Source organism: Gouania willdenowi, chromosome 8 (assembly GCF_900634775.1).
Source record: "Gouania willdenowi chromosome 8, fGouWil2.1, whole genome shotgun sequence".
Lineage (NCBI taxonomy): Eukaryota > Metazoa > Chordata > Actinopteri > Blenniiformes > Gobiesocidae > Gouania > Gouania willdenowi.
The window spans coordinates 2,753,350-2,897,528 of NC_041051.1; the positions used below are offsets into that span (position 1 = coordinate 2,753,350).

General features: G+C 40.2%; 3 protein-coding genes across 6 annotated transcripts; 2 read left to right on the forward strand and 1 right to left on the reverse strand.

The window, feature by feature from the left end:
* The first annotated feature begins 31,136 nt into the window (after positions 1–31,136).
* On the forward strand, positions 31,137–52,608 carry tspan34b (tetraspanin 34b). The gene is made up of 8 exons (XM_028455618.1): positions 31,137–31,257; positions 36,844–36,921; positions 42,581–42,787; positions 46,323–46,397; positions 51,149–51,256; positions 51,330–51,464; positions 51,530–51,619; positions 51,693–52,608. Exons 2-8 carry the CDS (start codon positions 36,865–36,867, stop codon positions 51,750–51,752), a joined length of 732 nt encoding a protein of 243 aa, XP_028311419.1. The 5' UTR covers positions 31,137–31,257; positions 36,844–36,864; the 3' UTR covers positions 51,753–52,608.
* Positions 52,609–56,243: 3,635 nt separating this feature from the next.
* Positions 56,244–81,029, forward strand: LOC114468352 (tetratricopeptide repeat protein 39A). 4 transcript variants are annotated; one of them, XM_028455193.1, is made up of 18 exons: positions 56,244–56,471; positions 57,133–57,237; positions 57,607–57,738; positions 59,806–59,855; positions 60,910–60,977; positions 65,326–65,390; positions 66,521–66,620; positions 67,605–67,670; positions 67,744–67,852; positions 69,059–69,126; positions 69,428–69,487; positions 69,605–69,766; positions 69,841–69,932; positions 71,286–71,406; positions 71,518–71,629; positions 71,708–71,822; positions 78,894–79,010; positions 80,260–81,029. In XM_028455193.1, exons 1-18 carry the CDS (start codon positions 56,437–56,439, stop codon positions 80,378–80,380), a joined length of 1,698 nt encoding a protein of 565 aa, XP_028310994.1. In that variant the 5' UTR covers positions 56,244–56,436; the 3' UTR covers positions 80,381–81,029. The 4 variants fall into 4 exon arrangements, with proteins under 4 accessions (XP_028310994.1, XP_028310997.1, XP_028310995.1 ...); XM_028455196.1 differs by lacking the exon at positions 56,244–56,471 and having other exon boundaries at positions 57,149–57,286; positions 60,915–60,977; XM_028455194.1 differs by lacking the exon at positions 56,244–56,471 and having other exon boundaries at positions 57,155–57,286.
* An 8-nt stretch (positions 81,030–81,037) lies between these two features.
* Positions 81,038–84,121, reverse strand: gadd45gip1 (growth arrest and DNA-damage-inducible, gamma interacting protein 1). The gene is made up of 2 exons (XM_028455198.1): positions 83,693–84,121; positions 81,038–81,440 (listed from the first exon to the last, which is right to left on the reverse strand). The coding sequence occupies exons 1-2, from the start codon at positions 84,082–84,084 to the stop codon at positions 81,146–81,148; spliced, it is 687 nt and encodes a 228-aa protein (XP_028310999.1). The 5' UTR covers positions 84,085–84,121; the 3' UTR covers positions 81,038–81,145.
* Positions 84,122–144,179: the final 60,058 nt, after the last annotated feature.

The window sequence follows — 144,179 nt, forward strand, 5'->3', positions numbered from 1 at the left end:
TCTGGCCATCAAATGGGCGCTGGACTCCTTCAAATATTACCTCCTGGGAAGGCAGTTCATCTTGCAGACAGACCACACGGCCCTGCAGTGGCGAGAGAAGATGCAGGACACCAATGGAAGGATCACAACATGGTACATAACCATGCAGCCCTTCCGATTTGTTGTCCAGCACATCCCTGGAAAGGAGAACCACACAGCCGAAGACCTCTCCCACAGCCACAGTGAAGATTTTTTATTTTATTTTATTTATTCAGTTCATTTCCGACATGGTTGCAATCACAGAAATTCACTTTGACATTCAGAGCAAAATCACATCATTGCTTATATTTTGAAGGGGGGGGGGTGTGTGAGGGCTGACCCCACCCACACACTGGAGAGCTGTCACTCATTCAGCTCCAGGGTGTAATTTCCAGGCTCCACCCCTATGGCCTGAAACATGGCAGGAGATGAGGGGAGATCTGGGATGTCAATTTAAGTTGATGTTATTTACAGTTTATACATAATTTGCTAATATTATTTGTCAATGTAATTTACTTGCTAAATATTATTTGCTTATTTAGATTTAGCTAATTTACTTACCAATTTCTGTATCTAATTATGTCTGTAATGTGTCAGTCTCGTCAGCCCCTTCATGTTTGGTCTGATCAGCCAGCTTAAATGTTCCCCCTGTGTGTCATTTGGTAGGTCTGTTGGGTTGTGTCATGTTCAGTTGCAGTTCCGTTTGTTCCTTCTGTTAACATTTGGTTACTGTGGCCTCATTTATTTGTTCGTTTCTGACTATTTTTTGGCTAAATAAAAGCCGTCAACTTGAATTGCTTTGGTGTGTTTCCAACTTTGACCCTCGGTCCCTGACACTGCTTTAATAAATACATGGAGGTATAACAGTTTTTTTTTTTTGTTTTGTTTTTTACACTAATACATATTTGAAATAACTGTTTAATATCAAGACAAAAATAGGTTTCTACAAAGTAATGTCAATTAAACAAAATAGTTTGTATCAATCAGTATTGCACATGTGCACACTTGAATATTTCACCATTCTTCTTAAAATTTGGTCACTACAGAACATTTACCTGGTTGTTTTTTAGCCATCCTGTTGAGTTCCTGCAGTATGCTTGGGACCATTGTCCTGCTGAAAAATCGACGGTCTGCTAAAAACTAGTTTTCTTGCAGACTGAATATTATCAAACTCCTTATTTGTGACTTTACTGTAATAAAAAAAACAAAAAAATCCTATTATTATTATTTTTTTTTTTTACAAACGTCTATTACTCTATTATACATAAATAAGCAAGGCAAGGCAAATTTATTTGTATCGCGCATTTCATACACAAGGCAACTCAATGTGCTTTACGTGATAAAACATTCAATTGTTTAAAATCAATAAGAACATTTAAAATCATCAGTAAAATCAATTCAAATCATCAGTAAAATCAATTCAAATCATCAACAAACACATGACATCATCAACATGACCATAAATCTCTCTCTCAATCATACGCAGTAGAGAAAAAAAGTGTCTTTAGCTTTTATTTAAAAATGTTCACATGTGATGCTGACTTCAGCTCTGCTGCAGTTTGTTCCACTTCTTTGCAGCATAACAACTAAAAGCAGCATCACCATGGTTACTGTGAGCTCTGGGCTCCACTATCTGACCTGTGTCCATAAATCTGAGAGACCTGCTGGGTTCATACCTGACTAACATGTCACTGATGTATTCTGGACCAAACCCATTCACACATTTATAACCACCAGTAGAACTTTAAAGTCTATTCTGAGGCTGACTGGGAGCCAGTGTAAAGACTTTAAAACTGGAGTAATGTGTTCTGACCTCTTTGTTCTGGTTCAGACCTGAGCTGCAGCATTCTGAACCAGCTGTAGCTGTTTGATGCTCTTTTGGGGGATTCCTGTCAGAAGACCATTACAATAGTCCAGTCTGCTGGAGATAAAAGCATGGACCAGTTTCTCCTGATCTTTCATTATTACCCAGTTCTACATGAAACTGGGTTTGTGACTTGGTGATACTCCTGCCTTTAGCAGACGTCCACTTTTGTGCCTGGGCAGACAAGGGAATTGATGTTGAGGCTGCAGTCTGTGAAGCCAGTGCAGGCCAGTCCGTCTCATTATTGATATCAGGGCGCTTTGCTCGGCCCGTTAGCCTTTGAAGTGGATCAGACTTTTTTGTAGGCTTAGCTCCCAGAGTGTTCCAGGGAGGACTCGCACCTGTTGGCTTATCAATGGGAACAATAGAAATAGAAATAATTTTAAGCTTATAGCTCTGGTATTTCCTCAGGTGGTAAAAACTGATTTTAGTCAGATGATGACAGTGTCCCTGGTTTTAACAGATGAGCCCAGATCAACAAGGGAGTTTTTAATCAGAGGATCTTTTTATCAGGAGAGATGATCAGAGTTTCTGTTTTGTTAGAATTTATCTGGAGATAATTTGATGACAACCAGTTTATGATACAGGATATACAATTACAATTCAATAAGAAATCAGATAAAAAGTGAAACATCATTAAAGGAGCAGGGGATTAATCTAAAACCAGATTGATATTTATCATAAAAATCATGTTGTTCCATGTATGAGGTTAGCTGCTTAGCAACCACTTTCTCTATGATTTTAGACATAAAGGGAAGCTTAGATATGAGCTGGTAGTTAATAGACTCCCCTGGATCAAGATTGGGTTTTTTAAGAATGGGGTTTAATACAGCCTGTTTAAAGAACCTGGGGACCGAGCCAGATAACAGAGAGAGGTTTATCAGTTTTACCACCTGTAGGAGGATGAGATGAGTTATTATCAATGGGTTATATAACTGAGAATATTAATTATGATTATTAATATTACTTCAAATTTGCGGGGTGCCACTCCTTTTAACAGGAGAAATATGTCTAAGTTTTAGACTAAACTCATCAATGTGAAACCAGGGAAAAGTGAATTCTACCAGACATCTACACCATCATCACAGCTTTAATGAATCAGAGGAATCAAATATTATGTTTAACCTTTTATTCAAAAGTCAACAATTAACACAGTCAAATATCAATTGAAATGGGATAATTAAATTATGATAAAATGCATTTCTAGGCTAATAAAAGTGAGGATTATATGTAATAAAGTGAAATCACTAATCTAGGAGGATGCTAGTCTACTAAATATTGAATAAAAATGTAGGATACATATTCAATCATAAAATCAAAGAATAAAATAAAGAGAGCTCATAACAAAGAGAGGAGGACGGACAAGGGGGAGACGAACAAACATGAATGAGATGTACTGTGTGTGTAGCATGTTGTTAATGCGTGTAAGTTTGTAGTTATGGAAATATGTATGTGATCTATTGTAGATGAAAGTTGCTGATGAGAGTTCATTCATGTACCTTGAAGATGTCAGGGTTGGACCTGGAGGTGCTGTTTGAGCAATGCAGCAGGACGTGCCACCGTTGGTTCTGTTTCGGTTCAACAGAGTGTAGCCCCTGCAGCCGATCCGGGCGGTTAGGCCTTCGCAGCTGGCTTAGAGAATGGCTCTTGGCTAACCCCAACGGGTCGCGGGCCGGGCTTCCTTTCGGCTGTTACGCACGTCCCTCGGTGCCGGATTCGTCCGAACCAAGCAGCTGTTGTCTCAAAAATCTAACTGTTTCTACCATGAAATAAATGAAAGCTGGAACATGAGGGAATTCGGGTGAGCATGAACGCCCGCGTCCAAAAACTGTAGTTTCTGGTCGCGCGTCTTTTTTTAAAGGACGTTTGGCGACGCCTTTTGGAGGAGGCGTCTGGGTGGATCCTTCTGTGATCATGTCGGTGATTGGTCAATGTCTCTGCTTTCAGCTTGTGGGTGTGTCTTGGGTGTGTGTGAGTGTGAGACAGAGACAGACGACAAGGGATGATTCTAAACATAAAAGAATGCCTAATAATTAATTCCACATATTTCAAAACATCTTTTCAACATCATATCCTGAAATATCATGTATTACGAAAGAGTTTGATACCAAACACGACTAGGAAATAGCCCCGAATCACTTTAGGAACTAATTAATGCATTTTACCTGTAATTACTCATAACATAAATGTCAAAAATCATGTTATGCCTCCTCTTAACTATACGGTCGCAGTAAATACCTCAAACTAACTTTTGTGATGTTTTTCTGGTAATTTTAAGCACTTTTAAATGATAAACACTTTAAAATAGCATTCTGTTGGTTATTGTCTTGCATGAAACGAGTGTGATTGAACAGGCAATATTTGTAATTCCAATTTCTGGAGAAATCATTCCACAACAATGTTTTCATTTGTAATTTTTCAGTCAAACACATGTTTGTTGTTCTCATTTCTAACTTTTCAAACATAATACAATTTCTTTGTTCTCCTTTCTTCACTAGGAGACCTCTCAGTGAAGGTCTGGTAAGCGTCTTCCTGTGATATCTCACCACAGGGGGTCAAAGGGCATTGGGACCGTTCTTTGAACTTATAGCATCCCACAGTATCTGTTTTAAAAAGGGGGAGAAGAGGGATGTTCTTCTTTGATCATAAATGTCGCAGGGAGGTAATATAAGGGAAAACTGTCCTTGGATTCTCTGGTCCTTTTGTTTGGCTGGAAGGGGAGTCGTAAAAGACGGGTTCATACTGAGTACTTCACAAAGCTGGTTCAGTCTTAGCGGCTCCGGTAAGAAGTTCAAAGACCACATAGTGGGGTTAGTCCTGCATCTCAGAGTTACGGGGGCAGTTGTGTGTAAACAGTTCGATGATAACACAAAGACAGGCTCCTTGGTTCATTCCTGCTGGCAAAGGGGGAAGATTTATGCTTGAGGTGCTTTTGTTCCCTACACACCCAAGGACCAACAACATCAAAAACATCATTTAAAAGCAGAGAAGTAGGAACAATGTCTACAGGCTCGATGAGGGTTTCATCTTTCCTACTAAAACCTGAACATCCCGTAGGCTGACAGGAGTGAAAGAGGACCATGAGCTCACAGGGGCTGAGGCAGTACACAAGCTAACCAAGGGAGGAGTGATGCTAGCCCTGATGTTTTGTACTTTGTTTACAAAAAAGTTTAAAAAATGGTTACAGTCCTCCTGTGTGTACAGGCACATGGGACGATGAGATTTTCAATAGTATTGAACAAGATCTTGGGGTTTCTCTTATTTTGCAAAACAAGATTAGTGAAATAAGCGGGTGTGCTTTGTTATTTCATTTAACTCCATTATCTTTTCTTTAAGATGGTGGTTTTCCACAACCATTCCAAATAGCTAAAGAGTGGTGCTAATAATGCCAAGGCCATGGGTTCAAGCCCCATACTGGCCATACTGTATCTTTATCAAGGACTTTAAAATTTCTGACTTCAGGTGCTGCACATGTTTGTGTATGAGTCAGAAAGGACAAGTTATGAATACAGAAGCCATTGACTATTTATCTTGCAGGTGCCGTTTGTAAATTAAAATGATACTATTTGTATTATTTCATTGCTAACCATCTAGCCATTAGAAACACAGCTTATTGGGTCGCCTTTTATAAGATTGACCAAATTCAAGGATTCACAGCCAGCAGAGACACTCTATGACGTGGGTGTGGGTGCAATTTCAGAGATGGGAGGTGGATCCCCTCGGAGGTGTCTTTGTCAGAACTGATAACAGAGCTACTGGTGTAGAACATGTTGGATCTTAGAAGTTTCATTCCATTCTTATTCAGACACAATACATCTGCTTTAAAAAGATGTCTGCGTTCTCAGAACATATTATAGTTTTCTATAAAACTTAGGGTGCTTTCACACATATAGTCTGGTGGACTCCGTGCGGTTCAAGCGGTGAATCTGCAACATCGTTGCATTTTCATTTGGTCCGCTCTGCTTTCACACATGCTATTTCCCAAAACACACCAAACTTTCTGAACGCCTCATGACGATAAACTGCTGCAGGAACGGCAAACACTACAGGTTATGGGCCCAGCCAAGGAGGCCAAAGGTGGTTTAGATCTTTATTCGACAGAGATGAGAAAAGTTACGAGCTCTTGGAAATGAGGTTCTTCGAGCACATGGAGCGGCGCGGCCTCAGAAATCCTCATCGAGACTCCGGCCATTGATGAAGACGATGTAGAAGCTGTCACGGAAGATGAGAGGGCAAACGGAGAGGCATTTGCAGAGCTGGTGCAATGCCTAGACAACAAGAGTTTGTCATTGATAATGCGGGATGCAAAGCGTGATGGAAGAAGGGCACTGGAGATTCTCCACCAACACTACACCGGAAAGGACAAGCCTCGTGTCATGAGTTTATATTGTGAACTGTCCAAGCTCCACAAGGTGAGCAATGAAACTGTCACTGATTATATTATTCAAGCAGAGACTATTCACATCATTGAGAAGAGCAGATGAACAGATAAGCAATGAGCTCCAGATAAGCATGGTAGTAAAGGGGCTACCCTATTCATACAAGCCATTTGTCGTGCACATTACCCAAACAAATGACGTTGTAACATTCGGGGAGTTTAAAACAAAGCTACTAAGCTACAAGAGTACTGAAATATACAGGAACAGTGACAGTAATGTTGAAGAAGACAACGTGATGAAGATGGCAAAAAGGGACACATGGCCAAGACCTGTCCTAGTGACTCTCAGGTGAGAAAAGAGACTCAAAGATGGGACACGCTACGGCGAGGCAGTGACTATGTGAGAAAAGCCGATGAAACTGAGGCAGAGCCTACATCTTTTTGTTTCATCAAAATGAGCGATTGTCATACACAAAAAGGTGACAAGAAAGGCCTCATGGTCGACTGCGGCTCCACATGATCAACGACGCTACAAAGTGAGGATCACATGATCGAGCTCGCCAATGGAACAAAGGTGAGCATCATGTCCAAGATGAGGGGACACGCTGAAGTCTACTTGCTGGACAGCGATGGACATCAGGTGAAGACGAGGCTCAAGCAAGCACTCTACATTCGTTTCCACAAAACATATTTCCAGTTAAAGCAGCAACAGCCAGCGGTGCAGAGGTACGTTTCAAGGACGGTGATGACCACAAGAATGGTACCAAGTTCAAGATAGACGTGTGTGGTAGGCTGTATTACCTTAGTACAGTAGAAGATGAAAATATTGATAAAGTGTGTGAGTCATGACATTCAAACCTGGCATAGGATACTAGGCCATTGAAATTTTGATGATGTTTCCAAAATTAGAAAAAGTAGTTGAAGGAAAGTTAATAAAAGGAAAAAATCATTGGCCCAATCAAAACTGTGAAATATGCACACAGGGCAAGTTCACAGTGAGCAGAAATAAGGAGGCAGATGCTAAAGCTTCATCTGTACTTGAGCTAGTACACACAGATCTATGTGGCTATAGATATATAGAGCCAACGGATAAAAATGGATACAAATATACAATAGCATTTACTGATTTCACTTCATTTTATTTGCACAAATAACACAAAATGTATACAGTGATTAAAAGAACATAACTGTGCAGGAGAGAGTGAGATCACCATTAGAGTCTGATGTTTGAGTCACGACTAATTTTGGTTCCATCAATTAATAGCTCTGCATCGTCTTCATTAAATATTTAGTTTTTTTCTGCTGAATATCAAAAAATTAGTTTTTTGTATATTTAGAGAGAGTTGATTTATTTTAAACCATTCAGAAATATTTCATAATTCTTCATTTGCTTTACTTATTAAACCATTATAATTTGAATGAAATAATAAAAGACATGTGTCGTCAGCAAACATAAGAGGCAGTACATTATTACAAACATTTCTTAAATCATTGACATAAATTATAAATAAAAGAGGTCCCAAAATGGAACCCTGTGGTACCCCGCATCTGAGTTTACCTCTGTTTGAGCTTTGATTGTAAACAATAAACAAATTCTTCTCTCTCATCCAAATAGTTTTGTGTCCATTTTAAGGCATCATCTTTAATACTATAATTTTCTGATTTTGTTGAAAGGATATTATAATTAAAAAATGCTTTTGACAAGTCTAAAAATATACCAATAGTGTTATTTCTGTTATCTAGATCTTTTGTAATTTTATCGACAAACTGCAAAAGGGCCATTTTTGTAGACATTTATTCTCTAAAACCATACTGATGGTCATACAAGATATCATTTTCTGTCAAGTTGTTAGATATTCTTGTATGAACTAATTTTTCAAGTACGTTAGAAAACAAGGGTAAAACAGAAATTGGTCTGTAGTTGGTAAAGAAATTGGAATCACCAGATTTGTACAAAGGAGTTACTTTGGCTAATTTAAGATCTCTAGGAACAACAGCTGTTTTTAGTGATAAAGAGCGAACTTGAGTCAAGGGCTCAGTAATCAAATGAAGCTACTTTCTTTATAAGACAAGCTCTAATTTAATTGTGTCCTAGTGCTGCGTCCCCCTATTATCTGAAGTACCTCATTTGGAGTTGGAAGATCAAATGCATTTAAACAAGAATCATTTTTGGCACATTTTATAGGAGTAGGTTTTCCTGTTAATACAATATTTTTTGCAAGTGAAGGACCAACAAAGATGGACAAAATTAGTGACCGCCCGGGCGGACGTCCGATGACAGAGTGGCACACAGTTCTAACTCATCACGTACTGTATATTCCCCCTCAGTCCCCCTCCCTCCTCCCCCCAGGAGATAAAGAGGACAGGGTGGAGGTGATAGAAGAGGGTGAAAAGAGACAGTTTCTTCTTTGGGTCAAAACAACCAGTTCTCTGGTATCTCCTGATTGTCGTGAGTGTTGGAGGTGTGTGCGTGTATGGTGTTTGTGTGTATGAATGGATGTGTATTGGGTGTGTATGTGTGACTATGTGAGTGTGTGTAGGCATGTGACTGTGTGATGCCTCCGTGTCTGAGGGATAAGATGTGTTTTGGGAAGCTGACCTCGAGAAGAGAGCAGAAAACATGAGACAGCAGAAATGAAAAGTCTCCACTTAAAGCCTTAAAAAGAATAAGGTCTATGAGTAAATATGTTAATAAACATAACTAACAATTTTTGCCCCGACAAGATGTAAACCACTTTCCGGCTCCTCACGATGGTGGTCCCGAGCCTATGCAGGTGGGCCGAACCAGTCTTTCGCCAGAGGAGCGAGAACATCGTCGCCAGAGAAATCTCTGCCTTTACTGTGGAAAGCCCGGCCATTACGTTTTCAGATGTCCGGTAAAAGGGGCATGCTCATCAGTAGAAAGGGGAGTACTGATGAGTCTTTCCTCCACACCATCCCCTATCAAACGACCCCACTTCCAGGCTCGCCTGGTGCTCAAACGTGGTACTCACACCCTGGCTACTTTGATAGATTCAGGCTCTGATATTTGCCTTTTGGATGAAAACCTGGCCCAACAATTAGAGATCGAAAGTGTTCCTCTTCCAGCATCTGTTCCTGCTAATGCCCTGGACGGTAGACTCCTGGGTACTATCACACATCGCACAGTTCCTGTTCATCTGATACTGGCTGGCAGGCACCATGAGACTGTCCAGTTTCACATTCTGAAGACACCACAACATCCTGTTATTCTCGGGTTCCCTTGGCTTCTCCGACATAACCCGCATATCGATTGGGCTACGGGTTCCTTTATTAGTTGGAGTCCGTATTGCCATCAGATCTGCCTGAAACAAGCGATACCAGCACCAGGCATGCCCATTGGTTCACACAACCCGTTCATCTCCTTACAGGTGACGAAGAAACGAGCGTCCGCCAACAAAAAAAATCAAAAACCTCGTGGCAAAGAACGAGTCGTTGAAATGTGCGACGCAGCCGCCGTCGGCTCTCTGCCAATCACAGGCCAGTAAACCCAGTCACGCTCTCACCGGTTCCGAAGTGGTTTCCAGGACGAAGGAGGTGGCGACGCACACTCCGCCTCGGCACAACAACAACGCAGTAGCGACAGGCCACACCCCTGGCTCCGCCTCCAAAAGGAAACAGAGGAAGTTGGCCGTCAACTTTGAAGCAGCGAAAGTGAACGAAATGGAGAACTCCAGACAGAATGACTTCTCTGGGGAAAAACTGATGGAATTCAACGATAGGATGTTGGAGAGTGAAGAAGAGGAACAAGAACCCGAGACAATCCTGTCCAGCTCCCACATGGTTGCCAGCCTCACATGGGACGTGGAGGAACGGGTCAAAGCTGCTCTGGAGGACAGTCCGGGACCCAGCACTTGCCCTGACAATCTTCTCTTTGTTCCTCAGCAGTTCCGGTCGGATGTTCTGCAATGGGCCCACAGTTCTAAACTCACATGTCACCCTGGTATCCAGCGGACTAAGGAGTTCCTGTGGCAACGGTTTTGGTGGGGTTCCCTGGATGAAGACACCAGGGATTTTGTCAAATCCTGTCCTGTATGTAATCAGTCAAAACCTACACACCAAGCACCTGCTGGACATCTTCATTCCCTACCTGTTCCTCATCAACCTTGGTCCCATATATCCCTTGACTTTGTTACCGGCTTACCTGCTTCTGACGGACACACCACCATCCTGACAGTCGTAGATCGTTTTAGTAAGATGGCTCATTTCATTCCTCTTCCTAAACTTCCGTCGGCGAAGGAGACCGCCCAAATTATGTTGCTAAATGTTTTTCGCCTGCACGGACTACCTACTGATATTGTCTCGGATCGGGGTCCACAATTCACCTCCATTTTCTGGCGGGAGTTCTGTTCGCTTCTAGGGGCCACTGTCAGCTTGTCTTCAGGTTACCATCCTCAATCAAATGGCCAAACCGAAAGAATTAACCAACAGATGGAAACCATTTTGCGTTGTATGGCTTCCAAGAGCCCATCCTCCTGGTCCCAACAGTTACTGTGGGTCGAGTACTCGCATAACACTCTGCAAAGTACGGCCACAGGCCTTTCACCTATTCAATGTGCGTATGGGTATCAGCCACCATTATTTCCGTCCCAAGAGAAAGAAGCGTCTTGTCCATCTGTTCAGGCCTTCATCAAACGCTGCTACAGAACCTGGAAACTGGCACGGAAAGCCCTGCTCCGGTCAGCACATCGTTACACTGCTTCTGCTAATTGCCGCCGCTCTGAGGCTCCTGTATACCAAGTAGGCCAGATGGTTTGGCTTTCCACAAAGGATCTCCCTCTTAGAGTTGAGTCCAAGAAACTCGCTCCAAGGTTTATTGGCCCTTTTGAAGTTGAGAAGGTGGTCAACCCTGTGGCTGTGCGTCTCAAGTTACCCAGGGCCCTGCGCATTAATGCCACTTTCCATGTCTCGAAGGTTAAACCTGTCCATGAAAGTCCTCTTGCTCCAACCCTACCTCCTCCACCACCAACGCGTCTGATTGATGGGGAACCTGCTTACATGGTCCGACGCCTTCTCCGTTCCAGGCGCCGTGGCAGAGGACTCCAATACCTAATCGACTGGGAGGGGTATGGTCCTGAGGAGCGATGTTGGGTACCTGCCAGGTTTATCTTGGATCCGCGTCTCATTCGAGCTTTCCATGAACAACATCTGGACCAATCTTCGGCGGCCGTCACTGCTTCTGGGCGATCTGCTTCTGGGGTGCCTTCTGTCCTTCCTCCTGCGGCCTTGGATGACCAGCTGGACAACAGTGGTTCTGTGGAGGAATCGAGTGGTGGTTCTTCTGTCTGTTCGGAAGGGGTGTCTGGGCATTCTGAGGAGTTCTGAACCTCCACCGGGTTCCCCTCCTCCCTCCCGGTGTGGTGGTTGCTGTTGGGACAGCAGGAACCGTCCCTTGAGAGGGGGGTTCTGTCATGAGTCTGCTTAGTTAGTTATGGTTTACCTCCTTATTCACTCCCTGTTCCTTGATTTTGCCTGTTCCTGTCCATGTTTTCCTGCCTGCCCAGTTTTCCTGCTCTCCACAGCTGCTCCTCATTCCCTCGTCAAGTTGGAGGAGGTTACTTATACTCCCTCTGTTCTGTCAGTCTCTGGCTAGATGGTCAACCCGTTAAGAGAGACTTCAAACTCCTAGAAAGTATTGAGAGTTCCTGAGTGTGATTATTAAAGTGGGGAATTGAGAGTTCCTGTTTTTGATTATTAAGTGTGGAATCTGAGTTCTTTATTAAATAACAAATCCGAGTGGGGAATATTTCAGTTGTCTTCCTGGTTTTGTGCGGGGCCCGTTTATTCAATCTTATTTAGATATTTCAGTATCTGTCAACTCCTTCCTGCGTTGCATTTGAGTTCTTCTGTATACCTGTGATAAAGTCAACAAAAACACTGAAATGAGCTTGAAAAGGCATTGTGACATTAACCCACAATGCTTTGCATTGTGGGTTAATCTCACAATGCAAAGATGGCAGCCTGCAGGGTCATCAACCAGAGGTGGCTAAAGTACTCGTCTTCAGTACTCAAATAAAAAAAGGACTCTGGTAAAAGTACTGAAGTTGTTCCCTTACTTGATTAAAAAGAAAAAGTACATGCTGCTAAATGTACTTAAGTAAAAAAGTCAAAAGTAAAACAAATATTCCAACAATAAGAAGAGAGGATTTTTAAACCAGCAAATTCCACAGCTTTTATTTATTTAAGAACTTTTAGAAAACTGGTACATGAAACAAGTTAAATCTGTTACCTTTGAAGATCTGGAGAATTTAGCGCTTATTATAGATAACATTTGTAAAACAAAATGTTTTAAAGAAAAAAAAAATGCAAATGCTCAGTTAAACCCAGAGCAGCTTTGAGTTTAACATGTTTAAAAACTCAATTCTATAGGAAACAGGAAAAGCAGTTTTAAGAGGCATAATAAGTTCATATTCCACAAACAAAAAGAACAAAGATCAACAGCAACGGGCGGAGCTCAAAAAAAAAGATTAAACAATTGGAATACATTAGTCCCTCATTTATAGCGGGCGTTATGTTCTAAAAATAACTTCTCTAAGTAGTCAGCTTTATTTTTTTACAATTATTATACATGTTTTAAGGCTGTAAAACCCCTCACCAAACACTTTATACACTTTTCTCAGGCAGGTTTGATCTATCATTAGGATGAGGGGGCGGAGCCTGATAGAGGAAATCTTTTCTGTTTGCACAGCACTTCTTTTCTTTTTTTAACTCATAAATCTTTGATCCTCCCTCTTTTCCTTTGACTCTGTAAAATTACACAATCCCCTCAAGGTGGTAAAAAACAAACAGGCCACACCCCCTTCAGAGAACGCTTCACACGTGTCGGACACTTACGTTAACAGGACGATGTGTGACGTCAGGTGGATCAGCGCTCAGAATAAAAGAGAAGTATTTGTTCTTGGAGAGTCTAATGATTGTGGGTGTGCATAATGTCTGTGATTAGACCAGATCTGATCCTGAGTCAGCAGTTAGAATCCCAGTCCTGCAGAGGCTGCACGAGCCTGAGTCATCATATACCATCATCCTTTCTTTTTGTTCAAACAATGCAGAAATAAGGTTGTTGGAGCAGTTTCTCCTTCATGGAAGCTAAACTGTATCTATTAAGGCTGGACCATATGGACCAAAACTCATATCTCAATATTTTTTCTCAAAATGGGGATTTACTATATAAATCTTAATATTTTTAACTCCACAGTCTGACCATGAAGACAATTCTGGGTTAAATTTGCTGATGAAAAATACACACAAACAATTATTAACAAACAGCTGCACAATATGTCCTCTCTAAGGGACAGCACGTGTGAGTGAGCTCTGTAGCGTGCCAGTAACTTTGCTTGTGCTTTTAAATGAAGTGAAGTAATTTGTTACATTTCTACACCCAACATTTACTGAGTAAATTATTATTTTTGTTTTAAAATCTTTGACGGACATTGTGAAACTACAAAAAAATAAATGACCATACAGGGGGTTAAATTATAACTTTAGAGTGAAACTAAACTTGAAACAATAGTATGCTGCAGACTAATGTAAAAAGTATGTATTTCCATTTATGGGATGGTTTTGAGGAATGATCTTAATGAAACAATTAAACTAAGTATGAATAATATGCAGTTTAAACACATTTATAAAACACATAAATGAAAAGTGCAGAAATAAAGAAGGAGAATGTAAATCTCACTGATGTTGATGGCACCTGTGCGTTTTGCTTGTTTTTGTTCTGTTTTTCTTAATAGCTCGATTGGATTATTTATTTGTATTGTAAATTGAATTTATTTCATGGTTTACAGTTGTTAATGGTAAAGAATTGAAGTAGGACTGGACAAGCGATGCTTCTTTCTGTCCAAATACAAATCTAATGTATTATATTGAAATTGACCTTTTTTTTTTTCATTGAGATTTGTGTTGAGATTTTTCATTCATTTTCATCCTTTTTTTTTGTTTTGAAACGACGAAACCAAATAAATGTAGCTACACTGCGCAAAAAGAGCAAGAATTGACAATATCCGGTTTTTGATTCTGTCTAGAATACGGACTTTTCTGATGCATATCTGGAGTTTTTTTGATATGCCCCATATCTGGTCAAATACGGACCCAATATACTTCATGAAGACAATATCTTGTATTAGGATACTAACATTATTTAGATTTTGTCATATATGTGTTCCGGAAATGTCCTCAGGGTGAAAATACCCAGAATCCCTAAATATCCGGTTTTTGATCTGTCTAAAATACGGACTTTTCTGATGCATATCCGCAGTTTTGTTGATATGCATCATATCTGGTCAAATATTCAATTCAGTTCAACTTTCGTCTCAAAGTGCTTAACAATATAAAATGCATAGTAAGAAAGAAAAAAACCAACAAGATCCACATGAACAAGCATTTTAGCGACAGTGGGAAGAAAAAACTCCCCATTTTTTTAACAGGAAGAAATCTCCAGCAGAACCAGGTTCAGAGGTGGTAGTCATCTGCCTCGACTGGTTGGGGTTAGTGAACAGAAGGACCATCAGAACAGGATAGAGGGCAGAACATCTGAGTGTCCCAGACTAGTTGAACCATGAACCATCGACCAGGAACTGCCAGCTCCAGCATCAAGGCACCATTAATCAGGAACTACTTGCTTCAGCCGCAAGACACAGACTGCAGGATAAACATGATACACTACGATATACTCGTATCGATGCCATGCTCTGAAATGCTACCACTACAGATGAGGTTTCATCTTGTACTGGGCACACGTAGACATCTCAGCGATCACTACAGAGGGGACCATGTCTGCTTTAAATTATATCAATTATACGATGTACGCTTTAGTAAATAAGTAGGTTTTGAATGTAACGGTCTGAGGTGTTGACCATTTACGTGTAATGGTCGGTGATTATGACCAAAACAACGTGACCATGTCCGTTTTAGGTTATTGCTATTATACGATATACGCTATAGCAAATAAGTAGGTTTTGAGTTTATTTTTAAAGGTGGAGAGAGTAGCAGCCTCCTGTACTAAGATTGGGAGCTGGTTCCAAAGGGGAGGAGCCTGGTAACTGAATGCTCTGCCTCCTGTTCTACTTCTAGACCAGCAGACTGAGGGCCGTATTCACTAAGATCTGAACTAAAGGGTGGTAAAACGGTTGCTTCCCTGAATCCTTTGGTGACGCAGTTTCCTCACCTGCTGCGAGGAATTCACTAAGATTGCAGCAATGATTAGCGTGCATGCAGAAGTGGTGCAGACCGCCCCATTTAAATGAGCATTTTGCTCATTTAATGTGGACGTCAGTGCGCTGCACAGACATTTCAGGAAGTTAAATTGGAGGCAGATGGACTTCTCTACATAATAAACAAATAACCAAATAACAAAAATTTAGTCTGGATGTAACAAATGCATGTATTTGTTTTTCAGCAGCACTCTGGGCCAAGACATTCCTGATTTTAGAGATAATACGGAGGTGGAAGAAGGCTGTCTTTGTGATTTGTTTAATATGAGAATTAAAAGATTAGTCAGTATCGAAGACAATGCCTAAGTTTTTTACTGTGGTGCTGGGTGACAGAGTAATGCCATCCAGAGACACTATTTGCTCTGATAATTTCTCTCTGAGGTGTTTTGGACAAAATAAAATCACTTTTGTTTTATCCTGGTTAAGGAGAATGTTACAGCTCATCCAGGATTTGATGTCTATGAAATCTATGCTTTGACCTACAGTGGTGTGAAAAAGTGTTTCCCCCTAAACCTTATCAGAATCAGAATCGTTTTAATTGCCAAGTACATTGCGTATATGAGGAATTTGTCTTGGTGTGTTGGCGCTAGTGTTGTGTTCAAGACCACACTATCCGAGACCAAGACTTGCCCGAGACAAAGACAAGACCAAGACATTCGGGAGCCGAGACCGAGTCAAGACCAAGACCGAGACAAACCAAGACCAAGACCGTAATTTTTTTTTTAATTAAAAAAAATATATAAATAAATAAAATGATCACAAGGTTTGACAGTTAAATAACATTCTCTCTTTAGTTTTAGTTTCTTTTAAAAACATTTGACAGACAAAAAAGGTGCTTGCAAAAAAGTTACTAAAATATGTAATAAAACTACTACTGCTACTGATAAATTCACAATTATTCTACAAATTTGAAAACAAGATTTTTATGTCAGCTGAATGTACAGCAAGTGTTTAAAAGTATTTCTGCCAAGAAATAACATAGCTGGTCACAGTTTTTGTGGATGTTTAACACACAAGGCAGCTTAAAAGATTTCGAAGATGTAAGAACAATACGAGCCAAAAGGAAATACTTTATTTGGAACTTCAACACCATTATTCCCTAACAATTCGACTGTAAATTACATCAAATGCCCAGCCGAAACAAGTTATGTACCAAAATACAAAAACAACTACAAATTCAAGCTCACATGAAGTGCTTAAAGAAAAACAAAGAAAAAAAAATCAAGTTCACCACCATGACAAAACAAACCAGTGTGGTAGCTAAAGACAACCATGTCTCAAAAAATAAATAAATAAATAAATAATAATAATAATAATAATAATAATAATAATAATAATAATAATAATAACCCAAGCTCACATAGTCCTTAAAGAAAAACAAAAATAAAATCAAAGTCACCACCATCACAAAACAAACCAGTGTGGAAGCTAAAGACAAACATGTCTCAAAAACAACTAAAAATTCAAGCTCACATAAAGTGCTTAAAGATAAAAAAAATCAAAGTCACCACCATGACAAAATAAACAGATGTGGTAGCTAAAGACAAACATGTCTCAAAATAATAATAATAATAATAATAATAATAATAATAATAATAAAAGCTCACAAAGTGCTTAAAAAAAAAACAAAGATAAAATCACCACCATGACAAAACAAATCGGTGTGGTAGCTAAAGACAAACATGTCTCAAAAAATAAATAAATAATAATAATAACCCAAGCTCACATAGTGCTTAAAGAAAAACAAAGATAAAAAATCAAAGTCACCACCATCACAAAGCAAACCAGTGTGGAAGCTAAAGACAAACATGTCTTAAAACAAAAACAACTAAAAGTTCCAGCTCACATAAAGTGCTTAAATAAAAAAAATCTATGGCACCACCATGACGAAGCAAACAGGTGTGGAAGCTAGAGACAAAAATGTCTCAAAACAGTCCAATTTTATTCCATGACAAATCACAATTTAAAGCAAAGCAATGTTGCATTTAAGAAAAACAAGCGACTGCAGCATTTTGTGACTCATACGTGCACGGTGGGGTCTCATAATAATGCCTCCTCTATTAAAAACTCTCTCAACCGGTGCAGAGGTGGCAGGAACTGATAGCACTTTCAGTGCAAACTTGTGGAGCTGTGGAAACCGGTCACAGTTTTTGTCCCAAAAGACAAGTGGATTGTCAGTGTGAGGGTCCTGGATGGCATCAAAGTATTTGTTTATTTGAGTTCTAATGCTTGAATCCTGTCCTGAGTTATGGTTTTTGTGAGCCTTGTAGCGAGAAAGGAGGCGTGGGACTTTGATAGGTGGTGCATGAGTTGGGACGTTAGCATTTGTAGCTCTGGGGTCCAGTGCATTTCCTTCAGTATCCTCCACCATTAATTTCTCTACCTCGGAGATCAGATGTTCTGCAAAACAGAGACACAAACACATACAAACTGATTTGACTGGAATTTTAGACATACACTATGTTTAGGTATCAAATTATTTAACACAATATTTTGGCAACAAGTGTGTTCCTAGTAAGTTGAACATAATTATGATTAATATTTTAGGTTTTAAAAAGTTATATAAAAATTACAGACTATTTAAGGCTTATGCATGATAAAATTGGATGCATAAAAAAAATAATTTACTCATAAAAATAGCAAACAAATTTCTCTAAATGTGTACTGACCTGTTAGTGTCTTCTTAAGTTTATCTTTGAACCTCTTCTGTGATTTAGCATTTTCTCCATTAGTGACATCCAGATCCACCCAGCTAAGTCCAAAGTGTGGATCAAGCATTGTTGCCAAAAAGTAAACATCATTGTTGAAAGGTTGGTCTTCTCTCTTCTCTCCATCCATGTTTGTTTTCAAAAAAATTCCACTGAATCTTTTAATCAGTGACTGTGAGCTTGTGTGTAACAGAGTTGAGAGGCGTGAGGTTTTGGCTATGGTGCGGGAGATGGACCTCACTTCCTTGTCTTTCTTGTTTTGCTCATTCCTTACAGCTGGTTGTGAATGATGGCATGACATCATTCACAACCAGCTGTAAGGAATGAGCAAAACAAGAAAGACGCTCACCTGATGCCCAGAGAAGCTCATGGTCTTCATCAGAACTAAGGTCCTCCCACATGTGATCGTTGTCAAGGTTTTCCCCTTCGCTTTCACTGTCATCAGACTGTTGTTGTGGCATGTGAACTTTGAAAGCACATTTCATGTTTGCAGCATTATCAGTGATAATGAAACTTATCTTATGACGGATACCATATTCCTCTGTGATCTCCTCAAAGGCAGAAGCAATTCTTTCTCCACTATGTTTGCCTGTAAAACGTTTACAGTCAAGCAAGTAAGATTCAAGTACATAAAAGTCCTTTGACTTGCTTCACAAATGGGCAGTTACACCCAAGAAAAAACGCAGCCTGTGATCCGACCAGATATCAGTTGTTAAGGATACAGCTGATACTTTTGCCAGCTTCTCCAAAATTGTTTCTTTCACATTTTTTACCAGCTCTGGTATTCGTTTTTCAGAAATTATTTTTCTTGAGAGTGGAACGTTCTTGTTATCCAAGATCTCAATAAAATGTCTAAAGTGGGCATTGTCCACAAGGGATATTGGCAGACTACATCCAATGATAAGGTCTTTTACAATGGCATCACTGATGACCTGCTGTCTTGGTGAGTGTGGACTGTAGAGCTGTACTTTCTGTGAAAAGAACGCTATAGATGGCTGCCTGGTATCTGCCTGTTGTCCAGCCTTGTATTCCAAGTACCTAAAAGTCAGATAGAAAAGAAAAAAAATGTATCATACCAAAAAGAGATTAATTCCAAAGGTTAAAATCATTCAGATAAAAATGGCAAAGCAGTATACTATGGAATAAAATTAAATATGTAACCCAAAATGATGCATGCTGTGGGTGTCCAAAACACCTTATAAATGTCTTAATAAGAAGCACTATTGTCTTCCATATATATGTTTTTTATTAATTGTCTTTGTATCTAAGTGTTTACTCATAGAAATAGTACTATATATCGACCATTTGCACTTGGACCAAAAAAAGAGAGGTAATTTACTTTATTTTCAATTAGGGCAGAGGTGGTCCTCCATACATGTGTCACCAACCTGTTAAACTCAAGCTCCTTTATCAGAAAATCACATAATTATAATAAATAAGCAATCGAGCACAGATATTAGCTGCTTAGAGTAGCCTCTAACACAATGAAAAACATTTTTTTTTTTAAATCACATGGAAGTAGGACCCTTAGTGATGTGGAATTTTGAAAATATGATATTGAGTGACAATAAATTATGTTATAAATATAAAAACCTGTAATTCAACTAAAAAAAAAAAATATCCAGAATTAAAATTAAATGGGAAACCATTAATAATGATAAAATAGGCCAAAGTTGAGGTGGAAGCAGTTTTGACAAGTGTGGACTGTGCTATTAAAAAGAATTACAATCATTTGTAGTAAAACCTAAATTATTCTTCATTTATCCCGTATGGGGAAATGTGTTCCCAGAATTTCAACCATCTCCGAGAAGGAGTGAGCAGTCATGGTGTAGCATGTAGCTGCTGCGGTTAATCAGCTACACAGTTAAAAAGTGTTGACCAGCACCAGGCTCGAACCTACAACCTTACAGTTGCAAGCCCGTTTGCTAACCACTATTCCACTACTACTTCATATTAGTGGAGTGACACCAACGTCTCTGACTCACATGTCTGTTGTATAAAGCCACTGAGGTATAAAAGACAAAGTTAGCGTTGCTAGCGTTAGCTTACCTGTCTCTGTGTTTCCTTTCAAGATGTCTGATGAAGTTAGACGTCGTCACCGCTGTTTCGCTCAGTTGCAGACTGCAGACCCGACACACCGCAGAGTGTTTCCTTTTCGCTGTGCTTTTGCAAATGTATTCTTTGTGGTTCGTGAAACCAAATTTCACAACCAACGAGTTAGCGGACATGTTTCGCTCCCGCCTCTCTCTCCTGCTTGCTTGCTTGCCTGCTTGTGTGTGTGTATGTGTGTGTCACACACGTATGAGTGTGTCACACACGTCACTCAGTCACACTAAGGAAGGTTGTGGTCATTATACAGGGTGGATTAAATAATGAATAAAGGATTGTTTTATCCAGTTCTTCTCCTTGTTATTATCACATTATAAAAAAGTTTAAAAATAGCAGGAATTAGTGCTGGTCTCGAACGGTCTTGACGGAAAATCCTGAGTCCAAGACAAGACCAAGACCTTTAAAATTTGGTCTCGAGACCAAGACAAGGTCTTCAATATGATCAACACTGACTGGTTTCTGGCTCCGGGTCTGAAGACGACGTGGTGGTGTTACTGATGCCGGATCTGGGTTGACACACATTGGCAGGAAAGAACACGGGAGAAGTAAATCTCGGTGTAGCGTACGTGTAGATCCATCTGCCCTGTTCTCGGGCTGCACGGTGTACACGGGAAGGTCTCCCGCACGCCTTACAATGACATACACATCTTGTTCCCATTTGTCCTCAAGCTTGTGCTTTCCACGAAGTCTGACATTACGCACCAAAACTCGATCGCCTTCCTCCAGACTTGATGGAGTGACTCGCTGATCGAAGCGAGCTTTATTTCTTTCGCCAGATTTCACAGCATTTTTCGAAGCTAGCCGAAAGCTTTCTTCAAGTCTGGACCGCAGGTTCTCAACGTACTGGGAATGAGAAGTAAACTGATGTTCCCGCACAGGTAAGTCAAAAGCCATATCTACCGGAAGACGCGGTGAACAGCCAAACATTAGTTCGTATGGTGTAAAACCGGTAACATCGTTCCGGGTGCAGTTGTAAGCATGTACTAATGGTTTTACATAGTTCTTCCATCTAGTTTTTTGCTTGTGTTTCAGTGTTCCCAGCATGTTGAGTAGGGTTCGGTTGAATCTCTCCACTGGGTTTCCCCGAGGATGGTATGGGGTAGTTCTGGTCTTTACAATCCCAGCGAGTTGGCAAAGCTCTTTGATCAACTTGGACTCAAAGTCTGTCCCTTGGTCGGTGTGGAGTCGTTCTGGTATCCCGTAGCACACTATGAAGTTCTCCCATAGACATTTTGCCACCGTCTTGGCCTTTTGATTGGCGGTGGGAATGGCTATTGCAAACTTTGTAAAGTGGTCGGTGAAGACAAGAATGTTTTTGGTGTTGCTCTGATCTGGTTCGAGTGATAGGTAGTCCATGCAGAGTAACTCCAAAGGACGAGTGGTCTTGATATTAACAAGGGGTGCTGATCTTTCTGGGAGTGCCTTGCGTCTCACACAGCGGTTGCAGGTCTTGATCTTGGTCTCAATATCAGATGCCATGTGAGGCCAGAAAAACCGGGAGCGTACAAGGTCTAAGGTCCGCTCAATGCCCATATGTCCCATGTCATCATGCAAGCTTGTAAAGATTACAGACCTCAGCTCCTCTGGTAACACTAGCTGGAACGAGACTTGGTCCCCATCTCGCCTCCTCCGGTACAAGATGTCTTCTCGCAACTCGAGGCGGTTCAGCTCCCTCATCAACAGCACAAGGTCTGGGAGTTCTTGTCTTGCCCTTGGAGGAACCATTTCCCCAGTCTCCATCTGATGGATGACCTCCCTTATCACTGGATCCGCACGTTGCTTTTCCTTGAGGCTCAGGTGTGACAGGGAAGGGACAACTGTTAGGCCATGGAGGTCTTCACTGGCATAGCAGTCAGGAATGGCTTTAGCCGACAGGCTCAGGGACTCGACCAAGGCGATGGTACTCTCTCCCGAACCACTGGGCTGACTGGTGACAAGACAGCGATGGCAGATGGCGGAAACAATGTCTGGGTCAAGTTCTTCCAATTCACCCAGTTCAATGAGATGCTCTCCATGGAACTGGTTGATCAGGTCCCAGTCTTTCTGTACCGTCAGGTCAGTAGGGTGGTTGTGAGGACGGCGAGATAAAGCGTCAAGGTTCTGCTTCCCAGCTCGATATTGCAGCTTAAAAGTCTAGGTGGACAGGGCGGCAAGCCATCTGTGACTGGCGGCATCCAACTTTGCTGTTGTTAACAGGTAGGTAAGCGGGTTGTTGTCCGTCACTACCACAAAGTTGGCCCCGTACAGGTAATCGTGAAACTTTTCGCATACACTCCATTTCAGTGCAAGAAATTCTAATTTGTGTGCAGGATACCTCGACTCGCTTGCTGACAGACCCCGACTGGCATAAGCGATCACTCTCAGCTGACCTTCTTGTTCTTGATATAACGCTGCGCCGAGCCCAATATTACTAGCGTTGGTATGTAAAATGTATTGCAGCTTTGGGTTAGCAAAACCAAGGATTGGGGAACTGTTTAATTTCTCAATGAGTGTTTCAAATGCAAGCTGACAAACAGGGGACCATCGCTCTCCGAAGGGCTGTTTCGGGTCCTGAGTTTTAACTGGACTGGACCTTTTCTGGGCTTTGGAGGTAGGTGTATAGCCACGCGTCAAATCATTGAGGGGTTTTGCAATGGTGGAGTACCCTTTTATGAACCTCCGGTAATATCCAGCGAATCCTAAAAACGACTTTACTTCCTTCAGAGTTCTTGGAATTGGCCAGGATTTCAAAGCAAGGATCTTATCTGGATCCGTTTCTACTCCCTTCTCCGAAACAATATGTCCCAGGTACTTAACAGACGTCTGGAACAGTTTACATTTCTCAGGAGAGAGCTTCAAACCGTATTCTTTTAGGCGATGTAATACCCGCAGCAGCCTTTGCTCGTGTTCCTCCAACGTGTCTGAGAAGATAATGAGATCATCAATAAAAACAAGAACCTCTTTCAAATGGATATCACCCATGCTCTTCTCCATTAACCGCTGGAATGTAGAGGGAGCATTCGTTACTCCTTGGGGCATTCGATTGAATTCCCAAAATCCAATGGGTGTCACAAAAGCGGTTTTAGCTTTGTCGGCTTTGTTCATCTCGATCTGGTAATATCCTGATTTTAAATCGAGAACGCTGAACCACTTGGAACCAGACAAAGCGGACAGAGACTCTTCCAGGTGTGGCAAGGGATAGGCATCCTTAACCGTCTGTAGGTTGAGCTTCCTGTAATCAATGCACAACCGTATGTCACCATTCTTCTTACGGACCACGACGATTGGTGATGAAAATGACGACTCGGACTCACGAATGACACCAGCCCCCAGAAGGTCCCTTAGGTGTTGTCGGACTGCTTCGATGTCTTGCGGGTGGATGGGTCTGGCTCTATGCTTAAACGGAGTTTCGTCATGTAGCTTTATGCGATGTTTCACCTTGTCTGTGCGTCCAAAGTCTATATCACTGAGTGCAAAAATATCCGGAATCTGGTTGAGCTTCTCAGTGATCCTCTTCTTCCACTCTGGTGGGATAGGCGACTCTCCAAAATCCAACTTCAGAGCAGGGGAACTCAAAAATTGCGAACAGCTTGTTGGCACTGTGTGTGATAAAATCTGGGGTGAAAAGGCAAGTTCAGCAATGGTGGAGAGCGGTGGAATGGTCACATCCTGGTCCGACTCATTGCTGAAGATGACTGGGATCTTTTCGTGGGATTGATTTGGAAGCATAACCAAAGAGTTCTTAACACACAGCCCACCTGGCAATGGTGAAGCTGGATGCTCCACAAGCGCCCACTGACCAGGACACAGTATGCTGGTGTTAATGAAGCCATCAACGAGAGTGTCATGTCCAGCAGGGATGAAGATTGGAGACTTGCTGGATAGTACGACTCCATCACTGCCCCCCTGTTGTTGCTGGTAGCGGATCTGCAGTAATTTGAGCACTGCTTTGTAGCCATGGGCAGCCGGCTGGAAGTCTGCATACTCACTCCCCATGTACTGATTGTATAGGGGCTCCAGAGTATTCATGCCAATCAACACTGGGGACTGATGGGCTCTGATGTCAGGAACCACAAGCGCCAGTGTAGACACATCAAAGTCAGCTCCCAGGAACTCACTGGGAAATGTGATCACCATCTCCACATATCCAAGATATGGAACTGCTTGTCCTGCGGCTCCTTCCACTTGCAGTAAATCACACAGAGACTTCACAGGTTGATCCGAAAAATGCTGGTTGTAGAATGACACCGGAATTGTAGTAACTTGTGATCCTGTGTCCAAAAGACAAGTACATTCATTACCAGCAATTTTGACATTAGCTGTGCAGCGTGATCCAATCAAGCCTGTGGGTAATCTGGCTGGGACAGCGGAAGTTGTCTGGGTTATTTCGTGACATCTGACGTGCTTTGTCGAGTTGGAACAGTGTGGGTCCACAACAGTTCCGGTTCGCCCCACATCTGGAACTGCCTCTAGTTTAAAGGATGTTGTTGAGTTGTGTTTGATTTCTGCCATCTCTGTTGCTTTTCTGTGAACTGCTTCTTCTTTGCTGCGACAAGTGCTGAGTTTGGGGGATTATCACAATGAGTTTTTATGTGGCCATCTTCACCACACCGATAGCAGTAGCCGGCCCTCAGAACAGAAGACGGGTTCTTTGGTAGCTTGCCCGCCCTCTGCGCCTCACCCAAATGGCTGCCAGATGTGGTCTTGAACGCAGCAGACTGGCTGGAGTTCGACTGGACAGCAGTGAGGTTTGCAAGTTGTTTCTGTATACCAGCCAATTGTAGAGCGAGTTGCTGTGTGATGAGTGCAGCAACGTCACCTTTTACTGCATTGTCGGTGTAAGCATACTGCGCGTTGGTTGCAGCTTTGGGTCGTGATGAGCCGAGATGTTGCTTCATGCGGATGGTTTTTGCAGCCTCACGATCTTCCTCGGTTTGCAGAAGGAGCAGGAATTCAGCAAACGATGGAGGATTGTGTTTTCGTTGTTTCAACTGAAGTTCTATACTAAGAGAATTGTCCCAACAGCCACGGCAGAATTGGGTCAGTAGATGTCGGTCAAAGTCCTTGGTTAAAACTCCGCCTCGTTTCACAGCCTGATTTAGTGCCACCTGCAGACGTTGTTAATAGTGGGATGACTTCTCTCCAGCATCTTGGAACGTGTCCATAAACTTAGCGTATAGCTCATCCCCATCCTGAACCGTGCCGTATGCTGAGTCAAGTGTCTGCAGATACACTATTGGATGAACATCAGGTCTCTGGTGCTTAACTATGTCAGCAGCAGGTGGTAACAAACTGTCAAAGATCTTACGTGACCGTTGTAGATCAGACACGGCAGGGTCTTTCAGTAGTAGCTCAACTCCTGAACGCCATGTATCATAGTCTGACTCAGTTTGCGGTCTGGGCGATCTTCCAGAGAAGGCTCTGAGACGCTGTGTGGAATGCATAGTACTGTCATTATTCTTGACAATGTGCTCGACCACATAGCGTTGAACTTCAGGTGGGTTGAGATTGGCGTGTGACATGGCAGCAAAAGAGGGTCTTGAGGCAGGTTGGGCTGGGGGATCTGGCTGGATCCTCGGCTGCGGCTCCGTGTTCTGGTCTGAAGGAGCATGATCGCCTGATTGACCAGAAGTGGCAGCAGAGAACAGCGGTGCAGTCTGCAGGTTGATAATGGCAGCAGGCAGTGACTCACTCTTACTGTCCTCTGAAAAATCCAACATCAGTGACAGTGGGGTGCAGCTGGGTGACTGACTGACCAAGCACCGACATCACCCCATTAAGTACAACCGCAAAATCTTGGCCAGTCAACTTTGCAACTTTTTGCAATACACAGATAGTTTTTAGTTTCCAACTTCCCTACCTCATGCGCGCAGACTGTAGATAAGTCCAGGATTTTATAGGTAACCTCACCATCGTTACACACATACGTATATGGTAGATGTGGACGTACAGCACTTAACGCAGCGCCCTGACTATACTCGATTGAGTGTATACAACGATTGAGTGATGAAAAGTTGAATCGGGTTCATCAATACGGTCAAATTTTAAAATGGAACCGTACTGCTCTAAAAATTCGATTACCTCTTCATCGGTTTCAGTTTTCGTCGCTTCCTTTATCAAAACTGCATTTGGTATCTTAATGCCAAGTTTCTCAAATATGTCCATTTTTCCACAATAAATATATATTTACCAAAAAAAATTGTTCAGTTTCCTCCGCTCCTAGCTAGCTCACCACTTATGTAACATGTACGTACGCTATCTTAGATTAAGGCTTAAGGGTTATACAAACAGGTACCGATGAAATTATTATTATTTGGGCTAGAGTCAGAAGCCTAGATTTAACTCAAGGAGCGGAGAGTAAATACACTGAACACAGTTCTGATTTTTGGTGATACCTTATATTGTGATTCTTAAATTGAATAAACCAACATTTAGACATTTACAACAATAGACAATACACATGGCCATACATAGAAAAATACGATATATATACAGTTTCTTGGGGTTAGTGGACATTCAATAATTGTGCCATACACATAGTCCATCAAATGCCAACCAGAGTTCCAAGTCCATAGAAGGATAAAGTCCAAGTATCGAAGGGGAATGTATGAGGTTTGTGGGCCCTTCACTGTGTTGTGAAGGGGGGAAAAAAACGAGGAAAAGAGCGGCTGCACAAAGGAGCCTCCTACCAGCCCGACCAGAGCAGTGGAGGGTTAGTTTGTTCGGTCCAGGCAGAATCTTCAGCTTAGTGCCCAGACTAGGCTCTATCTCACCATCAACTGGCCAATTCTGTGGTTCAGTCCGTAAATGGCTCCGTTTCGGACAATCAATGGCTCCGGTATTCGGCTCCTGCAGCAAACATCTCCGTCGCATAACCCTCTCACTCCTACCGGCATTCAGCCACAGCTGTGTTTAAACAGTGAGTTAGACGCGCTCTCCCGTGACGGTGTGACGTAACGGCGTGACGTAATGACGTGACGTAATGACGTAATACGTAGTATTTTATATAAAGGAAAGGAAATTAATTAATTAATTAATATTAAAGGGTTTTCCACCCGGGTTACACATGTGACTGTGGGGGTATGAGCCAGATTTGAATAAATTAGGCCTCTAGGGGGCACTGCAATTATGAGAAATTTATATCTCCAAAATGGCACGACCGATTTCTACCAAATTTGGTGGGTATAACCTTGGGTCCCTCCTGGGACCATATGTTGAAGTTAATTGCGATTGGCCAAAGTGGGCGTGGCTTATTACTACATACACATAAATAAACAAACCTTTATTTCAGCTGAAGTGTTATGTTGAGGGCTGTGAAATTTACAGGGTAACCATAGAAGAGCACACAGATCACCCATACCAAAAAGTGCACCACTAGGTGGCGCTATAATGGGTGCAAACGCATTTTGGCCTGTAACATTCACACTTTAAATCACATCTCCCAAAACTTCATACCCACCTGTTCACAGCAATTGGCACGTTGGCCTGTGTCCTGACGGTCGCCACGAGCCCGTCATCCTTCGTAACGTACTTCCACAGGCTCCGCGAAACCTGGGGGCAGAGTCGAGTGGGAAGGCTTGGCCCCCTTTCATACTGCTTGCAGTTCTAGTTATTATTATTTTTTTTTTTCAATTGTTTTACAAGAAAATCAATAATGCGTCAGTGGAGAAAAATGCCACAAAGATACTTTTATTAATCACTAGCAGCACAATAACAACATTTTGTATCACTTTTGACTTTTTCCTTCATTAAGGCTGAAATGTGATTAAATTATGCAGTGTTGCTTTTTTCAGGGCAGCTCTGAGTTGATGAAAGTAGTTTTAAAGTAAATCACATTCAGGTCACTGTCTCTTTAAGAATATGGAAACAGCCTCGTTAGCTACAGCAGCAGCAGATCTCTGCTACAGCGACAGAGTTAGTTATAGAAGAGAAACACATGCAGTGTTTTCTCAAACATATTTCAGTGCTTCAACACTCAGAACTGATGCAGTTTAACAGACAGACAGACATCGGCACTAAACCTCTGACAGACAGTCGCTAACACAGCTAACTCTGTGTCCGTGCACAGGGGGGGAGGGGGAGCGGAGCCTACTTCTGCCCCGTTTAAGTGCTTAATTAATCTGTAATGTCTGTAATGCTGACATACTGATTAGCAAATGGTGTGATTTGGCAGACAAAAAACCATTGGACGTTCTGTGTATGGACCACAGACGTATGACACACACGGCACCACAAGGGTTCAAATGTGAACTACAGACGTTTCTACGATCTCTGTGATTTGGGAGATTGTCGTCATGTTGAAATCCTTAATGATCTAATATCGTCATATCGCACACACCCTTACTTATGGTTTATTTTTCAACATTATAGATTTTTTTTTTACATGCGCACAGACTTTTTTTTTCATCCATCAATCATAATTTGTAGCACAACTCTTTAAAATACACCAAAAGGTAAATGAGCAAAACATCAGAAATACATTAACCAAAAGGCTTAAATTCAAGGTTAATGTTGGACGAGACACAAAAAGAGTTTAGACGAGTCTGCAGACACTAATAAATAATGTAGAACATGAGCTAAGAGGTACATGGGGCAATTACATTTGGGAAACACTGTTCTATGTCCAAATGTTTCTATATTTGAGGATTTTGTTCAAGTTTCATCAGTCTGACATCTGTCAGAGTTTCATTGTAATGAGCTGCAGCAGCTGACGCGAACCCATTGGGTGCACACAGCTGATCTGCTCCACGACGCAGCACCCACATCCTCCTAGGACAAGGAGTGGACGGCACGGATAAAATATAATGAAATGTAACATATTTTGGCACGTCTACAACTGGTAAATGTGAACATGTTAGAAATGCTGATGGTCAATTTTTCGGCGTGCTTGTGTGACTCCTCCCACCACCCTCGTGACAGTGTTCCTTTGGATAGATTCTTTCTGGGAGTCTGTTGCAATATTATGAGTTTATGTGGCTTAAATTGTAACTGAGTCCAAACTTCTTTTGCAAAATAATGTTTTACCTTATCAGGGCGCTGCACTTATTCCAGGTTCAGAAGCGCGTTAGAGGAAAAGAACTTAAGTCTCCCACATGAAGAATGCGCGTAAAGCCAGATTTGAATGGGAACGCCTACTTTTTAGGGCTGCTCCACCCAGAGTGTGAAACTGAGATGAAGGGGCGCGGTGACTGACTTCAGTACAGGGGGAGCATAGTATGCAGCCAAAAACAGCGCAGCTGTGTGGCTTTTCTATACGTGCAGGAGAGAATAGAGCCCTAAATAAATGAAATTGTGATCTTTTTAAGCCCCTCCCTAAAGCGCTAGGCTGTTTGAAAAAATGACCTTTGTTCTAGGATTGTAAAATCTTTCTATCAAACTGTTCTACTATAAATCATTGGACATGTAATTTCTTCATCCGTTTATAAACAGCACAGTTTACATCACACCACAGAAAAATAATGTATTTATTTTATTCATCCAGAAAAGCCTCTTTGATATTAAAGTGTTCTTTGGAGTTTGCCGTTGGTATTTATCTTTCTTTAGCACAGTATATCCGTAAATTGATATGTGTAATGACAATTATGGCGTATTCTTTGTACACATTGAGCTTGATTTTTTTTAATAAGCAGAATTCTTCCTATTGTTTGGATGATAATCAGAGATGGATCCTATGTTGTACACAAGCTTCTGCAAACCAACACGCCACCAAGGTAAACATCTATTACTTTGTATTAGAACGCGTCATAGGCCTTAGCGTCCACTATTGTCTGCTATAATAATACTAGCCTAAGCAGTGGTGTCATTTTACTTTTCACAGTGTGTTCCTGGGTTTAATTTATGTGATCATTTTGAGTATTTTACTGGAAAATAGAAAGGATAATTATCCATGCCTGTTTATCATTATTTAGCAATTTTGCAAGATTAAAAAATATCCTTAAGGATCTTAAAACATTATTTTCAAAATAAATAAATAAAAAAAATAACGAACAAACAAATACTGATTAATACGGTATTTAATTCTGAATCCCACAACGAGGCTTGTGTTTGGATGTTTTTGTTTTAAAAATTAATAAAAATGTAAATCTTAATGTATTTCCTATCTTCACGATGACAAAAAATTTAAATGCTCTTCCTACCGTTCCAAAACTGTCAAGACTGAAATAACAGACATCCAGAGGGCAGCTTCACTTTGGTCTTCTCCGTGTTGAATTTGCATGTTCTCGCAAAAATGCTGGCCGGAAGGTGAATGAAAAACAATTATCTGTTTAAATACGATCCAAACAATCAAGATAAACTAGCATTAGTTGTTTATTGAAAGCTAACCTTCTCACATGCTGTTAAAACTCGTTTACGTCTAAATGTGAACCAAAAACTCATTTGACATGAGAATAAATAATTTTTCCTGGATAAACTGCTGCTCTATGCTTCAATGTATTAACATCCCAGTTGTTCTTTACATATGAAGGTTGCCCTGCACTGTTTGGTGCTAATATTAATACTATTTGCCTGGGTTTCGTTCATTTGCATGTGAGGATAGTGTGGTACCTGTGGTTATTTCAAGCTGTGGTTCCAACAAATTCCTTTTTTTGTTTCAAATTTCTTTAAACAATTTCTTGTAAAAAAATTTGCCAAAAATTTTGAATCAATCATTTTATTGAGAATACAGTATTTTCATAGCTCAGCTGAGACATGTTCCTATCAGGAGCTACAGCTCCATGGTGATGTGATGTTGTTACTCAGCTGCTGTTGTCACACCCACACACCCCTCCCCTCCCCTCCCATCCCATCCCCTCCTCTGCGCTCCCAGGATTTAAAACAGACAGCCTTGAAACAAAACCTCAACACTGAGATACTCCTTTAAAGTGAAACGGAGCAGATCATCCAGAGGAAGTGAGCACCTCAGAGGTTGTTTCTGCTCCTAAAACCTTCCATCACAGAGCGGAGAGCATCTTTGGATTCTATCTGAGAACAGTGAGTCAAAGATTATCATTACTTTTACTTCTATTCATTGTCATTAATTACCACAGCAGGCTTCTCTTTGTGAGCTTCGGGTCTGGTTGTTTATTTGTACCATCATAATGAGGGATCCATTTATCACACAGTGCTCTTTTGTCAGGACCTGCCTGCAATTATTCCCATCAAAGGATCCCTTTGAGATTAGTCTGCATGTCATAAAAGTTCTCTTCTATTTGAGGAGCCTAAATGTCCTCTGACATGAAGGCATAATGCAAAGTGTGAGATAAACTACCTCTGAGCTAGTAAAGACTACTTCTCCTTTTTTGGTTCTTGTCTATTTGAAACCTCTGAAAATGTACATGTGTCTTTGGCTTGTTAATACATCACCAACACAAGCATCCTGGGAATTGATAGTGGGAGTTTGGAAAGAGATGCTATAAGCAGACTGAATGCACTTTTAACTTGATGTCTTGTGTCTGCTCTACAACGTGAAAGGAATTAACAAAGTGACACACGGTTTCCTGTGTTATCTTAAAAAAAGAAGTAGAAAAAAAAAAAAACTGGTCCAAGAGATGTTTGAGGAGGGTGCTGATGAAATGAATCTGCCACTAGAGATGTCCTAGTTCATGGAAACAAGAATCCTGTTGCTACACACAATACTGTTCCCCCCAGTCATTGGTGTTACGTTACGTTACGTTATGTTACGCCTCATAAGGACTCCATTAATGCTACCATGATCAGGATCACTGAATATCTGACTAAAGAGGTTTGCACTCTTCTTGAGTTGATCATAAAAACAATGGAGCTCAGTGACAGCTCAGCTTCTTTGGTCTGTGCCAAGAGTTCTCTGTTTGGTGTTTGGCCTCCTGAATAAAGATTGCCAATGACTCAAACATTTTGAGAGAATGCTTTGATTAATATATACATAGGTTTATAGCTTTTCAAAGCCTTTTATGTATTTTTTGGGAAAGCCTGAACAGAACAAAGATAATAGATATAGTATCCCTATGACCCTTCACAGGATAAAGGGTCGTCCATGGATCACATTCCAACCTTGTCATGGAGAAAGTTCAGTACAATGGCAAACTCTTTACTGAGAAAGCGAAAGTTCAGTAAAAATGTCATGAGTTTTCTATTGTTGATCCAATAAGTCACTGTGACTGAGCGTGTAAACCATATTGGACCAACATCAACAGATTTCCCTAGCATACGTGTTTTTTATACGTCAGTGCTGCAATGCAAAAGGCAAAGTTAATCCAATTGTTTTGTGTTTTTTTTGCTAAATGGAACTACACAAATTATATTCAAAGCAAAAAACTATTCATTGCTTGCAAACATTCAAAAAGTTTTCAGTGAAAGGAAGGAGGGTTATAAACATAAGGGTAAAATTACATTGAAAAATTCTGAATATATGAACAACAAGAATTAGCTTTTGTGTTCCTATATGTAAAGTTAAATTATGGAACAGTGTGAGTGTGGGGTTTAAAAAGAGATATAATTATTTGTGTAATTATTTACATATTTATTATTTGTTGGTGTCACGTTGATATTGTCTTTGGATATGTATATATATCCAAAGACAACAAATATGGACTTATATACAGTATGTGAATAAGTGAGATAAAGATTAATAATTATAAGTCCAGTAAATTTGTTATTGTAAAGATAATGACAAGTAAGCCAGACAGTTCATTTATGAATAACTTCATTAGTAACTTATCTATCTATAATGCAGGAAAGGTCTGCGTGTTTGTGTGCGTGTGTATGTGTGTTTGTGGAGTGAATATCTCCCCGACGCGGTATGAGTTCAACATGAAACTTTGTCAACAAGTTCCAAATACCACGAGTGTGTACATCGTTATTTTGGAGTAATTTGGTGTTGCAAAACGATCAAAACATCGATTTTAAGATTACGGCTCCCTCTCAGTGCTGAGCGCGCTACTTCCAGTTCCGGGTTCATGACATCACTGTGTCACAGTTTGTTTGCGTCAATATTAAATACGTTTTTGTACTGCTAAAAGTTATTTAAGTTAATATTTCACGGTTATCTGAAATTGTCCTAGTCATCCCAAGCTTCACTTAAATCACGTGATCAGATTGCTAATTTATATGAATACAACAGTGTATTATTGTAAAGTTACATTAGGTTAACTGTTATTTATTGTCTGATGAAGGGCGGTCAGCCCAAAACTTCACGTTTTTTGGTGTATATTAAAAACTGAAATTGGGAGGTAACTACGCATTTGTGCGGACCTTCTTTTCTTCTTAATTGTTATATATTGCCATGTATATTATAATCATGTTTTTTTTGGAGAATAAACTATTCCTCTTTGTATTGACATTGCTGCATCAGACGCTATTACTTACTCAGGTTGTTGACTGAGATTTTCATTCAGATTTTCATACTGAGCTTGCCATGCAAAATTAGTGAAAGGATGAATACATTCTAAGACATACACACACACAAACACACACACACGATAATCTCCTCTGCACTAAGAAATGCTAAAAAAATTATTTTTTTGTACGAATGTATGTCTTTTATCATATTCCACCCAAACCGCCGCTTTGGTACAAACTTTATTTATCAATTTATGATGCGCATATCTCATAGACACTCTTTTACTTTGCATCCGCAAATATACCCCTTTATAACACTACAGAGTACAGAGTATGTACACCTCTTTGTCAGTGACGTGCTGGTTGGGTAGGCACGTTTTAAATCGAGACCACCAATGACAATTCCATATGTTTCTGCTGTCAAGTGTTAATTCAATTCAAATCAACTTTATTTGTATAAAGTAATTTACAACAAAGTCATCTCAATGCGCTTATTAAAATATAAAATTCATAATAAGAAAGAAAAAAACCAACAAGATCCACGTGAACAAGCATTTCGCATCTAACAAAATCAACATCATAAACACCATAAAAGAAGCATAAACAATTATTTAATATAGCCTCCAAACTCTCCCAACAAGATATATCTCATGACACGGCAGCACATCTGTTGTTTGTGTTGGAAACACAGAAACATGGAGAAAATGACAACAACAACAACAACTCAGAACAGCCTCAGTGAGGAGCATCCACAAAGTCAATCCTTCCTTTTGTTTCATTCACTGTTAAAAGTACCAACAATGTTCTGACCTTACCTTTGCTGAAGGTCTGGTAGCTCAGGTGTTGGTGTCCATCTTTTAAAAGATGTCGTTTTTCCTCAAAAAAAAGTTTCTCTGTCATCTCTAGTGCTGTCATCCTGACAGCGCTAGAGAGATGATATCCTGCCCACTAGCTAGAGAACGTAGCAGCAGCGGTCACATGGGATCAATTCACTAATGCACTGTGAACTTAGGTATAGCATTTACTGTAGCATAGCACGGTTATGTCCAAAGACAGCTCTCTACGCTGCCTTTGAACGTAAATGGTTGTCATATTGGGGAATTGACTGCGCATGCGCAAACATGTAAAAACACGCAATGGGAACAGAGGCAGAGCAGCAACGGGCCTTTGGGAGGGGGGCGTGGCCTCCTCCTGAATTACAGCGGAGTGAGACTGCAGCCGTTGCAGGAAATAGCGCTGTTTAGTAATTTGGGCTATGAAACGCACAAAATGCGGACACTTTCAAACTTATAGGTACTGTAGGCTATTGGAAATGGAAAAATAAATAATTTATAACTACATTATAATTAAAACAAATATCAATTCACCCTTGGGTAGGCACTGCCTACCTTGCCTACCCTGACTGCACATCACTGCTCTTTGTACATCCAACCTTCAACCATATACTCATTTGGCCATAATTGACAACTCTACTTAAGCACCTCCCACTATATGAATACATACTTCCCACAAGCACTGTACTAGTTTACTAAATCCATTCATTCTGCATTGTTTACATTTTTCATGTGTTGTCTTCTGTAAAATGTTTTTTTTTTGTCTGTTCATAACTGTAGTATTTTAACATTTCTTTTACATGTCCAAAATAAAGTTTAAAAAGCCTGAACTAATTTCCAAACTTGACATAATGTTTACATGTTAATGGCATGTATGTAGTGTGTAAATAGGTGGGTTGCTAAGCAACAATGACTAAATGACCTCCAATGAAGGAGCTGCTGTGGCTGGCAATCCAAAGGTTTCTCTCCACAAAACATTGAAAACATTGAAATTAGCAAGGATTAATACAGATTTAAGATAATATTGCTAACATAGCATGTTCACTTTATTTTGTCTACATTTGTGTAATAATAAATTATCTCTATGTCCCTTTTTCTTGGCACGTCCCTTTGGTGGGCATGAAGGGCTGTAGGCTCTGTGGTGTTTGTATAAGATAACTTTCTAAATTTCACGCAGAGTTAAGGGTGAGAACATTTGGGAAAGCCACATATGTTTTATCCTCCTTCCACACCAATTCCTTCCCTTTTACCAATCAGACAAGGCAGCACTTGAAATGTTTCATCTATTTGTCATTGTAGAACAAAAGTAGCAAACATTGAGTCATTGTCACTGTTGTGTCTAAAGCAGAAGTTCACAAACTTTTCACCATCTCACTCTCATATCCCTTCAGACATTTAACCTGAAGCCATGTACTCCCTACTCCTGCACACCTAAAATACATAATCATGTAATATCATATACAATGTAGCCTTACAGTGAAATCTGTAAATATATAATTATAAAAAAGAATAATAATCTGTAAGCAGAAATATGACATGATTTATTTAGTTTATTAATTTCAGTGAGAAACACTGTTATTTTGAAAAAGAAAATCTACCAAACATTCGTTGATTGAACATATACCAGTAATACAACATAATCATCACCCCCGAAACTGTGAAATACAACTAGCTGCAACATTAATGAGAAGGGTGAGGTTGAGAGGATAAACAGCACTTTGCAATGTTTGACTGCATTTGAGGTAGTCTGAGTCTTAAATTGTTCTCTATTTTTCTGTATTTTGTTTTTATGTTTGTCAAAGCTGAAAAAACACTTTCAAACAAGTACGTGGTGGCATTAAGCAAGTTTGGCTAGTGCAAAGCAATATGGCTCTGTCACCACTAGAGGGCAGCCTTACAGAGACTAGTGTGTCATTTGCATCAAAGCATGGAGGCTCCTGACTGCTAGTATATTAATATTCTACTTAGTACTTACTAATGTTGTCATACTGTTTTAATTTTTTTCACATAACCCCATGATAATTTGCATACTATTATGGACATTTTTGAGCATACACTATATGTCTGATGAAATAAACAAACAAAATAGACCAAAATATATTTTGTGGATTTTATTCCAGAGCTCTGGCATGGAGCAAAGGGTACAGATGAAAAGGTCTTGTGGGGGAAAAGCAAAAAGTGGCAACAGCACATATTTCTTATAGGCTGGAAAAAACTAAATGATCAGAAAGGCTGCTATTGGCTAATCACACTGAAGAGGGGAAGAGAATACGTTTTTCCCAGCTCAGGACACACTTTGTTATGAGATTATCTGTGTCCCCTGAGGGTACCCGTACCCCACTTTGGGAGCCTTGTGTCTAGAATATTTCTATTGATAAAACCCAAGCAAATGTAGGAATCATGCTAACGTGTTTACTTCTCCCCACAGGCTCAACAACTGGCAGCAAAGATGGGATGCTTGCAGTTCCTCAAAGTCATAATGGTTGTTTTCAATGGCATCATCTTTGTAAGTCAAAACTTCTGCACACGCACACACGTTTTCTTCTAACATGCACAATTCAACAGGCACAATTTACAAAGTACCACATTGCATATTGTTGTGGTACGTACTGCAACCTATTCCCAGAAGAATATCAAATAATATAAAATGACTTTGCTCACTGCTTTGTGTGTGTTTTAACAGCAACTTGTAAGCATGAAAGAAGTGCAAAAAAAAATAAAAAATGTAATTAAAAAATAACTAAACCCCATAACTACTTTTTTTCTGCTAAAAAATGTATTTGGTTTGAAGTAGTGTTATTGATTGATTATTGTCAAGCTCTTAACATTTTAGTCAAAGTATTGACATTTTTGTGTATGTTGTAAAACTGTAATAATGGAGGCTTGTGATGATTTTGTAGCTACTTAAGTCATGAACCACCACTGTTGGCCCTGTTGTGTCTGAGAGTTTATCCTTCTCCGGTCAGTAGGGGGCATAGTGGGACTGTTTTACTTTGGAGCTGCCAGGAAGTAGAGAGGAGACAAAGAAGTGTGTGTGTTGAGATGAATGTGCGCCGACATTAAAGACGGTAACAACGTAATCCTCTCTCCAGTGATCCTTTAAATGTTTTACGTCCTACAAACACAACAAAATGGCGACGAGGATGGCCGTGGCTTCCTCCCTCGTTCCTACAATGTCCGGGAGAACCCACAATGCCGTTCGGAACATGGCTAAAGATGTTCGAAAACTACCTGCTTGTGATTGACGTGGAAGGAGCTAGGTGGCCTGATGCCCGAAAGCGTGCTGTATCACTACACAGCGTGGGAACCGAAGCACAGAGGATTTTTTACACTCTGACAGAGACGGGGACTACTTACGACCAGGCTGTTGCTGCCCTGCCAGCACATTTTGTGCAGAAGGTAAATGTCATTGCTGAGAGACATAAGTTTCACCAAAGTGCACAGACACATGATGAAAGCATTGCACAGTACGTTTCCGCGTTACATGAGATGCTCGCATTCTGTGAATTTGGAAGCGCAGAGCAAGATATGCTAAGAGACCAGATTGTGGAGAAGGCTGTCAGTGGACGTGAACGTTTGCTGCTAGAGGACCAACTGACACTGGATAAGGCTATTCAGATTGCCAAAGAAGTGGAATCAGCAGCGCGCAACGCCAGTGCATTTTCACACTGTGAATTACAAGTACGGGAAATGAATACACGGACAAAGTTGGACAAACAATGCCCCTACAATGCAGGTAATCACAGGAAACGTGACTCAAACACTCAACAGACATGTAAATGCTACAGGTGCGACTCAGATCAGCACCTTGCAAATTCACCAAAATGCCCTGCGGCAAATAAAACATGCAAATTATGTGGAAAGGCTGGGCACTTTGCTAAAGTGTGCCACTCAGGTCAAAAACATGAGGTGAAATAGGTTGTTATCCCAGAGCTGACTGTGCTGTATCTGAAAAATGCTGTGCCACGTGAGAGGAAAATGATGTGCACTATAAAATTGGGTTTACCTCCCAATTTGCAGCCATTTGAGATGATAGTGGACACTGGATCATCAGTTTCATTGCTTCCTGCTCATGTTTATTGGAATTCATTCAGTCACATCCCACTGAAGCACACAGACATTCGTCTTGTGACCTACTCAAGGCAGAGAATTCCAGTACTTGGCTGTATGGACATCGATGCATTCCATGATGGATGTTTCGCTCCAGCCACTTTCTTCATTGTAAAGACAGGTTCACTGCTGCTGGGGTTGGACTTAGTTGAGGCACTGAAAATGATCATAGTGGGAAGGGAATAGATCTCAGAGAGCCCAACAAAGCTGTAGTTACTGATTGCTACTCCATTCCACACATTGAGGAGCTTTTTTCGGAGCTCAGAGGGACGTCGGTGTTCTTAACCATCGACCTTACGAATGCTTACTATCAGGTTCCTCTGCATGAGGACAGCAGAGACCTAACTGCCTTCATAACTCATGAGGGGCTCTTCAGATACAAGCGAGTTTGTTTTGGGCTAGCATCAGCACTGTCAGCATTTCAGAAGATGATGTCCATTGTGCTAAAAGACATCATTGTCTTCTCATTGTGCAGGGCTGATCACGATACACGTCTGAAAGCTGTACAGTGCAGACGACAGGAAGCTGGACTGCGTTTGAGAACGGAAAAAATGCTAATTTTACCAAGATGCTAACTTATCTGGGGCACACCATAAGTAGTGATGGTCTGCTGCCGACTGATGACCACATTACAGCTATTCGTGATGCACCTGCACCCAGTGATGCTGCATCTCTCAGGTCCTTCCTGGGTCTGACATCTTGGTACGCCAAGTTCATACAGAACTATGCAACTGTTGTGGAGCCTATGAGAGATGCGTTGCGTACCACTACGTTTAAATGGACTGATAACACCGAGCACAGTTTTCAGCAGGTCAAACAACTAATTACTGAAAGTCCAGCGCTGGCCCTTTTTTTTTTTTTTAGAATTTTTTGGGCTCTAGTGGCCTTTATATGACAGTTGCTTGACAGGAGAGAGCAGGGAATGACACGCAGTAAAGGGTCCCAGGCCGGGAATCGAACCTGGACCGGCTGCAGGTGAGGAACTATAGCCTCTGTTCATGGGGCGGGCGCTCAACCCACTGAGCTAAACACCACTCCTTAAGCGCTGGCCCTTTTTGATCCCTCACTGCCCACCATTGTGTCCACAGACGCCTCCGACTATGGCATTGGTGGTGTCCTCACCCAGATACATCCAGACGACTCTGAAAGGACGGTGGCATTTGCTTCTCACTCTCTGAGTGCAGCTGAGACGAAATACTCAGTTGTAGAAAAAGAAGCGTTAGCTTGTGTCTGGGCTACAGAGCGCTGGAGGACTTACTTATGGGGAACAAAGTTCACTTTACAAACTGATCACCAGGCTTTAACCACGCTACTGATGACAAAAGGAATGGAGAGAGCTGGTATGAGGATAGCTCGTTGGTCTGCCCGACTACGATATTGTTTACAGACTCGGTGCTCAGAACCATGCAGCAGACTGCCTTTCCCGTTTGCCGCTACCAGACAACCATGAGTGCTCTTCAGGAATGGAACCAGAGACTGTGGCTGCTGTCTTCACCCTCCTAGCTGCCATTCCCATGTCTGCCTTCAAACATGTTTGTTCGTCCTGCCCAGAGTTACGTCAGCTGCACATCTACATGGAGAAAGGGTGGCCCGCATCATCCAAAGGACTGCCCACGGACATGATGCCGTATGACCAGGTTAGAAACTAACTGTCGGTACATGACTCACTTATTCTGACGGGGAGTTATAGAATGGTGGTGCCAGTAAGTGTGCGTTCTCACATGGTACACCTAGCACACGAGAGCCACCAAGGCATTGTGCGTACTAAACAGAGACTGAGAGATTTGTATTGGTGGCCTAAGATGGATGCAATGGTCCAGTCTGTTATCGCAACATGTGTGTCATGTCAGCTAAATGATAAAACGCCAAAAAGGGCTCCAGACCATGACACCGGTCCCTTTGCCTGATGGACCATGGCGAAACCTTAGACTGGACATTGTTGGCCCATTTGAGACGGGTCCTGCTGACTGCAAGTTTGCCATTACCATGGTGGACTACTATTCAAAGTGGCCATGCAGAAGTGTGTTTTGCTCCACAGTGCACTGCTGCTACAGTGATTAACTTCATGAGGTCAGTGTTTAGCCAAAAAGGAAACCCGATGACGGTGGTGACTGATAATGGTGCACAATTTACCTCCTCAGAACTGTTCTCTTTCATGAACAAACGAGATATCCAACACATCAGGACCACAATTTATCACCCCAAAGGAAACGGAGCAGTGGAAAGACTGAACAGAGTGTTAAAAGATAGCATTCTTACCGCAGAGAGAGTGAAAGCTCCTTGGAAGACCCATGTCACCAAGGTTCTGCACATGTATAGAGCTACACCACATGCAACTACAGGAACATCACCTTTTCAGCTCATGAACGGAAGGAAGATGAGAACAAAGCTCATTATCCAGCCAAAGCTCACCGCTGTTCAGGGTAAAGAACTGAGAGACAGAGTTGCAAAGAAACAGTTACACATGAAGAAATACACGGACAACAAAAGAAGGGCCAAGATTCCTAAACTGCACTCGGGGAGCCTGGTGCGGGTGAGAAATCCGCTGCACACAAAGAAAGGAAGGTCCAAGTTCAGTGAACCTCTTAAAGTGATAAAACAGAATGGACATCACAGCTACACATAGATGGACGGGAAGACTTGGGATTCTTCACGCCTTTTGGTGCTGCCGGAGACCTTTACTCCTATAGCAGAAGAACCACAGCCTTCAGAACCTGCTACAAGTGACAACATGCAGAAGAGGAGCCAACGAAATAGAAAACAGCCAGCTTGGACCAAAGATTATGTCACTTGAGCATATACAGTATGGGTTTGAAAAAAAAAAAACAAAATAAATGTTCTGCCAATTGTCATGTGAAGTTACATGCAGGTTATAATGTTCTGTTAAGTGTTGTGTGAAGTTATATGCATGTTATAATACCTACATAAGAGGTTGATATGTTCAGGTTATAACAAGGGATCTTACACAGTGTGAAAAAAATAGAAAATAACACTTTGATTGTGAGTATTGAGTAGCTAATTAGCATAGCATAGATTGTTCTTTGAAGATTTTATAGTATAGACTGAGACGTGTCTTCATTTTTTTGTTAAATTTCCATCAGCCATTTTCTTGCTCTTCAACAAGGTTTTTGGTTTAAACCACACTAAATCTAGGGCTTTTGCAGACCAGCTATCACCTTTAATATACATTTTCAATAATGGTATTTAGGCTGAATGCGTTGGGAGTCTGGTCAACCATTACACATAGTGGGCATGGGCCAGACAACCTCCCGTTTTGTAAGATGTGCTCTCCGCCATGTTGTGCGTGACATTTGTAGGAGGAGTTGTGAGCCAATCCTTGACCCAACTACATGGTCATTCCGCTTGCACGAAGCATGTCTAACAACCTGGCAAGTTTAATTCCGTGGTTCCCAAACCGGGTGGGGGAGGGGTTACGGGGCAGGACTGCGAGGGAAATTAGGACAACAAACTGCAGTACATCATGCATCACAGCCTGTTCAAGGCAATGTGTGTAGGCTTGTTCTTTAAACACTTCGTCACCCATTAGCATTTCTTTGCACTTTATTAATTAAGAGCTTTATTACAGTAATAAAATGTGTTAGCAAATTTTATGCTAGTGTTATGAGATTTGAAAAAGAATAGCCCAAATTTGAATTTTTTCAGAAAGTGTTACACATGCTAACAATCACTAAGTTAACCTGTATTGAACTCTATTTGTGTGCTCTCTGAAAAGTGTCTAATATTGTACCTGAGGTTGTCAGGCCTGTTTGTTTAAAGTCCTTGTGAAGCATCTTAAAAACTGTTACTGTTACAGTTGTAAGTGTAACCATGAACCTGAGCTGTATGTATGTGCTATTTGTTTATTTTTATTTATTTATTCATTTATTTTTTTTTATCACGGTTCATCAGTAATGCTTTAAGCAAACTGAGAATGTTTTTATTGATGTCCTACATCTGTAAATTTAGAATAAAAAAAACAAACGTTGTTTTAGTCACTGACTTAAAAGAAAAACTCTGTTTCCTGAATGAAGTGTATGTTTGTTTAATTCTTTCAGCTATCAGGTGCTGCCATCATGGGTGTAGGGATCTGGGTGAAGGTGGACTTCGGCTCCCTTCTCGCCCTTCTTGAAGGCGCACCATCTGAACTCAGTCAGCTGGTCAATGTCGCGTACCTGCTGATCGCAGTGGGCGCATTGCTGATCATCATTGGGTTTCTAGGTTGCTGTGGGGCCCTCAAGGAGAGCCAGTGCATGCTGCTCCTGGTAGGTTTCACTGCTAATCTGTGGAAGATTAACCCAAAATGTCATATTCAAATACCACCAACCTGCATCATTGGAGACACATTAAATGTTAGTTAAAGCTGCAGTATGTAGGTTTTGTTTGGCATCATTTGGCCAAAAATCCATAATCATCTTTGAGCATAATGTAATCCAAAGTGTTATGAATGGACAGTGAATCTATTCTCCTTCTCCTGGCTCTGTAAATAAAGTTTAAAAATCTAGGACCGTGATGCTGGACTTCAGCAAATCAGAGATCTTTCTACAAACAAGTGTGCTCCATGGTCTGTTTTGGGCGTTACTATTGGCTGTTTGACTGAAATCAGGCATGTTCACGTACCAAATGCAATGGCGGACGTGCCTGCAGAAGTCTCCATCACGGCATTAGGCACAACAGTTACACGGAAAATCAAGAAGAAAAAGGCAGACCGAGATGGAGAAGCAACAGTTTAAAGCCACAGACAGACCGCTTTGCATTCTCGCAGAACCCCGTGACTGCGCAGGGTCTGCCACACACAGTGGTTTCATAGGGAGAATGATAATAGACGTGATAAATTGTGTGTAAACCTAATTCTGCGTTCACACCGGACGCTAGAGATTGAATGACTTCATATATTTAATGGTTGACTTTATGTGCATACTAATCGGGTCGACATCGACTAGTTGATGACGTCACCAAGAGCCAAAGCCAAGCCGAGTGCCGGTGTTGTGCAAAAATCTGTGACCCAAAAAAATCTGTGACTACAGGTAGCGACCGTTCCAAACCCTGCGGCTTCTCGATGGACATTTACTCCCCCTTAAACACGTTTGTAATTGTTCTCCAGTCTGCATTTACTTCACTCACTGGAGAGTCATGTTTAAGGGGGAATAAATAGCTCCTTAATAGCTACGAAGAGGTTTAGCACTCTTCTTCTCTACCGCCGAGAAGCTACAGCTGCCACAGATTTTTTCGGGTCACAGACTTTGGCACAACACCGCCAGCCCATCGACACAGGTCATGCTATGGAAGCTAAGTAAACCCAGGAACACTGCTGCTTCGCCTACCGTGAGTCTGCAATAACTGTTAAGCCCCAAGGCTTCCTCAGAGCCAGGCATTTAAACTTTGTATGGGCTGTTTTTACGATAGCTTCGGCTTCCTTCACCGAAGCTGGTGTTGTGCCAAAATCTGTGACCCGAAAAATCTGTGACAGCTGCGGCTTCTCGGCGGTAGAGAAGAAAAGTGCTACATCGACTGTGTAAACCTCTTCATAGCTATTACGGAGCTATTTACTCCCCCTTATGACGCTCCGGTGGGTGACGTAAATGCAGACTGGAGAAAAATTAAAAATGTGTTTAAGGGGGAGTAAATGTCCGCCGAGAAGCCGCAAGGGTTGGAACTGTCGCCACCTCCGGTCACAGATTTTTTTGGGTCACAGATTTTGGCACAACTGCGGTCCTCCCCCGCAAACGGAACCTCCGTCCTGCGCTGCTGATGTTTTCCAGATCTGCTTAATACACAGTAAGGATGTAACAATTCACTCAACTCCCGATACGATTCGATTCACGATACTTGGTTCACGATAAGATTCTCTCACGATTTATTTTACAAAATGGGACTGTAGACAAAAATTCCTTAGAAAAAACTGTATTATTTTCCTTTTATATTTAATTGTCAAAAGAATCCCTTGATAAACTATTCAAAACAATGCAATTTAACTAAAAATAAATCTTGAATGAATTAAATAAAGGAATAATACAAATGAAGAAGAAGCCTAATAATTTAAATTCTGGTTCTATAGTAAACAATGCAAAACTGCCTAATAGTTCTTTTTCTTTTTAAAAGTGCAACTGAAAATGTATTTTGTGCCTTAACAATTGGACTTAAAAAGGAAAAAAAAACAGTCATTGCACTGTATTTACATCAGATATTTGTTTGAACCAGCAGAGGGCGCTGGTAACCCAGTGGTTGGTTGGCATGCAGATATCCTTGCAGTGAAGAAGAGAAGCTATGCTAGCAGACAGAGCTAATAGAAAAATGTGACTTTTACAGATATTCACGTAATATTACAGATATTCTTTTGGTGCTGAAGGGGTAAGGAATCATTTATGAACATGTTTATGAGTAGATGGCGACCAGAAAGAAAGTAGTAGCAGATTCCGCCCGCCGCCTACACTTTTAGACGAGAAGGATATATGCTCTGCTGTTTAAAAAAAGTACTGCGATTCAATTTTCAGAGCATCGATGTGAACTGTGATACCTATGAATTGATTTTTAACTGCCTTACGATTAATCGTTACATCCCTAGTACACAGACATGTTACTACTACAGCTAACGTTAGCATCTGCCTACCAGCTGCAGTTTGAGCACAAACCAGGAAGGAGCAAGAAACGCTAGATGTTGTGCTAGTACCCCTTGCCATGCAGGGGTACTAGGACCCTCGTTTGCTGTGTTGCGCCACCATCTTGGGCAAAAGTCAAGTACTGCGACTTGTTGCCGTCACGTAGACAGAGTCGCAACACTAGAGTCGACTAGTTGACTAGTCTGTTCAACCCCTACCTGACGCGGCACAAATTTTCGGGATCAAAAAACATTTTCCCCATATTCACTTCATATGTGCGTCTGAAGCGAATGTAAAGGCGCGCCACCCAGACTCCCTTTCTTTTCACCATCAACTATGGAGGACCCCAATGCTCTTTACCGTCTGTGGAAGCTGAAGTGCCGTCAAAACGTTTGACGCCGACGTTCCTGGATTCACCAGGTTAACCAGCGACATATCCACCTCGGTGAGTTTCACTGTTTTCTTCAGGAGCTGCGCCAAATTCTTCCTGGCCCAGTGCAGGTAAAATAACAGTCTGTGTCTTAGAGCCCCGGGTGGTCACACACTGCCACCATTATTATCTCCTCCATACAGAAATGGGTGACGGCCTGACTTCATTGTCAACAAGGACTCTGATTGGTGCGTCACATGAAACATCCACTGGAGTTCAATATTTTCAAAAGCGAATGACAAATGTAACGAAAAATCGTGAGCGCGCATGCCTCGGCCAACGCTCTTGCCGTGCAGCTCAAACGGCGTTACCCAACAGGATAATAATTGGCCTCTTAGAGCGTTTACAAAATATACTGGTAAGGGAGGCTATGTTTTGTTTTCGGTTTTGAAATGGAGCGGAGAGAGTATTCTACAAACTGCAGCTTTAATAGGTTGGATTTGGTCCTCGCTCTGCGTAGTGTAAAACCATCCTATGTTTTGTCCTCTGGGACGTCTGAGGTGTAAATCTGGCTTTAGTATGTGGAACAACAGACTGTAAATTTATGCCAAATCTAGTGTTGCTAAGTGCAAAGCAAAGTGAAACATGTCAGACCTGCATTGATTAAAAAGTATTAAAAAGATTTGGAAATGTTGTTTAGCAGAAATGTCTCTAAATGAATGCACTCCAACTAACAAGTTCTATATCCTCACTGTGTATCCGTCTTTTGTTGAAGTGAATTATTCTATTTTTTTTTCTACCATGAGTGACATTTTTGTTTGTTCTCCTCAGTTTTTCATTATCATCCTGATAATCGTTGTGGCAGAGATTTCAGCAGGAATAGTGATTTTTGTGTTCAGACCACTGGTAAGTTGACAAAACACTGAAATTCAACAGCTATTATATTATGATCACTGGCTGGTGGAGTGATTAACTTTGATTATCTATCATAGCATTGGTTATTGGTTAGGACAGTGGTTGGCCCAAGTACCCCCTTTTTCCTATTTCTAGATCTTAGCACCCCCATTTTTCTCAGATAAATGAGTGATAGCACACATTTTAAACAATCAAACTTTGTAAATAAGTAAAATGAAACAGCATTTCCTCCTGAATAGATTTTATTCTGTGGTTTTTTATTATTTCCAGTCATCTTCAGCCTGGTATCTCAAGTACCCCTGTAGTGCCATAGCCTACCCCTAGGGGTACCTTCAATTGAGAAACACTGGGTTAGGACCATACCTTAGGTTAGGACCATACCTTTCCCGCCATCTTCCCATAAATATCCTGTATTTTAAAGTGATAATAATTAAAAGATGCCTTACTAAACTGAACGCTGTCACTAGCCTCGCGAGATTAGTGCTGACAGCGGCAACAAACCCAGAAACAACTCAGAACAGAGATGATGAATGAAGACGTTCCAGCAAAAAAAAAACTAAGAACTGGTGTAAATACGTTGTAAAATGTGACACAGAGTTAATCTTCATAAAGACCATCAGGATGTGACACAGTTACATGTTCTGTTTGATTAATAACTAAGATTTTAACGTCTACCACAGCAGAAGGAACCACGTAAGTCACCATGAAAAATCATCCAATCACAAGCTCCACAAATATACACTGTTTATAAAGTGTTAAATAATGTAAAGTCTGTAATAAATGTGTCTAATAAGTCATTAGTGAATATCAGAGAACCACATGAGTGAGGATGAGAAATTATAGTAAAATATATAATGAAAATAAAATGTTAATATTTAACTTAAAGACAAGCAACGTGAAATTAACAGTAAATATGCAACGTGTTGACTTGTATATAAACTGTAAGTATATTAAATAAACACATATGCTTCATATACACATTTATGTTTTTATTTAGACTGTTTTATAATTTAGGAATTAGGGCTGGGCGATATATCGAGATTCAAGATGTATCGAGTTTTCTATTTTGGCGATATAGAAAACTATAATATTTCATATATCAACATATATATATAGTAGCTTATTATGTATTAAAATACTAGTTTTATGAGTCGCTGCTTTTACTTCTCAGAACGACATGTAAAGCTCAGTTAGATGATTAATGAGTGTCACATATTGTGCAGTTGTTAATAAATGTCGACCTACCAGATTCTAATCACATAATAGTATTTAGTAAGTGGTTGACAAGTGGGTATTTAGATTTCTTATACACCTATTTTAAAATATAAGGGATACTGGAGCTTAGTTGGGCGGGTGGGACGACTCGTAGTGGGAGCCAGATTTCCCTTATTTTCAAATCCAAACCTTGACAGGTATGGTTAGGACATGTTGGATTTGACAGCAGCTAAATGTGTTTTTATATGTTATAGGAAAAGTTAGTTTGTTACAGGTATAAAGATTGTATTTAGTTTTAGTCATAGTCTTTTGACCTGATGACTAGTGAAAGTGTCGTCATCAGGACTATTTCAGTTAAAGACACATTTTAGTCAACTAAATGATGTCAAGATTTTAGTTGACTAAATCGGTTATGGATGTAGTCGACTGAAATATGAAGCATAATAAGAGTTAATGCTAATGTATGGGAGTGTATTGATGTTTGTAAATAAAAAGAAAGTGTCTATTTGTACAGTTGCCATACGGACAACCCCCAGTGCTATAAGCCTTTTCACACACTGTAAGTGCGCGACCAGCGGGGGTCATAGGTCAAGAGGGATATAAATGTAAACACGACGCTGTTTGTGCTATGCGCTGAGATTTTCAGCAGACTTTTTGTACAATAAAGTTCGGCCTAATCTATCTGACATTTAATATACTGTAGTGCAACACTCAGACTGTAGTCACTCACTTATACCGGCTTTAAACAAATACGTTTCAATGAGTATTTGCGCTTTTAATGGATGACGAGTCACAACAAAATTAATAAAAAAGTAATCTTTTGCCTTGTTCTGTTGTAATAATAAAACAGTATGTTTTTTCCCCACATCAGAATCAGAATAGTTTTACTGCTAAATGTAGTTTAAAATAATACAAGGAAAGTGATTTGGTCTAATCTTAATGTGTTCATGATTAACAAATTGATCCATATCACAGACATGTACTGTACATGTATATAAACTATAGCCATTATATGACACCAGGGATGTGGACCAGGCAGGTATTACAGTATGAGTTCTCACTTTGAAAAAGTATATTTATGAGGTACACCATTCATTAACCAGGTCCATATGATTATTTTTATTAAGCCATTATTATTTAAATTTACAATTTGAAGGAAGTGCACGATGGACAGGTCATTTCATTTGGACATTTTCTTTGTGTAATCTTGTTCCTTTTTTCTGCGTGTATAATGAACATTATTAGTGTTGTTTTTTTATTACTGCTCTTTGCTGTTTATACTATATGTATATTATACTTTATTAAACCTATTTAATAAAGTATTTTCTGATTCTGATGAAGTGAAACAGCACTGATCAGCTGGTTCATGTTTACAAAATATGACAATAACCTGGGTCACTGTTGAAACTCCAGCTTTAGCAGCATTAGCCTTAGCAGCATTAGCCTTAGCAGCATTAGCTTTAGCAGCATTAGCTTTAGCAGCATTAGCTCAGTCTTTCTGCCTTGGAGACGGATGCCACGTTTGCTCAAAAAATCTTTTAAGGACTCAACGCTCCAACGGTAAAAAAAAAAAACAAAATCTCTGTCAGACTTGCTTCCTACACTGTCAGCCATGGCGAGTTTATCCATCTTGACCAGGGCCAGAGTGGGACTCATTTTCAGCCCTGGAGCTTCATACCTCAGACCGGCCCACTTTAGATGAAAACATATTATTATAAAAACCATGTTCTAACCTTACATGTTGAGTCTACAAGAGCATGTTGTTCTGTAAAGCCTTGTATTTCATGTATTGTTCTAAAATATTTCAATTCAGTGCAGGTAAGGGTTGCTTCAAAATGTAGAATTATTTCAAGCTGAGCGCATACATCTCCATCATTAGTCTTTACAACACGTCCTTTTCAACAATAGCAGATTCTACACTTATCAATGAAGGCAGTGGTTACAAACCTTTTCTGCTGTACCCCCTTAGAAAATAATGTACAATTGGCAATCACATATTTTAGAACAGTAATGCAGATCTATATTAATACATTGCAAAGAAAAAACATATTTGACTAAATGTAATTTATATCAGCATCACTTATAGAAAACTAGAATGGATGAACTTGAGATCTTTAGAACATGACCACTACACTAACTACATCTATAACTAATTACCTGCTTCATTTATTAAAAACAAGATGGCAAATCATATCAAATGCATAGATAAATGCATTCATTATTCAATGTTAATTATTCAAACAAATTGATTTTTAATTCAGATTCTTATTTTTTTTTGAAAGCACAATTAAGTAGGGACTCAAGGCTGATGGGCTGTGGGGGTGCAAATGGGAGGGGGTGTGGCCACACCTCATCAGAATCAGAAATGTTTTAATGGCCATGTACAGTTTTAAGGACAGTACAAGGAATTTGTCTTGGTAGTCAGTAGTTCCTATATCTATACCAGGGTGTCAATGTGTTCCTGATCCAACACTTCTGATATCCTGAAGCACTTTTGCTAACAAGTCTCACAGCTGTGTTGGAGCGGGGACACATTAAAACCTGTTGGACCACCGGCCCCCCAGGGCCAAGTGTGGACACCCCTGATACTGACAGAGTGCACGGATGTAATGCGTCTGCAACAAAAGGAAAGAGCTGCCAGTGGAGGAGAGGTGACTTTGGTAGCGTGATCTACCAAGTGTTATGATTGAGGATCGTGCGTAAACACCGGTGTCATGGACTGAGTTTACCTCGTAGTGGGATTGATTATGAGCATATATGTGCATGCGCGTGCATGCGCACCACCAGAGGATGAATTTTTGCTAAAAAATAATAATAATAATAATTCAGTTTTGTTTATTCTTGTTTTCAAAGTGAACAAATACGTGTTATATTGGTTTATTGGATTAGGTTAGGGTTAGAAGAGTTATGATTGCATGCGCATGTATGCTCATAATCAATCTTAGTACGAGGTAAATTCAGTCCGTGACACCGGCCCTCACAGCCCATTCATCAGACCGGCCCACCAGGAATTGTCTCGGTCCTCCCGATTAGCCACTCCGGGCCTGCCTCTGCCCTTTGACCTAATACGGAAGAACTGAACGAGAGTGAGAGTGTGAAAAGGCTTATTGGTATGGTTACCGAAGTACACGTACGTAGCGTCTTAGGGTTAGATTTAGGGTTAGGGTTCGGTTATAACCCAATATTCAACAACTTTTAGTGTTAGGGTTAGACTTAGTGTTTGGTTTAGTCTTAGTCACGGGACCTAAACTGGCCAAATACGGGTGTTGCGTATGGATAGAATGTCGGTATATTGATACAGCAACCATATGAATAGTCACTGCCAAATAAGTACACATTTTATTTATTATTTTTTATTTAAAAATATCAATATGTTTGACGTAGTTCTTGCATGTATTTTGATTTTCTTCATTTAGTCATAGTCTTATTATTGTAATGTAGAAAATGTCTCTAATTGAAATACATCCATGCCACAGGAAAACTTTGAATGATTTCTACCTGAAATTCTGTTATACTTTGCACATTAGCTGGATACGCTGTTGAATGAATTTGGAGTGGCAGCCGTTAAGAACATCCAGACGGACTACGGTAGAAATACCATCAGCACAGGACTGTGGAATGTGACCATGATCACGGTACATGTTTTTGACAATCCACAATGCCAGTGCCCGAGCCGTGTGTTCTGAACTCTTTCTGTGTCCACATTAGTTAAAATGCTGTGGATTCTACAACTCTACAGACTTCGTGGGTTCTCCTTATTACAACGACCATGGCATGAAATTTCCTCCATACTGCTGCCCCGGAGAAAATCCATGTGGTTTGACGGAGGCAGATAATGACATGGTAGGTCAAATAAAAACATTTGTTGATGATAAAATGTTGATTCTGATTTCCTTTTTGTTTTTAAGGTGACCGGTTGCTTCCTAAAGTTACACGATATAATAGACAATAATGTGGTAGTGATCGGGGCTGTGGCGCTGGGGATTGCAGCTCTCGAGGTACAGATTAGGACTAGATAATGTTGTTTTGTCTTTATTTTGACCTCATTTCTCACATCTGTTTGCCCCTCAGATTTGTGCCATGGTTGTTTCCATGATTCTCTACCACAGGGTACAAAGCAACAGCGCGTAACAACAACTACCAACAGCATCGGTCTCTGGTTCTGTGCTGCGTTTCCCTCCAATACTATCAGCTTCCTGTGCAATTGGACTTGCCGAGTGACATACCTTGGACTATATTTTTTCTACTGTTAAATACATAGATGCCATTTATAACATTTTTTTCATGTTTTTATTTTATTCTATAGCAAAGTTTCCTGTAATTTATTGGAAGTAGATGATGTGATGATTTGTGACGATGAATCGGAGGCTGGTACTGATGTTGGAGCTGCTGTGAATGTTTTGAGGACATTTTTAACTTATTTGGATGTTCTGAGCTGAATACAATTTCTATCCAGTGTTTTATGGCATTGTTGAGAAACTGGAGGAAAGATCGTCAATATAATTTACTTAACGTGTTTAAAAAATGCCTTGCCAACAGTTTGTCAATAATTATTCTACAAAGAGAAACCACAAGAAATGGTACATTCAGTTTTATGTACAGAGCACCAAGTTCAACAGACATTATGAATTAGATTCAGTTTTTTATTCGCCAAGTACAGTTTAAAAACAGCACAAGGGATTTAACTTGGCAGTTGGTGCGAAGAACAGCAGAAGAGAAAATAACAAACCAGACATATATAAATTCTCAGGGATTGTTGCCCTGATGTTCAGGAGCTCTTCTTTAGTGGAAGAAAAAGGAAAACAAGGAAAAGAGGACAGCTATGAGCAAGTATCTGAGTCTGGATCTTTAAAAGATAAAGACCAAGTCAAAAACCTTGGTGTTCTGATTGACTCAGATCTGATATTCAGCAATCAGATCAAATCGAATGTGAACATTTTTAAATCAAAGTTAAAGGTACTTTTTTTCTCTACTGCGTATGATTGAGAGAGAGATTTATGGTCATGTTGTTGATGTCATGTGTTTGTTGATGATTTTAACTGATTTTACTGATGATTTTAATTGATTTTACTGATGATTTTAATTGATTTTACTGATGATTTTAATTGATTTTACTGATAATTTTAAATGTTCTTATTGATTTTAAACAGTTGAATGTTTTTTCATGTAAAGCACATTGAGTTGCCTTGTGTATGAAATGTGCTATACAAATAAATTTGCCTTGCCTTGCCTTGTAAGAGCACCCAGTAACGGAGTTTACAACAAAAACAAGACCAAACAATGCCCACCAACACACTGAAGCAACCATCCGCGGCGCCATCTTAGCAAAGATCCAAAGATGGCACTTTTAAGAGAAAGAATACATACGTGTACAATTCAAAATACAATCATTCAAAAAATAGAATTTTAATCCCTTTTTACCCTTGTTTTTTTTCTTTTTTCTTTTTTCTTTTCTTTTTTACCAAATACTAGATATTTAAAGCCCATTTCAATTCCAGGCTGACCCCACATGGGGTCCTGACCCCAAGGTTGAAAAAAAACAGCAATAACCTAATGACTCCATATCTATTGCTTGTATTTTATAAATCTGTACTACTTTATTTTAGTGGTTTATTGAATATTGTGTTTGTGACATATTTTTGCTACAATGTATTACATATTACAATTTTTCATTTAAATTTTTTTGGGGGGAGGGGTATAACTATATATATATATATATATATATATATATATATATATATATATATATATATATATATATACATACAGTATATATATGTATATATAGCAAACATGTACAAAGGTTAATAAAAGGTAAATATAGAATAATTAGAATCATGCCACCTACTTAAGAGTTGGTGGCAGCAAAATATAGTCTTCAAAATAATTTTTTTTAAATAATTTTACTTTCAATTAAAATTTGATGTACAAAAGTAATGTTCCAGCATTTAAATGCAAAATAATATGTTGCCTAAAAAGATGTGAGTGTTTTAAATATGGAAGCCCAAAAGAGTCATAATTAATTAAATAAAAACAACATTTTGAAATAAATACCATTTTGATAAATAACAAACAACATGTAATATGATCATTAAATTGTTAAATAAGGTAATATTGTTATAAAATACGTTTTATTATTCTTAAATAGCAGAAGTGTGTGTGTGTGTGTTAAAACCTGGGTTCAGTCCAACACGGTGATGTGACAGGTGTTGTGTTCAAGACCACACTATCCGAGACCAAGACTTGCCCGAGACCAGAATGCACCGAGACCGAGTCAAGACCAAGACCATAAACATTTTTTTTTTTCAATTTCAAAAAATATATAACTAAATAAAATGATGACAAGGTTCAACAGTTAAATAACATTCTATCTTTAATTTTAGTTTATTTTAAATACATTTGACGGACAAAAAAGGTGCCTGCAAAAAATTAACCAAAATATTAAAACTACTACTGCTACTGATAAATTCACAATTATTCTACATATTTGAAAACAATATTTTTATGTCAGCTGAATGTACAGCAAGTGTTTAAAAGTATTTCTGCCAAGAAATAATGATTCTTGATTCTGATTCTTTGAGTTGTTCAGGTCAACAGGTCACAGATTTCATAAGATAATTTTTTAGTTTGAAAAAGCCTTTAAACAGGTTATTTTTATTAATTCATTTAGTTGATATAGTTTAATTTGGTTGCTGTAATGTAACTAGAATATTCAATTAACAAAGGTTTCCAACTGTAACTGTAAAAGTGAAACTTTCTGAAATAAAACTACAAACAAGTTGTCATCAGTGTAAAAAACATAGATCTACAGGTAGATGTGAAACTAAATAAAACAAAACTCAAACCCTGGAAAAGTCATGTAACAAATTAATCAATAGTTCTTGTTGAGAATTATTATTATTATTCTGGATACAGTGGAAACAGAAACTATAAAAATAATTATATTATGAATCTGTTTATATTGTGGGGAACATATTATATACATAAATGTAATTGGAGTCTAAAGACACAAAAAAACACCACTTTAAAAAGATCATAAGACCTCTTTACAGTTATTTGAGTCATTCTGCGCTTTCGTGACTTGCGGTGATGACGCGCTGGTGATGACATAATCCAAGATGGCGGCGGCCCGGACTACAGCCAACACTATTTAATAGAAGGATATAATGAAGAGTGTGGATGGACAGAGGCATAAACATGCAGACTTTCACACACACACACACACACACACACACACACACACACACACACACACACACACACACACACACACACATTAAAGAAGGTTGTGGTCATTATACAGGGTGGATTAATGAATGAAGTACTACTACTACCACTAACAGGTAGTGAGGTTTATGTTTACAGTGCAGGTAGTTAATAAAGTACAGTTCTCCAACGGTTCCACTTTGATCTGAGGATTTAACACCGGAGGAGGAGGAGCTACATTCATCTCTGGAGAGTAAGGACCTCCCCTGGGTCCCCTAACCATGGTTAGGAGATAAAAACACTAAAGGTTTTAACAAGAGAATTACAACAATACTCAGTCCATGAATGGATATTTATCTGCTTTTGACTTGCAGTTTTTTGGTGTCCAAGGTTGTCATAGCAACCACAGAAGAATGTACGTTGTAACGAAAAAACTACAGATTGTTTACATAAACTGAATGGATTCTATGAAATTTAAGGGAACATTTCTCATTACAATTGTCATCAAAACATTTCTAAAGCCACAATCTATATTAAAATAAGGCAATTTGTTATTAAAATATACGTGTCCACCATGTTTATCATTGCCTGTGGGTGGAACACGGACCCTCAGCGTCGAAAATAAACACCAAAGGGGTACCCCGTGTGTGGGACACTGACGCTAAGGGGTACCCCGTGTGTGGAACACTGACGCTAAGGGGTACCCCGTGTGTGGGACACTGACGCTAAGGGGTACCCCGTGTGTAGAACACTGACGCTAAGGGGTACCCCGTAGGTGGGACACTGACGCTAAGGGGTACCCCGTGTGTAGAACACTGACGCTAAGGGGTACCCCGTAGGTGGGACACTGACGCTAAGGGGTACCCCGTGTGTGGGACCCTGATGCTAAGGGGTACCCCGTGTGTGGAACACTGACGCTAAGGGGTACCCCGTGTGTGAGACACTGACGCTAAGGGGTACTGACCGATGGTTAATATGTGATGAGTTGAGAATGATACTGTGTTTTTCTAACATGTGATGCACTCGTGGTGTTCAGGCTTCTCAGCATTAGTGAGAACTCTCCACTAATCCATACTGTAAGTGCTGCTGCTCATGTCTGTGTAAAGCAGGGGTCCCCAATCCTGGTCCTCAAGGGCCACTATCCAGCATGTTTTAGATGTTTCCCTCTTCCAACACACCTGATTCAAATCATCAACTCATCATCAACTCATCAGAAGCCTGATAATGATTCTGACCCCCCCCCCCCCCCCCCCCCCCCCCATAAAAAAAAAAAAAAATCGTCTCACATCGTTATCGTGAGCCTCGTCTCGTGAACTTTGCATATCGTCCCACCTCTATTAGAAGGCTATTATGCATCGTAATGTGTGCGTGGCAGCCGGAGTTGGAGTCAGTGCGCGCGCACGAGCCTGTTGGAGCAAAGGTGAGCACGTGCCTTCACCTGTCACTGTCAGCGGCTCACACATAGCAAACTAAACAACACATCTACAGAGGGAAGTCTGCACCGAGGCTCGCTTTTCCCACCGCCGCAGAGTCCGTGAATGCATCACCGTTCACGGTCTGAGCCGCGGAGCCTCGCGCAGCTGTTACCAATAGTTACCGGAGGGTGATCATGTCAAATGGGAAAGAGACGACCGCAGCTGAGGAGTGAGTACACAACAACAACAACACAACAACAACACACAGTCACACACTCTGTGACCTTTTTCTGAGGAAACACAGGAACATTGTTCCATGTAAAGTATTTGTTTGCACTAAAAACCCGTTACTGGACAGGTTGTCTTTAGTTTTGCGTAGGAATAAGTTTATTATTTTTGCTTAATTTTGGGTTTGAAAGACTTTATGAACGTGTTGTTGTTGTGTGTAGTTGTTGGGAGTGCTGCAAGCTGTTCAAGTGTGGAGGAACTTAACGCACGTGAAAGGAAATGGGTTGTTTGAGTGAATATTTCTTAGTTATTAGAGTTCAAAATGTAAAAAAAAAAATGGCTTAGATTTGCTAAAGAATGTTGATGTGAAAAATGAAACAAAAAGCTGTTAAAAACAAATATAGAGCATATAACTATCACAGATGATAAAAAGTTATGAAATGTATATTTGAATAGAATATAATAAATTGCTATTGTTAAATTTCACTAATGGTAGATGTGTCTTGTATTTGCTCAGATAAGCAGGTATTAAAAAAAACATGACATTTTAAAAAAGCAGGACAACCAACCGTTGTTTCTGCACCGTCACTGTTACCCTCCAGTTCACACAGCTGCTTTGCATTTCTTGTGTGTTCACTTTAACGTCCATATTTGCTCAACAGCTCCTCCAAGCTGACCCTAAAGGAGTGCCTGGATGAGTGCATGGAGGCCTTGGATCTGTTCCTTAACAACCACTTCAATGAGAGCCTGGAGAGGCTGCGGCCAAGGTAACGGAACGGGCAACGGGTCGGCTCCAGGTCCCACTGAGGCCCTAAGGTGACATTCACTGTGGGGCCCTTTGCAGCAGGGATGTTTGGGGACTTAGTGCCCTCCCTCACAAGCTTTACTTCTCCAGGATATGAAGTGTTTGCTGAAGCTGACGCCCAAAGCATGAGTGATTCATGAGCTAACACTAAGTCAACCCTGCAGAACAAACACTACACACTATACAAATGAGGATTAAACACGTTACAGGAAGAATAAAGACATTTTTACACGTTATCTTCTCACAACAGGAAAATGTTCTACTTGCAGTAGCTGCCTGCTGCTGCATGTGTTTGCTTTCAGTGACGTTGAGCCCATGTTTCCCACTGCAGAGTGAATGAGAGTATGTACCATGCTCTTATCTACGCTACGGTGCTGGAAATGCAGGCCATGATGACTTTCCAACACGATGACATCAGCAATGCAGGAAATACCATGAAGAACGCCCAGGAGGTCTGCCAGAGGTCAGCAAGTCTGGACTCAGTTTAACCTGTATTCTAATTCAGGGTTTCTCAAGTGGGGGTACGTGTACCGCTAGGGGTACATGATGGCACTACAGGGGGCACTGGAGAGAGAGAGAGTGGAAAATTAACTAATAGTGTCAGTCTTGGTCCCACCCCAGGTGACCATAAGTTATAAAAACTATAGAAATAAATCTATTCAAGAGCAACTTAATCAGTGTTTTTCAACCTTGGGGTCAGGACCCAAATTTTAGAGAAATTGAAATAGATTTTTTAAATTTTGTTATTTTTTTAAATGAAAACAACACACAATCTTAAACAACTGTTTTTCTATACTTTCACTTTCTATACTTTTACAAAAAAATAAATATCTGAGCTCAAACATGATTGAAAACTAATTTTAGGGGTCTTTGGGGTCGCCAGTAATTATTGATATCAAAATGGGATCACGATCTAAAAAACACTGTGAACCACTGCATTAAATACTGTTTATTTCCACTTATTTACAAAATGAGATTTGATCCATCATTACGTTCTATAGTTTTTTAATAGTTTTCTAAGCTAAATGGACAAAAGCGGTACTTGAGCCAAAAAAGTTTGAAACACTGATTCTAATTCACACAATCAAAAAAAAATTATATATACAGTATATATGTATATGTATATATATGCTTTTACTCACATTTTAACTATAGTATTGTTTCATTTTAATATATAATATTATGATCACAGAAAACAAAAAGAGTAATTGATTTCCTGTAATATAAATGACAATATTACGCCCCTCTGTCATGGTTCAAGAATCAGGTAGTGCAGCTTTAAGCACGTTTGGCATGATTTCAGGAAGTTTAATAGCAGAGTAAAGTTAATGGTGGTTAAAAATTGTGCCTGCAGAATAGAAAAGATATTCTAGTGATTCCTAGGAGCAAAATTCACCAGGATTTCCCAGCATTGCACACGTCCTGTGCGTGTTGGGTCACTGCCAGCCTGTGAAGGAGAAAAGATGGCGTTGAGCGTTCATCAGTGTTTTAATAGAGCTAACCATTGAAGTTCACTACAGGTTCCCTTTAGGAACCATTAGCTTTGAGCCTGAGTTCTGTTCTCTTATTTAAAGTCATTTCACACTGCAAACACACAATTGATACAAATATAGTTGCCAGTTCTGGGAGCTTCAAAAACAAACCAGATTTTTGGAGTGTGACACAAATGTATTTAATTGTTCTATGCTGGCCAAAAACTCGTTTTAATCGATTTATCGAATTTGTAGATGAAAATTATTTTTATTTTGCAAATTCAAGTTAACCCAAGTTAAAACAATATTTTTTTATTATTATTATTTTTTTTTTTTCCCCCACCACAGTTTTTTCAGACTTTTTCAGGTTTTGTCCTTGTGGGTTACCGTAGCGCGATGTGAGCCAGCCCCCTCTTTGTTTACATGTGTTTAGTAGGCTATATGTGTGCCACAGGCATGTTCAATGTGTTATTCGCACTATGTTGAGATGCTAAAGGAAGAGTTTATTATTTTTTTATTTGTAATGTTATAAAATATGTAGTTATATGATTTCTTAATCAGAAAACTTTAAGCTACTGTGAAGTTACTGTTGCACTTTTGTTTAAACGTGGGTTAAAGCTTGAAAATGTTGAATGACAGAGTCTCATTTACTTTTTATTTTGGGATTGTTTTATACATTTTAACTCTTGAGGACAATCACAGCAATAAAGTTGTACTTTTGACAATATATCTGATGTCTGCAGTCATTCTTAAGTGCATTGAAAAAAAAAAATTAAATCGAAACTCAAATGTTTCTTTTTTTTAGGCAAAATCACCCAGCCCTAACTATGAACAGTGTATACCGATTAATATAGAAATAAATGGGGTATTGCCCTTGTTTTAAAGTTACCAAGATTGTCAGAGAAGTTTGGACTGAAATGCAAAATAGAAAATGTATGTTGTCTGTGCATGCGTGAGACTAAAATACCACTTTTTTTTTTGCCCAATAGGCAGATTTATTGACAACTGCATCTGTTCAGGACAAAAACTCCTTTTTTCACGTTTGTTTCATTTTGCAGATTTCGCCGAAAGTCCTCCAGCAAGTCAATAGGAGAATCACTCTCAGAAGGTAAAACGCTTCATCTAATATGTAATTATTAAACTGTGTTTTTCATACTGTGTGACTTTAAATACACATGCATGTGTGAGCTGCACCATGCACACACACAGGGTGACTTAAAACATGGATGGAAGTTTGTTTTCACTTAAGTTTGACGTTAAAGAATGAGATTAGTCTAATTTTGATTGAATATGCCTCGAAACAAGACTTTTCCAGAGTGTTTTGTCTGCTGTCCAATACTCTAAATTAACCAAACAAATTTCACTGATATGATTCATAGAAGTTAATTACTTGCTGCAACAGTTTCTGACTGTCTGACATCATGTGATGTTTATTTGTTGAAAAGCAATTTTTTTGCTATCCATTGGGGCTAAACTTAATGGCAGAATAGCTAGTTGAGTGATAGCATTTTGCTAATAAGCATTTTGCATGTGTTTACCTCAACTCTCAGAAGCTCTATCATCACTTCCTTCTCAGTGTGGAAAAGTTTCTTTTTCAAAATAAAATGCCAGTAAAGATGGCCATCCAAACAGAAAGGGATGTTGTGTTCTTGCGGCACCTGCTAACAATGAAGGAAACAGCTGACTCATCTTAAATGAATGCTGACAGCACAGGAAGAGCTTACCGTCTGTCCAACAGAACACAGACAATATGTTCCAACTAATTTCTTCTAATCTTAGTTTCCCTTTTCTTTTTTCATTTGAGATAAAGCAGTAGTATGTAATAGTGAATATTAGTGGTCCGTGCACTGATCCCTGGGGGACTCCGTCAGGGCTAATTCGTTACAATATGTTGTAAATGTACTACTGAGGATGCTGCCCCCGCGACCCGGAAACGGCTAAGAGGGAGAAGATGGATGGATGGATGGATGGATGGATGTTGTAAATGAATGGCAACAAATTGAGTGGATGACTGATGATTTAACATTTTAGGTTGACATCCTATTAACAAAATCATGTTTGAGCTTGCTTGTATCTTTGATTTGTAATTAGTCACTGTTTTTACTGTGCTCGTTTGATTGATACTTGAATATGTTTGTGTTTATATGGGTGTGTTTATGCAGAGCAGCTCCATGCAGAAGTGTGTTATGCAGAGTGTCAACTCCAAAGAGCTGCTCTCACCTTCCTACAGGTACAGTGACTTTCCTCTTCAAACCAGTTCCATGATGTGAGCCATAGAAAAAGTCTCATGATTAGAATAAATCAGGATTTTTATGTATACTGTAGTTCCAAAGATAGCTGAAATAAAACACAATTATTAAAGATGAGATTTTATGTGCATTACTTGTTGTTTTTTGTCCCATCAATCATGTGTTACACTGAGCAGCCATAACATTATAACCACTGACAGATGTAACACAACAGTAAAATAACCTGAATGTGAAAGAGGGACAGCATTTAGAATCTAATATGAAGTAGAATCTAGAATATGAAGTCAGCATTTAGACTCTAACCAATGTAAACAATAGCATTGTCATTAATATTGTCATTTTTATGTTTTTGTCATTTTGTGTGTTTTCACTGTCATTTTGAGTATTTTTCTATCGTTTTATGTTTTTTTTGTTGTCATTTTGTGCATTTGTGTTGTTGTTTTGTGTGTTTGGTATGTTTGTTTTTGATTGTTTGTTTTGTTTTTGTTTTATGTATTTTTGTCATTTCTTGTGTTTTTGGAGTAATTCTCTGTTATTTCTTTGTGGGCAGCACAAAATCAGACCAAGGGCCCCCAGTTTCCATGTCTGGTTTAGAGCTTTTCCATAGCTGCCATTGGGCCATATGTCATGGCTGATCACATGTACAGTTGCATGCATCAAGTATTTGTTGCTACATTTTTACAACACAACAGCCTAGTCCACATTTTTAACCACACTTGGGCCGTGAATTAGACGACAACATTTTGCTTCTGTTTCTTTTTCCAAAAGGTTCCGCATTCACACGGCAACATTTTCAAAATGATCTCTGTTTACATGAGACCGCGGGAAGCATAAAAAATGATGTAGTATACATGCCAACCAATAGATGGCGGTATGATTTTGTAATGAGCCAAAATAAGCACATGCACAGAAACACTTCCTCTGAACACAAGTTAGAGTAGAGTTTTAATCCAACCTACAACGATGGACCCGACCCAGTCTGAGGCCGACAGAATACGGCCCGAATAAAGCCGATCTCTCTTTAATCCTGTTCTCATTGCTGCCCGAGACTATTCAATTTTGTGCGCGGTGCTCACATGTCAATTGATCCGAGGCGAGTTTCTTTAATAACTCATCTTTATTTAAGTACAGCCACCAATTGTCAAGTACTCCCACTTAAAAAGATGAGAGGCCTGTAATTTTCATCATAGGTAAACCTCAACTATGAGAGACAACATGAGAAAAACATCCAGAAAATCACATTGTAGTATTTTTAATGAATTAATTGGTCAATCCCTTGGTAAAGTAAGTATTTGGTCACCTACAAACAAGCCAGACTTGTGTCTCTCACAGACCTGTAACTTCTTCTTTAAGAGCCTCCTCTGTCCTCCACTCCTTACCTGTATTAATGGAACCTGTTTGAACTGGTTATCAGTATAAAACACACCTGTCCACAACCTCAAACAGTCACACTACAAACTCCACTATGACCAAGACCAAAGAGCTGTCAAAAGACACCAGAAACTAAATAGTAGACCAGCACCAGGCTGGGAAGACTGAATCTGCAATAGGTAAACAGCTTGGTGTGAAGAAATCAACTGTGGGAGCAATTATTAGAAAATGGAAGACACAAGACCACTGATAATCTCCCTCCATCTGGAGCTCCACGCAAGATCACAATGATCACAAGAACGGTGAGCAAAAATCCCAGAACCAAACGGGGGGACCTAGTGAGTGACCTGCAGAGAGCTGGGACCAAAGTAACAAAGACTACCATCAGTAACACACTACGCCACCAGGGACTCAAATCCTGTAGTGCCAGACGTGTCCCCCTGCTTAAGACAGTACATGTCTGAAGTTTGCTAGAGAGCATTTGGATGATCCAGAAGAGGATTGGGTGAATGTCATATGGTCAGATGAAACCAAAATATAACTTTTTGGTAAAAACTCAACACGTCGTGTTTGGAGGAGAAAGAACACCATACCTACTGTAAAGCATGGGGGTGGTAACATCATGCTTTGGGGCTGTTTCTCTGCAAAGGGACCAGGACGACTGATCCGTGTAAAGAAAAGAATGAATGGCACCATGTATATTGATATTTAATATCATCAGCAAGATCATTGAAGATGAAATGTGGCTGGGTCTTTCAGTATGACAATGATCCCAAACACATCGCCTAGGCAACAAAGGAGTGGCTTCGTAAGAAACATTTCAAGGTCCTGGAGTGGCCTAGCCAGTCTCCAGATCTCAACCCCATAGAAAATCTTTGGAGGGAGTTTAAAGTCTGTGTTGCCCAGCAACAGCCCCAAAACATCACTGCTCTAGAGGAGATCTGCATGGAGGAATGGACCAAAATACCAGCAACAGTGTGTGAAAACTTACAGAACACGTTTGACCTCCGTCATTGCCAACAGGGTACATTACAAAGTATTGAGATTAACTTTTGTTATTGACCAAATACATACAGTATTTTCCACCATAATTTGCAAATTAATTCATTAAAAATCCTACAATGTGATTTTCTGGATGTTTTTCTCATTTTGTCTCTCATAGTTGAGGTTTACCTATGATGAAAATTACAGGCCTCTCATCTTTTTAAGTGGGCGAACTTGCACAATTGGTGGCTGACTAAATACTTTTTTGCCCCTCTGTATGTTTTAGTTCAGCTGTAAAGCATGTAACTGCTGTAACACACACAGTTCAGAGAGATGCTCTCTACACATGTAACACACACAGCAACACGAGTCAAGAACAAGTCGTTTATGCATTTTTATAACATTTATCCATATACCAGAGGACAGCCTTCATTCACCTCTTCGGTAAACATTTGTCTTTCTCACGTTCATTCAGGGCTCTATGTTCCCATGTTTTTTGCCAATAATAATAATGCATTTGATTTTATATAGCTCTTTCTCATAAACACTCAAAGCACTTTACAGAATTAAGGCATTATTCTTTCACTCCACATTCAGTGGTGGTAAGCTACTATTGTAGCCACAGTTGCCCTGGGGCAGACTGATGGAATCGAGGCTGCCATCGTGCACCATCCAACCACCACCGACACTCACTCACATACTACTGTCATACTCCTCAATGTGGGTGAAGTGCCTTGCCCAAGGACACAATGACAGATACCACTGCAGCAAATGTCCCCCACTGTGGCCCCTGGAATTCTCAGTGGTCTCCATCAGACTACTAACCAGGCCCAGACCTGCTTAGCTTCAGACATCTAACCAGATCAGTCAATGACAGACTGGTATGGCTTTGTGCATATTTTCCCGTCTGCTTAAGTCCTTTAACTCTTACGTTCTTCTAACCCTTGAATAAGTGCAGCGCCCCGATGAGGTGAAACATTATATTGCACTAGAAGATTGGACTTGGTTACAATTTAAGCCACATGGACTCATAATATTGCAAAAGAGACAACCAGAAAGAATCTATCTAAAGTAACACTGTCACAGGGGTGGGAGGAGTCACACAAGCACGTCAAAGGATTGACCATCAGCATTTCTAATATGTTCATATTTACCAGTTCTTGACGGGACAAAATGTGTTACATTTCACTATATTTTATCCATACGTCCACTCTTTTTTTTGCAGTTACGGTGGGTGCTGCGTCATGGAGCTGATCAGCTGTGATCACCCGAGTTGCGCCTCGGCTGCTGCTGCTCGATTTATTAAAACTCTGACAGACGTCAGACTTCTGTCCACGTTGGTCACAGTGATCCAACTATTTTCCTACTATGTCCAACGTAAAGCCACAGTTTGATTAACTCCAGTAAATAATAAGTGAAACAAGCTGTCATATGTAGAGGTTGGTGAAATGTGCATGAGAGGATGGATACCAGAAATATATTTAAATGATGTTCAGCTTTAGTTTGGACTCGCTCACATCAGCTCCATAAGGCATTAAACAATTTCACGCTTTAGAGCAGGTACCGTATTGATGATGATGATGATGATGATGCAGGAATGGAAGAAATGAATAAGATCAGGCTTTCCACACAAACAAATGTTAATCTGTCATTGGTATGAGGGGAAAAGAGAGATTTTAACTGTGGCTCGGACAGAAGAATGCGGCCAATCCTCTCACCCTGCAATAATCTGATCAATGATCTGATCAAATCAACCTGTTACATTGTTTATCAACAAAGGGGAAACGTTTTTAGACAGCCCAGGAGAGGGAAATATTTTCAAAAACCTCCACTCTGGAGCCCGTTTTTAAAACGCTGTTGCGTTAAAATGGACCGACCAAACGCAACAAAACTATTGCTTTTCACTTGAAACGTTGTGTAAACAGGGCCTTAGTGCTGTTCATACTTAAAGTAATTTCTCACTGTCTATTGCAGGATGAAAACATGGTGAGTTTTATCAAAGGTGGGATCAAAGTACGAAACAGCTACTTGATTTACAAGTAAGTAATCTCACATAATGTGAGACATGGATATCCAACCTCTCGTTTGCCGTGACAGATGTTTATAAGTGATGTGTAAAATTGGCCTAAAGATGTTATTGTGTTATGACTAAAGGTACTATCTTGATAGAAATAGCCCTCAGTATTAGGCACACGTAACTATTCATTCACAAATTGGGCATGTAAATATTCTCGCATAAACAAAAATAATTCTTACAACTTTGCAAATTTGAGTTTGAGAATAACAATGATATTTGTTGGTTTTCTTCCAGTGGAAAGGATAACATCACTGTTAAAACTTCTTCATGAGGTCACAGGCATTATGTGTAGAGTAAATATACATAATTCAAATATGACGTGTGTCCAAATTACAACTGTGGATTCCATCTTAAAAAAAACACTTGAATAAAAATGGTCTTAAAGTTATAAATTAATATTAAAACAATGTGTAGAATACTTACATGTTTATACTTCGTATCACCAATATTTTCAGTATTTGCATTGCAGATCTTTACTCGACACATAATGCCTGTTTCCTTGTGACGTGATTTTGAAAGTAATTTAACATTTGTCAGATTTGTATTTACAGGCAGAAAATCCACAAATGTGCCTGTGATTCACAAATATGTTAACACACCATGTGTGCACTTATGTGCATGAATATCTGCGGCATACATCAATGCCCTTGACATTTATATGTACTGTAATTCCTTTCTCATCCAGGTCTGTAGGTGGCAGTATTGGGAACATAATTAGGTTGCAATTGAATTGTGTCTCGCAGGAATTATTTTCCATGCATAAAAAATTGCTTTGAAAAATAAATTAAGTTATATTAAAGGGAAAAAGTTCATAGCAAAGGTAGTAGCATGATCACAATTCTAACACATATTCATGCAACTGGCAGCTTGGTCGCCCCCTGGTGCCTGTGGCCTGTATGTATCTGCATAGCCTGCATACAGCAAGAAACAGTGCTAAGGATACCCATGTCTGTGTGCCTACATTACTTTGTCGTTGCTTTGCAGCATCATATTCTCCTTCTTTCACAATGTTGTTGCTGCTGCTATTGTTGGAATCTCACATCATGTTGCTGAACCTGGTTGTGCCTAATGCTGGTAAATGTTTTCATCCAGAGAGCTGCATTCCTTCATAAAGTCTAACAACTGTGTCAAAGGACCCAGCCACCTTCACCTAGAGGGAGGGATATCCTTTGGAGTCGGGGCCTTTAATCTGGTATGATACACATGTATATTCATCTTTTTATTGTGAAATGTTTAGTCAAAGCATTCTGATTAAAATAAGGATAACTATGGTAAGCTTGAAGGTTTTTGCTCTAAAATATGTTGTTTTTATGTTTAGGATTGAGAAAAATTGGCAGCATTTTTCAAAAATAGTTTGCACTACGTCAGTAATGGAAGGATGTCTTATGATTCAGTAGTTAGATTCCGTGCAGAAGATGATCAGGTGGAAAAACAAGAGGAGTGAGACAAAGTCCGCTTGTTGCTGTTAAAGCTGCAGTATGTAACTTTGTTTTGGCATCATTTGGTCAAAAATCCATAATCATCTTTGAGCATATTGTAATTCAAAGTGTTCTGAGTGGACAGTGAATTTCTTCTCCTTCTCCTGGCTCTGTAAATGAAGTTTATAAATCCAGGAGTGTGACTGGATGTCAGCCAATCAGAGATCTTTCTGCAAACACATGTGCTCCATGAGCTATTTTGGGCGTTCTGTTGGCTGCTCGACTGAAGTCAGGTGCGTTCAAGGTCCATAGGTAGTGAACGTGCATTTGCGGACATTCCATCAGAAGTCCCTATGACAGCGTTAGACACAACAGTTACACGGCAAATCAAGCAGAAAAAAGCAGACCGATGTTGAGAAGCAACAGAATAAAGTCACAAACACTGAAGAGGAACAAACCGCTTTCGCTTTACAGAATCAGAATCAGAATCAGAAAGGACTTTATTCGCAAGATACAGTTTAAGAACAGTAGAAGACACACATCAACACACCAGGCGCCATTTGCGGCGCTCACATTTTAGATGAAAAGGTAGGACAAAAACAGGAGGAGAGGTGATGAGGGACAAGGCAGGTTTGAAACTGAATACCCTATTGGAGTAGACGGTGTTAAACATCTTTTTTGAGCAAATTGTCTTGTCTATGAGGCTTATACTTTGTCTTTATCTGATCAATCGTTGATCACATTCTGTTTTCTTGCAGACTCTCTCTCTGTTCCCTCCTCGGATACTCAGAGTGTTGGAGTTTGCAGGCTTCTCTGGAGACAAGGTGACACCTTTAGTATTTGCATCTGTGATGCGGTGATAGATTGTCCAGGCTGATTAGTGTGATCTCACTGTAGGAGTACGGCCTCTCTCTGCTGCGTGATGGAGCGACGGGGACCAACCTGCGCTCCATGCTGTGTGCCCTGCTGCTGCTGTGCTACTACACCTTCCTCACATTTATACTAGGTGCTGCTGTCATCATAGGAATATATCAGATGATAAGCTATGCCCTAAAACACCAACATCTTCATCATTCACATAGTTATCTGAGATGTAATCATGAAGCGTTAGGATTAATATTTTTATGTTTATTTTTTTGACAGGGACGATGCCATTCAACATATACAGTATACAAAAGTTTGCAGCTGATGTGATGCACATAGAGCATGTTGCTAATGCTAGTTGACAACTCCTGTCCCTGGTTGGGTCTTTCTACTATACTCAAAACAATGAAACTTACACACCTACAATACAAAGATTATAAAAACATTCACATACACACACAGCTATTTGCAAATGGATACAATGTTGATTTTCTTTCAGCATACAGGTGAACATTTTAGAATCTGATATGGTGTTGAGTTCCATTGGTAGTGGATTCCACAGGTTGGTACTTTTGAAGATGAAGGCAGACTGACCAAATGAAGTCCTGCAGTGTGGGATCTGACAGTTACGATTGATGGTTATTGATACCTTTGAATATTAGTTTGACAAGGCAGAAGCTTTCAATGCCTGTATGGTAGGTCAAGAACCAACCCAAGATATTTGAATTCTGTTACAGATTAAATGCTTTCATTTTGCAAATGTATTTGATAAACATTTAGTTTTCTAATTGAAAAACACATTGATTCTATTTTGGTCACTTTCAGCACCAGCTGGTTATGGGTGAGCCACTCATTCGCCTCAGCCATACACGCGCTGCCTGCTCAGGTGACTTAGCGGGTGCATAAAAAACTGCATCGTCTGCATAGAGTTGACAGATGACACTGGGGCAGATGAGGGGCAAGTCAATTATGAAGAGACTGTGGAATGCCTATTTGGATGTTTCAAATTGAAGACTTATCCTGGGCCACATTAACACACTGTTCCCTGTCCAAACCAGACCACTGCCTCAGTGGAGATGTTAAAGGATGACATTTTTGATAGAAGCCGACTGTGACTGACTGTTTCAAAAGCCTTTTTAAGATCTGAACATGTTTACATGTTGTAAACCCAGATTAGAAAATGACTGGGCAGATTCGTCCCACAGGTCTTAAATTTGACATGTGATGATGGGAACTTTGGACCAATCAGAGACATTCTTAATGCAATCATTGGCAGTTTGGTGTCATTTATTCACATTTTATTGAACAAGTTTACCAAAAGAAGTCGCATATCTGTACTGGTTTGTAGGGACTGGTGAAGGAGAGGTGGCTGCTGCTGAAAGACTGTTGAAACCTTTCCTGCTTCGTTATCCACGGGTGAGCATTAATATAAGATACAACACACAAACGTGCATTTCATTGTATTGGGATTGGAATTTTAAACATTGGAAAAAAAGCAGCAATCCTCAATGTGACTCTCAGTCTTGTAAAGTTAGTGCTTGTGTGTTTTACTCCACCTTAAACCCACATACCAGCCTTTCCCAGAGAGCAAACTGAAAACCCTCACAGAAACCTACTATAAATGTCTCCTTTAGGAGTGTTTTACCATGTGCATGTTTGCTGATGACAATAGGGATCTCTCATAAAACCTCTGACCTTTGGTTTTCTTTTCATCTAGGGGGCAATTTTCCTCTTCTTCGCTGGCAGAGCTGAAGAGATCAAAGGCAACATCGATGAGGTGGTTTTTAATCAGCTGTATAATTAATAATGGAATGACAGCAGCATCATTAAGGCTTTCATGGAGGATGAGTCTGAGTTAATGTTTAATACTTGTGTCATTCCACTGTGTCTCCAGGCAGTGGTGCTCTTTGAGGATGGCTGCAAGGCCCAGCAGATGTGGAAGCAGTTTCACCACATGTGTTACTGGGAGCTGATGTGGTGCTTCACCTACAAGCGCGCATGGAAGATGGCGTACTTCTACGCAGACCTGCTGAGCCAAGAGAGTCGCTGGTCCAAAGTAAATGACCCCAAACCCCACAGAGAAGCTGAGATAATCTGTAAATGATTGTGTGAGTGTGTTTGTCTCTTCAGGCCATGTATGTTTACATGAAAGCTGCTTACCTCAGCATGCTGCCTGAGGATGAAGCCAGGCCTTTTGGGGAGGATGAAGTTGACCTTTTTCGGTAACTCTCCCGCAAGATTTTTTTCTCTGTAAATGTCAGCCAAAATGTAAGGGTTTTATAGGCCTTTCATGTCAGGTTTATGTTCTTCTTGTAGTTGGAGTGACGAGTAAAGTCTGCATGTTATATCCTGTACCCAAACAGGGGTACCCAGGGGTACGCAGGGGGTACTTGGAAAGATTTAAAAATAATCAGGAAATTTCTCTAGTTCCTTTTTAGGCTGTTTCTTGGACAAACTCACCGTTCACTAACTGTACTATTACTCAATAAAATACTATATTTTCTTGTAATTAATTGAAACAGGATTATTTTATGCTGTAGAGGCCATTCTATCACACTTCTGACAATAGGGAACAATAATTAGCTAAATTTTACAAAGGTGTATTTGCTTACTATTGAAGCAATCACATAAAATTTGTAGTTGAACTAAATTCCACTCATTATTTGAAATCTGTAGATTAAAGGTCCATAACATGCTATTTTTCACCCATATCCATTTGTTCTAAGAACCCCAAAAACACAGTATTTGAGGTTTATTTTCCCAAACTCGTCTGTTTTCCAGAGTTTTAGCCTCTGAAAACTCACTTTCTGACCAACTCTACAAACAGGCTGATTTGCGGCCTACTTATGCATATTCATGAGTGGGCGTGTCTATAGACGGGACACTGACTTCCCTGCATGTCTCACTGTTACAAGAGGGATCAGTGATCCCCAAAGCAAATTTATTTTTGCTATCCGCACACAGTTGTGATTGTTTTCTGCCAAAAAACTGCACATTAAAGACACATGGCTATTTAAGCAGCTATTAAGCAGTCTCCCCTCCCCGCACAGCCGAGCTCACCCTGCTTTATAAACACCAGACAGAGCGAAAACATGATCGCAACTACACGTATCAACAGCGGCAGAAACAACAGCCTTCGATGTGCAGCGGTGACAGACTGTGGAAGCACTGCGCGAAGGATGCTGACATGGTCACCTTTGTGGGCGTGTCTGTGTACATGTCAATCACGGCAGAGAGCTTCCTGGAGGCGCGGCTTCTCCAGCTCAGCGCCGCGTCAAATTTTAATGTTTAATATTTTCTCGTACACATTTTCTATTGCTATTGATCACATCTCTATTGAGATATATAGTTATTGTTTTATTGCCCAGCTCTAGTTTCTCATACATGCTGGTTTTGTAACTTATTCTCTTATTTATTGATTGATTTGTACTTTATTTTGTTGCTTTTGCATCTGTCGCAGTCGTGTATACAGCCTACCATTGCTGTTTAATTGTATTTATTTTGCCCAGCTACGGTGATGGGTGGGGTGGGCATTTGTTTTTAACACATCCTTCTCACACTTGTGTCATGTTCAGACAAGTACCTACGTTGAAGCAAAAGATCGCTGGGAAGTCTCCTCCAACAGAGAAGTTTGCAATTCGCAAAGCCAGGCGCTACAAAGGTCCCAATCCCATCAAGCTGCCAGTACCAGTGCTGGTAAACACACACACACACACACACACACCCTCCTCACCCAAAATGTTTAGTTATGATGGAGCTTTCTCATTGTGTTTGATGGATGTAGTCATCTGAGCTGGTTCCTCACAGGAGATGATGTACATGTGGAACGGGTTCAGTATGATCAGCAAGCGGCCGGAGTTGACCGAGGGCATGATGGACACTTTGATCCAAGTGGAGCGTGCGGTGCTGGAATCACCAGGTATACCACGTAACTCATAACCTCAGAATCATTGCTCACGTGCATCATATGACGACGACTCTCACTGACTTTTTGTAGAGAATGAGTACACGGCGGATGACCGCTGTGTGATCCACTTACTGAAGGGTCTGTGTTTCAAGAACCAAGGTCGGCTCGATGCTGCTGATGAATGCTTCAACAAAGTGTGCTCCAGGTGAGTGAGTGAGTGAGAGCTGAGTGTCGTATCCTGTCCAATCACAGCAACCATCTGACTCAGAGCGTAGCACTATAGTCACTACCACTCTATGGATGGGTGTCGTGACACAGACTAAATGGTGGTCCATTATACACTCAACACTCACACACACAATTCCAAACCTGCATACGTGTTTACGCCTGCACGCATAATATATAATTAAGTGTTTACATGTCACATACACAGGGATCAATAGTGAAGGTCACCTGATCGTTAAAGATTCACTCACGCCACACGCCACACCTGTGTGACTGATATATTTGTGTTTATTAGGTGCACATCCAGGTGTGGCGTAGGTGTGCAGACGCTTTAATGTGTATGCACATTAACTCACTCAGTGCCCCCGACAAGATATCTTGTCATTTCAAATCCAAACGCTCAGCACCATTGACGAGAAACTCGTCATTTGCGTTTTTTCACGGGGATTACTAGAAAACACCCTGGCGGAGGTCTCATCAATATCTAAGCTGTGGGGTGTTGTAGTGACCAACCTTTAGATGATAGATTAGCCACTGATGCTACCATTAGCTGGGGAGGAGAAACAGGAACGAGTGAGATTATGGTGCTACAGAGTGATATTGTGACATGTCCAGCAGTTCACAGCTCCACATATTAACACAGAACATGTGTGGACCTGAGTAGATTATTAATAATGTTGTGATCATGAGATAAAACCATCAACTAACCGGGCTAAACGGGTCATTGCTGTGTGTCGGGAGGAAGAGGAAGTTTCGTGTGTGTGCAGACTGATGGGAGGGAAAGTTGGAGGAACGCCAAAATACAGTAAGAAATCCATTCAACTCTGACATAGATAGATAAATAATAATAATTTTGCCATCAAAAGCCCGGTCTCAGTGTTTTTTTTTTAGTTTTATATAAGGAAACAATGTTCAGATGTTAGAGTTGTCCCTAAAGAAAAAAAAATAGCTTTAAAGTGACTGACAGCGTTTTTTTTTACAAAAAGGCTTTTTTCTCAGCTTTTTGCTCTGAAACTGAAGATTTGTGTAAAACGTGCTCTATTCAACAGCTGATTACAAAAGAACGGAACAAGCCAGAAACAAATGGTTTTTTTTTTTCATGACAGTAGAAGCTTCAATCTTTCAGAATCTGGTGTCAGATTTCAGATAGTCAGAGTATAAAATATTCTGTGGGTCTTTAAAATCAGTCAAAATGCTCAAAAACGGCTGGAACTGAGAGGGTGGAAAATCTGAAAATGGCTAGCACTGAATGAGTTAAAGCACACATGCGGGGGTGACTTGTGCATTGTGCCCGTGTACCCATTCTAAGTCTATGGAAAATGCAGATCAGACGTTAAGACGTGCAGGCGCAGGGTACGCGTTCGTTGGACTGGTGCGCATTCATTTAGAATGGATCCACCCCCCATAGCGTGCATGCGTGGCAGGACATCATCTATGCTTTTGAGGCAATTTTCCCTCAATTTTGAGGCACTTTCCCTCAATTATTTCATTATTATGCACGAGAATTGTGATTAGTGATGGTCATTACCCTGGTAACCAGAAGTGTGCCAATACGTCGATTATTGGATTGATCACGATTCGAGACGTGACAATTCGATAACGATTCATAAATGTTAAAAATCTATTTTTTTTTCTTCATAATAACTAAATGACAGGAACACGACCACTGCTCGCTGAATGAAAGTGAAAGTTGCGCTTGCCGCCCGGACCAGTGGAAGCAGCTAACTCTTTAGCTACAGTTACTGAGCGTGAGATTTACGCATCCGGATTAAAAGCAAAAATTTTAGAAATCGAGTGTTGTATGATTTCAAAGTTGGCCAAGAGGTATCTGTGCATTTCTGGCATCAGTGGAGAAATGCGTCCTTGTTGGGCGCATTTCCTTCGCTGCGGTGCGCCGCGACCGGCTCCAAGGCCTGGAAGGACCCGGCGGTGGAGGTACCTGTCTGGCCACAAGCCACTAGGTGGTGGCTCGATGTCGGCCATCCATCTGACCCGTCTTCAAGCACGAACACGTAGGAGCACATTTAAACCTCCTTAAATTCCACAAGTGTTATGAGAGCTGATGTTGTAGGTTTTATATGGTTTTAAAGCTGCTTTGATTGTGCACAGCAAAATGTTTAGTTTCTTGTGGGATTTATGCTGCACATTTAAGTTCTGTTTGGAAGTCTTTATTTTCACTGAATAAGCTAGCTTTTATGTTTATTCAGATTAAATTAGCTGAACAAGCTAATATTTTAGTTATTTTTATGTTATACAGTATTTAAAAAAAAAAAAAAAAAAAAAAACCCCGTGGTTCATGCAGTTTGTCCCCTGAAGGCCACCGTAGTTTTTCTTCAGTCAGATTGCACTATTTGCCGTTGAGCTGTAGGGAAAAGACAAAACGAGCCTGGCTTGTTCCCCGGAGCGTGTAGTATTTATTCAACAACGTTGCAGGGCTGGAGGCAACACAAACTCTCAATGACATGCTTTAACTCCGCCCACTCCACACATCCACAGGTTGCTCACCTGATTAACGGCTAATCTCCCAGAGGGGCCACACACATTTAACGGCTGGATTTTTGTCTTTAAAGTCATAAGTGAGTGTATTTTTGTCTCCCTTTCTTAACTTTATGAGTATTTGAAGTATTCTGTAATATACAAACAGGCAACGCTGAGGTCGCCTCTAGATTTCAATGCAGTGTCTTATGTTGGCTCTGTCATGGTCATGCATGGGTTCAATAAAAGTTTCTGATCATGATTAGCATCCACATATGTATATGTATATATATATATATATATATATATATATAAGACAACAAATTACATCGCAAGCATTAATGATAAACATTTTCTCATTATTCATGTTTATTATTGTGTTTGGTCCCTTTTATAAACATGTAAATGTGTAAGATTGTGGCAATAGTTTTATTCTATTCTAAGTCCCCTAAGCCACAGAAAACACAAAACAACAGAAGGAAGTTTGAAATTCTTTTTCATTGAATATGATAAGATGTTGAGTGAAAATGTGCGTCTTTCCAAATCATGGCAAGAATTAGTAATTTATATTTAAATAACGTGTTTCAATTTTTTTTTCCATTTTAGAATTTATTTTAAATGCCTGAATTGATATACTGTATTTAACTTTAAGTGTAACATTTTACAACTTTAAGTTGTAACAGACTGCAGCGTCTGTAACAGAATGTAACGTCTGTACCAGACTGCAGCGTCTGTAACATCTGTAACAGACTGCAGCGTCTGTGCATCTGTAATAGAATGTAACGTCTGTACCAGACTGCAGCGTCTGTGCATCGGTAACAGAATGTAACGTCTGTAACCAACTGCAGCGTCTGTAACAGAATGTAACGTCTGTACCAGACTGCAGCGTCTGGTACAGACGTTACATTCTGTTACAGATGCACAGACTGTAACGTCTGTACCAGACTGCAGCGTCTGTGCATCTATAACAGAATGTAACGTCTGTACCAGACTGCAGCGTCTGTAACATCTGTAACAGACTGCAGCGTCTGTGCATCTGTAATAGAATGTAACATCTGTACCAGACTGCAGCGTCTGTGCATCTATAACAGAATGTAACGTCTGTACCAGACTGCAGCGTCTGTAACATCTGTAACAGACTGCAGCGTCTGTGCATCTATAACAGAATGTAACGTCTGTACCAGACTGAAGCGTCTGTAACAGACAAGGCCCGAAAACTTCCCTAAATAATATAGGAGTGTGATGATATCTCGATACGGCGATATATCACAATATTTTTTCACGCAATCGATTATCGATATGCTCACGCTATCGTTTTTTTTTTTTTTTTTTTTTCAAAACCTTTTCTGCTTGTTCATTAAAATGTACAGGTACGTCTTCACAGAAAAGTTATCACTGTTTGTTGAAGGAACCAATATATTGTTTACTGGAATATTTCACTATAATGATGTCACTGGTAAGAAAGACCCTATTTATTGTTTACAGAAAGCACTATTACAGATACTTATTCATTTACATTGATATGTTGACACTTATTTTCACTAAAATAGTGTCACTGTTCATAGGACACTTTTTCAATTTATTGTCTTTCAGAAAAATATAAATAATTGTATTTTTTCACTCAATCTTTTCTTTCTTGTTATGTCATAGACTGGTCTCGAGACCAAGACCGTTCTCGACTACTACAACACTATTGTGAGATAATCGTTATCGTGAACTTTGTATCGTGTATTGCGAGGTACCAAGATGTTCCCACCCCTAAAATAATGAGTTCACCTGTGAATGTTTTTGTGCTTGAGCAGGAACACTGTGAAGTCTCAGATGCTGCTTTTCACCTTTGTCACATGTTCCACTGCTGTAACGACTGCACTAAAAAACTTTTTCATTTATTTACATCATTATTGAGACCTATAAATAAATCATCTTTTTTCTGGCCTTCATCACTATCACACATCTCTTCCTTGTTCTGAAATTCCCTCTTCATCACTTCTGCCTACGAACGAATCCCATTGGTCTGCAGACTCGTTATCATGCAAAAACCATCCATGCACTCCTTTGACCATTTATGTGCAGGTGAGCTCTGCACTGGAATATAAATCAGATTTTTTTTGGCGTAGCACATATTCAGATTGTTGACGTACTTCTTTCACTTTTAGTGTAGATTCCACTCAGTGTTTGATAAAAGAAGCTCCTGAGAAAGAATATAATGCATGGATGGATTAGATCATGATCAATGGTGTATTTGTTCTCAGAGTTCTTTAGCAGCTCTGTTTACTTTGACTTTAGTTCCAGTTTCTCCGTCAGTATTTCTGAACCCCCCCCACCTCATCTAACATGTTTACACTGATAACGGCTTGTATTGACAGAGTTGTGCTTGCTTAGCCTCATTAACGTGTCCAACTCTCCGTGTGAGTGAGGCACATGTCAGGAGCAACGTGACTTAAAGTTAATCTGCTTTAGCCAATGAACGAGAAGAAGCATTTAACAACCGATTGTCTTCTTTTATATAAACTAAAGTGGCATGAGTACACAATTCATACATTTGATTAATACAAAATTTGAAGTTAATTAATTATTGGTTCTTTGACAAATGAGGAAAATGTGATTATCCAAAAACAGGTTTTTGGTGTTGTGAATGTAAATAATTGTGCTATTATTGATTCAAACTGTAAATGTGGTGGTTTTGTGTTGTTGTCGTCTCCTCTGAAGGCCTGGGGTCATTGTCTCATACTGCAGGGTTTTCCTGTGTTCACTGGCTGTCATTTTCCCTTTGGTTTTACAAACCCTTCATAGAGTAATAATGCATGATGTTACCACCACCATGCTTTACTGTGGGAACATTTCACAACCGTTTCACTGCCTTTTAAATGTAGTCACAGACTGATATAAACATGTTGATTAGTTAGCTATTTGTTTAAGATGTTTTTACATTATTAACAATTTAAAAAATTGGCCTCGACTGAATTGTCTAACTAAGGAGCCCACGTGTATAATGTTATAGCTTAATATTATTTAAGCTATTAGGTGTCATTTAATTGACTTAGATTGTTTATTTTATATTAGATTATGTCTTGCATTTTTACTTCACTTGCTTTGCAGCATTCTGATTACATTTTATTGTAGCATTTACTTAATAAAGCAAAGTTTGATCTGAGGGCCACATTATTACCATTTATTTATTTATTTACTTGCACTCATATGAAGAAACATGACAAGATAACAAAGAAAGGATTGTGCAGGAGAGGAATGAAGATAAATAAAATATCCTCAAAAACACAAATTGCTAAATGTTCTTAAAAAGAACATTTAGAATATTTAAAGAACTGAAAAAAAAGACTCAACAGAATAAAGCTGTATTGTAATGGAAACGAGAGTGAGGTCATTTTACAGTGTTCATTATATGTTGTTGCTTAGACTAATGATACTGAATTACTTTAGCCCTAAATGTTTATGTAGAATGATTTATTGAAGATTTGTCAAGAGAGTTCCAAATTTCAAAACCGCAAACTTTTATAAAGCATTTATGAGTAGATGTAAGACAATATGGTAAATGAAAGTTCATCCTACTAATTATTGAATAACAGTGATTGTCTGCTGAAAACCTAAAATAATTTAGGAAGGTGTTTGGGATGTCTCGTTGGTGATGAATTCATTTGGACATAAACATGTTTGGAGCGTTTTAATGGAAAAGATTGACAATAATCTGTATTTCCTGAATAAGAGTGCAGATGGAGTTTGGATGGTTGAGTTAGGAATAATTCTTATAATTATCTTTTGTAATAAATGTTTTTGGTTAAGCTATGAGGGATGAGAAGTGGCCCAGACAATGTTACAGTAAATCAAATATGGATAAATTAGGCTATAATAGTGTTATTAGACAGAGTTTACTAAGTAAGAAATTATTCTAATAATACTGTAACAATTTCATTATTTCTTTGCACACACAATCATTATATTTTTTTCCCAGAACAAGTTCTCGTTGACTATTACACCAAGAAATTTAGTGCTAGAGACTATTGATTTCAATGTTATTAATTAATCATTTTGAGTGCTGTATAGCATTATTCTAAATGCTGACATTTATAATGACCAACCAGAGCATTAACATGGGACACAACAAAGGGTTTTATTGTAGTTTTTGGAGTCATCTTTGTTTGTTTTTGTCCTTTTTTTTTTGTCATTGTGTGTATTCCTCTATCATTTGGTGGAATTTTTAGTGACTGTGTTGTTTGGAGTCATATTTTGTGTATTTTTGTTTTGTGTAATTTTCTGTCATTCTGTTTTTTCATTGTGTGTATTTTTCTGTTCTGTGTATTTTGTGTTCATTTATTGTATTTTGGAGTCATTTTGTGTGTTTCTGTTTTGTGTCATTTTCAGCTTTGTGCTTTTTTCATTGTGTATTTTTTCGTTGTTTTGTGTTTGATAATATTAATGATCAATAAAGAGAAATGTTTATTTTTTATGTCACGTACAGGCTGATGGTTTGCCTCCTGATGGCTACAGACACTTTTTCACACACTTCTTCCCTCGCTGTCTGTGCATTTATATCAACCATGGCTCTTCTTACTTTTCCCAGTGAGAAAAAAATCAAGTTTGATCATTACCTGGTTCCCAACTCGATGGTGGAGCTGAGCCTGCTGTACATAGACCAAGGCAGGAGAGACGAGGCCATTAAACTGCTGCACAAAGCCAAGTAAGCACCAGTGTTCACTTTGGAAGTCTCTCAAATTTACTAGATTGTAAAATATTTTAATGATAAATATTAGAAAATGTAAAGATGACATTAATGAATCATTAAACAGTATTTTTTTAATGAATGATTAAGGCATCACTGTCAACAAATAATAAAATAATGATTAATGACTGTGATGGCAGTAAAAATACAAAGCATACCCTACATCAGTGGTTCTCAAAATGTTTGGCTCGAGTCCCCCTTTCTCTTACCTTTGAATCCAAGTACCCCCTTATGTCCAACCACAACATGTTGCTCAGAATTCTATGAAAAACAACTAATATAGATCATAATGATGAAACAGATTTTACAGAATCTTATTTTGTAAATAAGTGAATGAAACAGTATTTACAGTAGTGTCTCCTGAATAGATTTATTTCTATAGTTTTTATTATTTCCAGTCATCTCCCTCCTGATGGGGGACCAAGACTGACCTTTGTGTTTTCACTTCATCTTCTAAATAAAATAATCATTTTATGTGTCAGTCTATTTTGTTGTCTGTTCTTTTTTCTGTATATTTTTCTCTTAATTTGTGTTTTTGGTGTTGTTTGGTTGTTTCTGTTATTTACTGTATTTTGTAGTGATCTTGTATTTTTCTCCCATTTCGTTTGTCTTTGTTGTTGTTTTGTGAGTTTCTGATGATATTCAGTATTATAGATTTTTTACTAAATATAAACATTAGAAAACCCCATATTTTTAATGATTTTTTTGTTAATTCCTCTTTCCTCTCAAGTACCTCCTGTAGTGCCATCGCGTACCCCTAGGGGTACATGTACCTCCATTTGAGAAACACTGCCCTACATCATATTGTTGGTTTGAAAAGAAACCTGCTTTGAAAAAAATGCTTATTTTTACAGACCTTATTTTTTGTGCATGGGGGGATTTTCAAAATGATACATTTTATAAACAATGCTGTTAAAGTTCTTTCAGACGTATTTTTTACAGTGACTTATTCAGCAAACAAGGTTTCCATCAGAGAATAATAGGCCTTAATTTTCCCACCCTACTTTTAAAACACTACATTGTATGAAATCAAATATTTTAAAAATGAGATTCTAGATTCTCCTGAGAACGATGGCACCGGACACGCTCAACATCTCTAATGTGGCCCCCCACAGGGCTGAAGTAGAATTGTTAGTGTTAGTAAGAGACCACCAGGTCGTGTCACTTTTTTTCTGATAAAATTGTGCAAACTGTTTTTGTTTTCCAGACGTAACTACAAAGAGTACTCCATGGAGTCACGGACACAGTTTAGGATCCACGCTGCACTGGCTAAACTTAAAGCTGATCCAGGAGAGGATGAGGAGGAGGAAGAAGACACTCAGCTTTAGAACATCTATGACGGCTCACTCAGTGATATGATATACATGATAGCTGCTTTAACCAAAGGTTCAGCTTTCTCAAACATATCAACTCTAGGTTCATATTTTCCACCAGGTTAACATCACACTGATCAGAATGTTATTAAAAAGCTAAAATGTTGTGTTCACATCTTTAAGGCAGACTTAAAACCACTAATCCATGGACTGATTACTACATTACAACTAATGGACATTTGTTTGCCAGGTGGTCATAATCATATAGATGTTTGGCCTAAGCTGCAGTTTGCACAACTGGACTAAAAAGTGAAGATTTAACAGGTTTAACTAAATCAACCCAGATGTTTACGTCACTAGGAATATTTAATATCAGGAGAAAAAACTAATTAACTTTATCCACGAGTTCTTTTGGATTCACTGAATTATTAATAAAACAAGGTGTGTGTTATCAGGTGGTTTTTGCACATTTTTTTAAGGGAGCACTTAAAAATAAATCAGCACAGTCAAAGGTGAACCTACAGTTTGTTCAAATTCAGGTTTTGTTTTTGGTAAATGATAATCAGGGTTGAGCTTTATTTAGACTCAGTGTAATAATGTTGTTCTAAAGTCACTTTTACCTTTGATGATGTGAATCCTAATAAACACAGTTGTCATCTCTGGACGATTATGTTCACATTCTTTACAAAACAAAACTTTATTTAATTTACAGCTTAGAAAGATGGACAGTTATGTTCTGCTGGAAATAGTGTTTCCAGACACTCCACATGGTCACGTGGTCTACGTAGACTCAGCTGGGGGTCCGTTTTGCACCAATCCCAGCTGCTCCTCACGCTGTCGACGCTTCAGTAGTTTTTTCTTCTTCTTTTCCTCCTTTTCTATTTCAGCCATCATTTCCTGGAACTTGTTGCTGCGAGGGTCCAGGGCGTGGCCGAAGCGCTCTTTGGCCTCAGCCAGCAGCCTGGCACGGCGAGCCTTCTCATCCTTCAGCTTCTGCTTGGCTTCACGCTTCTCTCTGCGCCAATCATCGATCATCTTTGGCATTTTAGCCATGTTTTCTGCTATCAATTTCTCTCTAAAATTCAATCAAGGAAAAAAGAAAATGTGGAAGGATGAAGATTATGTTTGAGTTAAAGAACTAGAGCACATTATACATTAAAAGCATGACACAATAGACACGATAGAAGACAAGACTAACGTGTTGTAAATGCTATGGTGTGAATTTAAATAATTAAGATATTAACTTCAAAATAAAATATGTGAAACATGAATAAAAGCAAACTGCATGAAAATTTAAGTAGCCAGATTAAATGACACACTGAACTTTATCAACAACAAGAATAAATCAATACTTAAACTAATATGGACTAACTAACCCTAACCGGAATCCTAAACTACGTTACAGACTAACCCTAACTTATGCTACAAACGAACTAACCCTACGTTACAGACTAACTAACACTAACCCACGTCACAGACTAACTAACCCTAACCCTAAACTACATTACAGACTAACCCTAACTTATGCTACAAACGAACTAACCCTACGTTACAGACTAACTAACCCTAACCCTAAACTACATTACAGACTAACTAACACTAACCCACGTCACAGACTAACTAACCCTAACCCTAAACTACATTACAGACTAACTAACCCTAACCCACGTCACAGACTAACTAACCCTAACCCTAAACTACATTACAGACTAACTAACACTAACCCACGTCACAGACTAACTAACCCTAACCCTAAACTACATTACAGACTAACTAACACTAACCCACGTTACAGACTAACTAACCCTAACCCTAAACTACATTACAGACTAACTAACCCTAACCCACGTCACAGACTAACTAACCCTAAACTACATTACAGACTAACTAACCCTAACCCTAAACTACATTACAGACTAACTAACACTAACCCACGTTACAGACTAACTAACCCTAACCATAACCCTAACTTATGCTACGAACTAACTAACCTTACGTTACGGACTAACTAACCCTAACCCACGTCACAGACTAACTAACCCTAACCCTAAACTACATTACAGACTAACTAACCCTAACCCATGTTACGGACTAAGTAGCCCTAACCCACATTATGGACTAACACTAACCCACGTTACAGACTAACTAACTCTAACCATAACCCTAACTTATGCTACGAACTAACTAACCCTACGTTACGGACTAACTAACCCTAACCCATATTACGGACTAACTAACTAACCTGAATTAAGTTATGGACTAACTAACCGTAACTGCACGGAATGGTCACATGACTTCCGGTAACGCCATCATTCGTATGTATAGAATACCGGTATATGGACACGTATTACGTACTAGGAGACACTTCCTTTGTAAAATGTGTCTACTCTAATTTAACCCTTTGGAGACCAAGCGGGTACCTTCTACTTATTCAACGTTTTAAACTCTTAATATCTCATTCAGTTTTCTTTTGTCATGTTCATAATTCCATTGTCATTTTATTGCAAGATGTATTGAACAGGTGATATAATGTGTACTGACGTTCTTTGAGTTCTGGACCTGATTGGTCCCTTTGACTCCCATATAACCATATATCCTGGATATACTGTTATTCTGACATGTAAAAGTGATGTTCCTAAACATACCTAATAAATCTGAGTTAAACAAATCTAACTCCAAATTAAAAAATGACATTTTGTGTTTGTCATTGAAAAATATTGTTTGTTTTTTTTTTAATGACAAAAAGGGCATCAAAATATAAAATGTTTCAAAATATAATGAAAAACTGTATATTTATGGTTAGGTCTGCAGATGTTGATAAAATCTGATGTGGGGAAAAATATTTTATATGAATTTTTTTGGTATATTTAAGCTCAAATAGTGTAGGTCCCCCCCCCCCCCCCCCCCCCCCCCCCCCCCCTCATAGCTCTAAAAGTAATAATGGCTCAAAATCAATGTTCCGATCAATTATTGACCTACTCAAGTCTGTATGAACTTAATATCTAATGTTCCACTTTGCACCTTATTTCTGGAGGAAATAAAAAGTGTTTTCATGACAGAAAGGACATAAATATAATGAAAACTTAATAACTGTAGTTAGGTCTGGAGTTGTTGAAAAGATCTGATGTGAAAAAATATTTATACATTTCTACGACAGTTTTATGAAGGGGACCGTTTAGGTTCCTAAGCTCAAAGAGTGTAACTCTGTGTCCGATAATGGGTTCAACAGCTAACTCCGGCTCAGCCTTTGCCTGTTAATGGACTGAAGCTGCGAAAGACGAAAGTAAGACGCTTGTCCGATAATGGGCACAGCAGCTAATGACATACTTAGCAAGCCGTTTCTCTGTCTCCTCCTCCTCCCTGGCCTCTATGTTCCTCAGCATGACTTCTACAGGCGGATGCCACTGTTGTTCCTCCGCTATCATCTTCTCCAGCTGCGCGGCGCTCGGCCAAAGAGTGACCGGGTCGATGCCCGAAGCAGAGCCGTACCGACCGAACAGCTTGGCGTCATAGCGGGCCGTCTTCTGCCACTCCGGGGTCTTCTCGCTGTCCTTGTCCGGGATGTACGGCCCTCGAATGCTCAGCCTCAGAGGTTTAGGGTTATAGGACGCGGTCTGGATCAGAACTGGGCAACAGGACTCAGCTTTAGAGGAGGTAATAGCCTTCAAAGTCCGACAGAGAGCAGTCGTCCGCCCGAGCAGCACGGAGGCCGCCATCATTGCTCCTCCACAGCAAGGACCTTAGGACGAGGGCAGGCTGGGTTGCCAGATTGTGTACACGATTCTCCGCTAGTAAAAATCTGAAATCCGCTTTTTCTCCCAAATTTAATTAAATTTTATATATATATATATATATATATATATATATATATATATATATATATATATATAATACTAATAATAATTTTCCTGTAAATATTACCGAGACTTTTTATTTTTATAATGTTCAAGCTCTTGGAATTTTCTTTATTGTCTATATATATATATATATATATATATATATATCATTTTGATGTAGCACTTTTTTTGGGTACTCAAAGTCACTTTACAGAATACAGAAAAAACAAACAAACAATTAAAGTAAAAGAAAAGATAAGGAAAAGCAAGTTTAAAAAGGTTGGTTTTAAAGAGTGTTTTAAGGTTCTTCAATGAGTCAGCGTTCTTGATGGGTTGAGGGAGTGAGTTCCAGAGGGTGGGGGCGGCGGCAGCAAAGGCTCTGTAGTGTTGGTAGTAATGGTTGTGTTTCAGATTTTCAGAGTTGTGCCACAGTTGATTATTAATGCCTGGGAAAAGTTTGTGGCTGCATGCAGAAACCTTTGCCAATGAAAGGATTTGGATATTTGTCCTAATATGATAGAAATTATTTGACAAATGTTTCCAAGTTCCTCCTTTAATGTGTTCCTTTACCCCTTTGGGGGACACAAACCCCTGTTTGGAAGTGACAGTAGCTTTTATAGTATCATAGTCAAGATGACTGGAGCCATAATTTTCTGGAGCCCACTACGAGTCGTCCCACCCGCCAAACCAAGCTCCAGTATCTCTTATATTTTAATATAGATGTACAAGAAATCGAAATATCCACTTGTCAACCACTTACTAAATACAGTTACTGTATGTGATTATAATCTGGTAGGTTGACCTGTATGAACATTAAAATGCTGTGAACATTCCTACTAGGGCTGGTGATATGAACCAAAACTCATATCTCAATATATTTTCTCAAAATGGTGGTTTATGATATAAATCTAGATAATTTTATTAAATAAAGTCTGACCAGAAAAACAATTCTTGGGTTAAATTTGCTGATGCTAAATGTTACACATGGACATTTATTAACAAACAGCTGATCAATATGTGACACTTATTAATCATCTAACTGAGCTTTACATGTTGTTCTGAGAAGTAAAAGCAGCGACTCCTAAAACTAGTATTTTGATACATAATAAGCTATAATATATACTGTACATATATATGAAATATTATAGTTTTCTATATCGCCAAAATAGAAAACTCCATGCATTTTGAATCTCGATATATCGCCCAGCCCTAATTCCTAAATTATAAAACAGTCTAAATAAAAACATAAATGTGTATATGAAGCACATGTTTATTTAATATACTTACAGTTTATATACAAGTCAACACGTTGAATATTTATTATTAATTTCAAATTGCTTGTCTTTAAGTTAGACATCAACATTTTATTTTCATTATATATTTTTTTATAATTTTTCATACTCACTCATATGGTTCTCTGATATTCACTAATGACTTATTAAACACATTTATTACAGACTTTACATTATTTAACACTTTTTAAACAGTGTATATTTGTGGAGCTTGTGATTGGCTGATTTTTCATGGTGACTTATGTCACGTTAAAATCTCAGTTATTAATCTTACAGAACGTGTCACATCCTGATGGTCTTTAGGAAAATAAACTCTGTGTCTCATTTTACAACGTATTTACACCAGTTCTTTGTTCTTTGCCGGAACGTCTTCATTCATCATCTCTGTTCTGAGTTGTTTCCGGGTTTGTTGCTGTTGTCGACACTAATCTCGCGAGAACTGCCACTCAGGTCTTTTCAGGTGGAAGTTCTCATGAGGCTAGTGACGCCGTTTCAGTTCAGTAAGGCATCTTTTAATTATTATTACATTAAAATACGGGATATTTACAGGAAAATACTAATACGGGAAGATGGCGGGAAAGAAGGGTGAAATACGGGAGTTTCCCAGCCAAAACGGGATACTTGACGGGTATGACTGGAGCACATGTGGTGGAAGGAGTCATCTTGTAATGGAAAAATGTATTTAGTTTTACATGTTCATCAAAACCTCTGCAACACCAAATTAGTCCAAAATCACAGCAATCGTAAATTTTTAATTTAAACATTTACGACTCCTCTCTGCTAACGATTACTATAAGTAGGGATGCCGACACTGCACCAATGTACTCATACTCGTTAAAGTTCACTGATGCCAGGAACCGATACCCATTTGAAATGTCATTTTTATAGTCACTTAAATTACTTTATTCTAACATCTAAACTTTGCTGTAACAAGCAGAATATAAAATAAAGTCTGTTCCAATTCATTGCATTTTGCAAGTATTAGTACTCCAGATCAACAAGTTCACATACCCAAGTATTTGAAATGTATTGGTTTGGGAAAATGTGTTATTCGTGCATCTGAAAAGATATCTGCCGTCTGTCATGTCCACTTCATTTTAGTCACATCTGTGTTGGCTTTAAGTTTGAGACACACAGAGGACAGCTAGTAGCTAGTAGGGTGACCAAACATCTCTACTTTCTGTGTATCGACTTCTCATGGACTGTCTTTCTACTGAGGTCTGTTTTCTTATGGAAAGGTCAGCGTAATGTAACTTACAAGGACTAAACATTATGTGAAAAGAAGCTGAACTCATTCCAAACATGACAAAACTGAGTCTCTCTGACAGATTTTTTTTTCTTTACAGAAATTGGTGGGCAATTATCCAACCTGGCAACATTGGTCATTGGTAACTACCAAAATGCCTGCTCATAAATGTGGCATTTGACAAAGTGGAGTTCTGTACAGGATGAAACCCTCAATTACACTGTGGTCGAACCCTGCTATAAAACATTTATTCAGGAATCAGAATACATTTCTAACTGTGTGGAGAAACACACAGATTACCCACAGGTTCATAACCACCTTTCCAATATAGAAATGTCCTGACTCTTTGAAAACATTAAGTTACTGCTGGGGGTATTAATACTAAGGCTTATTGAAACATTTTGAAAACTTTGAGCCTGTTTTTATGAAATATGTGTAATTAGTATAAGCTTCTTTTTTGTTAGATAAAATCTTTTTTTTAAAAGATCTGTTTAGGAGATACAATAAACAAATCAGTGTTAATTTTGTTGACAAAAAATTTTCGCCTTAGTTTTCGTCTACTACATTTGTTTAATTAAGTGACAATAACTAGACTATGATTAATTAAAAATTGATACATGTTTACAAAACTATATCAAAATAATATTTATATTTCCATCCACTAATAAAAGCAAAACTAGAATTTTGTTTAAAATGTTGTCTAAATCAAAGTTTGCTGTCAAAATCAACACTGATGTACACACTAAAGTGAACTCTAGTCACTTGGAGTATTGCCTGTAGGATTTTAAAATGTGTACTATTTAAATCTTACATGCTACAACATAAAAACATTCTATTTCAATGGGCAATTAAAAGGATACTAAATTATATTGTTTGGAATCAGGTGGGCTTCAGCCAAGACTCTGGGTGCGTCCGAATATTCCCTTCTATCTCCTTTCCTATCCTCTGTTCCTTAACCCCCGGAAGTGTTTAAGTGGCGGCCATGATAAAGAGATTTTTAGCCAGATTTATTCAACATAATTCATATTAGTGAATGGAAGGTGAGTGTAAGCAACCATTCTCAATGTGACGTTCTTTTAGTGTCACTTTTTCCTCGTAGCCTGGTAGCCTCTTTTCCTTTGATTTACATTTAAACCTTGTGATTTTTGAGATTATATCAGCGGAAAGTGTTATAAATGAGCTTTTAGTCCATTTTCGGAAATTAATAGTTTTTTCACCATGGCAGACGTCACTAACCTTTGCGGCCATCGGAATATTTCGTCACCTATAAGTGCGTCTGATTGTCAAAACAATGCGATGGCCGTTTCCTATCTCTCCTAACACCTTTGGATAGGAAAGGAGATAGGAGGGACTATTCGGACCCAGATTCTTATTCACACCTTCTTTGAACATTTAACAGGACCAGTGGGCATCTTTACTCCCTCCTCTGCAGCTCCACCTCCTTCTTCCTACTTCATCGTTCACATTTGGTTTCTTTTCATGAAGCGCACGTGGAACAAACGAGGCCACACTAAAGTGCAGCACTTACAGAGACAGATGTCATCTCTTTTGTATGGTGTGAGTGCGCCGAGCTCTCCATCGTCATTAAAGATTTAAGGTTCCCATGGCAAAGGTGGGGGTGGGCATGACAGGGGCTTAATTTGCCTTTGGAGCAGCGCAGTGCCAAACTACAAGCTTTAGGGATCACGTCGACACCAGTCACAGGCAAATAGGCTTGTTAGCACTGCGATAAGGGAGATGACAGTTCTATTTCTGAGTAAGTGGGAGGGATGTTTAACAAGGTTCACCTGAATAATCGCTCAATTATGTCTCACTAATAATGTTTATAGATGTTTTTACTGTGTATGGAGCTGGAGCAGCATGGTTTATGACCCGGGTGAAGGTAGTTTGATAGACATGCGCCTGTTTTCGCGTCGATTACCTTCAATAGCTCTGTGTTCTCACCTCTCACCTCAAATTCTCACAGTTTCAGGATATGTTGGAGAACAGATTAAGGCCGACGTTTCACAGTTTTTATAAACTTCACATAATCACTTTTAATGGGTCCAGTACATCCCCTCACAACTTTCACAGCTCTTAGTATAGAAGGCCATTAACAAATGCCTTAATACCATTATCAGGGGGCTGTTTCTTTAAATATGCAATTTTGAAGGTTGAAATTTCAAAAACTTTCTCATTTTTGAATTTTCTGACATCAAATCACCTCTCATGGGTCCAGGACACCATGCCCCAGCACCCAACACCCCTAGGGGAGGGCCCAGAGAGCCCCCCACCTCAGACCCCAGTGGAGGAGCGTAGGCCCACGCCCAAGCGGGCGCCCACCGGCGGGCCCAGAGCCAGCAGTTACCAGACCCCAGGCCAGAAGGTAGGAACCAGAACAGAAGCAGCATGGGCAGCAGCTCACCCAAGGACATAGGCCGCATCCCTAGCCGCTCAGGGCACCAAGGGGACGCTGCAAGCGGCCCCTGGAGCACCGGACAAGCCCCTTAGAGCGGCCCAGATCACCCCTCATCGACGTCGCCTGCACAATGAGCTTTAGTTGTTGTCAAAGTCAGGACCCTCCCAAGGGCCCAAGTCAGACTGTCACATCGGTATGCGGCATGCACAACCCCGAGGCAGCAAGGCAGCAGACCCCAGCCCTGAAGGACAACACCCAAGCTGGGGCCACCCCACGCCGCACCCGCAAGCATGCAAGGGTAATGCCAGCGCCGCCCCCCCGGAAGGTCAAGCCGGCCGCCGAACCCCAAGGGCACCCCACCGGTACCGGGAAACCCTCGAGGGCAAGCCTCGGGCGAAGGACCCCGGCGAGAGCCCCCTCCTTTCCCAGCCCCACGAACCAGCCACCATCCAGCAGGACCGCACAGTCCCACACAGCAGTCCAGGCCCACCGGACCAGCACAAGGGCACCACGGACCCACCCATTTGCCTGCAGATAGCAAGACAGACCCTGCAGGCAATCAACGGCGCTCCAACCACCGGAACGCGAGAGCCACCCCCAGCAAAGAGCATCATCCCGAAGGGCCACGCAACCCCACCCCAATCCCAACACAGATGCCAGCACCACACACAGGCTGCCCCGGGGCCCACACACCAGGAGACAAGGCCAGTACCAAGCCACGCCCCGCAAGCTCGACACTGCCCGGAGAGACCCCGCAAAGAGAGCACTCATGCCCCCCAGGAAGGCCACCGCCCTGCCACGCCTCATCGTATCACCTTGATGTAAGTGTACTTGTTGATGGCCAAGCCAGGGGGCGGCCCGCGCAGCAGAGAACCCGTGCCTGCAGTAGGACCAGCACAGGCCCGGGCCTCCTGACGAGAGAGAACGCCATCAACCGCCTCCCCCCGACCCCGACACCAGCACGACCCGGAGGATAGCGGGCCCCAGGCCACCAGTCCCACCTCGCCCCAAGCAGCGTTACACCGAATCGCGGCCAGTCCCCGAGCAGAAGGTAGGAGAACATGTCCTGAGAGGCCCAACCCAAAGACCCACCCCGAGACACCCCCAGCCCACGAGGCCTCAGTGCACCCAGCTCGCAGACCAGCCACTCACGACGCAAATCAGCCAGGCCAGAAGACACAGACGCACTGTAAAGTTAAAATACTCGTCACATTTTTTTTTCAAACCTCAACTCTGCTGCGATCATTAGTTATTATCATCCTACATTGTGTTCAAGTGCTCATTTTTTTTTTTGTGAAGTTTGTTTTTAAATACAGTTATTTGAGGTTGAAAAATTGGGATTTGACGTCATATATGACAATGATTAACAGCCTCAGATCTTGCGTAGCTCTCTTGTGAATAACAGTTACCTCGTGAAGGAAAGCCGAGATACCATTAAACTTTTCTGTTCAGCTTTTTGGTCTTTTTTGAGCTACTAGTACTAGTACTAACCTCTATGATCAGATCATCTGAACAAGACGTTGGTAGTATTTCCAATGAGAAAGATATTTATGTTCTTGGTGTAGCTGGGCTGCAAGTCATCAGGGCAGTACGCTAAATGAGCGGGGCTTGTTACCAGGGCTCCTCCTGCCGGACCCTCTGCGCAGACTCTGGCTCCAAATAATGTCATATTTGCAAGATGGAAGCACCCCTCAGTGCCGTATTTTGGCCGTATTACAGAAAAAAATGATATCAAGCGAATCACTTTCTTTCTTGTATGGCAAAGATACACAAGAATAAAATGCGTCCGGGCTGTCAGATTAGTCTGGGGTCTGGCGACAGCTGGTGACGTCACAAGAGCGGGCGAACTACATTGACATGTGTCACTACCTAATCCTTTCACAGAGCGGGTCCTTTCAGATCCTTTCAACGTATGCGTGTAGACTATGTCACTTCCTTCACTCGCAATCCTTGCGACAGAGCCGCTTGGATGTGACATTTGAATGTAAACCGACCATACAATGTTTGTTAAATATTTTAATAGTACACATTTAAATATATGATATGTTTTGCGGTGTCTTTAATTGTTTATAAAAAAGATTAAAAAAAATGGATAAAACACAATACACAACATTGACAATCAAAAACCAAACAGAAAATAAGTTAAAAATCGAATTCACTCAAAAACAGACATTTCAAATTCTTTTTTAAATAGCAGGGTTTTATACTTTTAAATAGAACACAAACTACCATAAAAGAAGCCAACCGGATAGAGACGCGTTTCGCGATGCATATGAAAGGATCTGAAAGGATCAGCTCCCTGAAAAGATTAGGTAGTGACAGGTTGCGGCATGTACTTGCACCGTATCCAGAGCCGTTTAGAGAGAGAGTTGCGACATCTCCATTCACTCCAAAATTTAGATTGGTTCTTTGAATATGGATTTACCTACTTTGCTGTATTTAATCTCATTAGATGTTTCCCCGACACATACACCCCCAGGCTGACACAGAGGTGATACTATTTTTACCTCTCCGTGTGGTTTTTACTGTTGACAGTTTTGGTCTGGAATGGGTTTTCATGTCGGAGATTGTTAAAAGGAATGGGTTTACTCCACCCCCTGTTGGCATCAGAAAAGATCAAATAGAAATGTGGTGGCCGTGCCTTTCACATTATGTACTGTCTTTTGCCAAACTCACGAGTGTGGTCATGGCTCCTCCTGCCTGCTCTGTTTGCTGTCCTGGCTCTCCCTCCATAGTCTGACCTGTAATGATAATGTTCACCATACTCACCTCCCCAAAGCATCGGGCTGTTCTCAAGACGGCGCCTACAAACCCATTGTTCTCAGCTCTGTGAAGCTGAAAAAGTTAGGAGAGGTTGGGAAACCTGTCCTCCTTGATGGCAAAGGCAGCATCTGACTCCACCATCCATGTGGCACAAATTAAACAGCAATTCCGTCATGGCGCCTATCCAATCTGAAAGTGAGAGTCCTTGCAATCTCACGGTCAAAAACTGGGAAATCATGAAACAGTAAATCATATCAAACAAACAAGAGATTCTTGTTCTTTTTCGCAGCTGCAAGAAAGAAGTTAGCTTATTCATATTTGACAGACAGGGAAAAGAATAGAAAAATAAAAATGAAATCCCCACATGTGTCAGCTCAGTTTAAAAGTAGAGCATCTCTGCTACACCCCAGATCATCTTTGTTCAGAGGGAGGTTGGTCTCTTTTGTCAAAGTCAAAGTCTGGTCATGAGATCCTCATCAGTCTGGATCTTGTCTTTGTCCGTTCAGTGCATGTCACCTGTTGCTATTTGTCACCAGTCAACCTGGTTCAGTGTCACCCCTCCTTTGTGACTGTTACCAGACCAGTCAGACCCATTAACTTGTTGCAGGGTCCAAACAAAGGAAAAAAGCATTTAAAACCAACATAAAATATGCACTGGGAACAGGTTTGAATTTTTGCCGGCAATGCAAATGCCCTTGTGCTCGAACATGGTGTTTGTTATGGACAAACTGTAACTGGCAGAAAAGTCCAATAACAAAACACCACTTGGGTTCAGATCGGGCAGGCTGTTCTTCCCAATCACCCCTGTCCAGGTCTCACTGTTGCAGCCCACGTGGGCGTTGAAGTCCCCTTAGTAGAACAATGGAGTCCCCAGTCGGGACACCGTCTAGTACGCTTCCCAGGGACTCTAAGAAATAAGTAACTTTCTTCAGTACTTATAAGTAACACAGACAATTAAGAAAAATATGGCAATAGATTTAATCACCTTGCAACCTCCAGAACTGGCCATATATATGAAAAAAATCTCAACAAAAACAGAAAAAAGAGCACTCTTGAACACTAACTCTAATCACGTACCAATCGCTAAATGGGAAGCTGAACTCTCTATCACCACGAACACAGATTTATGGACAGAAATTTGTTGTAATACTTTTAAGATGACTAAAAATACAAATCTTCAGCTAATTCAATACAAGGTCCTACACAGATCCCACATTACCCAACAGAAAATGTATAAAATGGGCTTCTCCGTAACAGACATCTGCTCTCAGTGCACCCAGGGAACAGCTGATTCATATTTACATGCCGTATGACTTTGTTCGCCAGTTCAACAGTTTTGGTTTCTAATCACTGAAAAACTGTCCTCCATTTTGGATTGCAGGATTCCTCTATCCCCAAATCTATGTCTGTTAGGAGACCTGACTATGCTTGATATTCCAGCAAACCAATCACAATCCATCCTTGCGACACTCACCATAGCAAAAAAACAATATTAGTGAACTGGAAAGATGCCTCTGCGTGGGCGTGCGTCCCTTTCGGGTGCTCTCGTGGTTCCTGGGCAGTTTGGTGTTGCTCTCCTGCCCCCTTCGTGCACGTCTGGGTGGCCCTTGGGGCTGGGGGTCTGTGTGTTTTTCTGCCACTCTTTCCTCTTGCTCTCTGTCCCCCTGTCTCGTCCTCCCCCCCTCCTCCGCCTTCGCTCTGCGCCTGCTCTTCCATTGGGTTTGGCGTGGGGGGCTCCTGTCGGCCCGGGATGCTGGTGGGGGGGCTGTGACCTTCGCTTGGGGGGTGGGCATTGCTGCGCCGGGTGGGTCGCTTGGCGGTTGGCTCGTCTGGGGGCCTGGGGTGGTGGGGTTCATGGCTTCTGAACAGGGGGGTCCGGGGTGGGGGTGGCGCTGGGGGTGGCTGCTCTTGCATCCTGGGATGTTGGGTGGCGGGGTGTTGCGGTGGGTTGCTCCGCCGGCTGGTCTGGTCGCCTTGGCCTGGTTCCCTGGGGCGCGCCTTCGCTGAGGGTGCCGCTGGCGCGGTGGGCCGGGTCGCCCCCCCCCTCCCCGGGGGCTCACTTGGGGGACCGCAGGGGCCGGCTTGTGTAGCTTCGGGGGAGGGAAGGGTGAGTTGTGGGGCCTTGCCCGCGCTGGGCCAGTTGTGCTGCTCAGCGCGTCCCTGCGGCCCGCAGTGCCTGTCTGCGCAATCTACCCTCTCTGGTGGCCAACCATGCGGATGGGCCGGGCTCCTACCGGACAGGCCTCTGACATGGACACTTCACATCACACACTCCCAACTGGTCTGGCTCACCCACTTGTTGCACCACACTCACATACCCAACCCTTGGGGGGCTGGATGGTGGGGCTGGGGGTGGAGGGGGCCACTGCCTGTGCGGTGGCACGGGGGCAGCACTCCCACCTCTGGCTGCCCTACTAATCCCTCCAATTTTAATTACATCTCAACACACCACCCCCGGAGGGTAGGACCACCACTTCCACCCTCCGGAGCAATTGCACCACATACACATATAGCACACAGGGTGGTGGGTAACTTCACACATTTGGGCCTGTCGATGGCTGGGCCGCCGTGTGGGGATCAGGAGTGTGCGATCGGGCGTGGCGGGGCGGTGGGTCTCTGGGGGGCGTGGAGGGGTGTTGCTGGGGGCTCTTTGCGGGGTCTCTCCGGGCGGTGCCGGCCTGGTGGGGCGTGGGGGTGCCCTTCCTCTACGGGTGGGGCTTGATGCTTGTCTTGTCTCCTGGTTGCCTTGGGGGCACGCCTCGCGGCGTGTTGGTCCGGGCCAGCCTGCCGCGCCGGTGTGGGGGGTGGGCGCGCTGGGGGGTGCTGGCGTTTGCGCCGGGGTTGGCGCTTGCTTGGCGCTCCAGGGTGGTGCTCTTTGCTGGGGGGCGGCTCTAGCTGTTCCAGTGGTTGAGGTCGGCATCAGCCGCTTGGTAGGTCTGTCCTGCTATCTGCGGGCTGGCGGGTGGGTGGGTTAATAATAATAATAATGCATCAGTTTTATATAGCACTTTATCATAGACACTCAAAGTCGCTTTACAGAATTAAGGCATTATTCTTTCACTCCACACTTAGTGGTGGTAAACTACTATTGTAGCCACAGCTGCCCTGGGGCAGACTGACGGAAGCGAGGCTGCCATAGTGCGCCATCGGCCCCTCCGACCACCACCCAACACTCACTCACAACACTACATTCATACTAGGCAATGTAGGTGGAAGTGCCTTGCTCAAGGGTACAATGACAGATACCACTGGGTGACTGCCACCCCACTCTCCCTTTTTATATCATCCCTATAATAAAATATTTCTTACCCTTCCTTGGGGAGGGCTGGTGATGGTCACAATAGCAAAACATGCATTGCTGTCTCATAATGATTGCACTTCTTGTAGTGTTGACCTTTGACAGCATGTGCAGACAAGGAAAAACAAAAAAAAAAATCTAAGAAGGCCGGGTACTCTGCACCGATGTTCGGCCCGTAGGCCGAGACAACGGTGAGAGACCTGTCCCCAACCCAAAGGCGTAGGGACGCAACCCTCTCGTTCACTGGGGTGGACTCCAACACGTGGTGGAGGAGCTGGGGGGCAATAAGCAAGCCCACCCCAGCCCGTCGCCTCTCCCAGTGGGTAACGCCAGAGAAGTGAAGCGTCCAACCTCTCTCCTGGAGTTGGGATCCAGAGCCCAAACTGTGCGTGGAGGTGAGCCCGACTATATATAGCCGGTACCTCTCAACCTCCCGCACAAGCTCAGGCTCCTTCCCCCCCAGCGAGGGTTCCATGTCCCAACAGCTAGAAGCTGTGGACGTGGACGGGCCGCGAGGCAACCCCACCCTCGACCGCCACCCAGTCCTCTCTGCACCCGACGCCAACGAATCCCTCTGTGGGTGGTGGGTCCACAGGAGGGTGGGCCCACGTCGTTCTTTAGGGCTAGGCCCGGCGGGGCTCCCGTGGTGCAAAGGCCCAACCACCAGGCTCACTCGCTTTCGAGCCCCAGCCCCAGGCCTAGCTCCAGGTATGGGGACCTGGCTGCGCATCATTACTCGTGCGAGTCACGGTCCTTGTTTTATTCTGTCCATAAGGGTCTTCTGAAATGAGCTTAGTCTGACCCCGTCACCTAGACCTGTTTGCCATTCATTCATCATTATGCTCCATAGTTGTTTTTTCGTTGTATTCTGAAGTAAACTGTAGTCAGACAAAGGGCTACTTAGATTCAGAAAGAAGAAAAAAGTTTGAGAACCACTAAATCTAATAAAAATTTTTGTTGTGAAAGCAGGTTTATATCAAATCAAAAGTACATTATGGGGCAAATGCTAACCTGATGGTTAACTGACTTAAGGTCTGTACATTTTGTTAGCTTCTTCGAGCTATCTTGGATTAGTTCTGCTGTACTTTGATCAATGACTATTTGTGATAGAAATAGAAAACTAATGACACAGAGCTCCTGTCCTGCATGTTTTTGATGTCTTCCTGCTCTAACACACCTGAATCTGATGATGGTGTCGTCATGCAGATCTAGAGAAACCAGCTAGGAAACGAATTCCTGTAAACTTATACCACATGCTGGGTCTACATGAGGAGCTGTCTTTTCTTCTTGTTGGGGTGGTCGTAAACAAACGTGCCACTGTCAGCCTGTGATATATGAAAGTCTGTCTCCTACAAATGATTAAACGGCCCTGGGAGTTGAACAGATTGGCGGTTGATAAATAAATGGTGGAATTGACAGATTTGCAAACAGCAAAGCAAACACACACACACACACACACACACACACACACACACACGCACACACACACACACACGCACACACACGCACACACACTCACACACACACACACACTCCCTCCTTACCCAAAATGTTTAGTTATGATGGAGCTTTCTCTCTGGGAGCCCGCAGGCCTTTAGAGCCCCAGCCCAGCTTCCTAATGAGATGATGAATGGCAGCGTACAGAGTGATGGAGGCGCTCCATCCACTGGTGGCTGCTAATTTAGGGGGAGATTCATCAAATGTGCGCCCGCACTCTGATGCACCTTCATGTGATGATGCCAGGGTCCGGCGAAGATGAATGGCAGTAATTATTGGCCGTACCTTTTTGTAGCCGTCTGCACGGCTTCCTGCAGATCCGGGATTCAATATCTGCATAAATCACATTCTTCTTTTTAGCGATAGACCTTTACTGAGTCTGAAAGGAGAGATTATTGTGCATTAATTCAGCTGTATTGTTGTGACATTTTAAATATCTCATTAAGTACACTGTCACCTAGTGATCACATCACTGAGCTTGATGCAGACTTTAATTAATTCTGCTTAATCTTGGTTAAAAAGAAAAAAAGCCCTTTTGAAAAACTGTGAACTTACACAATGTGAAGCTTTAACAAATCCAGTTGGACTCTACTGTAAAAGAAAAAAAAATGTTTGGCTGTTAAATATGTTTCTATATATACATTATATATACATATACCATATATAGACATACAGTATATATATGTCTATATATGGTATATGTCAAACTCAGGATTAAGACTCAGGAGTGTCTTATTCGTCAATCACGATTGATTGGAGTTCATCGCACGTCATTAACATCGGTTGATTGCAATGACCCATTCTATGCAAAAAGACCTAATGCAAACGTATAAGATTAAAACGTGAAATCTGAAAACTCACGAGGAACATGTGATTGGCTGTTTTTTTCTGGTCCGTCAGCTTTAAAGCAGCTGGGTTAAACATGGAAAAATCCACTAAATACAAGTTGATGCAGAAATTGGCAGCACAGGTTCTCACTTTGCTTTGAGGGTGAGATCATCATCAGACTAAAGCAATCAATCAAATACAAGTTAACCAGTTTGTTAACGCGAAGTAGAGCTGAGCTTCTGATTGGTTTACTACCTGAAATATAAACTATAACTATGTAACTATAAATCTGGTGATATTATCAATCAATCCTAGTGTGAGCTGATCCAGGTAAGCCACAACCAGCTGAATCAAGACAATCATATCGAAGTGTCTAGAGTTGCAGACCCGGTGTCACGAACTGAGTTTACCTCCGTACTGAGATTATAACCCTAACCCTAACATAATCCAATAAACAAATAAAACATGTGTTCGTTCACTTTGAAAACAAGACCCCTCTGCTGGGGCCTTGGGGTGGGGGGCCTTGGGGTTGGGGGTTGGGGGTGGTGGCGGAGTGCGCTGGCTCATCGGCTTCTAGTTGCTTTCTCGGGTGTGTATGTGGGGGCGGTGGCTGCCTCTCGGCTTGGTGTCTTGGGGGCGTCTGGGGGGCTGCTCGGCCGCGGTGGGGTTGCCTGGGCTCCCTGGCTCCCGCTTTTTCTGCTATTCTGGCTGCGTCCTTGCAATTTATTTAATTGCAATAACAAAAAAAAAATGCATTGTTGTCTAAAAAAGATTGCACTTCTTATAGCGTTGACCTATGACCGCATGTGCAGACAAAAAAAAAAAAAAAAGAATTCTTCCTTCCGCTGGCGTGGGTTCAAATCCCACTTCTGACATATATCTTTTTTTCATTTTAATACATTTAACACGACAAATTCCACCGTTAAAAATACATATACGAAAAAAGAAACATTTTAGGGTATTTCCTGGGTTAGGGTTAAGGTTATGGTTTGGGTTAGGGGTTAGAGGATATTGCTAAAATAAAACTGACAGAACTCTAGCTAGAAGGGGACAGGTCCGGCAGTGACGGAACTACCGGCATTTGGCTTACTGTGCATGAGCACAGGAAGTGTCGTAACCATAGTCCGGTTGGTCTGGGGTCTGGGTCTGGAATTATAGCAACAGCCTACTAAAAATGAAGAAATTACCTTTGATGGTTTTAGGATGTTGGTTTTTTGTCTTCATTTTTTTTTTTTGTCTTCATTTCAGTAAATCTGCATTTGTATTTTCATTCATTTCTTTTTGTATTATGTGTATTTAAATGATAAAAAATATGTCACTAAATGTTCCTCAGTGTCATTTCTGTATCTGGTAGACGTTGACTAATAAGTAGCCAAAAATATCAAGCTCGAAGCTGTCGGGCGCTTCCTCATCACCCTGTTTAATGTGAATACATCTGCTGCCTGCTTCTGTTGTACATTTGCAGTACGACTGTTTAATTAGTTGGTCTAGCAGAGAGCAGACGAGGCCATAATCATGTTTGCCATGAATAACAAGAAACAAAAGAATGGCAAAAAACTGAGTGAATGAATGGCAACAAGCAACATGACCCACGGAGCTGAGGATGACCTCCTCATATGTGAAACTACACCATCCATCTTGGCAGGGCAGAGTGCTGAGTCATACATGTATGCAAACAGACATGAGAGCCCGCTACGCTCCCTTCGTTTAAGAGAATTTGGATTTAAGGGACTTTGTTATACAAAGAGGAAGGAAAGCTGGCGCAGACATAATTCCTGTTGCTCCCTTAGCTGCGCCGGTGCCATCTGTCATCTGTGGGAACATCTGCAAACCCAAGGTGCCCTTGTCACCCAATGTTAGCGCAGTATGTTTGGCTTTTCAGTTAGGGGAACCTGGAGTGATACACCAGAACAAAACCCATTAGATTTGATGGCGTGGCGGTGAATCAGCTGGGTTGCTGAGGCACATTAAATGGTAGGACTCCTCCTCAGGCGATGGCGCCCGCCTTTCCAGCATGTCTGGCTAGCATCACATCTCATCGCCTAACTGCCTGATGATTTGGCCAGACTGTCATCTCTTTATGAGCTATGGATCCAGCATATTTCGTCTCCTGTCTCTGATTTTACCGCAAAACAGATGGCTTCTCCCTGTCCTCATCTACACTGGAGGCTATGAACAAAGTCTATTGGCTGTGCTTTGTTGTGGTCTGTTTGTAGTTTGTTCTAAATTAAAAACAAGAGGAATTTGTAGGTTTTATTATGTGGATGAGTCAGTGTAGTGGAGATTTTTCAGACGGAAAGACTGGGAAATCTTATTCACAGCTAAGGCTCTCTAGAGAGCGCCGCTGTCGCTAGCACCTATAGCGCTGAGCTGGATTACAGCAACAACATCAAACAATATGCTCATTGTCCACCATGCAGGGATCTAATCTCAAGGATTACTCTCAGATAAAACGGGCTTCGTGCAGCCTCTGTGGAAGATGGGATCTTTTACACAAGCTTTGACTGGAAACATCCTGTTGTTGTTGTTTTTGTTTTTCCTCCTCCATTCTTTGATTGTTATCTCTATTGTCCTCATCTCTGTTGCCCACTTGGATGGAAAGCTTTGCCTCTCACAGCTGCCTCTCCAAAGGAAATCGGGCTCTCTGCCATCTGCTGCCACCGATGAGCGAGGATGTCGACGTTCGCTTATGAATGTGAAACAACAGCTGAGTGCTGCTGCCTGGCTGCATGGACAACGGCTGACAGGCTGAGGAAATCACACACGCTGCAATCTGAACACTAAACATAAGATATATGCTTGGTCTGTAACTTCAGGTCTTTTTCTTCCTTTTGTTTGTCCTATTTTGTTGTGAAAAGCACTGATTTTATGGCTCTTAATAAAACCAGGGAGGAGAAATAGGTATCAAGCCGACTTTGACACTGAGCACACAAAGCAGAACCCAAACAAACACTCCATGGAGCCCAACATTCAGCAGCAGCCAAGACCAGGCCGACCAAAAGAGGTTCCTTTGAAAAGAGCACCTGCACGCTGTAAGAGTCCCAACACTAGACTCCTCACACACAGTCACCAGTTTCCTTCCCTCTTGTTTCTGTCCCAGGCTGCTTGTAATTGGTCACCCAGTGACATCATTAAGGTTACAAACCTCATTTTTAGTGAACCAGGCAGCACGTTTACCTTCAGTTATCACACTTTAACTATGCTTGGCCTCTCGTCTGTTAGAACTTGCTAAAAAAGTTTATATTTTTCCCTAATTCATCCCTCACTTGTGCTAAAATTAATATTAGTGTTAAACTTTGGAAATACTCCTTCAGGATACATTTCATTCAAAGAACATGCATGAAAATAAATGTAATGTTCCAATTTTATCACCAATAATCAGTCCCACTGTAAAAAAAAAAATGGAGCCTTAAAGTGTTGTTAATAAAATACACTAAAACACATACAGTAAGAGACCATCACCGCCCATTAGATCAACAGATTGACTTTAAAGGTTAAAGTTGCAAACATATTATTATTATTATTATTATTATTATTATTATTATTATTATTAGACAGGGGACCATTCATTGTGGAGTTTGCATGTTGTCTCTTTATTCATATGTTTTTATTTTAAACTTAAGGCCCAGAGGCAAAATCCAACCCTTCAGAGCATCCAACTTGGCCTGCAGGAGAAAGTCCAAATGTTTATTTTAGTTTATTTTACACACAAATTGTTTAAAGAACTTTAAGTGTATCTACAATATTTGCCTGAATCAAATATAAATTGGTGACAATTATATTCTATATCACACATTAAAGTGCAAACTAGAGCACATTAATGGTTCATTAGGTAACCTTAACCCTCTTTGTCTTTATTAATCCTCTGCTGGTTTGGAATTAATCAGAAAAACTTTCCCGATATAACTTTTTCACTTCCGATACAATACTGATATTGCAGCCTTCCATATTGGCCGATACCAATACGATACGATATCAGTACGAATCAAACATACTTGTATGACTTATTTTGTAGTGTGGAATGTTAGAAAAGGTTTGATCAAGTGATTTAATCAAACAGAGAACAATAGTCAGCAACAGTAGGGATGAGAAAAAACTGGAATCTGATATTCATTTTTTTGGCTGATATTGGACCGATATACAATATCAATATTGGATCGAGACACCCTGAGAAAAAGACGATCAGGAAAATATTAACCATAGCAACTGCTAATTATTAACGTTGCTCATAGCAACAAAGCACCAATGAGAAAACAGACTAAACACGTTGATGTGTTCACCAAAAGCCATAAAGTTTATGAATAAATAACAAGAAGTCCAGCTGCTCTGGTCAGTATAGATAAGGTAGAGGTGAAGGCCTTTCACCTTCCCTATCCGTGTCCTTCATTGGATGGATGTGAGATGCTTTACGTCTCAGACCGGAGCTGATGAGCTAAAGTTGGCCTGCGCTGACACATCATGATTTTGAAAGATTTCAAACTGATTTGATTGGTGGAAGGAAAAGAAAGCAGGAGCGATGAATGAATGTGGAGCAGAGAGGAAGGTGAAAGTGAAAGCAGATGGCAGAGCTGGCACCTGTCTCCCACTAAAACCTGTTTGGAGCCATTTTCCACGTCTTTTTTTTTTCAACAGCCAATTTAGTCGAGGTATGCCAAAAAAAAAGAAGAAGCAGGTTTTAACCCTTCTTTGTGGCCGTGCAATGGCTGTAAAGGGTTAAATCCCAAAACAGGAGCAGATACAAAAAGCCTCTCAGATGCTCCCAGTCTGCCTCACCCAGGCCTTGTAAGCAAACAGAGGATGTATTCAGAGCAGGAGAGCAGCTCATTTAAAGTGTTAATCTGTGGGCCACATGCTACACACACACACACACACACACACACATCCGATAACTCCATATTTAACTTTTCACCTTATTTTTGCCCTGTTTTGTTAGAAGCTTTAAATCATCCAATGTCTACTGTATCATTTTCATAGTCATTGTGTTTGTTTCAGTGAAAGATGGAGGATTATTTCACTGTTACTGTAACAAAGAAATTAGTGGAAACTGCAGGAAAAGTCAAAAGGAATATAAATCAAACAATCCACCCTGTAGTACATTTTTTAACTGTGTAGCTGCAATTTCCACATTTTATTCTCATTACATTTACAGTATTTTTTAAACTGTAGTTTAAAAAAGTGATTATTGGTTATCATAAAATCCTTAGATTATCTTAAAACAAGAATATAAATAATGATAAAACATAATGATGATGAAGCTTTAGAAAGAATGTTAATTGTTGGAATGGGTATAATACATGTGGGAGTTATTGATTGAATAACTGGAAAAAAAACAGGCCGAGAAAAATCAAGAAAATAACCATGAATAAAAATAATTTAAATGTAAGATCTCTCTCTATATATATACTGTATATTTATATATATATATATATATAGAATTCTGTCGATAAATTAGATGAAATAATATTTAAGAATGGAGAACATATAAAATAGCTTTATTTGGTCTTCAGTTGTTTGTAGCAGAGCCTCCAGGAATAAAGTAGATACTTTACTTTACAGCAGTGACGTCAAACTCATTTTGGTTCAGGGGCCACTTGTGTCCCAGTTTGGTCTGATTTATTACACTTCATCATGTAAATTAATGGTAAGTCAGAATGTATTATTCAGTCAAATCAATCTACGCAACTACTGTACACATATGAGCAGTGTTAGGTAAGTCACTCTAAACTTGTAATATATTTATGTTACTAGTTACTGGGATAAAAATTAAATATACTTGTACTACAATATTACTGTTTTTTTTTTTTTTTTTTTGTAATGTAACTGAGTTACACTACATTGAGTTACTTTTAGTCCAGAACACTAATTATATCACACTGATAGATTAACATTGGTCTAAGTTTTGTTTCAAATATTTCTGCTGTTTCAGGAGCAGAAAGTTCTTTCTTGTTCCCCATAAGTTATATTTATCTATAATGATCATCTGTATTTCCTCATATAATTGCAAACAGTGAGAATCCAAAGCAAATATGCACTTACAGTAAATCAAATATACATGTAACATGAGTTACTTTAATTGTAACTAGTAATATATTACCACTTTTCACTTTTGTAATGAGTTACACTACTGAGTTACTTCAAAAAGGAATATATTACTGTAATATATGACAAAAATAACTAGTTACTCCCAACACTGCATATGAATGGCACACAGTCAAAGTTACTTATTGTTATTTCAACCCTCAATGATCCAGTTTTTGATTAAATACTTTGCTTCCTTTTGAGAGCCGTCGCTTACAGCAGTTGTTGAAAAGTTAGGGACACTACTGGTAAAACTGTTGTTAATTTCTGTAAAAATAAAAATAAGAATGAATCAAACTGTGTTGAACTAAATGATTTTAACACCCCTAGACTAATGTTTGTACCGCTGGCCTAATAAGAGACTCTAGCGGGCCGGGTTTGGTCCACTTGCCTTGATTTTGGCACCACATATAGAGAGATTGAAATGTGTTTGTACTGTTGGAGGAAAATCATCAACTCTGGTTTGTTTTATGTTTTAACCAAGCTTTTCAAAACCCATTTTTATTCCTTCAGAATTCAAATGGAATGGAAAAGGCTGCAGTAGTCCAAACCCACCAGTAGAGGGCACTAGTGTGTCTCTGCAGCTCTTCATTCAAAGGTTTGCAGGGCTCAGAGCTCCACCTGTCACTATCCTTTATCACAGTGGTTCTCAAATGGGGGTTGATGGCACTACAGGGGGTACTTGAGAGAGACAGAGAGGGGGAAATTAACCAATGAAAGCATTACAAATATGAGACTTTATCATTTTATTTTAAAAAGATAATCATACTAAATATTACCAGCAATTCACAATACGACAACAGGAAGACAGAAAATAAGAGAATAAAAAATACTAAATGATAAAAAGAACAGACAACTACAAACATAGAGAAAACAGAGAAACAACCAAAAACACACCCACACTGAGAGATAATGATTTAAATAATACCAAAAACACAGAAAACAAAACAAAAACACACAAATAAGAGAAAAACATAGTGAATAATAAAAAAGAACAAACAACAACAAAGTACGCAAAAATGACACCAAAACACAAAGAAATGATCTTGATTTAAACATGAAGTGAAAATACAAAGGTCAGTGTTGGTCCCACATCAGGAGGAGAAAACCAGAGATTTTAGAAATAAATCCATTCAGGAGACACTAAATACTGTTTGCTTCCACTTATTTACAAAATGAGATTCTTTCAAATGTGTTATTATCACTCATTCATTCCATCATTATGATCTAAAGTTATTTTTTCACAGAATTCTGAGTAAAAAGTTTTCGTCAGACATAAGGGGGTACATGGATTGAAAAGTGGGTTCCTGAACCAAAAACGTTTGAGAACCACTGGTTTATCAGATGAAATCCCTCCACTCCCTCCTTTCTGTTTCTAAAGCCAACCACAAATTGTCTCCAGATTTTCACACCTAGTAACTTTGTGTTTTGAGGCCGATTTGAACCTCAAATAATCACAAACAAACCTGTATCTTTTCATGGACATTAATAGAAAAGACCAGATCATTGTGATCTTTGTATTTCATGAATATTTTCTAATGAGGTGAGCCTTATCCTCCAAACATGATGCACATGCACTCTGAGATCTTTTCCAATTTGCTGATCATTGATCACATGCATGTATCTGTGACTGAAATAAGGAACTCAGATCTTTCTGTAACTTTGCAACATGTTTTGTTGCAGCTTGGCACCAACTTTTACAGCTTTTTGCAAAGGCTGGTGGTGCCCAGAGGTTGTTGCCATGCAATTCAATGTGTGTCACACGCACACACACACACACACACACACACACACACACACACACACACACACACACACACACTCCAACAGCCAACAATGGTCTGCTTTATGAGGTGCCCGCTGATGCCATGGTAACCTCCTTGTTCGAGGCAAGCCGGGCAGAGTGCTGTGCCAAAAAAATGCCACCGTCCCTTTTTTTTTTACCCCCCACTTTCTTTCTCTTTTTTTTTCACTCAACGTTGCCCAGAAACCTTTTGAAACGTAATAAGTGAAACCAGCGGGCAGACAAATTACGACAGGAGTGCGTGGTTGTGTATGTGGGAGAACAGATGAAAGGGTAAACTTTTTAGTGTATCCTGTCTCTCAAGCATAAATTTAACCTTGAATGGTTTAAAGATGGCCGTTGATCAGAAGCAGCTTCTCTCAAACGTGACTTACATTCACCCAATCTAAAAATTGGCAGAATTGTGAGCGGAAATGGGTCAGAAACAGACCAAATGGAAGGTAATTGATCACAGTAAAATAAACCATTTGCCTTCAGATTAGCTTCAGCTTCAGTGAAGCTCATGACTGGATCAACATTTTGTAATTATTGTATTTATTTCTTTTAAATCAAGATCATACTGACAGCGTTACAGCAGTTATTGGTGAACTCTCTATGCTATATTTAAACATATAACGTGATTTAGTTTAAAATGCATCCACAACATCAAAGTTAGAGGTCATTTTCAAACCACCAATAAAATAATAAATCATTCATTTTCACAAGTTTCCAGATTGAAATGACGCCAAAGGCCTCATTTATAATTATAACTCCCGTCTGCGAATAAGTTTTATTTTAAATAAATGTACTGTAACAAAAAAAAGATTGTTAATTTTGATATATTTATAAAGAAAATTATATGAACAAATATTAGATGGGTTTTATTAATGCATCAAATTATTGCTTTTAAAGTTGTTGTTTTTTGTGTTTTTTTAATGTAACCTTATATAGGCCTATCAAGGATTTAATAATAGGACCTTAATAAAGTGTGGAATCATTTATTTAGGACACTGTATTTAATGTGTGCGTGCGTGCGTGTGTGTGTGTGCGTGTGCGTGCGTGCATGCGTGTGTGTTTTATACTTGTGTCAGAAATGTTTTTGAGTCCTTTTCATGAACTGTTTAGCCTCAAACACACATAATGTCTCTTTATATGTGGGCGTCACCATTTTGGGGATTTCAGCCAATCAGTATTGTCGTCACATCAACTTGCTCTTTATATTTCCTCTCCCACAGAGAGTCTATGGTTTCAATCCGGTGTTTTAGTGCTTGTGTCATCCAGTTCCTTTAATGTCATCATGTTATTCCTAAGAAGACCAGGAACATTATATTGGACACATTTTGTTGTTGAACTTACCAGGAATGACTGTGAAAATGCCACTGTCATCCATCTACTACAGATCCACGCAGGCCTTCGGCTCAACAAAGAAGACACCTTGAAACAGGAAGTCTATGCTACCATGGCAACCATTGGATGACTTTTACCTCATCAAACCAGTTGGAGTAATGGGAATGTAGTGCTTCATTGTGTCACAGTTTGACAAACACGTCAACCTCAACAAGTGTGTTTTATAGTGCTTTTTATAGCTTATACAGCTCATTCTCGATAGGAAAGCTTACATATGGTCATCCTCATACACAAAGTGCCTCAGTTATTTTCTGTCATTTTTTTTTTCACTTCCACTTGTCTGCACATGCTGTCAAAGGTCAACACTACAAGAAGTGTAATTATTATGAGACAGCAATGCATGTTTTGCTATTGCAATGAAATAAATGAATTAATTTATTGCTTAATTGTGACCATCACCAGCCCTCCCTAAGGAAGGGTAAGAAACATTTTATTATAGAGGGGATATAAAAAGGGAGAGCAGTGTTACACCTAGGTGGAGGGGGAGGGGGAAGGAGGTAGGGAGGAGAGAGTCAAGGCAGGAAATATAAAGAGTGGGGAAGAATAGATTATTTTACAGTGAGGGTGAGATGTGAAGTTGTAGAACATGTTGTGATTATTATGTTGTGTAATCAAGCCAGTATAGTGACAAGTGTGAAGCTTAGCTATAATGGTGGTGGCTGTGGACAGGGGGAATGAGTGAGTGGTAATACCTAAAGCAGGTATTTGGGATTAACGTGTCTAAAGTTAAGCCCAGTATGAGTTTTATCCCACATCCCAAGGCGTGCCAGTGCATCGTAGCCCAGTGTATGTGCAGAAACCACTACTGCAAACCCAGGCACCAGGCCAGCAGAAAGAGTGGGGGCCAAGGAGCCCCAGGCCACCCCCCCACCACGGCCGAGCAGCCCCCGAGATGCCCTCGAGATCCCAGGCCGAGAAGCAGCCACCGCCCCCCACATACACATCTGAGAAAGCCCCAAGGAGTCGAGCACCCAGCGCATCACGCCACTGACTCCAACCCCCAACCCCAAGGCCCCTCGCCAGCATCCCGCACCCCCCCGGACTTAGACAAAAAATATAATGAGTTATGACTTGGACATATGTCATGCATGACTTAGGCAAAAAAACTAAAGTGTACTAATGATTTGGCAAAAAGTTAACAAGCTGTGAGTAAAATGCCCAAGTGGTTAGGATATTGCGTATGTCAGAAATAAATTATGCCTAAATCACACCACGGCAAAAGTAACTATTGTGGGTCACATGCTTCTGGAAGTTTACAATGACTTGGGAAGTTTTAGTTAGAAAAATAAAATAACATGAGCTAAGCATAAAATCACAAAATGGCCAAAAAATGACCCGTAGGTGGTTTTGTTATGATGGGTTAAATCTGTCATTTGTGTTCAGCATCCCTTTAGGTAGAAGTATTATTGTGTACAATTTAAACGGCGGTTCCTATAAAACAGAGAGTGGACTTGATCTTTTTATTCCAACTCTACCTGTGTGTTCTTTAGGCCCTGCTGAAGCCTGAGGAGCAGTGTATGTTGAGTTGTGACTGGATGGAGGGAGATCAACCTACAAAGAGAAGTAGTCATGCATTAGAGCTCTCGTCTAGCGTGCATCTACCTTCCATTGAGTGGGAATTGTTGCCAAGTGTAGTTTGTTGAGCAGGCCATCGCACCATAACTGCCCTTGTAATTACCTCGTCTCGCAAGCAACATCCGTCTGAGACTGAGCGTGACGATGCTGCATTAGCACCATCAGTCCTTCATAAGCTGTCAGATCCTCCTAATGAATCCCACGTCCTCTGAAAGTACACAGCCAAACACAAAACAGGGACAAAAACAGGAGTGGACAGATGCAGACAGGCAGCGTCGTGTGTTGAGGAGAGTCAGACAAACACTGAGTAAACAGACACAATGCACCAGATAAAAACATCCAATGAGAGCAGATCTAAAAGGGCAAACTCCATTTAACTCTTAGACATTGCATTTTATTCTCTGTAATAAGCATGGCTGAACAAAAGCCACCATAATGCCGTCCTCATGTGAAATGACTAGCTGTTTATAAAAATGGAGACAATGACACAAGTTTGTTTTCATTCTGTTCATCAGCAACAGACGTCCCTCTGGTTTGCATGAAGGAACCTGAACAGGAGAAACATTACGTTTGTTGACCAGAACGTTGTTGGTTTGGGGCACACGTGTCAAACTCAAGGCCCTCAGCTTTGAAGATGACCTGCGGCTGATTTTAAATCAAAAGAGAAACACAAATGGTGTGTATCAACAGAGATGGTGCTCAGAGTGAGTCTGCAGGGGGAAAGTGTGCATGTGTGTGTGTGACGGGGGGGATGGATCTCACAGCTCTGGGGACGAAGCTGTCGCTCAGTCTGGTGGTTTGAGTCTTAATGTTCCGGGAATGGTACAAAAAGTCTATTTCTATAGTGGGAGGATGCTGTGATGCTGTTGGCCCTCTTCTGGAGTATAACCAGAGTCCAGGGGCCTCCTTTATAAACTCTATGTACGTACTAAAGAAGGCATATGCTACTTATAAGCAACGTTTGGGACTTGTAAAAAAGAAACTTGCGCACTTCCACGGAAGCTCTGACCCTGCCGTACTCACAAAATCATGAGAAATGGGAAACTCCGCCCCCAACAGGAGAAGAATGACATTAGAGGCAGCTCTGTGAAATGTATACATTCCTGTGAAATAATCAAACATTGCACATTTTACCATAAATATCATTTTTGCAAAATGGAAAAAATGGAGGAAAAAATTATACTGACGCCCCAGAGAGTGAGTGGCGTGCACGCACCAACAAATACAGTTTTATATGAATAAAAACACCTGTAGCTGTTATAAAAAGGAACGCACTCACTATGTGTAAAAATGCACAGTGGCTTATCTGGTGTGGCTGGAGGACGAGGTGCATGTGAGACCCCGGAGGGACAGGATCTACAGAGACCAGCGAGACCAATAAGCGCAGTTCCACACTCTGGAACTGCTCATGCACGACCTGGCGGGGTCATAGGTCAGAGGGATATAAACATAAACAAGCTCTTTCACTCTTTTGATATTTCCAACATAACAGCGTTTATATTTTTATTCTATAGATCTCTTTTAATAGTGCTTATATTATTCATATTCAGACTCGAGGAGGGACCAGGGTTTTCGATTGCAACTTACGGCTGATCCGAGAACTTTAAAAAACCAATAGGAGCAGCTCAGCAGCAGTATGGAAGAGTACTCCCCTAGCTTCCACACAGGTGACCCCTGGTGAATGAAAACACCGACTACATGGGTCTCCTGTAGGCGGAATTCTGACTGTACCCATAGAATGATGCACGTATCCGAACACTTTTGTAAAACCGATGAGCGAAGCAGTATCAAAGCGACACACCTCCTCTGCTTCCACTTTCCTTCTACAAGCTTTTAACTTGTGATTGTTATGTATTTTTTCTGTATTTACCTTTGTTATTGTTAGTTTCTTTTTTGATTTGAGTAATTGTTTTAACAACTGTAAAGTGTCTTTGAGTTTTTGAAAAGCGCTTATAAATAAAATGTATTATTATTATTGATGGGATAAGTGAAATTTCTGAGTGTGAAAAGGAAAGTATGAGTTCTCACATTGAAAAGGTACATTTACGAGGTATCATTCACTATCCAGGTCCATGATTGTTTTTTTTTTTTTTAAACTATCATTTTAATTCAATTTATAAATTTGAAGGAAGTGCACAAGATGGACAGTCAATAGGCCGATAAGTGAAACATCACTGATCAGCTGGATTTTCAGCTTGTGTGCAGCATGAGCTTTAGCAGCATGAGCTTTAGCAGCATTAGCTTTAGCAGCATTAGCTTTAGCAGCATTAGCTTTAGGAGTCAACACTCTAACAGTAAAAATAATCTAAATCTCTGTCAGACTCATTGTCAGCCAAGGCCAGTTTATCCCTCTGGACCTTTGAACTCACGCACGAGAGCTGAATGAGAGCGAGATTTCCGAAAGTGTGAAAAGGCTTATTGGCAGTAGCCCCCAAACTCACTCACCCCAGCCCCAGCCCCAGCACCAGGTAAAGGTAAACCTTAACTATGAGAGACAAAATGAGAAAAACATCCAGAAAATCACATAGTAGGATTTTTAATAAATTTATTTGCAAATTATGGTGGAAAATATGTATTTGGTCAATAACAAAAGTTAATCTCAATAATTTGTAATGTACCCTGTTGGCAATGACGGAGGTCAAACGTGTTCTGTAAGTTTTCACACACTGTTGCTGGTATTTTGGTCCATTCCTCCATGCAGATCTCCTCTAGAGCAGTGATGTTGGGGCTGTTGCTGGGCAACACGGACTTTCAACTCCCTCTAAAGATTTTCTATGGGGTTGAGATCTGGAGACTGTCTAAGTCACTCCAGGACCTTGAAATGCTTCTTACAAAGCCACTCCTTCGTTGCCTAGGCGATGTGTTTGGGATCATTGTCATACTGAAAGACCCAGCCACATTTCATCTTCAATGATCTTGCTGATGGAAGGAGGTTTTCACTCTAAATATCAATATACATGGTGCCATTCATTCTTTCCTTTACACGGATCAGTCGTCCTGGTCCCTTTGCAGAGAAACAGCCCCAAAGCATGATGTTACCACCCCCATGCTTTACAGTAGGTATGGTGTTCTTTCTCCTCCAAACACGACGTGTTGAATTTTTACCAAAAAGTTTTATTTTGGTTTCATCTGACCATATGACATTCACTCAATTCTCTTCTCTCGTCTCCTTTTTCGGCATGTACAAAAAATGTAAAAAAAACTTCTCTCGTCTCCTTTTTCGGCATGTACAAAAAATGTAAAAAAAAAAAAAAAAAAAAAAAAAAAATGAATGTAACCATGTCGGAAATAAACTGAATAAATAAAATAAAAATAAATCATCTAAATGCTCTCTAGCAAACTTCAGACATGTACTGTCTTAAGCAGGGGGACACGTCTGGCACTACAGGATTTGAGTCCCTGGTGGCGTAGTGTGTTACTGATGGTAGCCTTTGTTACTTTGGTCCCAGCTCTCTGCAGGTCACTCACTAGGTCCCCCCATGTGTTTCTGGGATTTTTGCTCACCGTTCTTGTGATCATTGTGATCTTGCGTGGAGCTCCAGATGGAGGGAGATTATCAGTGGTCTTGTATGTCTTCCATTTTCTAATAATTGCTCCCACAGTTGATTTCTTCACACAAAGCTGTTTACCTATTGCAGATTCAGTCTTCCCAGCCTGGTGCTGGTCTACTATTTAGTTTCTGGTGTCTTTTGACAGCTCTTTGGTCTTGGTCATAGTGGAGTTTGGAGTCTGACTGATTGAGGTTGTGGACAGGTGTGTTTTATACTGATAACCAGTTCAAACAGGTTCCATTAATACAGGTAACGAGTGGAGGACAGAGGAGCCTCTTAAAAAAGAAGTTACAGGTCTGTGAGAGCCAGAAATGTTGCTTGTTTGTAGGTGACCAAATACTTACTTTACCAAGGGATTTACCAATTAATTCATTAAAAATCCTACAATGTGATTTTCTGGATTTTTTTTCTCATGTTGTCTCTCATAGTTGAGGTTTACCTATGATGAAAATTACAGGCCTCTCATCTTTTTAATTGGTGGCTGACTAAATACTTTTTTTGTCATTTATAAACGGAAATAGGCGTGGGACAAGCGTGTGCCCTTATTTAGTCTGACAGTATTTTTGCATATGCACTTCCTGGTTTTTAGCGTACGCCAGCTGAAGTGATTCTACCTCGGCACATATTTATAAATGAGGTCCGCAGGTCTGGGAGAGGACCTCAAACGGCTCCAGGTGCTGTTCTCACCAGCACTGCTGCTCCTGAATGAGCAGACTAGCATACCACAATAATCTCCTTGGTCTTACTGGCGTTAACGCCAATGTGTCCGGTACTGGGTCTCCTATCTGTAGAGATTTTTGTTATTGTCTGATATGAAGCTGTCACAGTTATGTCATCAGCAAATGTGACGACTGTCCTGGGTGAAAAGAGCGTCCCTGTGACATCATCAGGACTAGAATGGAAGATGTCATCCTCCTGTTGGTGAGAAAGTCTCTGATCCAGAGTCAAAGTAATGCAGTTAATCCAAGGTTATGGAGCTTCTGTCCAAATATCAGCCTAACATGAGTGTTGGGATTCTCCACGTCGGTCAAGGCTGTGCGAAGTGCAAATGATACACCATTGATACAGTGCTCAAGGCAACTGATGAATGCCCAGGTCATCATGGATAACTGAATCCTCTCAAAGAACTCTGCGATAACAACGGTCAGAGCAGCAGGGCGTTCGTTGTTGAGGAAGGAGAAGCTGATTTCTTTGACACAGGTATGATGATGGAGGATTTGAGGCAGTTGGGAACCCAAACAAACTCTGGAGACAAATCAAACACTTGCAGAAAAACTCCAGCCAGTTGGTCTGTGCATGATTTCATGGTACGGCCCAACACTTTATCTGGTCCTCCTGCTTTGTTTGTGTGATCCTCCTTAGGGTGGAGCTCATTGGTGTCGCTGCAGGACGAGCAGCTCATGTTGCAGCTGCTCCAGGCGTGGAAGGTGAACTGTGTCTCTGCTGCCAGGCGTATCCAGGCTATTCAACGTGTCAGGGGGAGTGGACTAGTCAGGACTGACTGGAGAGTTACGTCTGTAGTAAGTGATGGTTCTGATGCTCCTTCTGGACCATCTATATTTACAATGCTGTGATGTGGTGTCGTTTGTCAAGTGATTTGTCAAATAGTTTAGCATAAAGTCTGGATTAAAATGCAACTTCATTTCCAAAAGACTCTAGAAGTTTCCAGTGCTTTAGGCACACATCTATTACAGTAAAATGCTAGGTTTTAAGCACCAAGTTTAGAAACAGAAACATTGCCAAGATTATTGTAAAAGAAAGCTCATGAACATTACGTGCATTAGAAGCTGTGTTTTCATTTTTGACCTTCAACATTGAGTGTCCAATGAAAGCCTGGCTCACACATCTGAGCTTGGCCCTGGGCCTCCTGGAACATGGGTATCAGTGCAACGCACAGGGGATAAAAATTACAGCTTTTCCTCAACAACGTGCCTCATAAATGCTGAGAGATACACATACTGCAGAGATACGGTTATAGTGTGTGTGTGTGTGTGTGTGTGTGTGTGTGTGTGTGTTGATACTGTAGGTGCAGAGCCACAGTAAGTCGGCTCGTGGCAGCAAGAGCAGTTGGATGGGTGAAGCGAGAAGCAGCAGCTGCTTGGAGAGGTTCTCTGTGGCATTTTTGTGTCTCTGTCCCCTTTCCCTCCAAACACACACACACACACACACACACACACACATGGGCAAACATACAGTATATACCCACACATACACACACCCTCTCCATCACTCATGCTGCTTCAGCATTCTGGTAACAGATAGCTCCTGATAGGTGCATCCATCCCTATTTTCCCCCAATCGACTGCTTCTTAACACGTGTGTTTATATATTCATCAGCATTCAAGAGGATTTTGGCGTGGCAGTGTGTGGAAATGGCGTGGGAGAGGCAGAGTGACCCCGGGCTCAGGTGGCAGCTGTGTTATGACTTCTCTGCCAGGTCATGGTGGATGGTAGGATGGACGCTCTCTGTCTCTTGATGGTTTTATGTTTCTCTCATTCTCGCTGCTAAATCTTTTCGTGCATGCTGCATGTTCGCAAACGCTCCCTCACTTGCTGTGTCTTTTTAACCTGATATTGTGCAGAAGGCCAAAGGAAAGAGTCCACAGTGAGAGTGTGATTTAATTATGACACATAGAACAAATTGCTTCTCCTTGTTGGATATGTGACAGAGAAAAATTGCCTGGTTTCAGTCTGTGCGGACCTGAGTGATGGATTGACGCTGTAAAAATTTGGCAGACTTCTTCTGTGTAATTGTAAGAGCAGCTTCCACTGAAATGCTCTCGTCTTCACTTCTTAAATCTCGAGATAATTTAAGTGATTGACTCCATCAAAGATATCTGAGGCTTCTCCCAGAGGAGGAGGCTTTTTAATTAAAACCTGCTTTTTTCCCCGCCGAGTTTTATCAAGGCCATAAGTCTGTGGTGGGGACACAGATATATACAGTAGTTTGTTTTATCTTCAACTATTGATAATTCATTTTATTTATTTATTTATTTTTCTACTTCCTTTAATCAATTCCAGCAATATTTCTGTTAGATTTAAAGGTGAAAAGTTTATTTATGTTTTGGAAATAAACTTTTTACACAGCTATTTCAAATCAATACACTTTGTGGTTGCCAGATTTGCCTCAGTGTATCCCTTGTTTATAAAAAGTGGTTCCCATTGTTGCATTTGTCGCATGTTGTGCACAAACATGCACACTTTGGTTTAGATTAGAGGCCTAATTTATCCCTGATTTCTCCTCTTGACAACATCAATCACACCCATCTCCTGGTAGCGTGTGCTTTATCATTTCCTTTCATGTGGTGGTTGGTGTTGATCTCTGAGGTGTTTTGAGGCCTGACACAGTTTGCAAACCCGAGGGTTTCTCTCTCTTGGTTTTCTGCGCTCGCTGCTATGTAGGGCAAAACTGGGCTCTCCGCCTGGGTGGGAATTGAAAGCTATGGGGGAGGGAGGGAGGGAGGGGAAGAGAGGGCGAGGGATGGCCGCCAGCTCTGGGGCCCCATGCAGGGATGTAGGCGATGGAAAGCAGGGTGGAGGTGTGTGTGTGTGGGAGAGGTTTGTGGTGCTACGGGGGCAGAAAGAGGGACACCAGCTGGGCATGGCTGGCAAACGAGCATTCCCTCCCTCCGTCTGTGGCCATGCAGCTTCTTAGCTCCACACAGAGTCTGAGGGAGCGGGGAAGCCTTTAACAGTCTTTACTGGTTTTTTTAGGTCCTTTTTTACACGTGTGCATCAGCAGGATAAACCAGCTTCATAAGTTCTCTGAACTCTCTGGAAATCGGCAAAAAAATCTGATGGGATTATCTCGGCCTGCACTTAAAATCTCCAAATAAGCAGTCCATTACCCTCCTGTTCTGACTGATGGTGACTTGGAGATCCTTGAGAAGTTTGTGGTCGTGCTGTATGATCGATCAAGCACAGCTGTTAGTGTAGATGAGGCTAGACTTGACCTGTTTGCCAGAAAGCAGAGGCCATATGAAGCCTTTCATCCAACAAGCGCAGCTCTGCTTATATCAGGCAGGCTGCATATGGGGTCAAGCAACCCGGTGTCAGGCAGCAGCAGAGTCCTGCTGAATGGGGATGGAAAAAGCTTGGTGAACAATGGTGAGTCTTCTGGACAGCAAATGCACCAATTGCACAAAGTTGTGAATAACTAGCCAAGTGTGGCTTCAAATCAGAGTGCCAGGGAAGATGCACATGTTTTAGATTGGGTTTCACTTGCACAGAACTATGAAATTGCAAATGTGAATAAAAAGTAAGAGATTCTGGACTGTGTATATCTTTCTGGATATGTTGCACTTGCTGACTGCTAGGGAGGCATTGGCTACTTTTTAACAGTGTTTATTATGACTTTGCAGGGAACAACCTGTCAATTTCAGGTTGGACACTCTAACCACAAGGCCTTTGAGCTGGTAAAATATGTGAATGTAACGAAAGTTTTTTTTTTCCAATCTTTCCTTTAAACTCAGTCCCAACAGAGTATGTATAAATTGTAGCAACATCCACCTTGAAAAATGAATCTTGAATTTTTGCAATTGTGTTTTTCTAAAAGTGTGGCCGTTAGAGTATTTTTGCTAACATGTATGTCTGTATCAGTGTTATTATTACTGAAATGACGGCCATCTTGAAAAAAGGCTCCATCTTGAGTTTTTTATTGGCCATCCAATTTGTCCAAAAAGTGGCCTTAACAGAATACTTGTGGCACATTTTCTGTATCACTATTTGGAAACAGTGGCAATGAACATAGAACAGGAATGGCAAGCGTTTTGAAAAATGGTTTCTCGCCACGTCATTTTTCTAATAGTGGCCCCTCCTCTCTGTGGACTGCACCTTGCCGTGGTGGAGAGGCTTGTGTACTCTAACCGTGGCTCAGGTGGTAGTGGGTCGTCTTCTGATCGAGAGGTTGGGGGTTCGATCCCAGTCCCTGACTATGTGTCGAAGTGTCCTTGGGCAAGACACTGAACCCTAAGTTGCTCCCAGTGGTCGACTAGTGCCTTGCATGGCAGTCCTGTCCCACTGGTGTGTGAATGTGAGAGTGATTGGGTGAATGAGCTGATATGTAAAGCGCTTTGAGACTGCTTCAGTGTGGTGATAAGGCGCTATATAAATCAAGTCCATTTACCATTTACCATTTAAAGAACCTGAGAGCTATGCCGGCAACAGGGTCATAGCTACCGTTGAGGATACTGGGGTCCAGACCTAGGTATTTTGTTTGAAACTAAACTGAATGTCCACAAAGAAGAGCACAACGGGAGGTGAAATATATCAGAGGTAACTATTAGAGTTGAGCCAGATACTCTGCTGAAACAAGTATCCGGTACGGATAAAGCACTTTTGCCAAGCCCGAGTATTATACAAGTAATACGAGTCAATATCTGTGCTCGGATTGAATGAAAATCCTCAATGGAGAGAGCGCTCCTCCCTTACTCACATACAGATGTGTTGCTGTCTGATTGTGTCCCTGTCACTCAGGTTTGTGGGTCTTTTCCGTTAACAATTACGGTTCCTTCAGCTTCAGGTTTGTTTTTACTTCAGTTTGTACTTACTTATTAATTAGTGGAGTTCTGGTAAATGTAGGTTCGTTCAGTTCAGACACGTTGTGTCTCTGCCTATCTGCCACACACACACACACACACACACACACACACACACACACACACACACACACACACACACACACACACACACACACACACACACACGTCCCTCATCTATGTGCTCACAGATATTATTGTGAGTGATTTCAGAGTATGTATGTCCCCAATCATAACATGGTGGTGGTTGATGTGCTGACTCATGAACGCTGTTTAGCATACAGTGTGTTGTACTAGCCAGATGTTTGAAACATTGTAGTTTCTCAACAAACTCTTTGTGGTTTACTTGAAGTTGATCTCCACTTTCAGTGATAGTCACTGTGTTGGGATTAGTGTGTTGTGTGGTGGTGGGAAGTGTCTCATGTTTCTGTGTTACCCCATTTGTGCCAACAACAATTGCATTATTTTCAGTAAAGTCACAGATTACATAATTAAGCATTAATAACCCGACTCATGCCTTTGTCTTCGGAACATAATAAATCAGATAACAAAAAAGAAAATGAAAATAACCAAGAAACAGCCTTCTTCATCTGTAGCAGTGTCTCTAGTAAGTTGGTGGACTTGAACAAGTTATTTTTGATGCTCTACAAAAGTCATCTACATGCAATGAATAAGCTCAAAAATTTGTTTCAGGTCCCAGGATGTGGTACCACAAAGATATATTTTGTAAAATACAGAGAAAATGCAGTAGCAATTCTGTTAGAGCTATATATATACTGTATATTCCTAAATTTTAGTTCATTTTGGTCTCTACTTAGCAACTAATGTGCAGGTGGATAATGGGTAGTGGACCTCAGTATTTATAAAAGTCTGGCTACAGCCCTGGTCAGCAGAGGTTTTATATCCCTGGCAAGTTTAACAAAGCCTGACAGATCAAAGGAGAGAAGGCAGACAAAGCAGGCATTATGACTATTTGACAGAAATGGTGGCCGTCTTGAAATTGGGACAAGCATCTTTTTCCATTATTATGTCCTTTAGAGAGTATTTATATCAAATGTAATGCTTGGATCACTGTTGAATAATATATATATAATAACCACTGAATAGTAATGGCGGCCAAATTGAAAAATGGCCGCCATATTGAATTTTTCCTTTTTCCAAAATAGTTGCCCTTAGAGAGTATCTGTGCCAAATTTAATGGTTTAATACCAAAGTGAACATTTTTTTACTATTAATCAATTCAGAGCACAAATGTCCTCTCACAACCCACTTTCTGAACCCACCTCGGGCTGTAAACCACGCTTTGTGACTGATTTGCACTAATTTAAACTATCAGCTTATCAGTTTAAATCAGTTTACTTGGCAGGCCAAGTTTAATCTCAGTCAGGCTGGAGCAGAAAAATGTTGACTGATCAGTGATTTGGGATTTAGAAAATGTTGATAGAATTTGTGACCTTTAAAAAAAAAAAAAAAAGTTATGTAGAAGAATTTGCAGGGTTTAAATCCCCATATATATGGGGGAGGGTCATTAATTTATTGAATTTGGAGGGACTAAGAGAACTGAATTAAACTGATTTACATTGTGATTCATGTTTTTGTTTGCTCTGAGATTTAAGGTTTTTCATGCCGGTTACCAGTTTAATTCTACTGCAACACCCACGCGGCGGCGACACAGACGTGTGCGCACATCTACCCACTCCACAACATTCTGTGGTAAACACAAGGCTAGCTTATATACGTTCACAAGCCTACCAAAGTAAACACACCTCCATATGAATATCTAATTAAACACACATGCAGAAAGCAACAGACACAAGTTTAGGGTAATTTTCAAGCATTTAAAAAAAATGTTGTAAGCAATTTATTAAACTGGTTCCAAGTACAATTGACATCAAAGAAAAGCAGCACAGCAGCATGTCTGTGCCATAGACTGTAAAAAGAAGGCAGTGGCTATCCGTATGGTTGCTGTATTAATATACCGACATTCTATCCGTATGCAGCGCTCTCATTGACCAGTTTAGGTCACGTGACTAAGACTAAACCTAACCATAACCCATCCCCTAAAAATTGTTGTGATATAGGGTTATAACCTAACCGTAAACCTAACCCTTACCCTAAGACGATACGTACACTTCGGTAAACGTACCAATAGCACCGGGGTTGTCCGTACGGCAACCGTACGAATAGACACTTTCTAAAAAAAATGGACAGGACATCCCCCGGGGAAGTGAAGCTTTTATTTTTAGAGCTCCCCCTGCTGACTGGCTGCAGTATAGGTCATAAACCCCGCCTTCTCAATGATAACAGATGAGATGTGGGTCAAACTGTAAAGTTAAAATATTATTGTTGCATTTATAACACATACATTTAACTGCGTTCTTGCGCGATTATATAAATATCGTGAGAACTGCTCTGTATCGTGACGTCACAGTCATTCAACTGGAGTGCACCGCGGCGCACTCAAAACGCAACCGGTGTGAATTACCGGACGGTGGACAGCGGTGAAAAACCGAATCGGTGCCGTGGTGCAGCGGAGACGTATACAGTGGAAACCCCGGGTTTCTTTCAAATGGTGTGATTTGGCAGAGAAAAAAACTATGGATGTGCTGTGTATGGGCCACAGACATATGACACACAGACACAGCACCGCGAGGGATAAAATGTGCACTACAGACGGTTCTTCAATCTCCGTGATTTGGCAGATCGTCATCATGTTTTAATCCTTAACGATCTTATATCATCACATCGCACACCCTCACCTGCATTAGATGCATCACACTCATCTTTCCAGTTTTTTATTGAGTACTGATTTGCTTGTGCCCGTTTAGGGACTAGAAAACGAGCCATGTTGTTGTTCAACTTTGCTAATAACACATTTGTGTTTTGCTAACATGAGGTAGTAGCCCAGAGCAAAGTAAGATCAAAAGCTCCTTGACCGAATCACCATGTGTTGGATTTATGTTTTTAATCTACAAATTTGTTATATTTATGTATTTATTCATTTTCAAATGATAGGTATAGTATACTAGTCTAACATAAAAAAGCACACACCTTTTTTGGAGGTGCTATGTGTATCCTAGGGGTAGCTTCAGCGCCCCCTAGCCCCTGCCTGGCACCGCCCTTGGGCCTAAATTAGATCCAAATGGTCCCGGTGACCCTGTTGCACAGAATAGTTTCACATGGTGCAGCTCATGAACTCTCAAGGCACACCAACAACACTAAGGTTAGGATGGATGGATGGATGGATGGATGGATGGATGGACGGATGGATGAACGGGTGGATCCTGGTTTGTTAATGAGGTGAACAATAAAGTTTTTTTCTATTCTCGCTGTCTTTCTCTTCTATCTTTGCCTCCCTTTTTCTCCTCATCTTCTCTTCATCCCCAGACAGATCCTCATCAGCGCCCATTTCCCTCCGTCTGGCTTGTCCCCTCTGTTTTCACCCCGATGACCTCGCAACCGCCTCGTTCCTTCTGTCTGTCTGGCTCTTGTCTTTATCCAGATGCCAAACACACACACACACCCGCAAACCCCCCCCAACCCCCAGAAAACCCACAACCCACCCCTGCATGAACCATCACCTCCTTCATCCCTCTATCTTTGCACACATCCTTCTCTGCTCTCGTTCTGTTCTTTATCTTTCTCCTCTTTATCCATTTCTAGTTGTGCTTCTTGATTTGCGCGCTCCCTCCGTCTCTCGTCGCCTTGTGTCTCCCTGCTGCACAGATGCCAGGCTTGGTTCACAACAGCTGTCTCACCATGTGCTGCTACCAAGTGTTGCCTTGGACTGCAGGCCCAGAGTGGCTACAGTGGTGATGGTGGTGGTTTGGGGGTGGAGGGGGCAGAGTGGATTAGTCATGAATATTTATGTGCTCTTGGATGCACAGACAGTGGCAGCACAGAGGAGACCCCACCCATAGAAACAGGGTGGATAAAAAAGAAAGGGGTTGTAGAGTTTGGGTGAGGATGGAGGGAAGAAGGAGAGAGGGAGGGATAGAGAGAAGTGATGGATGTGAAAGTAGGAGACAAACATGGCAGACGGAAAGCAAAGAGCAGACTGAATGGCTGGGATCCATAAAGCGTTTCCCCTCACTCCTCATTTACCCAGTCGTACCATCCCAGTGGTGCTGAGGAGGGAGTCCGGCTACTGGGAGGATACAAGGAGCGGGTTGAACATGTAGCAATTAAAACAGGAACATTTTGTACTCTCCAGTCCAATATCTGGGAGCAGTTGTTGCTGGATGATGCCAAACCAATGGTCTCCTGTCGCGGTATCAGTGATACTGTAGCCTGAATGTGAACATGATATTTTTCCACTGAAATTTACCTTCAAAAACCTAAAAGAATGTGATTCTTAAACGGTGTAAGAAAAGAAAGATGAATTAGAAGCTAAATATGGAATAAAAATTCACGCTTGTTGTCAAACTGATGTAGTGATTACTCAAGGAAGTGCTCCATTCCCCTCATAACTCCAACTGGTTTGTTGCCATGGTAGCGTGGACTTCCTGTTTTAAGATGTCTTCCTTGTTCATCTGAAGGCCTGTGTAGATCTGTAGTAGATGGATGATACATTCAAATGCTGAACAAAAGTCCTATTTCTCTTCTCCTGGTAAGTTCAACATCAAAATCTGTCCACCATAATGTTCCTGGTCTTCTCAGGAATAACGTATAAGGAACTGGAGGACACAACGTCAGATTAAAATGATATTTTATAGACTCTTAAACTAGTCCTGACTCAAACACAACATGATACGTGAAGGCTGATTGGCTAAAATCTCCAAAATTGCGATGCCCACATTTAAAGAGATATTACGTGTGAACATTTCTGACCGAAATGAGTTTTATTATTCAGGTTTAGGCCGATCATTTAAAGTGCATGGGATGGATGTGGTACTCATGATCGGCAGTGAAAAAGCATTCTTAGCATGATCATACATAATCTATATCATTATAATAATGACTAATCAGGTACTGAATTGAATCGAAAGGGTATCATGGTGGTGAAGTGTTTAGTATGTGTCTGACAGCAAGAAGGTCCTTGGTTCAACACTTGGGTCCTTTCTGTGTGTGTGTGTGTGTGTGTGTGTGTGTGTGTGTGTGTGTGTGTGTGTGTGTGTGTGTGTGTGTGTGTGTGTGTGTGTGTGTGTGTGTGTGTGTGTGTTTCTCCTGGTACTCCAATTTCTTCTACCATCCAAAATCATGTATTTCAGGTTAACTGGGATAACTAAATTGAATGTACGAGAACTGGACGCAGAAGGTCAGAAGATGAATTTATTATTATTATTATTATTATTATTATTATTATTATTATTGTTCCTTTCATGAAGGTCCATCATAATACAACACAACCATCACAACATACGATTCACCTCTCATGACTGAAAAGCAGCAAGAAGAAGAACATAATTGAATGAATGAATTGATTATGATACCAAACCATAATAGAACAACCATAACAAAACAATTAAAATTGGTAATTAAATCATGTGTCCCAGTGCTGCGTGGGCTTCCTCCCACAATCCACAAACATGACTGTTGGGTTGGTCGGAGTCTCTAAATTGCCCGTATAGGAGTGAATGTGAGTGTGAGTGGTTGTTTGTCTGCCTGTCTGGTGCCCTGCGATGGACTGGCGCTCTGTCCAGGGTGTACCCCCGCCTAGCTCCCAGTGTGAGCCTGAGATAGGCACCAGCAGAACCCCGCCACCGTGAATCAGGACAAATGGATGGATGAATCATGTTTAATGTTTTATGCTGCGAAATGTTGGGTTCAAGATAAGAGTTTGCATGTTTTCCTTGGTTCATGTACAGTAGGTGTGTTCAGTTCACTAGACACTAGAGCAGTGTTTCTCAAAGGGTGGTACATGTACCCAGGGGTACGCGATGGCACTACAGTGAGTGAGTGGAAAATTAACAAACAAAGTGTCAGTCTTGGTCCCACCCCAGGTGGGAAATGACCAGAAATGATAAAACTATAGAGATAAATCTATTCAGGAGCCACTAAACCACTGCTTTTCAACCTTGGGGTCGGGACCCCATGTGGGATCACCTGGACATTAAATGAGGTATCTTGAAATTTCTGAAAAATTTAAATACATTTTTGAATTTTTTTCAATTATTATTAAAAAAATAATAATTATAAAACAGCACAATCTTAAAGAACTCACTATATATACTTTTACTTTTTGAATCTAGTTCAACTAAAATGCAGTTCGAAAAATAATATCTGAGCTCAAACTTGATCAAAAAGTGATTCTAGAAAAAAATTTCTTGGGGGTCTCCAGCAATTCTTGATATCAAAATAAGGTCATGATCCAAAAAGGTTGTGAACCACTGCCCTTGTAAATACAGTTTATTTCTACTTATTTACAAAATCTATTCTTTAAAATGTGTGTTATCACTTGTTCATTCCATCATTATACTCTACAGCTGTGTTTAATGAGTTTTCTCAGCAAATCATTGTAGTCAGACAAAGGGGGGACTTGGATTCAGGAATAAGAGAAAGGGGGTACTAGAGCCAAAAATGTTTGAGAACCACTTTGTTTAATTTAGCAAAGGAGGTAAAATACACTGAGTGTCCATCTCTGTGGTTCTGGGGACTTTACCAGCTTCAAAGATCCTAAACATGATAAGCACTGCAGATATAAAATGTAGATAGTGTGTGAGTGTGTGTGTGTGTGCGTGTGTGTGTGTGTGTGTGTGTGTGTGTGTGTGTGTGTGTGTGTGTGTGTGTGTGTGTGTGTGTGTGTGTGTGTGTGTGTGTGTGTGTGTGTGTGTGTAGCTGAGGGACCAGTGAGGAGATCAGGAGTGTAGATGGACAGTTGGGGTGAGGGAATGCAGATCTGTGTGGGCCGAGGCTCTGATGGTTCTCACTCTTTCACTGGGAGCCAGGAAAAGAGATTAAAGCTCTCCCCAATCGAGGGGGTGGGTGCAAACTCTTCTGTTTATCAGGTTCTCCCCCAACCCCCCTTAAAGAACACCACTCTGTGCAAGTAATGAGCACCCCCAAAACCAGTGCTTCAGGAGTAGCTACCATCATAAATGGTACAAGGGTCAATGATGTGTAATGATATTTCATTACATGGGCGTCATCAGACAAAGTTTGCATGGATATTATGATGGAAATAAAAAAAAAGAAATATGATAATAGAAAGATTATGTCGAAACACACCACACAATATATAAATTAGATTAAAAATAACAGATTAAATTATAGATAAGCAATGTTTTTTCTGTTTTTTTAATTAAAGTAAATACATATATAGGAGAGGTACTACATATATGGTATCTTTTCATGCACTGAAACCTTTGTGAACAGAAAGAAATGCAATTGGATAAATAAAAGCTGTTGACCCACAAAAGTGCAGAATGTTTTGTTTATTTTTGTTCCTTTTTTTAATGTTGTCTGGAAGTTTGGAGCGTTGAATTCCATCCCAGCAAAGGTGTACGGAGGTGATTTACCAACTCAGCCGTGGAGTCTTTGTGTTATACTTAATAAGTGCGGCTGAGCTTCAGAAGAGCGATAACAGACTGAGATTGGAACACTCTTGCTTCATCAACCTCTCATTAAACACCTTTTTGTCCTTTGTGGCTTTCCATTCACACAAACACACACATTTACCCACAACACACTCTCTTCTCTCTATCTCTTCTTCTCTCCCACACAAACAGCCTGGTAATCAGACCTATAAACCCTTCGTGCTGGTAGAAGATAAGCGGTGTGCTAGTAGCCCTGCCCTCCTGAGAGCAGCTCTCAGCTAGCAGTGCCATGGAGCTGCCAGATAAGGCCTGAGAGTGTGGGATATACCCTAAGACACACACACACACACACACACACACACTGCTCAGCATCAGTTACCCTGATCCTCCTTCAAGCCAATCAGCAACCTTGGAGGCCTGTGGCTCCTCCCATTGGTGTGGATAAAATCACCTCAACCTGCAGGTAAATGTTTCAGAATAAGAACTGCAATGTCATGAAAATCTTCAGCACATTTAAATTCATAACTATATTAAATTAAAAAAATCTTCTGCTTTTATTTTGAAATTCCTGACTTTATCCTAGGATTAATTTTCAGCAGTTTTTCTTACCTTGATGAACAAAGAGGCTCACGTGGGGCTCTGCAGGGTCTAATTTCTTAACTCAAACTAATTAAACCCCAACCTGTATTTCAAAGGCCCCTTGGGCGGTCGTTATACCTCCACAGATGAATCAGTGGATGCTGTGCAAACACTTGATATATACATCAAACATGATTAGCTGGTAAAGGTGACGTGCCTATACGAGCGCTGCCAAGTATTTCATTAAAGGTGTGTTATTATTTCTGATTTGTTGTCTGTGTAACATTGACACTGGCATCCTGTGCAAGCCTTGATTCTTCTGACTTCAGTCAGAAATAAAAGCGCTGTCATCACAACACAGATATATTACATATGTATGTTTCTAATGCATTACCATAGTTATGTTGAATAGTTAATGAAAAGCACCAATAATTCTGCTTTTGTTTAATACATTTTAAAAATGTGCTCCTTTGATTATGATTCTCAAAAAATGAAAAATGACAATAAATTATTTGTTCTAAATCAGATAAAGTCAGTGTAGGCCACACTGATCAATAAATCCAAGATCATTTGTTCGAAAAAAAAAGATGTGAAAGCTTGAAATTGCGGCTCAATAGTTTGTTTTGATCTCCACTGTAAACAAGTTGCATTGTCTGAAAAGTTTTGCACATTGCATTGTGGGATGTGGAGTCATGGAGACGGAAGCGTTTTTACTCCATTCTTACAGTGAAGTTTTTTCCGTTAATTCTTGTGTTCGCCAACAAAAACTCTGCAAAAACACATTCCTGGTGTTTTCACTGAAAGTTGCTGTAAAACAATGACGGTGCTATTTTGGGGTATACACGTAAAGAGTGCAGAGTGAAGTAATATCACAGAGAATACAGGGAACAAACTAGAACAAAAATGGTTTCATATGTCTGGAGGAAAAACACTTTGTCTATGGGACTCCACATCCCATAATGCAATTTGTGAAACTTTTGCAACAATGTCAACAAACAGTGTTTACAGCATTGGGAGAACCTGCAAACTCCATACAGAAAGGACCCAAGTATCCATGGTAATCAGACATGAACAACATATTTTTGTTCCCATTAAAATAAAATAAAATTATAAATTTTGAACAAAGGCCAAATTTGACCTTCTTACGACTTTTTGGCCCATGGACCTCATTTTTTTGATGCCGTTGATTTAAAAGCGTTTTATATGTAAACATTCTAACTATTTATCAAATGTTTAGCACCTGGTGCATTACACCTGTGTTTTATTTAAAACAATGGAAAATTATACCGAGGCATGTATATAAATCATGTATTTGGAAGTTTGTAAATTGAGATTGTCTGATGTGTAACTGCTGTAGTATTCAGGGTGCGTCCTGATTTGCCATTACAACACTGAGGTTTGGGATTATCTCTGAGTTACATCTTAGGAGTGTTTAGAAAGTGTCAGATGTAATTAGAGAGATGGGCCTGTTTGTTCTAAACGGTTTCTTTGCATGTAGCAGTTTTCTTCTCCAGGCGTCCAAAGCTGAAACTCTTTCTGACTTCCTGTGAGGGCTGCAGCCCCTCATTCCCCCCACAGAGCACAGAGACCCTATGGCACCAACACAGGCCTTTGAACGGGTCAGACACTTCTTTAGGAGGCTTTGGGATACTGGACGCGAGTCAAGTCGGTTCGCTCGGCCTCACCAAGCTCAGCATTCCTCTCCTGGTCGTTGCCGGTGGTACTTTTGTTTCCCCTTCTTGTTTGGGTGAACCTCCGGGAGCAGACGGTATATAAGAGCGATGAAAGACAAAGGCGGGTTTGGACTGAGGCAGACTAAGGGGTCAGACCGCAGCAGAGGGGCTTCTCAGCTTGTTTTTAAAGTCAACATGCCTTTATTCATCTCACATAGAAAAAAAAGATTTTAGAAAAAGTGTTTTCTGCACTGATCACGATCCACAATCATCAACTAAAATATTTCATTACAATTGTAAAAATCGACATAGCTGTATTTTGCAACACATGACCCAATAATGTTTTTATTAGATAAAATCATAGCGTATGTCCTCACAGATCAATGAATTAAACATTATTTACTAAAGGTGGAAATCACCATTTAGGGCCTGTACTACAAAGCTGTATTTCCTCTTATGGCGCTAAATCACCATGGTAATTTAGGCTTAATACCTAACCGCACCGGGATTAGGTTATGAAGTGGATCAGATCTGAGCGAGTACTAAAGTCCCGCCTCCTGTCCAATCAGTTCTCTTGTAAAATGGCCTGCCCATTGTTATTAGATCCTGGTTGGTGCAGATCTGACACTGATCTGTTGAGGAAATAAAGATTATTAATGATAAATTAATTGACATTCTAATAGCTATACAACTTCTATGCATACAACCAACTTCTATTTAGTTTATTTTCTTCCATTTCAGTAACCCCATGGTAATTAAGGGCCTATGTAATCTTAATGATTTAATGTGATCTTTGACTTTCAGATATCTATATATTTCAGATACCATTGAAAGAGCTCTGGGACAGACTAGGACAAAAGGAGTCTGACAGGTGAATATCAATGATGGTCACAGACAGCACTACGGGTCAGAGGTGGATTAGCATAAGCAGCATGACGATGTTGCATTGTCCAGGAAATCTATTACAAAAACATTGAATTAAATATTTCTGTTTACAATTTGTATGCAACCCTGCCCTTCATAACACTATATATATATGAATACATAATATTTACAAATTCAGAATAACTTCACTGTCTACTTTTTGTTTTGCAAAAGGCAGAAATATACATTTGGTTTGCATGAGCAGAAATCTGAAAAAAGTGGTCATTAAAAAACACACCACATCCTGACAGGAGACACTGAAAACATATTTATTATGTTTATACATATATAAAAATAGACATTAGATTTATGTACTTATGTACCAAGATGAATTCATTAAATAAATGCGTAACAAAGTCAGAAACATGAATAACTTGTCATGCAGTTTGTCAAGTCCTACGTGGTGTCCTTGCATGTAGTCTCCACCATGGTTTGCTGTGCTGATGGGGATGCTCCAATCGCTCCGAAAAAAGAGGGAAAATGTATGACTTCCCAACCGAACCAGAGGAGAAAGAAATGGTTTGTCAAAGTCAGCCGGAGATCTCAATATAAATCATGATTGTCTATCTATAAAGCACGGAATCTCTGTCTAATAATAATAATAATAATAATAATAATAATAATAATAATAATAATAATATCCAGTATGATTATTTAAATGTCTTACTGTTCAAAAGTGAACCACAAACCGTCTAATCCTCTCTAGCTTCATTGGCAACAATAGTAAACTGATAATTTCCGGGGAACAATTGTGAGGCTCCATGAGCCGCTATTGCTGTAAAAAAAAAAAAGGAAGTTGTTGCAACTACGGTTGCAATATACGGCTCTGGGTCAACTCATTAAACGTTTTATTAATTTATAAAGGCTATAGTGATGCTGACAGCATCAGCAGGAACATACTACAGTGAAACAATGTGCTCTCATCCCAGTGTGTGTGTGATAAATTGTATAGAAACACGTCTGTGCTGTCATACAGTAAAACTGATCAGAGCGCTGTCCGTTTATCATCAGATTAATTCATATTTTATAATCTCACACTTTTACGCATTAACAGTGTCAGCAGCTTCCTGCCTGGTTTCTTTTCTTCCTGCTTTTTTTTGCAGCAACAGTGTTGTTTTTGGTCTGAATAATGGATTTTAATTCTTCATATTTTTAAATAATTATTCCTCACTTGTGACGTAAGTCGCTCGACACAGTTTCTCTGTGATTGTGATTGGTCTGACACTGCAATATCCCCTGCAACGTATTTATATCCAGCTTCGTAGTACAGGCCTTAAAAAAATGTGTTTTCATCTTCATCGTAACAGGGGTGCCCAACCCCTCAAGAGCCCCAATCCAACTGTTTTAGATGTTTCCCTCTTCCAACACACCTGACTGAAATGACCAGGATCATTATCAGGATTCTGCAGAGCTTGATGATGAGTTAATCATTTCAATCAGGTGTGTTGGAAGAGAGAAACATCTAAAACATGCTGGATAGGGGCCCTTGAGGACCAGGGTTGGGCACCCCTGTCGTAAACACTCCGTTTATTGTACCTTCCCACATTGCATTGTGGGACGTGCAGCCACAGACAAGTGCATACAAGTGTTTTTAATTCATTCTGATATCACAGGGAATACTGCGTCCAAACTGTAACAACAATGATGTCAAGCCAATCACTGTCCTCCTTGTCTGGTGGTAAACAAACAAGAAATAATGGTAAGAATGAAGTAAAAACATGTGTATGTATTGTTAGAATAGAGTGAAGTTAGTTGAAATCTGAGCAGCATCAGACAGACAGACACAGGCTTTGCTTTGATCAATCATTTTATTAACAGGTTTTAAATGAACAGAATGAATCAACAAGAATATCAACTCAATAGGAAACTCATCTAATACACAGCCGTGGTCTGCAGGAGGCCCTCATTCTGAATGTGCACAATGTCTGAACCCTATTTCATTTATTTAGTATATCTATATGAGTTGTTTAACGTGGATTAAGTTTAGTATTTATTTATTTTAAAAACAGACTTTTAATTGTTTTTTGCATTTTGGTCTCAAACGGTCTTTTAGTGATAATCTAACTGTCTCAGGTGTTATTTCTGATTTGTCTCATCACTTAAGTACAGCTTGTGTTATTGTTAGATTTAGAATTAAAATCAGATGTTTTCAAACTGTTTGCAATTAAGGGCTATTGGATATAAAGATATTTAGTATGAGGATATATAATTATTGTATGTCTGAAAGAAATAATAAATCAATAATATTTCACAATAAAAGTATCTGTTTAAGGGACTCCACATCCCACAATGCAATGTGCAAAAATGTCAACAAACTGAGTGTTCGCCATGGAGATGAAAACAAACTTTCAAATGACAATTTTGACCTTTGTTTCCTTTCTTGTGAAGTAAATGATGTTCATTGATCAATGAGGCATACATACAACCATTGCAATAAGAAACTCACTGGCACAAAGGGTTTATGTTTGAACAATGTAACGCTACAGGATGTAGTGCTGCACGATTACAGCCAAAACGATAATCACAATGATTTTTGATCAATAGTTTACCAGAGTATTGATCTACTAATAATCTCATAATCCTTTTAGGGGACGGTAATAACTAAAGGAGAGAAGGACAAGAAAAGTGCAGAAAGAAAGCAAAATATACTAAAGATTTGGTCACATTTTAAGTTCAGTGTTTTACTGCATCATGTGTACTTTAATATTTATTTGATGATGTAACGTATTTAAATGGATTTCTACAGTAGCTATATCACACACACACACTGCACAAAAAGAAGAAAGAAAACAATGTTTTGTCCTAATGAAACTTTTGTAATCCACTCACATTTTTCAGCCTCAAAAACGTCAGATTTTATTTTTATTTTATTTATTTTGTTTAAATCCCCAGTGGTTTAATATGTTCCACTATTGCACTCACTTTGACTTTAAAATGCACTGAATTTAATGTTTGCTACTTCAACATTGACCATTTTCAATTCTGTTACAAAGAAGTTTCAGTTTTTTGCATTTTAATTAAATAACTTTGCGCGTGCACGCTGCTGCGGCACACGTGTTCAATCAAGTGTTTTTCAAAGTAAAAGTGCAGCAGATAAATCAACATTTTTTCCAGAAGTTGAAAAGACACTGTTTAACCACATGTTGGTTTTTTAGCTGCGTCACAGACTAGAGCATGACTCAGGAAATACACGAAGCCAAACTTATTAGGTTTACAGTATTTTTTTGTTTGTGAACAACAACATTAATAAATATTGCACATATACCTGATAAATATCTTAAATGAAAAGAAACTCCCTTAGTGCAGATTAATTTAAGGCCTTCACTTATTCTGAAGGCCCCGCTCTCAGCATAAGGCCACACACACACGCACGCACGCACGCACACACACACACACACACACACACACACACACACACACACACACACACACACACACACACACACACACACACACACACACACACACACACAGTAAATACTGTGTCCCAAATAAATGATTGCACGCATTATTAAGGTCACCGTTAATTATTAAGCTTATTCAAGATTACATTAAAAAAAAAAAAAAAAACTTATTTGATACATTAATAAAATCAATCTAATATTCGTTCGGATAATTTTCTGTATAAATATAAAATAAATATATCAAAATTAACAATCTTTAAAAAAATAAATAAGAATACCGTTACCATGTGTATTTATTAATTTTTTGTTACAGCACATTTATTTTAAACAACCTTGTTCGTAGACTGGAGTAATAATTATAGATGAGGCCTTTGGCGTCATTTCAATCTGGAAACCTGCGAAAATGATTGATTTATTAATTTATTGGTGGTTTAAAAATGACCTCTAACTTTGATGTAGTGGGTGTATTTTAAACTAAATCTGCTGTAATTAAATTAAAGAGAGGGTAATTGAAAATATATGTTTGCTGATAAAATAAATACAAAACAAAAACATATATAATAGGTTTAACGTTATTTTTCCCCCCATTTTTAGGCTTGGATGTATAAGTAGATTCCATTTTAAAGCGTTTTAAGATAAACCAACCTTATAATGCACAGTTCATCAGTTCATTCGGCATGTACAAAAAATGTAAAAAAAAAAAAAAAAAAAAAAAAAAGTGAATGTAACCATGTCGGAAATAAACTGAATAAATAAATAAATAAATAAATTAAAGCGAAAAATATTTAAATACATTGAAACATTTTTAACAACTGTTTAGATTTTATATTAAAGATTATACCAAAGATTGTTTTGTCTTCATCCGAGCACAAAATATGAGAATCAACTCCAGCCAAAGAGGAAATATGTCGTCTTTCTTTCCACAATGAGTTTCTTATGCAGTTTAAGAAATAGTAAAATAGTAAATAAAACACAAAGGCATCACATTTCAAGATTGCTTTCTTGTTCATCGCCTCACAGTCAGGCCGATGGTTGTAGCCTTTATATTATTACCATAACTCCCACATTCAAAAGGTCAGTAAAATGTTCTCCTCCAGTAAGGATGGATGGATGGATGGATGGATGGATGGATGGATGGATGCATGGATGGATGGTGCGATTTCCCCGACGTTTATATCAGAAATTGAACAAAACACGTTTTAACTTTGAATAATTCCAGCAGTTTTCCGTTTCTCTGAGCCCATCATAGTTTAATTTGTCTTTCCTCGTAGAAATAAACTGAACTTCTTTAATTATTGGCTGCGAAATTAACCAATTCGTCCACGTGACGTCAGCAGTTACGCGTGTCTGTCAAAAGGCCGCGTTGTCCTCATAAAAGGTTTTAAAAAATCCCCCCAAAAAACAACAACAGATGTTTAGAAAAATGAATTACTCATACTCATCCCATATCTCTGTCACACACGTGGACGAAAAAAGACACGCACACGCAAGGACGCACGCACTACTTATCAAATATTCACGCACATCTTAACTAAATAAAAGTGACAACGCACTGCACATATATAAACAAGTCGTTTAACACAATTAACGCAGTGGGTGCAGTTGATCACTTTGAGAATTACATTATTATATTCTAAGATGTATTGTGGATAATAATATGTTTAAACCATTGTTAGAATAAACTTTTATTATGATACTATGAATGAGATCAAAACAAGGTTTTATTTACACTTGTAAAACCTCTGATCTGATCTGACCACGGCTCTGAGCTCATGCATGGTGTTCAATATAAGGTGCAGAGTGCTTCCCAAAGTGTTTTTGGTTTGATCCGAACCTGCCGTTTCCCATGGCCCCCTCCCGCCCGCTCCCGCCCGCTCCGCCGGTCAGAGCTTCTAATCCCCCGCGTCCACGGTTAACCCTGCGCCCGATTTAATTCCACTAAAGCCCCAGCTGCCGCCCTGGTTACTGGCTGAACACGACAGACTGCGAACCGCTCCGGTTATTAATAATTCACCACCGCGCTCCACAGGAACCCGCGCGTCCCACACCGGTGCGTGCGCGCACAGCCACGCGTCATGCGTGCATGTTTTCACTTGGTGGGATTGTGGAGTTAATTTTCTGGATTCACCTCCCCGGTGTGTCCAGTGGTGTCTGCTGGATCTCCGCACGGTGTGAGGCGCAGGTGGAGGAGAACCAGAGGAGAACCGGAGGAGAACCGGAGCATGCCCCCCGGCGGAGAGCGCCTCTGTGGCGGAGCGACAGCGGACTGAGAGCGTGCAGTGTGACCGGGACCTGGAGCAGGAGGCTGGGCCAGGGCTGGGACGAGGCTTCATGTAAAAGGTCCTCGGCTGCAGGAAACGAGCTCCTGGAGTGAAAAGAGCTTGGATTAAAGTGCGCAGCTCTCAACACTGAGTTGACCTCCTACAAATGTTTACTACGACCCACGGCTCCACGCTTCCGGTCTGAGGGCCAGCCGAACACCATAGCGAGCCGATTTCTCTCCCCTGCTCGTTTTTTGGGAACTTTTCCGAGTGGAAATGGGTCTGTGAGAGCGTTGGCACACCTCCTCACCCACAATGGTACGTGCTGTGTAAACCAATCCTCCACTCATGCATGCAGCCAGGTTTAGTTTTAGTTTTAGATACAACTTTAATGGTGAGATTACTTTTAACACATGGCAGCGCATTGATGATTAGAGAGTGATCCAAGTCCCACCGCTTACGGATACTCCTCGTCCTGAATTTTAGGCGTTTTCATCTTTATTTGAACATGAATTCTTTATTTAACTTTCTAATTTCAATAGTTGCTATCGCCACCCTCACAAACCATTAATACCAATGACTCTGAGCCCCTGAACATGAGCTCTTAGGTCAGTCACCGACTACATTTAGACACATATATATGATACATATATATGATACATATATATGTCACCTATTGGCCAACAGCCAATAAAGAGTGTGGATAGGTTAGCCACACCCCCTTTTACAGCTAAAATTCATCTGCAAAAGAAATGCGCGTGGAGTTTGGAACTTTGTGGTTAGTTTGTTTATGCGTGATTACGCACCAAAGTGATCGAAAACAGTTGTGAAATTATAGATTATATAAGAATATTACATTTAAGACGCATCTTAATGTAATGTAGAAATCCTAATATACTCTAAGGTTAGTAATGTTTTGACTCTTTAGTATTTGTTGTGGACATTTTTTTAACCCAGGATGTATAATAATAATAATAATAATAATAATAATAATAATAATAATATGTAGTTTTATAATCACATGCTTCTGTCTTTTAAAAATAAAAGCAAAACAAATTATTCAAAAGTAAGGTGCATATCTTATTAATGAAAATGTAAAATAAATAATAATAATAAATTTTGAGAAATAAAACGATTATTAAATATTAAATATTATACATTATCATTTATATGTGTTATCAATGCAGAAGGTTTTTTTTTTTTACAAATATGATATCTGGTCTTATAATAAAAAATACTATGAATATAAATACATACATTTACATTTATTTTTAAATAAGAAATGCGATTAAATGTACAGTTTGTTAAAAAAAAATTTTTTTTACTGTTACTTGCACATTATAGAGGATTAAATAAATTAAATAAATCAACCCATCAATGGAATATTAATGAGCTTTAATAACTTTAATGCAGATGATGATGAGATTAAACAAATATGAATGAATTGAAAACGTTTGCATGTGGCCAACACTTCCCCATGTGATGGTGTAAAAACCTGCTTTTGAATGAAGTGCATCCTGGTCTTAAATGAGTCATAAATTATTTGGTTTTGTGCTAAACCATGATATGTAGCTCAGGCATCCTTGACCTCTCAGTCAGACTCTTCTTTTGGCTCCAACTGACAAATCAGGCACTAGTGAGAGGAACCTCCCACATACAACCTTGAAGCTACCCAGATACCAAGGAAAGGATCTTATTTGCACATGAATATGGAAGATTATTAGTATGAATAATTATTTGGTTACCAGCATCCTTGCTGACATGGCAGCTGCCCAAGAAGCCCATCAGTAGGAAATCATACAGAATTCAGGACAGGCCTCACATGGGATTATCTTCACTTGTTATTCTCCTACTTATAGCTGCAACTCACCTCCTTTAAAAATATAAATATATATTGAAATGTGTGAGGGGAGTTTGTGCCAAATTATTGGTTTAGTTTAGTCAGAAAGCACTGGAGGGATCTGTCAATCAGTCTGAGGATTCAGCGTCCCCTGAAGGCATCGCCTCGTACCACAGGCACCCAAAACCCATTCGAGGAAATGAGGCACATCTATAAATTCACCAGTGATGCAAGTTTCAGCAAATTTCCATAAATGTCTAATGTAAATATGTGAAATATAGCTTAATTGACTTAAAGCTGCTGGAGATGTTTTTTTTTTTTTTTTTTAGAAAACGACATGGATCAAGAAATCGAAACTCATTTGCACGAAAAAAAAAATGTAAAAGGTTAAATTTCATGCTGGAAAGTTTGTTTTTGTTCTCCACTGGAAACAAACTCTTATTGACATTGTCAGAGAAGTTTAGCACATTGCATTGTGGGAGATGGAGTGCAGTAGACGGTTGCATATCAAGTGTTTTTACTTCTTAATTTCTTGTTTCTTAGCTAGACCAGGAGGACAGTGATTCGCTTTACACTATTTTTGTTCTAGCTTGTTCCCAGTATTGCCCGTGATATCACCTCACTCTACGAGACATGCAGTGTCGGCCGGAATTTAGATGTTTCCGTGTAAACCCCCAAAATAAACATCTGCTATATTGTTTTGCCACAACTTTAATTAAAAACACCAGAAATGTGTTGGGAATCACTTTGGCAAAGCAAACACAAGAAATCAAAAAAACACTTCTATTCGTCTACAGCCTAGGTTCCCAAAGTGGGGTATGGGTACCCCTAGGGGTACGCAAATTGTCATAGTGGGTACGTGAATAGAAATAAAAAAAAACAATGATTAATGTACCCAAGTTTATTCTTTATGTATGATTTATACGTTTTGTAAAGTATGTAAGGCACCGACAATATCCAAGCAATAATTAACATATCAGTCCTTACAGGATTTTCTCTTTCAAGTTTCATTCATTTTGAGACCAATTTTTTATTTAATTTGTGGAAACTATGTTTAATAAATAATATACATTGAATTTGTGTATTTAGATATCTGAGCTGATTATTTGATAATCTGTACAATAATTTATCTTTTTCTCTGTTTTTTTAACTTTCTCCTGTCGGCCGAATTTGATGGTCTAAAGGGCCAAATTTGTGCTGTAGGGTTACGTTGTATATGACATTATGTTATTATGTTTTTAAGTGTGCGGGGGGGGGGGGGGGGTACATGGGTTCAAGGTAAAAGTTTGAAGCGGTACGGGACTGTGAAAAGTTTGGGAACCACTGATCTACAGGACTGTACTTCCCACATTGCAATGCGCCAAACTTTTCTGACAATGTCAATAAGAGAGTGTTTACAGTGGTGATGAAAACCAACTTTCCAGCAGCATTTTCAACCTTTTTGATTTATTGATCTATGAGGCCCGTCTTTATCTGATCAAATAATTATTTTCTCCAGTATGTTTAAAAGGAACCCTAACAAAAAACTGACTCTTGTGTCTCTGCATCGGTCAGACAAGAGGTTGACAATAGTTTGTAATCATGGGGTGCTGTGTAAACGTTTAGGGTAATTGTAACCCTCAGTGTGTGTGTGTGTGTGTGTGTGTGTGTGTGTGTGTGTGTGTGTGTGTGTGTGTGTGTGTGTGTGCAGACCGCACATGTCGATCAGACCAGTGCTTTTCCCGTCATGTGCAATCTCCCCGTTGGCCTCGTCTGCAGGCTGTGATGTCATTCCTTCACTGTATACAGAACTTTATGGCATTGTGTTTGTCCTGGCTCTGACATCGCCCTGGAAAAATAAATAAGGCTTCAGGCGAGCTATAACAGCACGTGTGGCGCAGGGAGAGTAAGCTGCAGTTAGTGGATGGAAAGTCTGACCTCTGGTCAAGCAGCATAAATATTAGCGTAGTGAGCTCAGACGTGCTTGTCAGGGGTTTTAAGGTGTTACGCTGCTCATCCAGAGACACGATGGTCAGGCTTAATAACTTATAAAGTGACTGTAATGACACAGGGCAGACTGGTCTGCAATTAGAGGCCCAGAAACCAGTACAACTGAGGTCAGAATAGACAGATTTTAAATGTGCTGAGGTAAAGACTACACCTCCCACAATGCAACTTAGTCACATCTTTTATAGCTGCTTAGCATGACCAATACTCGTTTGAAAATGCACATTTTGCACATAAAGACCTGCAAGAAGCTTCATTTCAAATTTCACTACTTTTTTATCACAAAATTCCTGATAGATATTCACATATGGGTTTAGTCCAGCTGTGGTCCTAGAGGGCTGCTGTCATGCATGCTTCAGAGGCTGATAATTAATCCACTATAGATCAGATTTTTTGCTAAGTTTCTTGCTAACCTCATCTGTGGGAAATAAAAGTAAACATTAACAAAAAAAAAATCAAAAGTCTATCACGAGAAGCAGAATTTAAAGTTTTATTAGTGATTTTATCGACTGGTTAGATTTATTATTACAAGCAATGTAGGCATGTTTTTAAAAAGATTTCATCAACTGACATCCATTCATCCATCAATACATCCATCCATCCATCGCTCAATACATCGATCCATCCATCCATCCATCATCAATACACTGGCGATCCATCCATCCATCCATCCATCCATCAATACACCGATCCATCCATCCATCCATCAATACACCAATCCATCCATCCATCCATGCATCCATCCATCCATCCATCCATCAATACACCGATCCATCCATCCATCCATCCATCAATACACCGATCCATCCATCCATCCTTCCACCATCCATCCATCCATCATCCATCCATCAATACATCCTGATGGATGGATTTGTTTGACCTTTTACAGCAGTGGTCCTTAACCACTGGGTCGTGGACAGGTACTGGTCCATGGGTGCCAGGTAGCAAAACAGAATAAAGTGTTAAAGTTTATTTTAAAAATCAAAGTGAGGATGTTTTCAACAGGATGAACTGCTCCAGAACTCAAAGTCACTGTCTGAAAACAGACATGGAAACATAGACTGAGGCTTGAACACCTTTGTTATTATTATATTGTCCCTCAGTCCCTTTTGATTAGTTTTATATTTGTAATCAAACCACATCTCTAACGGGCATTTACACAGTCAGGCTTTCACAGTTTGGTCATTTTTAACGTCTAATTTCTAATTTGTAACTCTGCTTCAATTATGCTCTCAGGACATAACCCTCACGTTAATTAGTTTCACAAGATGCCACAAACTGCACATCAGCTCTGTGACGGAATCATTCAAACCAACTTAATTCAGCATCTGCATATCTTCTGCCTTCTGAGTTTAATTTGGGAAAAAACAACAACAAGACGAGTTGAAACAATACATGCGTTTTTGCTCTTCACCCCCTCTTTAGGGCCCTAATGAGGAATTACAGCCAATAGCATTACTCATTAAACAGGGCTTGCCAGCTTTTTATCACTCTTACAATATTAGCATATTTGTTTAAATTTTCAACACTTTTTTTTTCCTCCCCAGCATTCGTTACCAGGTCTAGCAATTTTAATAATCTGGCAACGAAAGCGTTGTACCAAATTAAATGCTGAAAAAAGAACCAGTGGCGAGCCCCAGAAACAAGCAGAGAAGGGACACACACACACACACACACACACACACACACACACACTCCTCTAATTACCGCCTCCCCCGCTCCCAGTCTCCACACCTCCTGAGATGCAGGTGTAAAATATCACATTTTTCCAACATTTCTCCCTGAGGTGGCGCTGGCTCGCACTCACACAACGTAAAATTCCCCTTTCATATTCCCCCACAATTTATTTTTTCCTCCCTCCCATCCCTGCCTCTTTGTGATGTGCTCGCCACATGTGCTCAGGTTTGTTAGCTGGTTTCCAGGTGAAGAATGGAGATACAATCAGAGCTGTAGGATGTTTCTGAGTGAAACTCTCTGATGCTCCACAAACTGAGTGGAGCTCATGTAGTCGCTGCTGCAAATGATTAGGTGGGATGATCAGAAGGCTTTTAATCAGAGACGGTGAAGGTGCCCGCCTTCTGTGGAACCCCAATGAGGAAACCCAGGTGGTTTCTCTGCAAACAAGACAATGAGCGGAGACAGCGGAAGGTGGGGAATATGTATATGTGCTCTGATTATCCCAATTTTCTGAGAGGCAGCCAACTTAGGCTTCCCTCCCCTTTTAGATCTCACCACTTGAATATGAAGTCTTAGGAGAGAAGACGGCACTACTTATCTTCTTGTTAATCTATTTCCTATCAGCCTATTTAAATACCTGATGCGTTGCTCATAAATCTGGAGATTTTGACACAAGTTTGCTAATTGATGTCAGAATTTAGGTTTTGAGGCTACAATCCATGTACTTTCAGTTAATTAGAGTCTCTAATTTAAGATCAAACATGAGAATGTTTGTGTATTTGAGCGTATTTTTATGTGTGTGAGCCCTGGAACAGACTGGAGCTCTGTTCAGGGTGTATCCTGCCTCAAATTGTCTTCCATTTTACACAATCTCCAATTGGATCAGCTGGAATTAAAGTTAAATCATGTAGATTACGTGTCAAACTCAAGGCCTGGGGGCGAAATCTGGCCCTTTAGAGCATTTTTTCCTTAAATGGGGGTACGTGTACCCCTAGGGGAATGCAATGACACTACAAGGGGTACTTGAGTGAGAGAGAGTGGCATATTATCAAATAAAGTGTCAGTCGAACAAAGGCGGTAGTTGGATTCAGAAATAAGAAAAAGGGGGGACTAGAGCCAAAAAGGTTTGAGAACCACTGCTTTTGAGCATCCAATTCATACCACAGGAGTAAGTAAAAATGACAGAGAAAATATAAATCATTGTATAAAAAAATATCAACTTATTCAGCATCTCAGTCCCTCCAAATACAAAACTCAACTCCAACTCCACAATCTTTGCAGGGCTCGCAGTTTTATATCATGTCAGTCATATTTAATCTCAAATTGTTGAAAGAACTCCTAACTTTTTCAAAAATTGCTCGAACTATTATTCAAAATTTCTCAAAATTAAATAAAAAAAAAAAAAAAATGAAATGATTAGTTTTAATGAGTTTGAAGCTCCTCCCCTTTGTTGATTCATCAAAATCACGTTTGACCGTGTTGGAAATAAAACCTGGACCAAACTCAGCATGTGGCACAGACTGTGATTTATTAGCAGTTTAAGGTTTTTGTTGAGCTGATGGAAAAGCTCGTGTAGGGCTCCACACCAGCTTTAGAGGAAAACGTTTGAGCATAAATGCAAATATCAGTGATATCAACCAGAGTAAAGCTTCATGAGTGCTCAAATTTGTACTACATGTACTCAATTTTGGTTCACGACAACGCAGGTAGACATTACTAGTAGAAGCAAATTCAGGTTTGCCATTCATTTTCCAAAGTATTGTAACCAATCCCGGTGCCTGATTTGGTTATAATCCCTCCTATTCATTTGTAATTGGTCTACTGGTACGACTAGTGAGATGTGAAGTTTACTAGTAGTTCAAGTAAATTAAAATGTTGCATTATTAGTAAATGTTTTTGGTGCATTAGTGTGCATGTAGACTTTACTAATAAAGCAAAATGTTTGTTTACTCATAAAATGTCACTAGTATACACTAGTGTACACTCGTTTTAGTCTACTAGTGGTAGCAGTAAAACCAAAAGATTTACCAGTAATGCTAATGAGGTAAGGGGGATTATGGCCAAATCCAGCCCCATCATTGGTTGTAATGTTTGCAAAAGCAAATGGAAAGCCTGAATTGGCTTTTCTCTGCCCATTGTTATCATATTTATCAGGTTTCACTAGTAGTGATGGTGAAACTTATTACTTCACTAGTAAAGTGTACTCATGCACTAGTTAACACAAACTGAGTACATGTACTTCACATTTGAGCTCTAGTTGAGCTTATAACGCTTAATATCCACAATATTAAATTAGTGCTCAATCAGCTTTCCATACAGTTTGGATGTACACTGTGGTTTATTTAAACCACATAAACCAAGCTTGTGTTCATTTTATGTCATTTATTTGTTTTGTTTTTTTCAAGCAGGGACAGGGAAACAAAAGAACAAAAAGACTCTTTGTGTACAAGGAAACAATCAAAGATGTTCAATCAAAATAATAGATAAGATCCATGTAAACATAAGTGTAATAATATGTTTGCTCATAAGAAGAAAGACTTATTTAATCCTAACCCCATTTCTTAAACAACGACTTTCATCAGATTACTTCTGTCTGTTTGGACTTCTAGAAATATACAATATAGAACAGCAACAAATAAATAAAAAAAACTGACTAATAATCAGTAACTAAGAATACAAAGCAAAATACCAACAATGGTAATACATTTCATTCAGTTCAATTCACATTTAAAGACAACACCAGTCATAGATGTAATTAGTCTATTCGCTGCATTAAGCCCCGCCCCCATCCTCACTGTACTGTGACCAGATCAGATGTTTATGACGTGATTTAAAACTTTGGCATTGCTATTGTTGTGAATGTTCCATGTTTCACTCCACACACAGATGGATAAAAACTCTTCCTGGTGCTTCTAATCTTAGGTGTTAGAACATTTTCAAAGCTCCATGAGAAATTCTTTATACGTTGACTGGTAGAGACTTGTTTTTCAACACTTTAAATAAAATCAACAGAGTATAATATTTCACACGGTCATAGATTCTCAGTAACTTAGATTGAATACACAGATGATTAGTGTGTGCTAAATATTTAGTCTTATATATAATTCTTATTGCTGATTTTTGTAATGGAAATAATAGATGTATGGAACTTTCAGACCTTCAGCCTCAGACATACAGTTTTCCTTGGTGAGAGAGTAAAAGCTGGAGCTGTGACCTCTCATTGTGAGCAACATGAATAGCCTGCGTCTGCAGCCACAGCTTGGTTAGTCCAATCCAAGCCTTATTATAGTGCCGTGTGTTTATGCATGCACTTGTTCCAGGGCAGTCCTGTCTCATTCTTCACTAAGAGTGTATTTCTGTGCCTTAATGTCTGTTTTCACCAGCTAAAAATGGTTTATCTCTCACGCCTGTTTAAATGCTACAACTTTATGTTCCCCTGCTGTCTACGAGCGATGTTTGTCCTGGTTTTCAGTTTCTTTTGGTGAAAGGTAGGTTGCGATATAAGAACGTAAAGTTCCTGAAAACAGGATTACGCTACTTTCCCTGCTGCTCTTGCACGAACATTTGTTGTGAGTGCAACTCTCTAAGGTTTGAGGCGTTTTTTTTAATAAACCTGTGTTTTTTTTAGCTTCAGCCATAAATGGGTTTAGCTGAAACAAGCATTTAGATTTTACCTGAAGAGATTAAACATGTAGCCAAAAGAAGCACAAGAGTCCAAAAAACTAGTGTGAGTGTCGTAAATGCTTAAAAACTAGATGCAAGTATGTTAATGTGATGTGACTAAACTCAGTTTGACAGTCAGTGTGAGACGCATCGTCCTTGAATACATAAAGGTTCATTTGGACTCCTCTGCTAATAATGACAATAAAAAAACATATTGTTTTTCATCTTTTGGAGTTATCAAAGAATGCTAATATAAATCCTTAAATCACTTCATTTGTTCTGTGGTTGAAACAAAGAGAGGATGTTTCCTTGAACCGCCACGGATCCTCATTCAGAGCCAAGGTCTCCGCACGAATACAAATGATGTTCACCGAACGCCAGGAAACATCCAGAAAAAAGACGGTGATGGTCCCGAACCAAGTCACAGTAAATCTGATAAACAGCAACTAACTACATATCACAGGATTCCTTTCATGGAAAACTCAAATAAGTTTCGTTTTTGAACAGGAATTTTAACGGGATTAATGTTTTCATTCATCATCTCTGCAAAAAATGCCAGTTTGTCACTAGTCCAGTTCTTTAGAATCATTTAGAAACAACATTTTGTCCTTAAACATCTTCATTTGTTTGCAATAGCATCATATTATAGTTTTAGTGTGACACATTTTGTGTAATTACCTAAAATTCGGGTGTCACTAAAACAGACATGGACAACTGGAGGCCTGGGGGCCACATGCAGCCCTCCATCTGATTTTGTGCAGCCCCCAAAGTATCCACAAAATAAATCCAAAAACACACATAATGACAACAAAAAGCTACAAAATGACAACAAAAATGCACAATATGACTCCCAATGACACACAAAACTAAAAACAAAATACACAAAAAGATTCCAAAAAAACATACAAGAAAATAGAAATAATTATTGAATATACAAGAACAAAAACGAAAGGAAAAAAATACAAAACAACCACAAAAACAAACAAATCTTTCGTTCTTTCCAGTATTAATGCACAGTAATGTCGCTCTTAGATAAAACACTCGAACCATTGGCTCCATGTTTGTTCGGCAAACTGCACTAAAAATAAGGATGTTTCTTATTGATCTATTTGTTTCTGATATTAACAAAGGGGCCTTAGCCTTAATATCTTTAGGCACGAACAGTGTATACATACCTGTAATGTGTCCTCTGCTATATCCATACTAACTTCGCCGGCTGCTCTAGCCTATGTCAACCTCCAGA

Excerpts from the sequence above, each read along its gene's own strand:
- tspan34b (XM_028455618.1), top strand. The coding sequence starts at position 36,865 with ATGGGATGCTTGCAGTTCCTCAAAGTCATAATGGTTGTTTTCAATGGC. Across the intron at positions 42,788-46,322 it reads GCCAGTGCATGCTGCTCCTG|TTTTTCATTATCATCCTGAT; the intron begins GTAGGTTTCACT and ends TGTTCTCCTCAG. Across the intron at positions 51,620-51,692 it reads TGGGGATTGCAGCTCTCGAG|ATTTGTGCCATGGTTGTTTC; the intron begins GTACAGATTAGG and ends TTTGCCCCTCAG.
- gadd45gip1 (XM_028455198.1), bottom strand. The coding sequence starts at position 84,084 with ATGATGGCGGCCTCCGTGCTGCTCGGGCGGACGACTGCTCTCTGTCGG. Across the intron at positions 81,441-83,692 it reads ACAGAGAAACGGCTTGCTAA|AGAGAAATTGATAGCAGAAA; the intron begins GTATGTCATTAG and ends ATTGAATTTTAG.
- LOC114468352 (XM_028455193.1), top strand. The coding sequence starts at position 56,437 with ATGTCAAATGGGAAAGAGACGACCGCAGCTGAGGA. Across the intron at positions 57,739-59,805 it reads GCCCAGGAGGTCTGCCAGAG|ATTTCGCCGAAAGTCCTCCA; the intron begins GTCAGCAAGTCT and ends TTCATTTTGCAG. Across the intron at positions 69,488-69,604 it reads TCAAAGGCAACATCGATGAG|GCAGTGGTGCTCTTTGAGGA; the intron begins GTGGTTTTTAAT and ends CTGTGTCTCCAG.